The sequence below is a fragment of the Pongo abelii genome, chromosome 3 (genome assembly GCF_028885655.2).
Source record: "Pongo abelii isolate AG06213 chromosome 3, NHGRI_mPonAbe1-v2.0_pri, whole genome shotgun sequence".
Taxonomy (NCBI): domain Eukaryota; kingdom Metazoa; phylum Chordata; class Mammalia; order Primates; family Hominidae; genus Pongo; species Pongo abelii.
Window position 1 is genome coordinate 38,202,034 of NC_071988.2, and position 108,428 is coordinate 38,310,461.

Below are 108,428 nucleotides of genomic sequence, written 5' to 3' on the forward strand. Positions count from 1 at the left end.
TGAAGGACCTCTTCAAGGAGAACTACAAACCACTGCTCAACGAAATAAAAGAGGACACAAACAAACATTCCATGCTCGTGGATAGGAAGAATCAATATCATGAAAATGGCCATACTGCCCAAGGTAATTTATAGATTCAATGCCATCCCCATCAAGCTACCAATGACTTTCTTCACAGAATTGGAAAAAACTACTTTAAAGTTCATATGGAACCAAAAAAGAGCCCGCATTGCCAAGACAATCCTAAGCCAAAAGAACAAAGCTGGAGGCATCATGCTACCTGATTTCAAACTGTACTACAAGGCTACAGTAACCAAAACAGCATGGTACTGGTACCAAAACAGAGATATAGATCAATGGAACAGAACAGAGCTCTCAGAAGTAATACCACACATCTACAACCATCTGATCTTTGACAAGCCTGACAAAAACAAGAAATAGGGAAAGGATTCCCTACTTAATAAATGGTGCTGGGAAAACTGGCTAGCCATATGTAGAAAGCTGAAACTGGATCCCTTCCTTATACCTTATACAAAAATTAATTCAAGATGGATTAAAGACTTAAATGTTAGACTTAAAACCATAAAAACCCTAGAAGAAAACCCAGGCAATACCATTCAGGACATAGGCATGGGCAAGGACTTCATGTCTAAAACACCAAAAGCAATGGCAACAAAAGCCAAAATTGACAAATGGGATCTAATTAAACTCAAGAGCTTCTGCACAGCAAAAGGAACTACCATCAGAATGAAAAGGCAACCTACAGAATGGGAGAAAATTTTTGCAATCTACTCATCTGACAAAGGGCTAATATCCAGAATCTACAATGAACTCAAACAAATTTACAAGAAAAAAACAAACAACCCCATCAAAAAGTGGGTGAAGGATATGAACAGACACTTCTCAAAAGAAGACATTTATGCAGCCAACAGACACATGAAAAAATGCTCATCATCACTGGCCATCAGAGAAATGCAAATCAAAACCACAATGAGATACCATCTCACACCAGTTAGAATGGCGATCATTAAAAAGTCAGGAAACAACAGGTGCTGGAGAGGATGTGGAGAAATAGGAACACTTTTGCACTGTTGGTGGGACTGTAAACTAGTCCAACCATTGTGGAAGACAGTGTGGTGATTCCTCAAGGGTCTAGAACTAGAAATACCATTTGACCCAGCTATCCCATTACTGGGTATATACCCAAAGGATTATAAATCATGCTGCTATAAAGACACATGCACACGCATGTTTATTGTGGCACTATTCACAATAGCAAAGACTTGGATCCAACCCAAATGTCCATCAATGATAGACTGGATTAAGAAAATGTGGCACATACACACCATGGAATAGTATGCAGCCATAAAAAAGGATGAGCTCATGTCCTTTGTAGGGACATGGATGAAGCTGGAAACCATCATTCTCAGCAAACTATCGCAAGGACAAAACACCAAACACTGTGTGTTCTCACTCATAGGTGGGAATTGAACAGTGAGAACTCTTGGACACAGGAAAGGGAACATCACACACCGGGGCCTGTCATGGGGTGGGGGGAAGTGGGGAGGGAAAGCCTTAGGAGATATACCTAATGTAAATGATGAGTTAATGGATGCAGCACACCAACATGGCACATGTATACATATGTAACAAACCTGCACATTGTGCACATGTACCCTAGAACTTAAAGTATAATAAAAAAAAAAGAATGCACACATTGTTCTTTCTGGAAGTTTTAACCACTGTAATAAAGAAAAAAAATGACAGGAAGAAATACTGAAATGAAGAAAGAAAATCATTATTATTTTTAGATTATAAGACTGTCAATGTGGAAAACCAAAGAGAAGTCATTGAAAAAATGTTAGCACCAATAAAAGAATACAATAAAGTGGCCAGCACAAAATAAATTATTATTATTACTATTTTCTTAAACACTTTCTTTTTAAGAGATAGGGTTTTGTCCCATTGCCCAGGCTGGAGCGCAGTGGCACAATCATAGCTTCAGGTCCTGGGCTCATGCCATCCTCTCACCTCAGCCTCCCACAGAGCTGGGGTTACAGGTACAAGCCACTGCTCCTGGCAAAAATAAATTATATTTTGGAAAAAATCCCTCAATTATCCAAAAATAGCAGGTTATCAAATAAATTTTAGTATCTCTGTATAATTAAATAGTACTATGTAGCCTTTAAAAATAATAAAAATGGAATTGCACGAAAATATTTTCACTATATGTGACAAAAAGCAGTTTATTTAAAAAGTACCAAAGTAAATATGTACCTATGCAAGTAGAAAACTTAATAAGATACATACCAAGATATGACCAGTAATTATATTTGCACAGTAAGATTATAATGGAACTTTATTTTCCTTTTAGTTTTTATCTATATTTTCCAAACTTTTAACATTCAAAATTAAGTTTACTGTACTATTTACTGAATAATTTGCCAAAAATCAATTGCCAATAATATGAATAATGTCCAGTCTCACAAAAAATAAAACAGCATGTTAAATCAAAAAAGCACATAACATCTAGATGAAACCCATGATCTTGGATTAGATCTCAGTTAAGACAGACTTGCTATAAAACATATTCAGTAACAAGAGGAGGGGTAGATTCTATGATGCACCAGCCATTAGATGCTATTAAGAAATAAATTGTAATTTTTTATAATTTATTTGGCTATTTTAGGAAAATGTAATTTTTTTTGAGATAGAGAATAAAGCATTTAGAAATAGGTTTCCAGAATACCTGTTATTTTTACTATAAGATATTTAAGCATAAAAAGATGAAGGGGGTCAAAGGAGGATTCTTGTTTCTTAAAAGATTTTTTAAAAGGCAAGACTTTTTTTTCACCTATCAAATAGGGAAAATTAAAAAATATAATATCCAGGTTGGCAGGTGGAAACTAAAATAAGAACCCTCATTTACTACTTAGGCAGGAATGAAAAATTAGTACAACTTTTCTAAAGGGTAATTTGGTAATTTATATAAATTTCTTAAAAATATACCTTCCTTTATTTTAGCAACTCCACTACAAGGAATTTTCTAAAAAAATAGTCAAAAATAACACACGAAAGATACGACTATAAGGATACTCAAGACATAATGAAATATTGAAAAAATCAGAATGTCTAGTGTAGAAAATGATTAAATCAGTTATATATAATTAAATAATAGACAGCCTCAAATACTGTACTTTGAAAAAATGATAATGTTAAATGAATACAGTAATAGAAAATTATGGCCGGGCGCGGTGGCTCACGCCTCTCATCCCACCACTTTGTGAGGCCAAGGCGGGTGGATCACGAGGTCAGGAGATCGAGACCATCCTGGCTAACACGGTGAAACCCCGTCTCTACTAAAAATAATACAAAAAAATTAGCCGGGCGTGGTGGCAGGCGCCTGTAGTCCCAGCTACTCGGGAAACTGAGGCAGGAGAATGGCGTGAACCCGGGAGGCGGAGCTTGCAGTGAGCCGAGATCGTGCAGCTGCACTGCAGCCTGGGCGACAGAGCAAGACTCCGTCTCAAAAAAAAAAAAAAAAATGTTATATGTAGTAAGATTCTAATTTTGCAAAACATGATTAAAACCTGACATATACATAAAAGCTAGAGGACAAAAAAAGTGATGAAATATACCAAATACTAATAATAGTGGTTCTCTGAATCTCTGAATTACAGATGAATTTAATTTTCTTTCTTATACTTTCAGATATCCCTAAAATGTCTCATTTTGAACATCCTTTATAATCCAAAAAAGTTATCGTAAGGCAATTAAAGAGTTGTCTTTATAGCTGTGTAAAAATATTTTATATTTAAAGAAAGTGCTTGTTTTATTTGGAATATTAAAATGTAAAGATGGAGAACTTTCAGATAATAGTAGATAACTGACATTCATAGATGAGGACCCACCCTACAGGTCCCCGGCAACCAGACCCACGGTGTCTGGGTTCATGGGACTGAAAATCAGTCACCAGGTGGAAAAGCTGGTCAGCTGTCCTTATAGTATCCTGCCACAAAAACGCAATATTCCTCCAGAGGCGTTCATACCCTGAGGCAGTTCTTAGGGTATACACTAAATGAACAAGATAGTAACTTTTATATTTATTGGGAAAAAAGGAGGGAAAAATGGGAAGATGAGAGTGGAAGATTAGAGAGTTCACAGTTTTTTAAAGAAAGTAAAAATAAATAAACAGGTAAAAGCTCTTGATTTTTTAAATGCATCAAATAAAAAGGGTGAGGAAATAGATGAAATAAGCTATATGTCAGAAAAAAAAGGTAGACAAGACCTATAAAAATTAAAACTACAAGCAACAAGAGAACAGAAAAAAAAAAACATTAAGCGAAATAAGTGGAGGAAAGATCACATAATCAAGTCAACAAATAGGCAAGAAAAACATTGTTTCATTTGTCAAACTGAAGGTGGAAGGACCTGGAGGAAGGCAATTGCTAGACTGTGCCAGATTCAAGGTTGTGAAGGGCTTGGTCCCGGCCACTTCCTCCATTTAATAAATGTTTATTCAGAGTCTGTTTTTCTGCCAGTGCCATGCTATGCACTAGGCACCAGGGATATAAATATGAATAGGACTGACATAATTCCTGCTTTCAAAAAGCTAATGAATTAGGGACAGACACAGACCAGCAAACTATTATAGTGACAAACGACAAGGGAGATCAAACACACGTCTGCTGTAAAAACATATAATAAATAAGTGCCATATCAGCGGTATATATAAATTACTGTTAAATGTTACTGAAAACAATAAACTAGAGAAAGATGAAAAGAGAAAATTCACTAGGCCAAAGCAGAAGAAATAAATAACATTAGTTTTGTTCCTTAATTATCGCCACAAGCGCTAGTTGTTTTTTATCTTTTCAAGACAGCTGTAAAGACACTGCTCTTCATCCTGCTTGTGAAATTCAAAGGACATTTGCAACATCTACAAAAAAAAACCACTTCAAATCATTTTGCAAAAATTTCAAGGAAACATTACCTATTTCCTGTATAATGAATGGTTAGCAAACTTGCTTACTTGAAGCACCTGTGCCATAATGTGAAAAAGCCACAGAAGTCTTTTTACTTACCAAGATCTCTTTTTCAGAAGAGAAAATAACTTGTAAATGAACGGAAATACAATTGAAAATGCTTGACAAACACAAGTTCTTAAAGTTGAGTAAAGTGATACCTTAGAAACAGATTGGTGCCATCTGTTGGCCCACACTGGAATTACTTCTACGTATATTTTTACCTTTCAAAGGTCTGGAGGTGAGTTAGCAGTTTTTTCTGGGCTACAGACAAAACCAGTAATCCAATTTTCTAATTCGTGTGAGGAAGCAACTTACAAACATTTCAATGTGAAGAAAAATATTTTTCTAAGGTAATATTTCTCTGCAAGAGTTTGCAGCCTGGTTATTACATTTGTCACCTGAGTGGAAAGTTATTTTAAACAGCCTGTTTTCTATTATCACCATATTTAACATTTCAAGAATAATTGCAGTTTCCCTTATCAAGCAATTTTGAGCATTATTTTAGCTGGATGAGATACTTTAAAATAAGATAAGTATAGTTCCACAATTTAGGTTTTTTTTTTTTAAATCAACTTCTAAGGAAAGTTTACTGGTTGATTATATTTATGACTACATATTTGGCCATATCTAGGAGGAATCATACCCACATTCTGATCAACATTTGGTGTTATTAAATGGTTTAGATTTTAATTTAGGAATAATAAATAACACTGAAATCCTGCAGGACTAATTTAAAAATCAATTTTCTAAAGACCATTTAGAAGAATTTCAGAATTACATTAACAAAGGCTGATTACCAGAAGTCTCTGGTTAAACAGAGACTTCTGGTGGACAGTTAACCCTTTTCTCCAGACTTCTTGCTTAACTGAGTTCTGCAAAGGACAGAAGGCATGAGTGAAATAATCATTCTATAATTTATCTCACTGTCTGGCACGGTCTCATCTTTATTTAAAAAAAAAAAAAAGTTAAGACCTTACAATTTGGCTAATGACAAAGTTGGACATCTCGGTAAGCATCACTTCTGCTTTCAGGAGGAAGAGAAAGGCTGGCTTCTTGTGATTCATCCTTACTCATCAAACATAACAGGAAGTCTCCTCAGGCCTGGGGAGGCTCAGTAAGGAGTGGATGGATCTCTGCTCCACTGGCAAAAGGAGACAGCCAGAAAGCAGCAGGTATCTGTGACCCTGGAAAACCAGATTTGTGAAACAAGCCAAGGGAAAGGGCTGGCTGTGGCTCTGAGGGAATTTCAAGTAACCATGGACTAAAGTCTTAAGAAAACACACAACCATCACTGCAGATCTGGGCACACTGACATGTCTCATTAGGAGATTGCATCACAACACCAATGTTCAGGAACAAGGACACTATTCTTGTCGAGGCTGTCATAACTCAGAAACGTCTGCAAGGAGATGACAAAAACACAAAAATCAAGTAATAGCGAAGACGGCAATGACAGTTAAGCAAACAAAGAAACAGACAGTAGTGGGCCAAACCTCCACTTGGCCACTTACTGTGAGGCTTGGGACAAGTTCTTTAACCTCCATTTATTCATCCACAAAATGGGAGTACTTTTAGGAAAGATAATGCATTTAAAGTGGCTAGAATATTGACTGACACAGAAGAGAAGTCATAATAGTAAGGAGTTTGGTGCAAATCATATGGTTTTTTTGTATGCTGAGCGGTAAAGATTTCAGGATATACTACGAAGTGAAGAAAATCAAGGTGCAGCCTGGGCACGGTGGCTCATGCCTGTAATCCCAGCACTTCAGGAGGCCGAGGTGGGTAGATCACCAGAGGTCAGGAGTTCGAGACTGGCTTGGCCAACATGGCGAAACCCTGTCTCTACTAAAAATACAAAAATTAGCTGGGTATGGTGGCAGGCACCTGTACTTCCAGCTACTTGGGAGGCTGAAGCAGGAGAATCACTGGAACCCAGGAGGCAGAGGTAGCAGAGAGCCGAGACTGCGCAACTGCACTCCAGCCTGGGCAACAGAGTGAGACTCTGGCTCAAAAGAAAAAAAAAAAGAAAAAGAAAGAAAGAAAATTAAGGTGCAGAACTGTAAGGAGTGTATGACATCAATTGTATAAAATACAGCCATTTACACAAGTTATCTTCTTGCCAGGCATTGCTGTGACTACTTTCCAAGTATTAACTCATTAAGGTGCTGTGAGATAAGTACTGTCACATCATCTCCACTTAGCACCAGGGCAGGAGCAGCTGGGTAATGGTTCCAGCTTGCACTGCTGGTCAGTGGTGGTGGGGCTGGGATTCGAACCCAGGCAGTTTGGCCCCAGTGCCTATGCACTTAAGCATCACATCATGCTGCCTTATAAGACACCCTGTGTCCTCGTAAGACACACAGAGAAGAGAGACACAGAGAAGCAGAGCATTTGCAAACAGAGGCAGAGACTGGGGTATTGCAGTCACAATGCAAGGGATGCCTGGAGCCACCAGAGGCTGGAGAGAGCATCACCCTATGAACACCTTGATTTTGAACTTCTGGCCTCCAGAACTCTGAGAGACTAAATTTTTGTTGTTTTAAGCCACAGAGTCTGTGATGATTTGTCGTGGTAGCCATAGGAAACTTAATACAAGGGTCTACTACATACATATGTTGATAGAGGTATATGAATCTTTTTTTCTCAAAGGATACATAAGAAATGTTCACCTTTGAGCAGAAGAACTAAGAGAAAGAGATTATTGGCTTTTTTTTTTTTTTTTTTTTTTTTTTTGAGACAGGGTCTCGCTCTGTTGCCCAGGGTGGAGTGCAGTGGCACGATCACAGCTCACTGCAGCCTTGACTTTCCCCGCTCAGGTGATTCTCCCACCTCAGCCTCCCAAGGATCGGAGACCACAGGCATCCACCACCATGCATGGCTAATTTTTATATTTTTTTGCAGAGAGAGGGTTTTGCCATGTTGCTCAGGCTGGTCTGGAATTCCTGGGCTCAAACAATCCGCCCACCTCAGCCTCCCAAAGTGCTGGAATTGCAGGCTTGAGCCACCCCACCCGGCCTCTTCACCATTTTATGCTTTTTGTCCTGTTTGAATTCTTCACTATATATAGATATGTATATATATCTTAATTTTTAAAAAATAGTGTCACACTGGGATACGTATTATAAACATAATCTAAGGCCACCAAATATACTGTCCCAATACAGACACAGGCAAAACATTATTTTGATGATTTTTACTTTTTAAAAAATGTTGTCTTTCTCCAGATAATTAATAAATAAATATTAGTGTCTGCCAACGGCTTTAAAGTAAGTTCTGGACAATTATCAATATCATAAGATACACATACAACAGAGATAAGATTGATAATTTTGGCTGGGCGCAGTGGCTCACACCTGTAATCTCAGCACTTTGGGAGTCCGAGGCAGGCAGATCACCTGAGGTCAGGAGTTCAAAACCAGCCTGGGCAACATGGTGAAACCCTGTCTCTACTAAAAATACAAAAATTAGCTGGATGTGGTGGCTGGCGCCTGTAGTCCCAGCTACTCAGGAGCCTGAGGCACGAGAATCACTTGAACCCAGGAGGTGGAGGTTGCTGTGAGTCGAGACCGTGCCACTGCACTCCAGCCTGGGCAACAGAGCGAGACTCCATCTCAAAAAAAAAAATTGCTAATTTATATATTAAGTATTGATGGTAAACCTAAACTTCTCTGCTGAATTTAAAAAAAAAAAAAAGGCAAGCCACCGACTGGGAGAAGGTATCTGCAACTTGCATAATCACAAAAGTGTTAATATACAAAATATATAAAGATTTCCTGCAAATCAATTTTAAAATGACTAAAGACCCCAATGCGGGGAAATGAGCAAAGGAGATCAACAGATGGATAACAGAAAAGGAAACAGAAATAGCTCAAACACATGGAAAGGTATGTATCCTCATTAGAACATGGGAAAATACAAATTAACACAACCAGGAGACACTATTGTACATCCCTAAGGTGGACAAAATTTAAAACATCTAGTAATACCAAATGGTGGCCAGAACATGAAGAAACAGGAGCGCACATACACGTCCAGAGATGCTGATGTAAGTGGTCTGGGAGGGGCCGGGCATACGTTTTATTTCGAAAGCTCTTCAGGTGAGTCCATTTCATTGTAACCCCATGAAGATCAGGGGACTGAGACCTACACGCTGGCCTGAGCACAACGCCCTCTAGTGGTCTATATCTTCTTGGGTGCACCCTTCACACACCAGAGCCTGGGAGGTGGTGCAGGTGTTCTTGACTCTCACTGCTACTTCCAGATCACTTTCCTTCCTCCAAACGCACCCCTTCTCGTTGCAGTCATCTACTGAGCCCCATCACTTCATCAAGTATTCTAGCAGTACTCACTATTTCAATCCCATACCACCCCTTTCATAATTCTAGTGATTTCCATAGCTACATAGAGACTCTTCCATTCGCCTGGCCTCTGAGTTCTTGGACATTCTCTCTTCTAATAATCTTGTCCTGCACCGTACCTCAGTCACGCATTCCCTTATTATATCCTAGATATCATTATTAGCAATGGCTGCACCCCCTCCATAATCTCAGTTGCCTGAATCCCACTTTCCATCTCTCACCTCCAACTCTTCCTCCAATGCCAACGATTCCCCAATCCCACTGCACTGGACTGAAAGATCATGCTCCATCCTCTTCATTATTCTTCTGCAGCTACCTACTCCTCTTTCCTCAACCCAGTTTAAATCCAACTCTCCATTGGACTACACTGAGCTTGAGCAGCTGAAAATAGTTGGAGAAAATACACACCCATGCTGACTGGCTTACTTGAAATGTATGACTGGATCCCAGCCTCAAGAGACAGCAGCCATCCTCCTACCCTCCTTACTACCCTTCCCTAGCCCCTTCACTCTCCTACTGTCCTCTCTCACACCTCCTCTTGTCTCTTTCACTTCCAAAATCTCCTTCTTGCATCTGGGTCCTCTTTATCTCTCTGGCATGGAATACCCAAGGCTCAGTTTTGGACCACTTCTTTTCTAAATCCATGCATTGTCATCCAGGTCCATGGCTTCAAAACCATCTGCTTGCTGATGTCTCCTCAATTACCAGCTCCAGCCTAGACTTCCCTGAACTCCAGACTCTCACATTCAACAGCCTACTAAATAGTTGCGAAAACATTCTTGTTGAAAACCAACATTCTCGCGCGATGATGCTTCATTTTCACAATGAAAATAGATGCTACCAGAGGAGCATTTCCACATCTTCCCCTGAAATTCTACAAGCCTCCCCTGCACAAATTCTACCTGAACTCTCACTGTCCTTCGGAATGAACTCTCTGTGCCAAGAGCCAGCTCCTTCCCACTGAGCACTGGGTCCCCTTCCTGCTCATCTACTCAAGGAAGTCACTCTTGCAATGATCATTTCTCTACTGTATCAACATTTTTCTGCTCTGATGTATTATTGCAATCACAGTTTTTTTTTCTTTTAGATAAGGTTTCATTCCCATCACCCTGGCTGGAGTGCAGTGGCACGATCTTTGGCTCACTGCAAACTTCACCTCCCAGGTTCAAGGGATTCTCATGCCTCAGCCTTCTGAGTAGCCTGGATTACAGGTGTGTGCCATCACTCCCAGCTAATTTTTGTATTTTTAGTACAGACGGGGTTTTGCCATGTTGGCCAGGCTGGTTTTGAACTCCTGGCCTCAAGTGATCTGCCCGCCTCAGCCTCCCAAAGTGCTGGGATTACAGGCGTGTGCCACCACACCTGGCCCCAATCACCTTTTTATTTATTTATTTATTTTATTTTTTTTTTTTTTGAGATGGAGTTTTGCTCTGTCACCCGGGCTGGAGTGCAGTGGTGCAATCTCGGCTCACTGCAACCTCCGCCTCCCAGGTTCAAGCAATTCTCCTGCCTCAGCCTCCCGAGTAGCTGGGACTACAGGCACATGCCACCACGCCCAGTTAATTTTTTGTATTTTTAGTAGAGACAGGGTTTCACCTTGTTAACCAGGATGGTCTCGATCTCCTCACCTCACGATCCACCCATCTCGGCCTCCCAAAGTGCTAGGATTACAGGCATGAGCCACTACACCCAGCCTCCAATCACCTTTTAAAGCAATAATTTCTCCCATCTAAAAAAAAAAAAAAAACAAAACTCCCTTTGAATCCACAACCTTCCCCTCCTTGCTCCTCTGTATACCAGAACTCCTTGCAAGAGCTGTTTACTGACTATCTCTAATTGTTCTCCTCTCATTCTCTCAAATATACTTCAGTCAGGTTTCCTTCCCCACCAGTCAGAAGAAATAGCTTTCTCAAGGTCACCAATGATCACCACATTGCCAAATCCATGGTCAATTCTCAATTTTTAGCTTATTTGAACTATTAGCAGCATTTAACACAGTTGAAAGATCCTGAAATGTTTTCTTGCCTGGCTTCTTAGACCCCATATTCCTACTCCCCACTCTCCCTTCCCTGAATTTCCTGCTAACTCATTGGCATTCCTTCCCAGTCTCCTTCTGGGTCCTCTTTATATCTCTGGCATGGAATACCCAAGACTTAGTCTTGGACCACATCTCTAACTCCATGCACTCTCATCCTGGTCCTTCAAAACCATCTGTTTGCTGATATCTCCTCGCTTACTATCTCCAGCCCAGACTTCCCTGAACTTCAGACTCTCACATTCAATAGCCTGCTAAATGCTTGCTAAACCATTATTGTTGCAAGCCAAACGCCTGAATCTTTACTACCTCTAACTCCAAACCTGCTCCCTCTTGCATCCTTCCTCATATCAATAAATGATATTTCTACTCTTCCGGTAGTGCAGACTAAAATCCTTGGAGTGATTAATGATTACTTTCTCTTTTGCTCAAACTCTACGTTCAATCCATAGGCAAATTTTGTTGGATTTTTCTTTGAAATATGTCCATAAGCAAACACCTCTCATGTCCCCCACTACTCTCACGGTGGTGAAAAGCATCATCATCTCTCACCTGGATAACTGCAAAGGTCTCCTAACTGGTATCCCAGCCTCCATCCTTCTCTCCCCTCCCACCTTCACCCAATCCCATATGGCTAGAGTCAGACACTAGACTCATACTCAAAAGCCATAAGGATGCCAGTCTCTCTCAAAGTATAAACCAAAATCCCTCTGCCCATCTCTCAGGCTCCACTACCTTTATGGCCTCATTTTCTTCTACTCTTCCCCATCCTCCCTCTGCTCCAGCCACACTGGCCACCTTACCTTTCTGTGAATGCATCATCCATGCTCCCAAACTGCCTGAGACTGTCTACAGATATGGCCACTGTTCATTTCCTTACTTCCTTAAAGTCTACATTGCAATGCCACTTTATCAGTAAGGACTTCCTTGACCACACTTGGTCCTACCCATCATTCCCTAAACCCTGTAGATTCTATAGCCTGCTTTACTCCACCACCTCATATAGACCCTCTAGTTAGGGTCTATCTCCCTTTCTATGGAGTGTAAGTTCTTGAATACCAGGAGTTTGCTTTGCTTCTTTTGTATTCCAAGCACCTACAGCCATATTTGGTACACAGTGCATGCTTTCAGAAAAGTTATGTTGAATAAGTGGTTGACCCATAATGAAGGGCGATTCAGCAATGTCTAGTAAAGGGGAACCAGCTATTCCATTTCTTGCCTAGATACTAAAAAATATATTCAAAGGTGGCAATTGCAACATTATACATAATTGAGTGAAATATGAAACACAATAAAGTAGATCAATCGGGAAATAAATTGTGGCATATTCATACCCTCCTATGAAGACTTTGAAATGAATGTGCTAGAGCTACATGTGTGAATACGAATGATTCTCAAAAATATAATGCAAGTTAACAAGCGTACAGGATGTCCTTAATATTCTAAAACACTGAAAAACAATTATATATGCATTTGTGGGTGAGGACATATGCAGCAAATGTTTAGAAATATGAATGAGAGGGGGCTGTGCATGGTGGCTCACACCTGTAATCCCAGCACTTTAGGAGGCTGAGGCAGGAGGATTGCTTAAAGCCAGGAGTTTGAGACCAGCCTGGGCAACACAGCAAGACCACAACCCTACAAAAAATTTAAAAATTTGCTGGGTGCAGTGGCACCCTGTGATCCTAGCTCCTTGTGAGGCTGAGGCAGGAGGATTGCTGGAGCCCAGGAGTCTGAGGCCGCACTGAGCCGTGATCACAGCACTGCACTCCAGCCTAGGTGACAGAGTAAGACCTCACTCCTAAAAAAGAAAGAAAGAAATATGGGTGGGAGGGATATACAACCACCTCAAGAAAGTGGCTACCTGCAGAGATGGTGGACAATGGAAGGGATAGGATTTCAAACATATCTGTAACATTTTTTTCTTTGCAAAGAAAATTATAAAATAAATACTGCAAAAAATTTTGTTAAATCTAGATATCATCATAGTATTTCCTACATTTTTTACACAAATAAGTATTTACCATATTATTCTTTATTTTTCTATATATTTTAAATACTCTAGAAAATTTTTAAATGAACTTAAAATGTTTTGCATTGCAAATAAAATGTCTGAAATAAAATCTGGTAGTTCTGGAAGCAGCTACATGAGTAAAAGGGAGAAATTTGCAGTTGGCAAAACAAAAAACAAACTTGTTGCCAGGATAGTTTGCTTTATTTTCTTTATTGGATAGGTATGGTTTGGGTCAAAGGAGAAGAGGAACTCAGCCCTTTAAAAAGAGAACATCTGATTGGGCTGTTACAGCTCAGCAGGGAAGGGAAGGCAGGTTAGCAAAGGTGCTTGCTGTCTCTGGGCAGGAGCAGAAGTCCCAGGCACAGACGTTTGTGTATATGCTACACCAAAACACACCTGTTGCAACTGGAACATAATTTGATAATACTCGCAAAGCCAGAACTGGAAGGGACAGTGCCGAGCAATGCTCTTTATTTTAGAGGTGGAAAAACTGAGTTACAGAAGCCATGTGTTAGTTAAGATTCAAAGTCTCGCTCAATTCAAAAAGGCTATTGATCTCAATTTAAAGCAGTTTCCACCCACTCTCACATTAAGATAACTTTCTAGTTTTTCTATGAATTTAAAAATAACAGGCTGGGTGTGGTGGCTCACGCCTGTAATCCCAACACTTTAGGAGGCCGAGGTGGGCAGATCACTTGAGGTCAGGAGTTCGAGACCAGCCTTGCCAACATGGCAAAACCCCGTCTCTATCGAAAACACAAAAATTAGCCAGGCATGGTGGCGGGTGCCTCTAATCCCAGCTACTCAGGAGGCAGAAGAATCGCTTGAACCCAGGAGATGGAGATGGTGCCACTGCACTGCAGCCTAGGCCACAGATCAAGACTCTGTCCTCCTAAAAAATAAAATAAAATAAATATTCAGTAGCTCAAAAAATTATTAATATAAAAATATTTAATAAAAATATTAAATAAAAAATATAGCCGGGCACGGTGGCTCACGCCTGTAATCCCAGCACTTTGGGAGGCCGAGGTGGGTGGATCATCTGAGGTCAGGAGTTCAAGACCAGCCTGGCCAACATGGTGAAACCCCATCTCTACTAAAAAATACAAAAATTAGCCAGGTGTGGTGGCACACACCTGTAATCCCAGCTACGCGAGAGGCTGAGGCAGGAGAATTGCTTGAACCCAGGAGGCAGAGGCTGCAGTGAGCTGAGATCACGACACTGCTTTCCAGCCTGGATGACAGAGCAAGACTCCATCTCAAAAAAATGAATTAATAAATTAATTAATATATATATGGAAGAAACTGGAATATAAGGAGCAAACTAATTGTCTGTCAATAGGAGAATGATTGAATGAAATATAATTACAAGCATATTGCAATATATAAGACAAGTCTTAGAAGAGTGGTTTTGGTTGATATGTATTGACCAAGAAAGATTATTATAATATGTAATAAATAGGGGGGAATTTACAAAATATGTCAACATCTCACCATTTTTATAAAAAAGAAAACAAAAAGCTGTTTATGCATACATGCATTTATATAAGCTTAGAAAAACTGTGGTAGGATCCACACACTATAAAAAATGGTAGTGATATTGAAGGGGAGAGACTGAGGCTATTTTTTCTTTAACTTTGCATTTATAATTCTTTAAAAAGAAGAAGGGATGGAGTGGGAGAAAGAGGAGAAAATTTGCCTTAAACACATCGCTCAGAAAGAATCACTATTTTTTTTTTTTTTTTTTTTTTTTTTTGAGACGGAGTCTGGCTCTGTAGCCCAGGCTGGAGTGCAGTGGCGCGATCTCGGCTCACTGCAAGCTCCGCCTCCCGGGTTCACGCCATTCTCCTGCCTCAGCCTCCCGAGTAGCTGGGACTACAGGCGCCCGCCACTACGCCGGGCTAATTTTTTGTATTTTTAGTAGAGACAGGGTTTCACCGTGTTAGCCAGGATGGTCTTGATCTCCTGACCTCATGATCCACCTGCCTCGGCCTCCCAAAGTGCTGGGATTACAGGCGTGAGCAAGAATCACTATTTTTAAATTGTATTTCCTCCGACTTTTATATAAAATACAAAATTGTTTACAAAACTAGTTAATACTATAAACACTGCGTTTCCTCCGTATCTGAGTTTATATTAAGCCATATTTGAGGAAGGCCTTAATATGTGGCCTTCCTTCCATGTCAACGAATTCTCATTTTTAAGGGCTACAACATATTCGATGTCTGAAGTTACTGTAGCTTACTTCACCAATCTTACTGGGGGACATTGAGATTGTCTCCGGCTTCCCCCCGCAGAAACAACTACAACAAACATCCTTGTACATACATGTTTGCTCATTTGACTGCCTACTTAGGACAAATTCACAAATGTGGAATTCCTAGGCCAAAGCTAATACATCGGAGTTTTGACCCACAGCCCCAAACTGGCCTTCTGGAAAGTGGGTTTTCGTTGTTTGTTTGGGGTTTGTTTGTTTGTTTTAAATCTATCACACTCCCACCGACAGGGCAAGGGAGTGCTGCTTAACGCAGAATCAGGAGCTCAAACTTTGGCTAAACTTGAGCGACCTCTTCCCAGTGACACGGCAGGGGTTTTCCAAGCGCTTTTAAGGAAAGGAAAGGGATCTGGCGAACCCCGAGACCCACCCTCCCTGGGCTGGACGGGGGGCGCGCTCTGGCTCTCCGCGCTGGCACAGGGGTGGGACAAGCCAAGTTTCCAGGAGGCTCGCCGAGCGCGGGCCCGGCCCTCGCAGCGTGGGGGTGGCCGGGCGTCCCCGCGGCGCTCCCCGTGGGGCGGGGCGCAGGCGGGGCGGGGCCCCCTCTCCAGCCGCCCGCCCTCTGGCCGCGTCCCCGCCGGCCCTGCAGACGTGGCGGGGCGGGACCCGCCGGCCACTCCCGCGCGTACTCGGCCGCCTGAGCGGTAAGAGCCCCGGGCACCCGGTCCCCATCCCCTTCCCCGGGGGGCGGGCGAGCGCGGGGGCGGCCGCCCGGGGGTGGTGGGAACACCATGCCTTGGCGCCTCGTCCCGGACCCACGAATCCTGCCGTCTGCGTTAGTGAGAAGCCGTGGTCAGGGAGGACCCGGCTCTGGGGTGAGGGTCTGGGGCGGCGCGGCCGAGGGCCCTGCGTGGGTGCGGGCGTGTGAGTGTGTGTGTGTGAGTGTGTGTCGCTCTGGGTCCACGCTCATGCACACACCCACACGCCCACACTCAGGGTCTGCCCCCTCGGCCGGCGTGAACCTCCGCGGAGCCTGCCTGGATCTCCCAAAGTATCCAGTCCTGGCACCAAGCAAGTCTGGAAAAGTGCCCCCAGTGGCTTGGGGCCAAGTCAGAGGCGGGCTGCAGGGTCCCCCAGCCCGGGCACGAAGGGAGCAGGTCCCTGTAAGACAGAGGCCTCGTCCCAGGGTGCGCCTGCCCTCGGCCTTGGCACAGGGAGCTCAGGCCTTGACCTCCCCGCCCCCCTCGCCTTACCCCTCCCCCAGCAGCCGACCCACGCCCTGCCTGCTCTTCCAGTCCAGCCAACACTCTAAGCAGGCACCGCCTCCATTCGCAGCCCCCGGGATGGGTCCCACTCCCTACCCCAGATCCCCAGGCCACCTCCACCCAGTCGGCTAGCCCTCGCCTCTGCCATCCGGTGAGTATTTCCAGGCACCTCAGACCAGGCGCCTGAACGTCACTGCCTTTTACTAAGTAGGAAGGCATCTCTCTATGGGCTGTGAGAGCATTACCTATGCCCTACTGATCCCATCAGTTCCCATCCTAAACATCTTGAAGGACACAGGCAGGTGGCTTTTTAAATCAGTGTCCTCTGAACTCCCTGTGACCTCAGCCAACCTGTGACAACTGAGAATGAGACGGGCTCTATCCTCAGAGCCTCTCTTTGCCCTCTCTGCAGCCTAGTGGCTCCTTCCCTACCCCACCCATATGCCTGCGGCCCCGCCCTCCTTCCATCAAGCCTGAGCTTGGGAAAGAATCTGATAAACTTCTTACATTGTAACCTTTAAGTGAAGGAATGAGACGTTAGGGATGGATTTGAGGCACAAGTGAGACAGTGCAGAAGGAATTTGAGGGTCGGAGGGGGCCTTCTTGAATCTGAGCGATTCAGACCATAAAAGTAAACTTGTCTTTCTTTATTTGACGAGGCTTACATCAAACATGGTTTCTCTTTTATTAATATCAAACACAATGTATTTCAATTCAGTAAATATCTGAGGGACAGAAACCAACCTAGGTGCTGTTGGTCACAGTCTTGGAGGACAGAATGGCAGAAGTAAATACTCCATAAATACATGGAATAGAAATCTGTGCAAAGTGCCAAAAACATAGAAGAGGTAGCAGTTATTTCATTGGAGGGAGTGGGGCAGATTAAGGAAAAATTCAGAACGAAAGGTAACATTAGACATTGGGTGTCCAGAGGAATAGGAGTTTGCCAGGCAGCTGGAGGAAGGGCAGCACCGGGGCAGAGGAACCAGCGTAAGCAAAGACAGGGAGATGTGAAGAGTTATGGGGAATGGAGAAAAGACTGGTGAGGCAGGAGTGGAGGGTACTGAGAGTTGCAAGCAGTGGAGAGAGATTGGAGCTGGATTATGACGGGAAGTGTGAAGATATTTACACCTAATGGTTTTTAAACAGGGGAGCAAATAGGTCCAAAAATGCCTGGCAGCCGCACAGAGAATAGGCTGGAGCCTGGGTACATAGACTTGTCAAGCTTTATACAAACTCATACAAACCGCTACAACCTCATTAAGGGCCTCTCATCCAGAGTTTTTATTCCTGGTCCTTTGCTGACTGGCACTTTTTTTTTTTTTAACTGGGGGAGATGACCTCACATGGGATATCATGATAACCAGATTTTTATGCTGCCAAGTCAGGCCATTTTTTTAAAAAAATCCATCCACTGTCACTACTATTTCATAAAATGAAAGACATTTTAATACCAAGAAAAAGCACAAAGGCTAAACTTGAAAGATGAAGGCAGTCCTTTACATTTAATAAATTTAGATTTATGAAAAACTTGCGATCTTGTCCTCATTTTTCTCTATCATCACAGACTTGCCCCAGTCCTGCAGGTGGGGTTTGGAAAAAAAGCATCGAGATCAGTTTGTCCATCCTAGCTTTACAGAGGAGCAGGTGTAAGCACAGTGAGGATGAGCAAGTTGTGTGCTCACAAAGGGATACTGGGACCAGAGGCCACATCCCTTGACGCCTGCAGGGCACAACTCTTTCCACCTCAGAATACCATCGCTCCCACCTCTCATTATTCCTCCATGCAGCCTCATGTCCTGGCCTCTCAGACAACCTGTCCTGAATCACTACAGTCCATCCCTGATGCTTGGACATTTGCACATGCTCTCATCCCACCAGGCCTGAATCACCACATCAAAGACACTTTCAAGGTTCTCCCTTGCACAGGGTCAGTCTAGTTCAGGCACATCTGTCCTTGATTTGCTGTGCTGTTTTGCATCACTTTTTAAGTGTTTTGTGTTAGCTCCTCAAACAGATGATTCATTTCTGAAGGATAGTGACCATGTCTTCTGTTTTATACTTATTTTTGGGGCTGTGATGTTGCTGCTTCAATACCTTGCATAGTTCTGGGAGCATTTTAGGTGATGAATGAATTTACTCATGAAAAACTAACTTATTCCCAGCCCACAAAGACTTCTTTATATGCCACCCTTCCTCTCCTTAGAGTTTCCTGAAGCAGCCCCCTTGTTGCTGTGGATTGAGTCTCCCTAGCCTCCAGTCCACGAGACATGGCTACAGTGATCAATGTTCCTAACCATAAATCAGGAAAGGTTTCTAAGTCTGGCTTATGGAACACCCGGACAGAGATGGAAACCTCCCAGGAAACACAGTGCTTGTCACGATTGTAATCCTGGTGGACTCCAGCAGCCCCTGCTCAGAAACGGTTGTGTATTTCAAACACACAGTTTCTAGTGGTTTCATACAAAAGGGTACAGTCTGAAAAATGATTACATTTCCCCCATCATAATAGCATCCACAGTCGATAAAGTTCTACCAGAACAACCAAACAAAAAATAATTTTTTTTCGTTTTGATTTGGGGGAAATTAGACCTGTAACAAGCAGAGATAAATATGGTTTAGAGATACACACAATTAGAAATTGAAATAGGGCTGATCTTGCATGACCCTTTTGTTTTTTTACAATTAGAAATTGAATTAGGACGGATCTTGCATGGCTTTTTTTTTTTTTTTTTTTGCCACAGGGTCTCACTCTGTCACCCAGGCTGGAGTGCAGTGACATGATCTTGGCTCACTGCAGCCTCTGCCTTCCAGGTTCAAGCAATTCTCATGCCTCAGCCTCCAGAGTAGCTGGGATTACAGGCACATGCCACCATGCCCAGCTACTTTTTTTGTATTTTTAGTAGAGACGGGATTTCACTCTGCTGGGCAGGCTGGTCTGGAACTCCCGGCCTCAAGTGATCCACTTGCCTTGGCCTCCCAAAGTGCTAGGATGTGAGCCACTGTGCCTGACCGATGACCATTTTTAAATTTAACAGATGTAAAGATCTAGTATTACTAAAATTTATAAATTATCCATAAATATTTTAAACAATAATCTATAAATATTTTAAATAACAATCCATAAATATTTTTTGACAATAATCCATAAATATTTTTTAACAGTTCCCATTTAACATCTTACAGCTGAGTTTCTGGGGTATTTCTGAAGGCATGGTTTGTGTTGGTTGAATGCAGAGCAGCCACAGAGAGGAGTTTTATTGCAGCACTTTTTCTACATTTGGGATACACTGACCTAAGGTAATTTGGCCATCAGAGATAGGTAAGGACTATAGGTTTCCTCCTCTGCAACTTCCCTACCAAGAGCTAAATTACCATGAATCCAAGTTCACTGATGGAATTCTGCCATAAACCCACACATGTATTAGCAAATAGGCTTAGTTAACCAGTCTGTTCTTATAAGCTCAAGGAAGTCCTAGCTCACTGTCCTTTTAGGCCTGTGTTCTAGAGGCAGGACTCAGCTAAGCTTCTAGTCACCTTCAGGCTTTGGAGTCTTGCATTCAGCTAGAGAACCTAGAAGAACCCTGCTCCAAAGGGTAAGTCAGCTGCTGGATTCAGTGCAATCTCATGTCTTGGGTATAGAAGCAGAGAAGGCACCTGTACGTTATTTCTTGCCGATCCACATATCTGAGGCATCTTTCATGTCACCTGAAAAATTATTTCTCATATCCCTTATGCTAATTAGCATACCCTGGAGTGCCCATCAGAGAGGATGGTAGATGAACCCTCTAAAAAGAGGTGGACACCTCATTACAGATTTTTAAGTGCACACTTCAGATGTCATCCAGCCACCCTTAGGGCATAAATTAAAACTAAGTAACATGCATGTGTCACATAGTATATGCTGAACTATTTTAGGATACTTTATGAACAAGATAACAACACATGAGGGCAAGGCTTGTACCTTCAGGCATCCATAATGGTTTTTATTTACCCATAAGTGTTTATCACAGCCAGATTTACTCTTGATGTTCCTGCTTATAGAAAAGTGAAATAGTTTGGGACCTCTTAATAATCCAGATTAATAATAAGGACTTTCAAATTACCTTACAAAGAAATAAAAAGATCAGACAATGTCTACCATCTACTGATTTTAAAGAATGAGAATAAAAGTGATGGCAAGGTATCATTTATTCATGAACCCATTCTCCTCATTGTTGTGTCCATACGATTCATGTGAGGATAATAAATTAAGACAGGGAAATCTTTAGGCCGTGGCAATCAAGCAAAGTCCTAGGCCATGGGTAAGCAGACATTTTCGGAAACAGGCCAGATAGTAAATATTTTAGGCTTTGTGACTTTGCAGCCCATATGGCCTGTGTTGCAATGACTCAACTCCGCTATTGTAGTGCCAGAGAAACCATGACGGTCCCATATGTAAACAAAGGGTGTATCTCTGGTCCACTAAAACTGTGTTTACCAAAACAGGCAGAGGACAAGATTTGGCCTGCAGACTGTGATTTGCCAACACCCTGTCCTAGGCTAGCCTTGATTCAGAGAGGGGGTTTTCACAAAGATTTTGTAAACTTCCAAACGACAACAGCCTTTTTAGCAGACCCCATCAATTCTACTCACCTCCCATAAACCACCCACAATACTGCCCCTTCTCTATACAGTGGGTTTCTATCATTCTTTACTATTTCAGCTAGGCTTGAACCTGGCTCCTTCACAGCCCATGGCCCACCTTGAATATCCTAAACTTTGTATACCAGCTCGAGGAAAGTTTGCATTCGTTGCCATTCTTACATGTAGACTTGTTTACAGGAATATTATCACTGAATTCAAGGTCTGGCAGATATTTTTGCTTATACAAATACATTCTAACTCAATTAACTGGGAGGTGAAGGAAAAAAAGAAAGACAATACGGAAATGTCAAGTCATTTGGAACCATCTGCTGTAAGAGAGCTCCTGAGTGTCTGTACACAAATATTAATCTAACTCAACAGGCATATTTGTTGAGCTTCCTACCATGCACAGGAAGCCATGCCAAGTACTATGTAGAATATGAATACAAAACAAGGAAGGTCTTTGTCTTTATAGAATTTACAAATTATAGGAAAAACTGAAGCAACTCTAATCAAAGAGGACTTCAACTGTCTAAAGTAAGATAAACACAAAATGCCCTCAGAAGGGTTCAGAAGGAAAATGTTCAACCTGGAGGAACAAAGAATGGAGGAGGCGATTATTTTAACTGGGCCTTCAATGTGCAAAAGAACAACATATGGAACCAACAGCTGCTGAGGGTCTCTTGTGGATGTGCCAGGCATTGCACAGATATTTACACTGTCTCATTTAAGGTTTTGTAGGAAATCTTGGGAGGTAAGCCTGGTGGGATGAGAGCACAGAGGTCCCTGGATACCAGCTGAAGCATGTGGCATCATCTCAGGAGGGAGAGGAAGGGGAAGCTCCTGAGGATGTGTGAGCAGGAAAGCCATGTAATTAGAGCCGTGAGGTGAAGGATGGGAAGTAAGGGGAAGAGCTGCGGTGAACAGGGGAACCCGATACTGAAATAGTCATCATGAACCATGATGAGGACCTTGCCGTGAGAAGAGGAGTAAAAGAATGCAGATAGAGTCTCAATAAAGAGCCTCTAGGATTTGGCCACTGACTGAATGTAAGAAAAGAGGCAGATGGCATTGCTGATAGGACTCTGATGTGGTTCAGTCTCAAAGTCAGACATGGGTTCAAATTTCAAATGTACAATTTACTAAAAGTGTGACTTCTGAGCTTCAGTTTCCTCGTCTGTAAAATGGAGCTGATAGCATTCAACTCACAGGAGATAATACATTTAAAGAGCATGGATACAGTAAGCACTCAATAAATGATAGCTGTTGATACTATATATTCTTGAGAGGGTGAAAGCGTGGTAAATGACAGCTCTGAGTTATTGGGAAAATCTATGTGTGAGATGGTATCTCATTATGGTTTTTATTTGCATTTCTCCAATGATTAGTGGTGTGCATTTTTTCATATGCTTGTTGGCCACGTATGTGTTTTCTTTTGAGAAGTACCTGTTTATGTCATTTGCCCATTTTTAAATGGTTTTTGTTTTGTTTTTTGCTTGTTGATTTAAGTTCCTTACAGATTCTGGATATTAGACCTTTGTCACATGCATAGTTGCAAATATTTTCTGCCATTATGTAGGTTGTCTATTTATTCTGTTGATAGTTTCTTTTGCTATGTAGAAGCTCTTTTGTTTAATTAGCTCCCACTTGTCAATTTTTGTTTTTGTTGCAATTGCTTTTGGAGTCTTTGTCATGAAATCTTTGCCAGGGCCGATATCCAGGATAGTGTTTCCTAGGTTCCTAGGTTTTCTTCTAGAGTTTTTATAGTTTTTGGTTTTACATTTAAGTCTTTAGTCCATCTTGAGTTTATTTTTGTATATGGTGTAAAGAAGGGGAACAGTTTCAATCTTCTACATATGGCTGGCCAGTTAACCTAGCACAATTTATTGAATAGAGAGTCCGTTCCGCATTGTTATTGTTGGCTTTGTCAAAGATCAGATGGTTTAGGTGTGTGGCTTTATTTCAGAGTTCTCTGTTCTGTTCTGTTGGCTTACATGTTTTATTTTTGTGCCAGTACCATGGTGTTTTGGTTACTATGACCTTGTAGTATAGTTTGAAGTTGGGTAGTGTGATGCCTCCAGCTTTGTTCTTTTTGCTTAGGAATGCTTTGGCTATTTGGGCTCTTTTCTCGTTCCACATGAATTTTAGAATATTTTTTTCTAATTCTATGAAAAACATCATTGGTAGTTTGATAAGTATAGCATTGAATCTGTACATTGCTTTGGGTAGTATGGCCATTTTAACAATAATGATTCTTCCTATCCATGAGCATGGAAAGTTTTTCCATTTGTGTCATCTCTGATTTCTTTGAGCACTGTTTTGTAATTCTCATTGTGGAGCTCTTTCATCTCCCTGGTTAGCTGTATTCCTATGTATTTTGTTCTTTTTGTGGCTATTGTGAATGAAATTGCATTCTTGATTTGGCCCTCAGCTTGGACATTATTGGTGTATAGAAATGCTACTGATTTTTGTACATTGATTTTGTATCTTGAAACTTTGCTGAAGTTGTTTATCAGATCTAGGAGCCTTTGGGCAGAGACTATGGGATTTTCTAGGTGTAGAATCATATCATCTGCAAAGATAGTTTGTCTTCCTCTCTTCCTATTTTATTTCGTTCTCTTGCCTGATTGCTCTGGCTGGGACTTCCACTACTGTGTTGAACAGAAGTAGTAAGAGTGGGTATCCTCGTCTCGTTCTGGTTCCTAAGGGGAATGCTTCCAGTTTTTGCCCCTTCAGTATGATGTTACCTGTGGGTTTGTCATAAAAGGCTCTTATTACTTTGAGATATGTTCCTTCAATGCTTAGTTTGTTGAAACAGAGCATTTTTATCACCACCGAAAGTTCCATTGAATAGTGCTGCTTTACATGATATCAATAATTTGTAAGCTTTCAAAGGGTTTTCTGCTTTAATGGCTACATTCCTTACTTGGTTTCTACCTCACTTCTTACCCTTCAGGTTTATCCTTGACTAAACCATTGTTTAGGCCTCCATCAGCTGGTCCCCAACAAGGAATACTGTGTGTATATAGGTCTCTTTCTCACTGTGAATTTCTGACAAAGATGTTGCAAAGCTAAATGGCAAGTATTTTTTTTGATAAGTGCTCAGGTATTTTCTAGACTTATTCTTTTTTTTTTTTTTTTTTTGAGACAGTCTCGCTTTGTCACCCAGGCTGGGGTACAGTGACACAATCTCAGCTCACTGCAACCTCCACCCCCCAGGTTCAAGCAATTATTGTGCCTCAGCCTCCTAAGTAGCTGGGACTACAGGTGCATGCCACCACGCCCAGCTAATTTTTGTATTTTTAGTAGAGGCAGGGTTTCACCATGTTGGCCTTGGCTGGTCTTGAACTCCTGGCCTCATGTGATTCACCCAACTCAGCCTACCAAAGTGCTGGGATTACAGGTGTGAGCCATTGCACCCTGCCTTCCTATGCTTATTCTCATTATTGCTACAAATATAATTAATAAAGCCAGAGTCAATAATTTTAAAGATACAGGTAATACTCTTAGTTCCCATAGGAGTAGTCCTTCATGCCAAGTAAGAGCTCCAGGAAAGTTTAAAGATAGCCCTGTAGGTTTGTGTTAGCTTCCTATCAGTGCTGTGACAAATTACAACTAACTTCGTGGCTTTTGCCTACACAGACTTATTCTCTTGGAGTTCTGGAGGTCAGAAGTCTGAAATCAGTGTCCATGGGCTAAAGTCAAGTTGCTGGCAGCCTGGTTCCTTCTAGAGTCTTTGAGGGGAGAGTGGTTTCTTTTCCCTTTTCAGCTTCTGGTGGCCACCCATATTCCTTGGCTTTGGGCCCCTTCCTTCATCTTCAAAGTGCGTCACTCCAGCCTCTGCTTCTGTCATCACATCACCTTTTCCTCTTTGTAATCAAGTCTCCCTCTGCCTCCGTATGATAAGGACACTTGTGATTACATTTAAGGCCAACTCAGATGATCTAAAATAATCCCCTCATCTCAAGATCCTTAACTTACTCACATCTGCAAGGTTCCTTTTGTTATGTAAGGTAACACTCACAGGTTCCAGGAATTGGGATATGGTTATCTTGGGGGCCATTCATTACTCCATCAGTCCCCAACCTTTATGGCACCAGGAACTGGCTTTGTGGAAGACAATTTTCCCACAGATCAGCAGAAACGGGTGCGGGGGAGATGGTTTTGGGATGATTCGAGCACATTACTATTGTGCACTTTATTTCTATTATTATTACATTGTAATTTATAATGAAATAATTATACAACTCACCACAAGGTAGAATCAGTGGGAGCCCTGAGCTTGTTTCCCTGCAACTAGATGCTCCCACCTGGGGGTGATGGGAGACAGATCATCAGGCATTAGGTTCTCATAAGGAGTGCACAGTCTGGATCCCTCACACGTGCAGTTCACAATAAGTTTCATGCTCCTATGAGAATCTAATGCCACCACTGATCTGATAGGAGGCAGAGTTCAGGTGGTAATGCGAGCAATGGGGAGCAGCTATAAATACAGAGGAAGCTGTGCTCATTCACCTACCACTAACCCCATGCTGGGCAGTGCGGTTCCTAACAGGCCATGGACTGGTACAGGGAATAATGCAAGGTTGGGGACCCCTGCATTATTCAGTCTCCCACAAGGTTACATAGAGTATTGGTTAAAAAAAAAGTTTGCCCTGGCCGGGCGCGGTGGCTCACGCCTGTAATCCCAGCACTTTGGGAGGCTGAGGCAGGTGGATCACCTGACGTCGGGAGTTCGAGATCAGCCTGATCAATATGGAAAAACCCCCATTTCTACTAAAAACACAAAATAAGCCAGGCGTGGTGGCACATGCCTGTAATCCCAGCTACTTGGGAGGCTGAGGCAGGAGAATCGCTTGAACCTGGGAGGTGGAGGTTGCAGTGAACCGAGATCATGCCATTGCACTCCAACCTAGGCAACAAGAGTGAAACTCCATCTAAAAAAAAAAAAAAGTTTGCCCCTACCAGATTTATTTATCCAGGACTTTGAATTGAAGCTTAACAATTCAATGAAAGCATGAGGTGTTTATAATTGTGTTGACAGATACAAAAATGTCTGATGATGCTGGTGACACCTTAGCCACTGGAGACAAAGCAGAAGTTACTGAGATGCCTAATAGTGATTCTTTACCTGAGGATGCAGAAGTGCATTGTGATTCAGCTGCAATTTCACATGAGCCAACACCAGCTGACCCCAGAGGGGAGGGGCATGAAAATGCAGCTGTGCAGGGTGCAGGGGCTGCCGCCATTGGGCCCCTTGTGCATCCTCAGGATGCCAACGCCATGGAGCTCCCGCTCAATGGAGACGTGACTGAGGATACACTTGCTGAGTGTATTGATTCCGTCAGCCTTGAGGCAGAACCCAGATCCGAAATACCGCTGCAAGAACAGAATTATCCGGTAAGAATGGGTCATTCAATTCACTTCAGCCTAAGTTCTTGCTTATATCTACCGTGTGCAGAGCTAGCACCAAGCTCTGTGGGTGGGAATTGGGAGTTCAAAATGTACTGTGACATCCCCTCTGTCATCAGAAATGTGTTGCGTAGTGAGATTAGACATATATGAAAATAATTTGTCATAATATTTGCATTTTGATAAATGTATTATTAACAGTAACAGCCACCAATTGTCAGACACAAGCTGTGTGCCAGGCACTCTGCTAGCCACTTTATATGTTATGTAATTCACCCCACCAACAGTTCAAACTTGGGTATTACTAACTCCAGCTTATACCTGTGGCAACCAGGCTCAGAGATGGTAGCTTGTCCTGGGCTACTTGGTTGTAAATGGAAAACGTAGTAATATCACACATCATGACTCCAGATAATTAACAAGCCTGATTCCACCCTAAACAAGTCAATGTTTCTTTAAGATCACTTAAAATCTGATGTATATTTACAAGTCCATGGTGGAGATCTTCAGCCTTCAGATCACTGTTTTATCATCACACACCACCTTCCAGGGGAACAGAGGCAGAATGCACTCATCACCCCTTCCCTTTCAGTGCCTGCACCTATCTCTCAGGGTATGAGATAAGCCAGATCTCCCTGTTGGCACCTGGGCCACCAAGAAGACTATCCCAGCAGGATTTTCCTGGAGCATTCACCTCCAGCCATGTGGGGCCGGGCAGGGGTGGCAGATGCCCCGCATGAAAGGAGGAGACAGGCTGCTCTCCTCATCCTGTCTGGGATGGACTGCCTTCTAGAAGGGTGGTGCAGGAGGGAGGAATTGGGGTCTTCCCTCAGCCAGGCCCAGCCCTGTTCATCCTGAAGTGTGCCACCACAGATCACCCCCTTGAGGTGACTGCGGCATGACGTGAGGGACAGGAACTCAACAGGGAACCAGGGGCCCTGGGCGTTCACCCTCCAATCTATCATTAACTCCATGAGCTTGGGCCAGACAAACTAATGTCTCTGCACTTCAGGTTTTTCCTCTATAAAGTGAAGAATTCTCACATGAAGACCTTGATGCATCCTTCTGACTAATGTTTTATGACTCTTGTATTCAAGATTGGGCTTCCCTCCCACCCACTTTTCTCAAGGGGTTTGACCCTCACAACTGTCTGCGATGGGCTTCCTCAGGGGCAAGGTGTTTCCCTTCACTGGAAGTGTTTAAACAAAAGCCGAACGGTCATTTTGTAGGGATGTTATGGAAGCGATTTGAGGACCAGCTGGGAGTTTGAATCAGATAGGGTAAACATACACAAAATTTTGTTTATGAGTTTCAAGAGGTCGCTGACCCTTTGAAGCCATCCATACATGCCCTAAATAATTAAGAGCCCCTAGACCAGAAGTTCTCAACTTCAGCTGAATGTTACCAACCACTGGGGAGACTTAAAATGTATTGAAGCCTGGGCAACGTGGCAAACCCTGTCTCTACGAAAAATACAAAAAATTAGCCAGGCATGGTGGCACGCACCTGTAGTCCCTGCTACTCAGGAAGAGGCGGGAGGATCACCTGAACCCAGGTGGTCAAGCCTGCAGTGGGCCGAGATTGCACCATTGCACTCCAGCCTGGGCAATGATGGTGAAACTCTGTCTCAAAAAAATAAATAAAATAAAATAGAGTAGAATGGAATAGAATAGAATAGAAAATATTGATGCTAGGGTCCCAACCCCAAGGATTCTGATTCCAGAATGGGGCTTAGACATCAGCAATTTTAAAAAGTACCCCAAGTGGTTCTAATGTTTGGCCAGGATTGAGAATAATTAGTTTAGGCTAAAGAATTTTCAAGGTCCTTTTTATGATTCTTTGAATAGGTGATCTTCAGTATCATTCCAGCTCTAAAATGCTGTGGTGCTACAATAACACTTTAAAAGTATTTGGAGACAAGCCCTTTCATTCTTTTGGCTACTAGGACACTTTTTCATCTGTTAATCTTAGAAAAACAATAGCAGTAACAGCCACAAAACACATAGGAAGTAAAAGTGGGACATTAATAAGCCGCAGGTTTGGCAGTTTGCATGGTATTGGTGAAGAGATGGACCACTAGATTATGTCAAGAATCAGCCCGAATAGGAAATGGCAGAGTGAGGATTTGAGCAGAGTCTTCCTGACTCCACAGCCTGCTTTGCCTCCACACTGTCTTTCTCATGTAGGGAGCTATGGTTCCCAATTTTCATCCTAAGTGCTACTGTTAACAAATATCTTGGTACAGTAAGAAAAATATAACTTAGCCACACCATTTTCACCTAAGATGACTTATACTATACAAGCTCTACTAATTCAAAATCCATATGCTGTTGATAGATTATACATTCCAATTTCAGACATAAAAATTATAGCAGGATTGTTCATGAAGACAGCACAGTAAGGCCAGGCATGGTGGCTCATGCCTGTAATTCCAGCACTTTGGGAGGCCAAGGCAAGTGGATCACCTGAGGTCAGGAGTTCAAGACCAGACTGGACAACATGGTGAAACCCCATTTCTACTAAAAAAGCAAAAAGTAGCCGGGTTGGGTGGCACGTGCCTGTAGTCCCAGCTACTTGGGGGGCTAAGGCAGGAGAATCTCTTGAACCTATGAGGCGGAGTTGCAGAGAGCCGAGATGAAGTCACTGCACTCCAGCCTGGGTGACAGCAAGACTCCGTCTCAAAAAAAAAAAAAAAAAAAAAATCAGTATGCTCCTACCAGATTTGCCTGAAATGTTTTGGTCAAATGGAATGAACCTTGCTTTGAAAACACCTTATAAACCTCTTTAATGCTATAGAAATTGAGCCTGTTGGTAACAGGTACTCCACCTTCCCCACCCCCTGCAACACTGACAGCATTTCAAGGACCTTGGAAAGGGGAGAAATTCCTACTACTGGAGCACCACAGAATTACCTGGATGGAAGTGCAGACACTGGCCACAGAGTTGGGCCCGTGGCTCTGGATGTATTGTGTTGGGTCAGAAGCTCAGAGGGAACTGAGGAGTGGGGACAGTACCTGTGAGTCTGTTTTAAGAAGGGCAGGAAAGCCGATAGGCTGGCTGAAAGGGCCTGGAGGAGAGGATATCACTTTCACCCAGGTCTTATTTAAACCCTTCTACGTGGGTGCAAATTTAGTCTCTTTTTAAAGATTACCAGGAAAGGGGATTCTACTATCTCTCTTAGTAGTTTATCCTTTTATTAGAGTCAATTTTATGCCTAGTCTTTGATTATTGTTCATTTTTTTCTATTTTATTTGCCTCTTGTTGCATACTCATAAGAAATCATTTTGCATTGATGAAGACAACTTTTTCCCTGTTGCTCCAGAGCAGAGTGAATTGTACAAAACAAATTCTTCAATCTAAAGTTCATTACAAGGTGGTTGTTTGGATTGAACACAGGCCGCCCCTGAGGAATGGCAGGTTCTGCAGGAAAATCGCCAAGTACAAAAGCCTATTTGACCCCACGTACATCTACACCTGATAAATTCTCATCACCCCTTTAAAAAAGTTTCTGGCCGGGCGCGGTGGCTCACGCCTGTAATCCCAGCACTTTGGGAGGCCGAGGGGGCCAGATCACCTGAGGTTGGGAGTTCGAGACCAGCCTGACCAACATGGAGAAACCCCGTCTCTGCTAAAAATACAAAATTAGCTGGGCATGGTAGTGCATGCCTGTAATCCCAGCTACTCGAGAGGCTAAGGCAGGAGAGTCACTTGAACCCGGGAGGCGGAGGTTGCGGTGAGCCAAGATTGCACCATTGCACTCCAGCCTGGGCAACAAGAGTGAAACTCCATCTCAAAAAGTTTCTGTGAGAAAATGCTTGCTTTAGTAAAAAAAGAAAACTGGCAGAATAGACTTTGAGGACGTACTTCTGGGACATATTAGATTTTGTGATAATGCACATAAATTGTGTGTGTGTGTGTGTGTGTAAGCATACATATTTGTAAGTACCTGGGTCTGGGTCCTGTTAAAATCCACATCATTAGGCTCACATTTGCCTCAGGCAGCACGGCCACCATAACTTGGCAGGTGGGGTATTGCGACAAGCAGGTGGCCAGAGTCAAGGATGAGGCCACCTTTCTGGCTGGCACCTCTGTTTTGAAGGACCACACCGTTTATGCACTCAGATGAACTATCTCTATCTTTAGGGCTTCTTCACTTTCTGGTCCTTTCTGACATACAGACTCAGAAGCCATTGAATTGATTCAAGCGATTCTCCTGCCTCAGCCTCCAGAGTAGCTGGAGCTACTCTGCCACTATAGAGCGTCTGCCACCATGCCAAGCTAATTTTTGTATTTTAAGTAGAGATGGGGTTTCACCATGTTAGCCAGGCTGGTCTTGAACTCCTGACCTCAGGTGATCCACCCACCACGGCCTCCCAGAGTACTGGGATTACAGACATAAGCCACAAAGCCCGGCTCTGCCCTGTTTAAAAAAAATAGTCTCTCTCTCTCTGTTGCCCAGGCTGGAGTGAAGTAGCAAGATCATAGCTCACTGCAGTCTTGAACTCTTGCATTCAAGTGATCCTCTTGCCTCACCTTACCAAGTAGATAGGACTACATGTGCATGCCACCACGCCTGGCTAATTTTTTAATTTTTCTGTAGAGACCAGATCTTGCCATGTTGCCCAGGCTGGTCTTGAACTCCCGGCCTCAAGTGATCCTCCTGCCTCGGCCTCCCAAAGTGCTGGGATTATAGGAGTGAGCCACCGAAGCCAGCTCCTTGAATACCTTTATTTTTGCCATCTTGAACCCCTTTCAGATATTGAGAATGCTAGTAAATAGTCCACCATGTTTACCAATTAAAACCCATTTTTGCAATTAGGTGTGATAATTGGTAAAGCATCAGATGTTAGTAGATACAGATAATAGAATCTCTATAAATAGCTGCCTCCAGAGTATGGCTTTCCTGATTAGAATGCTGGCTGACCACCCCGGACTGCATATTTTATTGGAATGCTGACAGCACTTGGATTGTAGGTTAATTTGAGAAGCACCCGTAATGTCACAATATGCATGTAGAAGCATTCTAATGTAAATAACTGAAATCATAATACTGAAAGATGGTAAAAAAGAAAAAAAGTGAGAGTCAGAAGATACGCCATCAGAATAGAACACTCTAAGGCAGATGTAAAAGTGGGTGAGCTTTGGATGCTACCAAGAGGTCAAATAAGTAATAAAAAGACTAAAATGAGTCCATGGCTTTGACAACAGGAAGCCACTTTACCTTGATGAGAACGAGTTCATGAAGTAGTGGCACAGGAGTCTTGCTGTGGAGGGAGGATGGACAAGGGAGGTGAATACAGAAGATAAGCACCTTTTTTTTTTTTTTTTTTTGAGACAGAATCTCACTCTGCCTCCCAGGCTGGAGTGCAGTGGCATGATCTCAGCTCACTGCAACCTCTGCCTCCTGGGTTTAAGCGATTCTCCTGCCTCAGCCTCCCGAGTAGCTGGGATTACAGCATGCGCCACTACACCCGGCTAATTTTTGTATTTTTAGTAGAGACGGGGTTTCACCTTTTTGGCCAGGCTGGTCTCGAACTCCCGACCTCAGGTGATCTGCCCGCCTTGGCCTCCCAAAGTGCTGGGATTACAGGTGTGAGCTATGGTGCCCGGCCACTATAAGTACCTTTTTTAAGAGACAAAGAAGAAAGATGTGGAGCAGACACCAGATAAGTTTGAAAGGAACATTTTGTTCATGTTGTGATTTTCATTTGTTGGCTTTAAGATAGAGGAATCATATGCATGATTAAATGTAACCTATATAGAAAGCATGTATAGAAATGTAGCCTGGGCCGGGCACAGTGGCTTACACCTGTAATTCCAGCACTTTGGGAGGCTGAGGCGGGCAGATCACCTGAGGTCAGCAGTTCAAGACCAGCCTGGCCAACAAGGTGAAACCCTGTCTCCTAAAACTACAAAAATTAGCCGGGCATGGTCATGGGCGCCTGTAATCCCAGCTACTCAGAAGGCAGAGGCAGGAGAATCGCTTGAGCCCAGGAGGTGGAGGCTGCAGTGAACCAAGATCACACCACTGCACTCCAGCCTGGGAGACAGAGCGAGACTCCGTCTCAAAAAAAAAAAAAAAACAGGAATGTAGCCTGTACAGGGAAGCAGCTTGTATAGAAAAAGACTGAAAAGCTAGGAGAGAGTAAAACCAACCTACCCAGGCCAGGAGACATGTAGGTGGAGGTGCTATGGTACCTAAGAGGAAGGTGCATTTCCATAATAATGAAAGGGAGGAAGTAATTGTGAATCGCAGGGTAGTGTACTTAGATTTGTGTTTAGATGGGTTTTTGGTGTAGGCCTGTTTGTATTTTGTGCATAAAAAGAACTACTCAAACATTTAATTGGGTTTAAACAATTCGTGTTCCATCTATGAAGATGACAAACTCAAAAACCCAATCCTTAGGCTTCACGTGAATCTCACAAATCTCACTGTTTAGAAGTCTAGCAAAATCAAACAGTCACTTTCAAGGTACTTTTGGTTAATGTTTGATTTGGTCCTTTTTACCAACTTAAGCACGTTTAAATACTTTAAACTGCATTTATAATATATTCTACTTCCTTTTTAAGTACCTGAGTTATCTACTTATACAAAACTTTGCTAAGTACTTACGAATTGTTATAAAGCTACTAAAATAAATTTATACAGTTGACTTAAAGACCTCTTAATAATGTGCAGAAACTTGGGATGATTTCAGCTTAAAATCAGAAGTCTAGTAATTCAATTATTCATTTTTGATTGATTTTCAAAAACTGTCACTCTAATAGGTCAGATTCCTTCAATATTAGTAGTACAGAAAAGACCAAATATGTGCAAAAATATGAATAGCATATCTTCCATGCTTTCAACCTTTCTATATTTAATTTTTAAATCTTCCCAAAGTTGAATGATGCATACTTACCAAGGAAGAAAATTAGCTGGAAATAACTGAGGCCATTTTCAATCAGATATTTTGACAGAGTTTCAGCCTCCAGGGCAATTTTCATCCTCCCAGCTGTCATACTAACCCCTTTTTTAGAGTAGCTATGTCATGAGTTACAAAAATTAAAAAGCGTAGATCACCCTATGAGTTACAAAACTCATAGGTTTCATTGCCCACATCCCTGGATGCAAGTTACACACAGCACCTGGTTCTTGATCTGCTCAAGGAAATAGAACAACCAAGTTGCTCCTTCATCTTTAAGATAGGTACATATGTTTTCCATCTAAATGTTAAAGGCCTTTGAATTTGATGGAGTTCTGGGATTTTATTTTTTTTCTGTCTAATAATACCTTTAAACTTGATAGCCTAAAATAAATGCATTTTCTATTTAATGATAAAGACCTTTAAATGGGATACTAGATATGAAAATGTCTTTCCTATTTAAAGAACATTGAACTTGGGCCAGGTGCGGTCACCTGTAATCCTAGCACTTCGGGAGACCAAGATAGAAGGATCACTTGAGGCCATGAGTTCAAGACCAGCCTAGGCAACATAGTGAGATCCTGTCTCTACAAAAAATAATTTTTAAAAATTAGCTAAGTGTGGTGGTGCATGCCTGTAATCTCAGCTAATTGGGAGGCTGAGGCAGGAAGATCACTTAAGCCCAGGAGTTGGAGGACGTAGTGAGCTAGTATCATACCACACACTCCAGCTTGGGGAGCAGGCAGGAAGTTGAGAGAGTTCTCATCTGATGGCTTTTTTTTCTCTATGTATTAGGATGTGAAGTTGTCTATTGAAGGAGGTGGGAGTTACGGGGGGAGGGTGAGGAAAAAAGTCTTTAAATCCCTCTCTTGGTAATAGGCAATCTGAGCAGCTCCATGCTGCCTGTTGTAGCATCTCCTAATTGTGTGACATTAAGTCCTTTTAAAGTAGAGACCATATTCATGATGAGATATATTTATAATTCATGCTTAACTTTTTTTATATTAAATATGTGTATTTAGTCATTCGAATATTTGCCATTTGATAACAAATATTTATAGCTGATCAAGACGTCACAGCTCAATGTCAAAGGACTTTATTAATAAAGCAATTGAAGTAGTCACTTATTATACAGCAAAAAGTTCTAGACTCATTTAACATTTATTTCCATTTGCTAGTCAATTACCAGCTGTCAGAACATAATAAATATTATAAATTTGAGTCAGAAGCTGTCACCTCTAATTGTATTAACTCTTCCTAATCATAGGTAGTGATTTGTCCTGTGAAAGAATGATATTCATCACTGGCTTCCATCTGTCTTCATAATGGTGTAAAATTGCTACTGGATTCCATTGCTGAAGTGAAGTAAATCAATGTAGACACCAAAAATGAAAGCAGGCAGTGATGAGTCATGAATATTTCCATTCATGTTAACAAGCTTCTCATTGTTTCTAGACAGAAAGAAAAAAAAAATGACAGCTAACTTTCAAAGCTTTTTGCTTCTTAGTCTTAAAAGTATAGTTTCTTCTTATCATTATTTCTAGCTCTCACTTTTGGAGTACTTGTTATATGCCAGGCACTATACTTGCAACATTATATGAATTATTTCTTTTAATCTTCACAAACCGGTGAGGTTATTGGTTCCTATACTTATGGCACTTATGCTACTATTCTTTGCATTTTATAATGAGGAAATGAAGGCTTAAAACGACTTGAGTAACTTGTTGTCCAAAACAGTAGAGCCTGGAGTCAAACCCAAGCAATTTAACTTCCATAACTTAGTCTCAACCAGTACTCTACACTGATGGGTGGCATTTGAATCAGTTAGCAATGCTTTTGAGTCAAAGTGACTAAAATCCAACATACAGTAATTCACAAAATAGTGATTTTTTTTCTCTCACTTAATACAAAGAATGGAGATAGGCAGCTACTTACATTGGTTTACTAGCTCAGCGGAGCCAGGACCGGTGACTGAGACTCCTTGGCCTTTCCCTTGTGGCAGCAAAAATGACTGCTTCAATTTGAAGCTTCATGTCCACATTCAGGGCAGGAAAAAGAGAAGGGGAAAGAGTGGGCACTCACTGTAACTATAATGTATCATGAAAGCAAAAACTTTTCCGTTTATATATCTCATTGGTTGAAAACTGTTTCATATGGCCATCCTTATCTGCAAGGGTAGAAAATAGCAAGAGAGGCCGGGCATGGTGGCTCACGCCTGTATTCCCAGCACTTTGGGAGGCCAAGGCAGGCAGATCATGAGGTCAAGAGATCGAGACCATCCTGGCCAACATGGTGAAACGTCATCTCTACTACAATAGAAAAATCAGCCAGGCGTGGTGGTGCGCGACTGTAGTCCCAGCTACTCAGTAGGCTGAGGCAGAAGAATGGCGTGAACCCGGGAGGTGGAGCTTGCAGTGAGCTGAGATCACACCACTGCACTCCAGCCTGGAGACAGAGCAAGACTCCGTCTCAAAAAAAAAAAAAAGAAAAAAGAAAAAAACAGCAAGGGAGTCAGGAGTTGGGGATGACTAATGGACCAACTGTGAGTCAAAACTTATGGAATCTACAAACACTGTAGGAATTTTCCACTGCCTCCTTTCTTTCTGCCCGCCCTTCCTTCTTTCCTTCCTTCCTTCCTTTCCTTCTCTTTTGAGTAAAAAAGAGCTATGATTCTCCATATAGGTAACTCATAGACTATTTATTTATTCTTGCCTTGTTTTCTAGAATGTGTTCCCAGATAGAAAGAGAAAGCTGTGGTTCCCTACTTGAGTCAGGACTCATTGGTTGCAAGTAACAGAAACACGCATACCTGAGAAAATGGGTGCATTTCAGCCATTTATTCAACAAATATTTATTAAGCATTCATTATATTCCAAGCACTCTTCTAAGCTCTGGGAGTATATCAGTGAACAAAACATTTAAAAAAATGAACAAGAATATGAGAGAATCTCACAGAACCCAAAAATCAGAAAGCAGGAGGGCCTTCAGAGGGACAGAAACCAGGGACTGAGAAGCTGTCAGGAATCCAAACAGCAGCTCTAAGCCAATCTCCATTCTGCTCACTCTGCCTTCTCTTAATTCTTAGTCTGTGTGGTGAATATAACATGGTCACCTACATAGCCTGAGTTTTCAACTTCTGTTCATGCACACAGTTCACACTGAACCACAATCTCTCAGTTCCAATTCCAAAAACCTAGGCAAACGAATTGGAATCCACTGAGGTCATGGACAGTCTTATCCCTGTGTTATAGGGGTCACTATGAGTGAAGCAGGGCACCTTGAATCAAAGGTTTCTACCTTGCAAGCCTTCCTGTCACTACTGCCCATCCATCTCCAGGTGTATTGACACTTTTTAGACACTTTGCCCATCATCCATGCCAAAGCACCTGCCTACTGCCCCAGAGTTTAAAAGTTAACTCTACCTTGAAGAGCACATTTTTTTAAGCCCTGTAAGAATAGCCTGGGTCCAGGTCATTTTGAACTTTTTCATATCACTCTTGTGCCCTCATGCGTATCTTTTTCCCATGCAGCCTTTTCCCTGTCTTCTAAATAATAAGAGAGAATTGAGGCTCAGTTAACATCAAACTCCCTTCTCACTTCAAACCAAGCCTTCAGAAGCCAACATCAGCACTAATCAATTTGGTTCCAAAGTACACATTGCAGTGTGGGTTGGGATATTCTTTTATGACCCGTATAAACTATAAGCCAATTAGATACGGTTGTTGGTGATTCTTTTCCAAACCTCCTCTTTCTTTCAAACCAATAGGTGTTTTTCCATTCAGAGATATACTGAATTTCTGACCTGTGGCTAATTTGTTTTTCTCCAGGCTGTGGATTCCCCTCCAAGTGAAGGAGGGTGGGCAGGCTGGGGATCCTGGGGCAAATCTCTGCTGTCGTCAGCATCTGCCACAGTAGGTAAGCATTGTATGTTGCATTGGAATAGACAAAGTCCCAAAGCCTAATAGGATAGGACGTTTTGATCGTACTGTATACTAATAGAGTTTAACATTAGCCTGTGAGCAAACCATGTTTAGTGCTTACTGTTCTAAATGCTTCATTTATTCCTCCAATACATTTGTTCCTCAAAATAACCCTATATGGAGGAACTGTTGTTTGCTGCACTTTACAGATAAGGAAGCTAATCAGAGAGACTAAGACCTTGACCAAAGTCAGGAATGTCTGGGTTGCAATTTAAAAACCAAGTAGTGTGGCTTTTGGCCACTATATTATATGGTCTTTTAAAGTATAATATATTCTTAAAGCTTCGTGTTTATCATCCCACTTGAATTTTTTTAAAGCACAACTCATCTACTCCCAAAAAGGATTTGAGATATCTTGATAAAAGACATTTCATTAGCAGGATATTAAAATATAAGTAGAAAACAACATGCTGGTAGGGAGGATATTCATTTTATATATCCCATGGCTAATAGAGTTTTTGTAATTGAGTATTGACCTCAACTCTGAGCTTCTTGGCTGCCAGTGCATTATTTATTTCTCTTTGAAAACAAAATTTTAATTTAAATAAATATATTTTTCTAGTTTTAAATTTTTAAAGAAATTTCCAGTATTTGTTCTTATACAAAGAGAAAATATGATGGACAGTGTAGTGTCTTCCTGAGTGCAAATTCGTCAAGATATTCTTCATCTTACCATTGCTTATATTCTCTCTTCATGAGAACTGAAGGTATAGCATCAATATGTCTAAGATAAGTTAGCAAAGGCATTTCATCTTGAAGGTGGAAGGTAAGGAGAAGACAGGGGAAGCCACAGGTAACAGAGTTTTCACATCATCCACTTCAGGTATTCTAAGGTGCAGTCCACGGCCATGAGGATCTTGCGATGGGCCATGAATTGGTCCACTTCAGTGTTACTCCTAAAACCAGGAAGGTCTTCAGGCCTTTTGCCCCACCCCAGTGGACCATGACCACAGTGTTAAGGGCCAGATATCTAACTTGATAGAACTTAGGCTGCCTGGAAGAATGGATAGATTGCATTCCTCTAATTCCATCTCTGTCAAATATCAGTTTGCTCAGGAAGGCTCTGGGAAGAAGTAGCAGTGGCCAAATAAATGTTGACCTCTCTGGTAAGAGCCTGGAGAGCAGATTTTCTCTATTGCTTATTAAGGGGACGGGTATGCCTTGAGTACCACGTATGCAGATGACAAAATTAACTAAATTCAAGTAGAGGCGCCTGTTTTGTTTTCTGAACAGGATGGTATCTCTTCGCAAGGGTGAGGACAAGCACCTGCAGACATCCTCTGTCCTTGGAAAAATGTTTGAACTTAGTGGCTATCAAAAGGATCTTGCCACTGGTGGCACTTAGAAGTGACATGCTTTCTAAGCCAAAAACTAAAAAGGAGGTTCTAAAAGATTGTTTTAATTGGAATAAGTCATGAAAAAGTAAATAATATGGTCACTAAAATTATACAGCTCTTCTCATGGTTTATATCATAAAACAGTCATGTGTCCTGGATGTTTCCAGTTTTAACGGCATCCAAACCACTCTGGTTTATAATGAATTGGTGCTTCGAGGGTTCTATTATAGATGGAGGACTTACTCTTTCATTAAACTTTTAAATATAAGTTCCTGCCACAGTAAATACAGAAATCATCTGCCCTGTGGTAGCAGCTATAGGTGCTCTCTGTGCACACTTAAAGGTGCATTTCCCTGTAACTGCTCTAGCCCTGGTTGGTCAGACCATTTGCTGTTGTTTCTCATTCAGTGTCTGTACCTCATTTGACTTTGGGCTTTGTTGGACCCTCCCAAGGTTTTCTGTCCGTGAACTGACAGCTCTCCCATTGAATTTACTATCCAGCACCTTCTTCCGTGTCTTGCTATAATCTGACCTTTGCACACATGCCGCTTTGGTTCCAGTGGATGGTGCTCCAAGGCCTCTGGGTTTTGTTACCTGGTTCACATGTAACCAGTAGATGGCGCTGACTGTACTGCTTAAAAAGTGGGATGTGGCCAGGCGTGGTGGCTCACGCCTGTAATCCCGGCACTTTGGGAGGCCGAGGTGGATGGATCATTTGAGGTCAGGAGTTCGAGACCAGCCTGGCCAACATGGTGAAAACCTATCTCTACTAAAAATACAAAAATTAGCTGGACATGGTGGTGGGTGCCTGTAGTCCCAGCTACACGGGAGGCTGAGGCAGGAGAATTGCTTGAATCCAGGAGGCGGATGTTGCAGTGAGCAGAGATTGCACCCCTGCACTCCAGCCTGGGCAACAGAACGAGACTATGTCTCAAAAAAAAAAAAAAAAAAAAAAAAGCAGGGTGTGATTTTTCACGGCAGGTCCCTTTTGACTTGATCTGACGTCATTGTCTTAATCCGCGGCCTGTGCTTGTGTTTGGGGTGGCTCTTAAAGTTTCTCTGTGTGTGAGCCACCAAGCAGAAAATAAATACTGCATCTTGTTACCCGCACAACAATTTATAAATTCTGATGGTTCTCATCTGGCTCTGAGTAGTAATTGATCCAGAAGAGCCTAGAGAGGTAAATTCCTGTAGGCCATCATGATCATTGTGCCAGTCACATGATCACTGTGCCATGAAAAATAATATCCGGCTTTTTATGTAGTAATGTCAGCACCATCTACTGGTTATATTTGAACCAAGTAACAAAACCTAGAGGCCTTGGAGCACAGTCCACTGGAACCAAAGCTGCACATGTACAAAGATCAGATTACAACAGGACACCTAAGAAGATGCTAGATAGTAAATTCAATGGGCGAGCTGTCAGTCCATGGATGGAAAAACTTGCCACTTTTCTTCTAGGGTGAGTAAACATGTGGTTTGTCTGAGAGTGTATGACATTTGCACATTCCTCATGCAATATCAGAATGAAGTTCAGTATACCCTCTTGTATTAGTTTCTGTTGCTGTGTAAGGAATTACCACAAAGTTAAAGAGGCTGAAAACAACATGCATTCATTATTTTACAGTTACCGTGGGTCAAGAGTTCAGGTATGGGACAGCTGCTCGGTGTCTTAACAGGCTGAAATCAGGGTGGCAGCCAGCTGTATTCTCATCTGAGGCTCACGTTTGCCTGAGGCAGCATGGCCCTGGGGTTGACACTATGTTTGTACATAATGGAAGTTGTTTCTCGTTTGCCTCTCTCAATCCCAAGATAATGGCTCAACATAGACCACAGATCAGGAAGGCACCCATAACTTTAAAGTCTCTGGAGGATAAGGTGGTGCAGCTAGAAGGGGGCCCAGAGTCGAGGATGAGGCCAGTGGCTCTGTCAGCTGCTCAGCTGGCACCTCTGCTTTGAAGACGTCATCTTTCAGGGTCATTCACGTTGTTGGCAGAATTCAGTTTTTGAAGTTGTAGGACTGAGGTCCCTGTTTTCCTGCTGATTATTGACCAGGGGTCACTTTCAGCTCTTAGAGGCTGCCCTCAGGTCCTCCCTCAAAGCCAGCAGGAAAATCTCTCTCATGCTTTAAATCGCTACCTTCAGGAAGGGCCCCTTTGTTTTGAAGACGCTCCTGATTAGTTCAGGCACTCTAAGGATGATCTCTCTTTTGAGTCACTGAAATTCAACTGATCAAGGACCTTAATTACGTCTGAAAATTCTCCTCATCTTTGCTGGATAGAGTAACCTAATCGCAGGAGTGAAATCCCATCTTGTTTACACTCCGGCTCACACTCCAAAAGGAAGGGATCACATAGGGTGTATACATCTGGGGACAAGAATCTTGGGGCCATCTCTCAATACGGTCATGCTTCACTTAACAATGGGAATACCTTCTGAGAAATGGGTCGTTGGGTGATTTAATCATTGTGCAAACCTCACAGAGTATACACAAACCTACACAGCTAGGCTATGTGGTAGAGCCTATTGCTCCGAGGCTGCAAACATAGGACAGCTTATTACTGTACTGAATACTGTAGGCAATTGTAACACAATAATAAGTATTTGTGTATTTCACACATCTAAACATAGAAAAGGCACAGGAAAAATACAGTATTATAATCTTATGGGACCACTGTCATAGATGTGGCCCATTGTTGACCAAAAGTTTGTCATGTGGTGCATCCCGCCTACCTTAATCCTCTTCTCACCTCTGTTTGAGATCTTTGTCAGTTACACCACCAATTACAGAACCTTAGTATTTTTTATGGCTCTGGCTACATGCTGGAATTTTGAAAAGCCAGCAAATCTTGGCATTTTTCTCTTGTTTGCATACAAAATGGCAAAGGGTACATGAGGAAGGTCGTTAAAATTTTGAAATATTGATGCTCATTCTAAAAGTCTCTTTGGAGAAATTTTAGAGCTGTCTTTAGAAAAGCAGGTACTAAAATTCTTCATCACACCGATCATCACTACCCACCCCCTCCGCCCAAAATGAATGCAATAGAAGTATAACTGAAAACCCTGCCTAAATTGCTCTTACTGCATATTTTGGAGATTTCTGATCAGGACACGCTGTGACTTTATGTAGTAATAGTAGCTAAAACAAAAGCAATATGTATTTCAAAACTGGACAAGCGTCTTTGTAGACTAGTACAGAACTAAAGCCTGTAGCCTAACAGGAGGCTGAAGTCATGGGTTCCCAGGCTGGAAACAAGCACTGGTGGTTGGGAGTTTGACTCCTGAAAGGTAAGAGAGATCATAAGTAGCCCACACATGGAGCCAGGCTCACAGCCTGAAACAGGTTGGAATGGGGCTCAAAGATCTGTGAACAGAGACTTTAAAGTTATGGGTGCCTTCCTGATCTGTGGTCTATACTGAGCCACTATCTTGGGATTGAGAGAGGCAAGCGAGGCACAACTTCTGCTATGTACAGGCGTAGTGTCGACCCCAGGGCTTTACAGCATTAGCAGTTTATTATCATCAGGCAAAGAAACTTATTGGAAAACAGATCATTCACAGTAGTAGACAAGCTTTGAAGATTTATGAATTGCCTGTGGAAAGTAAAGAAAGAAAATAACCACATGTTCAATTGCAATTAATTTCCACTCAGAAACCTCATGTATACCCCCAGGGTAATTCCAGCTGCAGACAGGGGTGCAAAACATATAGACATTAACAAAACACAGAGCTGTCAACTGAGCGCTAGAAATGGCAACCATTACCTCTTACAGTTGTTGAAAAACTGCAGTTAGAATAGTTAGAACTGTTGAGAGTTGGCAGGAGAATAATAGGAGAATAGAAACAATTGAAAAATGGTAATCTCTTGGAATGAGCACTGTACCATGAGTCATAAGACCTGAGACCTGGTCCTGAATGCTGCTAACTTGTAATCACAAGGCACTGTTACTAACTAGCTACACTGTGCCCTTAACCTAAGACTCAGGTTCTTTGTATGGAAAAGTGTGGGTGGAAAAACTGGAGAAATTCTAAGGTCTCTTCCAACTTCCAAAATATGATGATACCATATTCTGCGTCTATGCACAGAAGGAGAAAGATATTTGTGCCCACTGTGCTAAGTGGGAAAATACAGAAAATTAATTGAAATTATGTCTACTCTTTATTTTTATATTTTATCTTTTGCCTCAATACTTTTTGACTCTGAGATTAAGGGAAAATGAGAAAAAGTGACCTTCCTAATGCTTATACAAAGTCAAACATTTTTCAGCCAACAATTATTTTTGGAGAGGCCTTAACTCTTGCATTAGGCTCAACTACAGCTACACTGTCATCACATTCTTAGATTTGATCACCTGTCACCCATGCCTTTGGACAAGTTTGTGAAATGAGATAAGCATGGTTATTATTTCCAGGCAGAAACAAGAGTACAAAACATTTTAGAAAAGAGGGTTTTTTGGGAGGCTGAGGCAGGTGAATCACTTGAGGTCAGGAGTTCGAGACCAGCCTGGCCAACATGGCAAAACCCCATCTCTACTAAAAAAAAATACAAAAATTAGCTGGGTGTGGTGACATGCCCCTCCACCAGTTACTTAGAGGCTGCGACAGAAGAATCGCTTGAGCCTGGGAGATGGAGGTTGCAGTGAGCCAAGATTGCACCACTGCACTCCAGCCTGGGCGACAGAGCAAGACTTTGTCTCAAAAAAAAAAAAAAAAAAAAAAAAGAAAGAAAGAAAGAAAAAAGAAAAGAGGGTTTTGATAGTAGCTCCAAATCAAATCCCACAGCATCTTATAGACCTGACTTGTTCCTAAAATGTATTACTAGGCTAAGAGTGATAGACGAGTAGTCAAAATGAAAGTCAACAATGCTAAAACATATATCAGTATACAAAAGGAAGAGCTCTGTAGTAGAATAGAGTAATTTATTTCTAGATACCACCAAAGGCTTAAATGTTTATTTGAAATTCTAGTTTTGACAGTTTTATGAGTTTAAACATCTTATGCAAGAGTACCTGAGGTTGGGGGTTGGTATGTATGGAATGTACCTGATCTGTATATTTACTTTTTCCAAAATTATCATTGTTCCCCTTCCTCATCCTCTCCCAAGGTACATAGTTTTTTCCTTCTGCACATTTTAATGAAACTCTTCTAGCAGCCCTGTCAGAAATGACACTGTTTATTACAGAGAATGGCAAACTTGTCAAAATGGTACTACAATGAGAAATCGTCACTGTATAAATCACTGTCGATAGCGCATGGATTCATTTTTGAAGGTGACATTGCTGATGATATGAAATTTCTCAAGGATCATTGAGACAAAGAGAATAGGATTAATGCTTAGAGTTTGTCCATTGTCCTTTAGATTCTATGAATAAAACACAGGGGTTAATGAGTTTCTGTTGGACTTCTGGGCAAATATCATCAGTTCAGTAACACTTCTTGTCTACTTTGAGCCTAAAGGGAAGTAAGCATCTGATTACAGAGTGGACATCAACCATCATAAGAAGAGGAAAGACTATTCCAAAGGAAGGTTGATTGGCTCCCTTTTTGCTGTGCTATAGTTCGCTTTGGTTGAGCATGGCAGTATCAACTTGCGATTTTCTGAACAATTGCTCTTCACAACTTTTTATAATATCTTGAACTCATCGATAGAAGAGTCTGAAACACAGTCAGTACTTTATATATATATATGTAATATATATGTTATATATGTAATATATGTTATATATGTTATATATGTTATATATGTAATATATGTTATATATGTTATATATGTAATATATATGTTATATATGTAATATATGTGTTATATATGTAATATATATGTTATATATGTAATATATATGTTTCATATATATGTTATATATATATAGACAGATATAGATATATCTATCTCCATTCAGTGGAATACTATGCAGCCATTAAAAAGACCAAGGTAGATCAGTGTTCTAGGTTGGATGCCCAGCAGAGGGATGAGGCAGAAATTGTGTGCTGGAGTTTTACTGTGAAGTGCTTTCTGGAACAAGCTTTGCAAGAGAGCAAAGGATTGGGAAGCAAAACTGAGCCAAGGGAGAAGTTGAACTGCAGTGTCATTACAGCAGAGGTCTTAGCCTATCCCATTGGGAGCTTGGGGTTTGGGATGACTCTTAGGAGATGTCTTCCATTAATCCGCGGCACCGGGCCTTTATATCAACAGCTCCCTCATTGACCGGCCACTGTAGTATAGTCTTGGTGGAACCAACTCCCTTTGGTCAAAGGCAGTTCAAAGGGAGGCATTTATTTAGCTGAGCGCTGTCAATAAACAACACTCCCAGAATTAAGGAGAATGAGCACTGTGATTCCAGGCAGCACACAGCACACAGCACTATCTGTGTGTGCTGAGACTTCAACTGTGAACTGCCAAATGGGAAAAGCCAGGTCCAGAAGACTTATATGTAGGTAAATATGCTTTTATATTCTTGAAAGGAATCACAAGAAATAATTAGAATTGTTATCTTTAGAAGGAAGGGGTTGAGGGGAGAGACAGGTCTACCTTAAGTCTTTCAAAAGCTCCAAGCATTGCTTTTTTTAGAAGTCACTCCTATATCAGAGCAAATACATTAGAATGTACCCACATTTTTCATTAAATTTCCTACACACACACACACACACACACACACATATGTAACTATGTAGGAGTTGAATTTATTTGAATGATAATTGACCAACTGATCCAATATTACATTTTGAATACATTTAAGTAAATATTAATTACTAATTTGCAATTTTATTTTTTCTTTTAAAGCCAACAGTTTTTGCTGGCCTTAATTATTTCCACAGGCCCTTATAAGCTTATACACTCTATTGCTTATTACGTTACTGGAATCTATCTAAGCAGAAAGAGGCTGGCCCATCTTCTGTTATCTATGTTTCTATAGTCTTTGGACTTGCTAATATTATGAACATTTTTATTTTTTAAATCTGCACATGAAAACATGCTCAACACCACTAATCATTAGGGAAATGCTAATCAAAACTATGATGAGATACTACCTCACACCCATTAGAATGACTTTTTGAAAATTTTTTTACCACTAATATTTCAGTAGAAGAATGACGATTATTTAAAAAAAAAAAGTGTTGGAGAGGATGTGGAGAAACTGGAACCCTTGTGTGCTCTTGGTGGGGTTATAAAATGATACAGCTGCTGTGGAAGACAGTACGACAGTTCCTCAAAAAACTAAAAACAGAATTACCATATGATCCACCAATTCCACTTCTGATTATATTTCCAAAAGAATTAAAGGCAGGGTCCCAAGGAGATATTTGTACACCTATGATCATAGCAGCATTATTCACAATAGCTCAAACACAGAAGCAACCAAAGTCTGTAGACAGATGAATGGAAAAGCAAAATGTGGTCTCTACATACAAGGGAGTATTATTCAGATTTTAAAAAGAAGGAAATTCTGACATATGTTACAACATGGATGAACCTTGAGGATATCATGCTAAGTGAAATGAGCCAGTCACAAAAAGACAAATACTGTGTGATTCCACTTCTGTGAGGCACTTAGAAATAGTCAAAATCATAGAGATTTGAGAACATTCTGACTACTGGAATGTAGAATGATGGTTGCCAGGGGCTGGTAAAAGAGGAGAGTGGGGAGTTATTGTTTAAATGGGTATAGAGTTTCCATTTTATACGAGGGAAAAAGTTCTGGAGATGGATGGTGATGATGGTTGCATAATATTGTGAATGTATTTGGTACCTCTGAACTATTCAGGTAGGAAAAGTTAAGATGGTAAAATGTATGTCACGTGCATTTTACCACAAAAAAAATGGAGTAAAAATTCCACCAGATATATCAGAGATGTGATATTATGGGATTTTTAAAAGTTTCTTTATAATACATTCCTTTTTTGAAAAAGAAGAAAAAAGAGAAAGTTAAAATAAGAAAAAGAAGGAAATATTGTCTTAAAAAATAAAGGGAGCTAAAAGGGAGAAACCTTCCTGATGAGTTAGCGTGGGCCCTTCTCGTGATTCGTTAGCATATGGAACCAACAGGAAGTACCCATTGAGCTACCCAGTCATCCAGGGTGCTGCAGAGAACTGCTGTTGCTTCCCTGAGTTACCACTTGGTCAGAGAGAACTTCCCAGCATATTCTCTTTTTTTTTTTTTGAGCTGGAGTCCGAGTCTGGCTCTGTCACCCAGGCTGGAGTGCAATGGTGCAAACTCAGCTCGCTGCACCTGTGCCTCCTGGGTTCAAGTGATTCTCCTGCTTCAGCCTCCCAAGTAGCTGGGATTACAGGCGCCTGCCACCACACCCGGCTAATTTTTGTATTTTTGGTAGAGATGGAGTTTCACCATGTTGGCCAGGATGGTCTCGAACTCCTGATCTCAGGTGATCCGCCTACCTCGGCCTCCCAAAGTGCTGGAATTACAGGCGTGAGCCACCGTGCCCAGCCAAGCATATTCTTTTTGCAAATTATTTCATCTTAATTATTTCAAATAGCCAGCAGTTATTTCATCTTTCCAGAAAGAGGAGAGACTTCCCATCAATGGCTTTTTGATCTTGGTGGAATTCACAAGAAGAGGGCTTCATAAGATCACAGTGCTTTGCGGGAAGAAAAAGATCAAAGTGGATGTGTAAGATAGCCCTACACAGTGTCTTGGGAATACAGCCTGCACAGCACAGGGTTGATCTTAAAAACACTAAGCTATGCCATCACTAGACACAGTTGACAAGGAGAGGGTTAGAGTCAGGTTTCACCCTGGAGGTGATCTTCACCTTGTTCTTTGGTCAAGGTAAGGTAAGTCAAGTGCATTTTAGAATAAAACAATGTTTTAAAAAGTGGGAAGCTCCAAACCAAGGATCTGATTTCCAAGGAGTTACAGAAATGGGATTAAAATGACATTTAATCAACTATAAATGACACATAAAACTTTCTTAACATAACATAGTGATTACACATGTGGGTTCTAGAGTCAGAAGGACTGAGGTGGAATCCCGCCTTTGTCACTGATTGGCTTTAGGACCTTGGGAAAGTGATTTCACCTCACCAGGTCTCAGTTTTCTCAGTTGTGAAATGAGTATACTAATATCCCTTACCTCATAAGGTCGTTGAGAAGATTAAATGAGATAATGTACTGTACTAAAAGTATTTAGTACAGTGTTAGGACATAGTAAGTGCTCAATAAATGTTGGCCATAGCAGAGATTTCACAGGTTTCTTCTCAATAATCTCACAAAACTCTGAGAGGTAATCCTTCTTTCAGAGAATGCATGGCAGCAGAGACTCAGAGAGGTTAAGTAGCTCACCAGCATTACACAGCTAATAAATGATGAGAGCAGAAATCCTCCACAAGACTCCTGACTCCTAAGTTTAAGGTATTTTCCATTCGAGTATAGGTGGTAAATTAAATACCAGCCAATCATTCGGCATTTATTTTAAAATGATACATTATCACAGCATTTGTACGACATTCTTTTCTTCTTTGTAGCACTCACCTTCCATTGCAGTGAGCCAAAGAGTAGAGGATATTCCATCTTTAGAACCAGGGAATTTAGAGGGGTTTCAGATTTTGAGGATACTTGGAGTTTGGGATGACACATGAAGAAATTAATCCATGAACTGTACCCTATAGTATTATTCATATTTGTTGTTTTTCTCTTATTAGTAGGTCCCAGACAGTACCTCTGGAGATGAAATCACTCCCAATCAAAAGGCAACAGTGACTTCATATTATTATTTTCTTGTTCTGGACACTAGATGTCACACTAAGTAAAGTTTTAGAGGTTACTCTTTAGAGTAAGGTGTGGCACAGTGTCTAAACCTTGGCCGTGAAAAAATATAGCTCACACATAAGTATAAAGCTGAACTTTGTATTTATTTTTTGTTTCTTTTTTTTTGTAAAGCTGAACTTTATATTTCTAGTAGAATGCAGTAAAAGGGTGCTTTCCCTAACAAAAAATTCAGAAAAAGAATTGTTAATAAGAAAATGTAGTTGGAATAGCAGCCTATTTTGATGTCTGTTAAACAGATAGATCCCATTTATATGCACATAAAATCGTATTTCCTTCTAGAAACAAAGTGATTTGTCTAGAGGCAGCTCGTGTATACATATCTGTGATCGTTTATGTTCTGAGATGGCAAGAAGCCATTCTTCCTGCAAAAAGAACCAGACATTATCCTAACCTGCAAGGGACGGAGAAGGTGAAGGAAGAGATACTGAATATGAGGTTCATTATCTCCTGAAACGGTCTCAGGGAAGGATGTGTGATCATCTTTCTTGAGTGGCTTAAGCAAAGAAGATGGAGAGGATGGTGCCTCCCAGCTTCCTTGACCTCATTTTTTTCCTTGATTTTGGCTCTCAGAAATCTAGATGAGAATCATAGGTTGAGATTTGGAGGCACATTATTTCCTTTTGGAAAATGCGTATATATATTTTTAATGGCAGGGAAGTTGGACTCGGTATGTAAAAGAGTTAGATATTCTATCCTCTAACTTAAATGTGTTATTGAAACTTCAATAAGTTTCCATTGAAATGCTTGAAATTCATTGGACGCTAGAGATAATTAATTCAAGCCTTAGCAGTCGCAGTACACCTTTATTTTTTCAAGTAACTCAGTAATTAATTTGAACTGTGTCTAATGATCTGCACATGACTATAAACACATATTTCTATATGTGATTACAGTTGTAAATAATGTTTACGTTTCAGGGTTTTCTAGGTAGTGTATAAGGACAGGTGATTTCCATTGGACATAATTCCTTCTACATTTGTCAAATATCAGTGCCTTGTTTATGCTAAGATCACTAGGATAAATAAGGTTACAACTGCTAAAATGCTACTCTTCAGGTTTGGGAGTCATCCATGTCTTCCCCTTTCTTATTCAGGAAATGGGCAATTGGTTATTTTAACAGTGCCTTCTAAGACTAGGTGGTTCTAGTTAACTCTCAAATTCTGTTGGGACTTGGGATGTTTTTCCTCATATTACTGCCTTGTGTTTTAGCGACCTGAGGTTACCCAGGCCCCGAGAGAAATCTTTCATTTTTCTCCGTGAGTGCTCAGGGGATGGGGAGTTCTGTGATGATGGCAGCCTGTGCTGTTTCTCCTTCAAGAAGTCAGACAGCCACTTTGGACCATCTGTAGGCTATTCATTCCTTCAGTGGTTTGACAACTCAGAAAAGCTATAGCTCATCATGAAGGCCTCAAAGGGAGGAAAATCTCTCCAGAATAAAATGTAGACAAGACTCTGTCCCTATCAGGTCAAAGATTGGGGTTTTTCCATGTGGGTAGGAAGGTCAGCTCTGTATTTACCGAATAGTTATTGAATAACCGCTGTGCCAGGCTCTGGGGAACATGGGTATTGTCCCTGCTCAGACGGAGTAAAACCTGTGCCCTTCGCCTGCCTGACTACTGTTAAAGTTGATTTATATCATTGTTGTTTAGACAACTGTCGGGCTGTTGGGTGGCCTTCCTGGTTTCTCCACTGACTTGCTTTTTGATTTTTGGATGTCGGCTCCAGAACCTTCACTCTCCATGCCTAAAGGAAGGCCTAATGCTTTAAAGAAACATTCTGAGGCTCAGCTGATTTCAATCCAACCAATGTTAATTGATCATCTGCAATGTGCTAAGCCTGCAAGGAATCAAAAAAATGAATGAAGAATATCTTCCATAAGGAGCTTACAAAAGAGGAAAGAGGATGAGACAGGTACACTATACAAAGACAGTGTGTTGAGCTTAGAATTCCAGGCTGATGGCTAGGTGGTGTGAGAAGCAAAAGCAAACAGTGAAGCATCTGGGAGCACTTTACCTATGTGTATCTCATTTTGCATGTCACAATAATTCAATGAGGAAACTGAGTCACAGAGAGGCTGGGTAACTTCTCCAAGGTCACTCAACAAGGCAGGGGTGAAACTGAGCTCATATTGGAACCCACATCTCAGGGAGCAGGGATTCCTCTTTCTTTCAATCAGGATGTACTTCTACAGGCCAGGTGCAATGGCTCACACCTGTAATCCCAGCACTTTGGAAGGCCGAGGTGAGCCAATCACCTGAGGTCAGGAGTTCAAGACAAGCCTGGCCAACATTTAGTGAAACCTAGTCTCCATTAAAGGCACAAAAATTAGCCGGGCGTGGTGGCGTGCATCTGTAATCCCAGCTGCTAGGGAGGCTGAGGCAGGAGAATCACTTGAACTCCGGCGGTGGAGGTTGCAGTGAGCCGAGACTGCGCCACTGCCCTCCAGCCTGGGTGACAGAGCAAGACTCCATCTTTAAAAAAAAAAAAAAAAAGATGTGCTTCTACAACTTGAAACAGCTTTGTAAGATTTGGTGGAGGATTTGCAGACCGTGGATTTCTAATGTATCCATGAAACGTATTTTTATTTCCAACAGGTCATGGCTTGACAGCAGTCAAGGAAAAAGCAGGGGCCACTCTACGGATTCATGGTGTAAATTCTGGATCTTCTGAAGGGGTCCAACCAAATCCTGAAAATGGAGTCCCTAAAAGTGAGTGATGTGTCTCCTCTGGGTGTTCTTGGACTTTATTACACCATGTGCATAATCAGAGGTTTTCCAAGTTCAGATCAGCAACATGAACTCTTAAAGGATATCTTTTTTCTCTTTAGTAACAGATGCAGCCACAGATCAGGGCCCTGCAGAAAGCCCACCCACTTCCCCTTCATCAGCCTCTCGGGGTATGCTGTCTGCCATCACCAATGTGGTTCAAAACACAGTGAGTCGCTGGCTGCTTCCTCTCTTTCCCCTGTATTTCCCAGGGCCTTCTTTTGATATTTCCATTTACCAGTGACCTAGATACATCAGAGAAATGATGGCCTTGCTCAGAACTTTGGATTATGGTTTTTTTTTAAATGTTTTCTGCTACAAAGTAGACGTAACCTTGGATTCAAAATAATAAGGGCAAAATGAAATATATTTTATGTTTAAAAGAAGGGAGCTGTTTGGAAGGAACATTTTTCAGTCTGATTTAACAGTGTCCTTTCCAGCTGCGGCAAGGACAGCCTCTGGTTGAGGGGAGAGAGAACTCTTTATCAGAGCTGGGACAGCTGTTTTTCCTAAATGCTCTGCTTATCTTATCCCTGAATTTGAAAAACCATTAAACCGTTTAAATAAAAAGTACCAGTTACAAGACAGGAAAAACAGCCCAAATATGTTTCTGAAGTGTTTCCAGAGACCAACGTTCTTCCCCCATCCCTACCTCTTCATTCCCACCCTTCCTCTTCCTTACATCACCCTAAGTGTATCCCCCCAGATCCCTGCCTACCTCTTAAAAGAAGCTCAATATTAGCAGCAAAACATTGGTGAATAATGAAAAAAGGGGAGGCACCTCAACTGAGATAAGGCAGGTAGCTGGTCCTCAGGGTCAGGGAGCAAAGATTTATTTCGTTTTTTCTTTTTTTTTTTTTTGAGATGGAGTCTCACTCTTGTCACCTAGGCTGGCGTGCAGTGGTGCAATCTCGGCTCACTGCAACCTCCGCATCCCTGGTTCAAGTGATTCTCCCACCTCAGCCTCCCAAGTAGCTGGGATTACAGGTGCCCACCACCACACCCAGCTAATTTTTGTGTTTTTAGTAGAGATGGGGTTTCACCATGTTGGCCAGGCTTGTCTTGAACTCTTGACCTCAGGTGATCCTCCCGCCTCGGCCTCCCAAAGTGCTGAGATTACAGGTGTGAAGGTGTGTTTCTTACTATGTAAACTAACTAGTTTTTCTAAAAATATGGCTCGTGTCTCATTTATTCATTCATTCATTCATTCATTCATTAAAAGAAAAACAACAACACAAACATGATTAGCCCTCACTATGTTCCAGTATCTATGCTAGATCTTGGATATATGCTGGCAAACAAGAGGGCACAATATCCCAGAGGACTGAGGCAACTGAACAAATAAACACAATGTAATTCGGGAAGAGGTGAGGGCTGCGGTCAAACATGAGAGTATCTCACCCAGACCTTGGGGTCAGGACATGCCAGAAATATAGAAAATGACTGGTCTTCTCCTTGCTATTTGAGGACCTCTAGACTGGGGTGGGGTGAAGTAAGGAGGAGCAGCAAATCTGTCTTGGGAGTCAAATAGCAATACAAGTCAACCACCCCCGTGGGGGGTTTGTAGGATGAGAGATGGATGGAGCTCTGTCAGTATCTCTGGTATAAGAAATGAATTCACGGCCTATCTGAGCTACCAAGAGGGCACTCTGAGTTTGTCTTCAGCAGCCTCACATTCCTTTCTGTGTTCTCTCCAACCTTCCTGACCCCTTTTTCCCAAGTTCCAGACACTACCCCTCCAGGTCTATCCTTAACACAAATCCCTATGCCCTTTCTTCCACAATTTTATTCTCAATAAAATAATTTTTCATAGGATGTTAGCAGGCACTAAGTCAAATTCACAGAAGTGTGAATTGCTGCTGTCCCATCATCCCCCCGAAGGGTGTGCACTGAAAACTCTGATTTATAGCATGATTACTGGTTGGCCCCCAAATCTAAAAACAAAGTCCAAATGCCCAAGATGAAAATAAAGTATATTAATTCTATGAAATTAAATATTTCTATTTAAATGATAATTATGAAGATTGGAAAATGCATATCAGTAATAATATAATAAAATACAATTTATATCATTTTTATGTATGGTGGGAAAAAACACAGATGTATGCATATTATAATTGCAGTTATACAGTTGGAGTGTATGTATGAAAGAGTTGCAAAGAAATGTACACAGTTCTGTTCACTTGAATAGTTTATGTGTGAGTAAGTCTGGGCTATTTTAATTTTTAAAAAAAGGCAACAATGACTGACAAAGGGATTTGCAGGAGGATAGCTATATAATACACCAGTTTCTAAAGCCAGAAGTACAAGGAAATCAACCTGTCTTATTTCATGGATATACTAATTATAGGCGGTTATTGCTAGTTTCTGAGAGTATGCAAGAACCATCTGAAACAGCCTGAGGGTCTTACCCTCCAGGGCCCTAGATTAAAGAATTCCCTAAATTAGCAGGACTATTTGACATTTTAATAGACTGCTCCAAGCAACTCTGTTACTTGGGTTAAAAAATTTTTAAACAGAAACAGCAATTGGGTCACCTGTTAATTTTATGTCTTAGATACACATCTGTTCATACACAGACAGCCAGTAAAATTAATCCCTTTGTGGGATTAATTTTATTTTATGTGCTTTGGTTTTTTTCTAAGCATCAGTTTTTAATAACATTGCATGTCCTACAAATTATATGACATATGCTTTTCCAAGGAAAAGAAAATAGGATTAAATGGATGATAAATCTCCTGATGAGAAAAAATTGTGACTTTATATTGATTTTAATATTTGAAGATAGTGCCAGTTACCTAGGAGGTGCTGACCACTGCGAAACAGCAAAACCTAAAAAAGTAATCTCATGCAGTTATCTCATCTGAAGGGTAAAAGCGTCTTAACTGGAGGCCTTGATGCGTTGGAATTCATCGGCAAGAAAACCATGAATGTCCTTGCAGAAAGTGACCCGGGCTTTAAGCGGACCAAGACGCTCATGGAGAGAACTGTTTCCTTGTCTCAGGTTGGATTATATACTTTTGCAATTTTTTCTTTCAGTCAATAAAGTAAATAACTTTTTTATTTGTCTTTTTGAATAGCTAATTTAAAGCATGTGATTCGAATCAAATGACACCAAAGAGCAGAGAGAGAAAACTGAGCTTCTAATACCCCCGTTTCCCCAGTCACTTAATTCCTCAGAGGAGACAATCACTGTTAACAGTTTCTTAAGGATTCTATCAGAGACCGCATAGAGATATGGATATAGATCTATAGATGCAGCTATACATAAATATACAGATGTAGAAGTACATATGTATGCATGTGGATAGATAGACATGCACATAAATACACACATACTTTTTCAACCCAGTGGTAGCATACTAAACACACTCTTGTTCCTTGCTTAATTCACTTAATATTATTTCTTGAAGATGATCCATTTATGTCATGGTATGCATCCTATCTCTACCACTTAGTAGCTGCGTGACCTTGGGCAAGTTACTTAGCCCCTCTGTGCCTCAGCTTACTCTTCTGTACACTGGGGATAATTTAAATACCTATCAATAACTTTGTTGTGAGGATAAGCTGAGTTAGAATAGAACCCAGCTCTTAGTAAGCATTCAGAAATGTTAGTTGTTGTCATTGCTGTTATTATGTGTCAGTATAATAGGTGGAAATGGTATCTCATTGGAATTTTAAATTCTATTTCTCTTGATATGTGCAAGGATGGTCTTCTTCTCTCACACTTCCAGCACTAAAGTTTTCCAGCCCTTCTTGCAAAACATAAAACAAAGAATTCAATCTGTCTTTGCTTACTTACAATAGTTAAGAAAATTGGAAATAATATTTGTCTTATTTTCCAAATATGACTCTAATTTTAAACTTGCTTTTCCAGATGGAACATGCCTAGCTTACCCCACAGTCTAGGCATGCCCCAGTCCACCTCCTCTGTGAGAGACTGATACACCAGGTCTCTGTGCTTTCCTGAAATCAGAGGCAGCTGATGCAGCAGTGGGATTTTGTAAACGTCACAGGCAGGACTTGGTACTAGGAACCCATGAAGGTTGCCTTCATGAACAGCTATCACTGAGAATATGTTCATGGCAACCCCTAGAAGCTTTTGTTTTAGGCTATTTCTTCTTGTCTCTTCTGGAATAACCCAAATATGAGCACTCTGATGTTATAGTTCAGGGAGGGACTTTGCAGGATCATCTAGACCATCACCCTCCTGCTCCTTGAAAAAGAAGATAGATGGCTGGGCACGGTGGCTCATGCCCGTAATCCCAGCACTTTGGGAGGCCAAGGCGGGTGGATCACCTGAGGTCAGGAGTTCAAGACCAGCCTGGCCAAGACGGTGAAACCCTGTCTTTACTAAAAATACAAAAAAAAAAAAAATTAGCTGGATGTGGTGACGAGCACCTGTAATCCCAGCTACTCAGGAGGCTGAGGCAGGGGAATTGCTTGAACCAGGGAGGTGGCGGTTGCAGTGAGCTGAGATTGTGCCACTGCACTCTAGCCTGGGCAACAGAGCAGGACTGCATCTCAAATAAAAAAGAAGAAGAAAAAGGAAAATAGATTAGTATTAGTTAGGTAATTAGCACTAGATGTCATAAAAGAGCAACCACCCCCAGGTATCAGTGTGGCTTAGAACAAAAAGGTTTACCTTTCGCTCTCACAAAGTACAGCATGAACATTCCTGCTCACACAGGAGACTCGTCCCAGGGGGCTCTCATGGGTAGCACACTTCTGAGCCCACATCTTCTGGCCTCATCATCTTGAAATGCCTTACTTCCAGCCTCACAGAGAGGGGATGTGGAAGGCAATATCTGGTATTTCAGAAAGTGACGAGTGCCATGGGGAAAAAGACGAAGTAGAACAGGAAGAGGTGATCAGGAATCAGGAATGTGGGTGGGAGGGGCAGGCTGAGTGTTAAGTAGGATAGTGAGGGGGCCTTGGGCAGATGATGACATGTGAGCAAATCCTTGAAGGAGATGAGACCATTGGCCATGCAGGAACCTGAGTAAAGCTCATTCCAGGCCGAGGGAGAACTCATGCAAAGGCCCTGAGTCAGGAGTGTCTGGTATGAACACAGAACAGCAGGATGCCCGTGATGGAGAGGAGTGGCCCCGAGTGAGAGTTGTTGAGGAGAACATCAGAGTGGTGATAGAGAGTAGGTGATAGCAGATTGTGGCGGACGTTCGTAAGGACCTTGGGTTTGATTGTTAGTGAAACGGGGAAACCATTGCAGCATTTTGAAAAAAGAAGTGACAGAATCTGATTTGTGCTTTAACTCTAGTTCCTGGGTAGAAAATTGGCTGGGAGGACCAAGGGCGGGGAGACTGGTTAGAGTGAGTATCAGTGTGTGCCCTCCCAGAAACAGACACCAAGATGGGCTTAAACGTGCAAGGATTTCATTAGGGGAAGTGCTTGTGTGAGAGAAAATGGGGAGGGAGCCCAGGAAGGCTGGGAGAACCATTAGACCAAGATGCCAGTCCCACCCCAGTGAAGAGAAGAGGGTGAGAAAAAGGGGTGGAAGTGTCCCAGACTGCAGTGCGGCCTGGGAAAGGCTGGGCGAAGCCATGGGAAAGCGCTTCAGCCAAAGGCTGCTGATAAAGGAGACCTCATCTTCCAGGAACAGGTCTGCCTTAGTGCCCTGCTGCACCAGTGATTGGCAGGGAGGAGCTGTGGGAGGCTGAAGGCTGAATTTCAAAGTCCGGCATTTATGCTCCCAGGAGTAAGAAGGAGGTCTGCAGGTTGCACTGCCACACCCTCCGCTGGAGGCAATTGCACTTTCAATTGCTGTTATCTAAACAAGAAATAATGGTGACCCCGTGCAGCATGGAGGCCTTGTAGGTAGTGAGGAATGGCTGATTCTGGGTATAATTTGAAGATAGATCCAGATCACTTGTTGGAATGAATGTGAGCTGTGAGATGAAAGGAGTTGTCAGGGATGGCTCCAAGGTCTTTCGGACAACTGGAAGGATGAAGCTCACATATTTTTCCTTTACACATTAAAGAAATATATAACTATGGAAACTAGAAGCGTGCACGCATGCACTACCTACATTTCTCACGTATTTTTATCCCAGTGGCACAGGGAATACTCTTTCTTTTTCTTTCTTTCTTCTTTTTTTTTTTTTTGAGACAGAGCCCTCACTCTGTCCCCCAGGATGGAGTGCAGTGGCGCGATCTTGACTCACTGCAACCTCCGCCTCCTGGGTTCAAGCAATTCCCCTGCCTCAGCCTCCTGAGTAGCTGGGATTACAGTGTGCATGACCACGCCTGGCTAATTTTTGTATTTTTGGTAGAGACGGGGTTTCACCATGTTGGCCAGGCTGGTCCCAAACTCCTGACCTCAGGTGATCCGCCCTATTCGGCCTCGCAAAGTGCTGAGATTACAGGCATGAGCCACCGCGCCCAGCCAAGCACAGGGAATATTCTTTAAATAATGCGAGGACAGGGAGTCCTTGGATTCCACACATGGATGTCTCCATAGCTTCTCTGTGTCAGGAATTCTTCCAGGCCAGGATCATTCCCTGCTGTTGAAACCCACTTCTCTTTCTTTTCCAGTGGGAAAATAGAACCAGCATCCCTTGTCGAGCTGGTTATCCCTTAGGTAGCTTTAATTTCACTCCCCAGTTTTGTTTTGCTTAGTTTTGTTTTGTTTTGTCTTGTTTTGTTTTGAGATGGAGTCTTACTCTGTCATCCAGGCTGGAGTGCAATGGCGCAATCTTGGCTCACTGCAACCTCCTCCTCCCGGCTTCAAGTGATTCTCCTGCCTCCCTCCTGAATAGCTGGGATTACAGGTGCCCGCCACCACGCCCAGCTAATTTTTTGAATTTTTAGTAGAGACAGGGTTTCACCATATTGGCCAGGCTGGTCTTGAACTCCTGACCTAGTGATCGGCCCACCTCGGCCTCCCAAAGTGCTGGGATTACAGGCATGAGCCACCGCGCCTGGCCTACTCCCCAGTTTTGAGTGAGCCCACATCATTCCAGAGTGACCCTTTCCCTTTCTCTTCAATTTCATCCCTTCTTTCTTCTCTCCCAAAGCCCACATTCAGAGGTGGAAGCTGGTGTAGAGAAAGGAAGTGATTTCAGTGTCACTTTGTTATTTTATTTTACCACCACCAAGCCCTGAGATCAGTGGGGGTAATTAGTTTTTATTGCCAGTGTTAAAATTTTCCAGTGATGGTTTCATTGGGTTGTTTGAAAAACTTTAAGATTCAGAGTCTGTGCTAATTTAGTCTTAAAGACAGACAGGAGAGAGAATTCTCTTTGCGGCCCTGTGGGTTCTGGGCAGACAACCTCGAGAACCCAAAAGGAAATGAGGCTGATTGTTTTTCTGGCACACAATAAAAACCAAAGTCTATTCTTCAGTTCTCTTCCCGTGTGACCTTGTGATGGTGGCCAGTGTCTTTACGGTGCTCTCCACAGAAATTAAAGAAGCCCATAAACGTAATGCCTCAGTAAACTTAATGAGGAATCACATAAAAGATGCTTAGAATCAAAGAAAGCAAGTGCAGAAAATTGAGAGTGACTGATGGACTTGTGTTTATTTGTTGTCTTTTTGTTTAACCAACAAAAAATAACTGGAGAAAAGTTATTAATGGGGAGAGGAAAATTGGTTCACAGTCATATTTCTGGAAACCAGCCTTAAGAATCTATAAGCTAATATTCTTTTTTGTTTTTTTGTTTTGAGACCAAGTCTCACTCTGTTGCCCAGGCTGGAGCACAACGGCGCAATCTCGGCTCACTGCGCCTCCGGGTTCAACTTCCACCTCTCCTGCCTCAGCCTCCTGAGTAGCTGGGATTACAGGCATGCACCACCATGCCCGGCTAATTTTTGTATTTTTAGTAGATACGTGGTTTCACCATGCCAGGCTGGTCTCGAACTCCTGACCTCAAGTGATCTGCCCACCTCAGCCTCCTGAAGTACTGGAATTACAGGTGTGAGCCACTGCGCCTGGCCCTAAGTTAATATTCTTAATTGCAGTAAGTATATGATGACAAATACATTATGAGTTTATATTTATTAATTTTTAAATTGAGGAAATTTAATAACCACACACAAAAAATATTTTAAATATTAAAACTCGGCCAGGTGCAGTGGCTCATGCCTGTGATCCCAGCACTTTGGGAGACTGAGCCAGGCAGATTACCTGAGGTCAGGGGTTCAAGACCAACCTGGCCAACATGGTGAAACCCCACCTCTACTAAAAATACAAAAAAATTAGCTGGCTGTGGTGGCGGGTGCCTGTAATCCCAGCTACTCAGGAGACTGAGGCAGGAGAATCACTTGAACCTGGGAGGGGGAGGTTGCAATGAGCTGAGATTGTACCATTGCACTCCAGGCCGGGCAACAAGAGCTAAACTCCATCTCAAAAAAATAAAATAAAATAAAAAATTATAACTTAGAAAAAATCAGACCAGCTTATTTCTGCTTTGATGTCTGTGTAGGTGCAGGACTTGAAGTTAATCCTGTCATAAGAGATTCAACTTTTCAAGCATACATAAAACTCGCTCATTATAGAAAATTTGGGGACTTTAGAAAATAAGAAATTTGGCCAGGTGCAGTGGCTCACACCTCTAATCCCAGCACATTGAGAGGCTGAGAGAGGAGGATCACTTGAGGTCAGGAGTTTGAGACCAGTCTGGCCAACATGGTGAAACCCTGTCTCCACCAAAAAATACAAAAATTAGCTGGGTATGGTGGCAAGGGTCTGTAGTCCCAGCTCCTCAGGAGGCTGAGGCAGGAGAATTGCTTGAACCCGTGAGGCAGAGGTTGCAGTGAGCCAAGACTGTGCCACTGCACTCCAGCCTGAGCAACAGAGTGAGACTCCATCTCAAAATAAATAAATAAAATAAAATAATAAGAAAATAAGAAAGTTAATCACTCATGTGGGAAACACCTTAGTGGAAACCACTGTTAAAGCTTTTGGTGTGTTTCTTACCAGTTTATTCCCAGGCATTGAATTTTTGCTTTGTTTTGCCTTTCACATAATGAACATGTAAAATGTGAAGCAGGATATGATGTAAAAGTTATCAATAGTATCAATCAAAAAAATCATTTTTTAGAAATTCTGAAGTGACCAGAATCTCCCCCTCTCCAACACAAAGTCAGTCCTCCCTACCTCCCCCATGTCTTATGCAGGAAATGGTGCCTTTAAATATACATCCAGAGTACAAACATAGTGTATTTCTGCAGATGTTAAGGGAAGCTAAGGAGAAGGAGAAGCGGAGACTGGCACAGCAGCTCACAATGGAGAGAACTGCACACTATGGGATGCTGTTTGATGAATATCAAGGCTTGTCACACCTGGAAGCCCTGGAAATTCTGTCCAATGAAAGCGAAAGCAAGGTACTTCTGCACTACTCCTTTGAAATGGCATACTTAGTCATGTGTTGCTTAAACATGAAAGAAACTGGAAAATCTGCCATTAAAAGATCTCATTTTTAGAGCCTCATTATTATTGTGCTAAGGTCACAAATACTGTACAATGTGATGACCCTCGAGCTCCATATCATCTCTTCTCTGTCCTATGACAAGCTATTACCCCACCCCAGCTCCAAAAAGGCTGGCACAGTAAAAGCCACCACTATCCCCCCACCTCATGGTACAAAAGGCTGCTCAGAAATGTAACTGTCCGACTTCTGGCCCTCTGCCTCCCTTTGGTAATGAAGTACCCAGGTCAGAGATGCCCTGCCAGCCCACATCTTCATTCCTACCCAATGAAAACAAAGCACTTGATGTTCCTTTTAGACTGCAGGGTTTTAATATATTTTGTCTTATGGGTTATATAGTTATTTATTCAGCCATCTTGTTAGGACTCCTGGGCCACAAAGGGCAGGATTATCCTACTGAAGGTTAAGGTTCTATTAGGGAATGCTCCCGTACAGACACCTGGGAAACCCAGCCTACCCAATGGCCCTGCACATTCATACTCCTCCACTTGGTCCCAGGAAAACAAAAGATGAATAGCAAAAGTTAGCAGGGTTTGGTGATTTTTTCCCCTTAAAGCATCTATAGTGGAGTGTGTGTGTGTGTGTGTGTGTGTGTGTGTGTGTGTGTGTGTTTATTTAGCAAGCACTTAATGGCACTTACATAGCCACTATTCTAAATACCATAAAACTGTTAAGTTATTCAACTGTATATATGTGGCTGTTTTGTGGATGTCAGGCTGACTGTGCTCCGGAGTGGTTTTCTAGTGGAGGCCACCAGGCAGTACCCTCTGGGCCTCCGGAGAGGGAGGGGCCGTGGTGACATTCACTGAGGAGAGGCAGGTCCCTAGACAAGAAGCTCAATTTGACAGTGAGCCTTAGAATGGAGAAGTAGTTTTTGACTCTCCCTAGACCTTATCCTCTTATGTTTGGACTTTGAGCCATTCTTGATGCCTGTCTAATCAGAGAAAGACAACATCTGCCACATAACAGGCAACCAAGAACCAAATAGGATGGAGACATTGTCCCCTGCCCCAGATGATGGAGCTACATGTTACTCTGTTTATTTCCTTCTTTGTTATCCATGAGCCTTCAGGGAAAGTCTTGTGGTTAAAACTGTTCAAGAATAATTTTCAAAAAAATGCAAAATTGGGACTCTCATACAGATACAAAATGACCCATGTTAAAGGATTTATTTAGCTCATTAATTAATTCAGGGAACCAGGCAGATGTTATAAATGATTCAAAGGAAAAGCCAAAGAAGCACAAATGTGTATGGAGTAATATGTATGTGGCTATACACCATGGAATACTATGCAGCCATAAAAAAGAATGAGTTCATGTCCTTTTCAGGGACATAGATGAAGCTGGAAACCATCATTCTCAGCAAACTAACGCAGGAACAGAAAACCAAAACTGCATGTTCTTACTCATAAGTGAAGTTGAACAATGAGAACACATGGACACAGGGAGGGGAACATCATACACTGGGGCCTGTCGGGGATGGGGGGGGGCAAGGGGAGGGATAGCATTAGGAGAAATACCTAATGTAGATGACAGGTTGATGGGTGCAGCAAACCACCATGGCATGTGTATACCTATGTGACAAACCTGCACGTTCTGCACATGTATCCCAGAACTTAAGTATAATAATTAAAAAATATATGAAGCTGCCGATAGACACAAACCTGCTTTTCCACGTAGGGGAGGTTGTCCTCCCACCGCACAGAATTCATTCACATGACTATTGACAACAATGGCTTTGCATTGTTGTCAGCTACAATTTACAGAGTCATAAAATTGCTCCCATAAATTCAAAATCCAATAGTCCAGTAAGATGTGCTCTAGAAAATGCAGTTCTTAGCCGAGCGCAGTGGCTCATGCCTTAATCCCAGCACTTTGGGAGGCCGAGGTGGGCAGATCACCTGACGTCAGGAGTTCAAGACCAGCCTGGCCAATATGGTGAAACCCCATCTCTACTAAAAATACAAATAAATAAATAAATAAATAAAAAGCTGGGCATGTTGGCAGGTGCCTGTAATACCAGCTACTCAGCAGGCTAAGTTAGGAGAATCACCTGACCCTGGGAGGCAGAAGTTGCAGTAAGCCAAGATCGTACCACTGCACTCCAGCCTGGGCGACAGAGCAAGACTCTGTCTCAAAAAAAAAAACAAGGTCTGGGGTCAGACGTTATTTAATTAAACACCATGCAGAAGCTGTATGATTTTGGACCCCCTTACCTCAATCTCCTTATCTATGAAATGGGAATAATAAAACCTACCTCACAGAATTATTAACAGAATTAAATGCGATAATCCACGGAAAGCTAGTAGCAGCATGACTAACACAGAAGTAAGCACGGAATAATGTACACATGTTGATGACATTTGATTTTTATATGTATTCTTATGTCATAGACATTTGTTGTTATTATTAAAAATATCACAGGGGAGTGTGGCCCTGCTGTAAAAAAAAAATTACAAGATATCATGGTGGTGGAGAATGATTCCATTGTGGTGACTTCCATCACAGCTCTCAGCTGTGAAACAGCCCCAGGGCCCTGGAAAAGAGCCCCCAAGGACTTAGTTTCCAGGAAGAAGGTTTGGCCTTTGGAGGGGCACAGTTTACCCATTGCCTCCACAAGCTCTGCTTTCTTTCCCTAGCCTAGAGATTTTTGTGATATTCATAGTAAGGAAAATAAATTTTTGTCTTGACTTAGTAGTGATAGTTACTGGGTACTATAATAAACAGTCCTACAGGCCAGGCACGGTGGCTCACGCCTGTAATCCCAACACTTTGGGAAGCCGAGGCGGGCGGATCACCTGAGGTCAGGAATTCGAGATCAGCCTGAGCAACATGATGAAACCCCGTCTCTACTTAAAAAAAAAAAAACAAAATTAGCCGGGCATGGTGACACATGCCTTTAATCCCAGCTATTCGGGAGGCTGAGGCAGGAGAAACACTTGAACCCAGGATGTGGAGGTTGTGGTTAGCCGAGATCGCGCCATTGCATTCCAGCCTGGGCAACAAGAGCGAAACTCCGTCTCAAAAAACATAATAAATAAATAAACAGTCCTACAAATGTATGGGTCAAAAACAGTAAGAGTTATTCTTCACTCCTGTAGTAGTCCAAGATAGGAGTGTCTGGTCAGCAGGCAGCATTCTTGCATTTAGGGCTTCAGGAACCAGGCTGTGTCCGTCTTGTGGCTCCTCTAGACCCGTTCCAAGGTACGCAGGCCTCCAGCAAGAAAACAAATGGAGGCTTAGATTGAGGTTGACAGATGTAGCGAATAAAAATACAGGATGACTAGTTACATTTTAACTTTAGATGAACAATGAATACTTTTTCAGTATAAATGTGTCCCATGTAATATTTGGGACACATATGTAGAAAATATTCACTGTTTATCTGAAATTCAAGCTTAGCTAGGCGTCCTGTATTTTATCTGGCAACTGTACACATACCAAGTATTTAAAAGTTAAATAATTCTGGGGCCAGGCACAGTGGCTCACACCCGTAATCCCAACACTTTGGGAGGCTGAGGTGGGCAGATCACTTGAGGCCAGGAGTTCGACACCAGCCTGACCAACATGGCAAAACCCTGTCTCAACTAAAAATACAAAAATTAGAGCCAGGCATGATGGCACTTCCTGTGGTCTAAGGTAGATGTAAAACTGGGTGAGCTGGCTGGGCACAGTGGCTCACGCCTGTAATCCCTTTGTAAGCACTTTGGGAGTCCGAGGCAGGTGGATCACCTGAGGGCCAGGAGTTTGAGACCACCCAGGCCAACATGGCAAAACCCCATCTCTACTAAAAATACAAAAATTAGCCGGGTGTGATGGCACATCCCTGTAATCTCAGCTACTCGGGAGGCTGAGGCACGAGAGTCACTTGAACCTGGGAGGCGGAGGTTGTAGTGAGCCGAGATCGCACTACTGCACTGCAGCCTAGGCAACAGAGTGAGACTCTGTCTCAAAAATAATAAAAACTAAAAAGTTAAAGAATTTTAGAAACAAATTGTTAAAGAAAATGTATTCCATCCTCTTACCTTGACAAACATACTTGCATAATGACCTGGAAGGCCAAGTTCCCATTTGAATTCCCAGACTCCTCAAATTTCTACACTCCGCTTCAGCCTGCCGGCCTCCTATCTGCAGCTCTCTCTCTCACCCCAGGGAACGTTATGTGGCTGTGGGAGGCTGCGCTAGTTCAAGCTCCAGCCATACCCCCTGTAAGCAGCCACCTCTTAGCTATCCCTTGGGCTGAGGGATACACAGCCAGTGGCACCGTCCCACTGTCAGGAGTACAGCCTAGGGAAGAGTTCCATGCAAGCTGTGAGAGGGAACCTTTGGTGACCTGGCGAGTGTTCTAGAATGGAGATGTGGGCTCTGGTTGGGTCTGGGGACTCCCCTGTGTTGAAGCCTAAAGGCAGTGTTGGATTTCCCTGCCCTCTGAGGCCTTATTGTCTTCTGAGTCACATCAGCATAAGGAGAGAGAGTGCAGAGAGGACACTCCCATGTTTTAAAAGCCTTGCCCAGAAATGATGCACATCATCCCTGCGGACAGTCCATTGGCTGAAACTCAGACCCCGTCATGGAAATATAAGGAATTATTATCGTTACTATTTTACTAGATTGATTCTAGGATGGCAACAGGCATGGCGATGTGGTGTTTGATAAAAGTTAAAGAGAAACTCATCATTTTCAGCTGGGCGCGATGGCTCACACCTGTAATCCCAGCACTTTGGGAGGCCAAGGTAGGCAGATCACTTGAGGTCAGGAGTTTGAGACCAGCCTGGCCAACATGGCAAAACCCTGTCTCTACAAAAAATACAAAAATTATCAGGGAGTGGTGGTGTGTAACTATAGTCCCAGCTACTCAGGAGACGGAGGCAGGAGAATCGCTTGAACCTGGAAGGAGGAGGTTCCAGTGAGCCAAGATTGCACCACTGCACTCCAGCCTGGGCAGCAGAATGAGACCCGTCTCAAAAAAAAAAGAACAGAAAAACTAATCATTTTTATCACCATTATACTCCGTAGTTAGAAATAGTAAACAAAAATCTTTACAATGGCAGCACACACCTCCTTTCAAGGAAAAGATTTATAAGACAGCCTCTCTACCCTGTGTCCTGAACAACACTTAGCACTGTGCCAAGCATGTAGTCAGCATTCCAGAAATATTTATGGAGAAGTGTGTGATTATGTCCTATTTATTATTGATTTGAACTAAAGATTCAATGCACATGGCCTTGGCATAATGCAGTGAGCTAGGAGAAAGCAGGAGAGATGCTGTAGTGGAAAGATGCTGACAAAAGAGTGCTTCGCTAAAGAGAACCCTTCCCGGGGGTGCCCCAAATGGAAAACCCCAATGCTTTCCCTTCCAGATGGTTGCCATCCGCCAGAAGACGTGGGCAAACACAAATGTTCCACAGGTCTGCATACCTTTTCACTAAGCATGGTATTCAAACACATTTATTCAATAATTAATGTTAGAAAACTGCTGTTTAGAAAATAGATCTGAAGCCTAAGAATACGTTGATGCACATCTGGGACTCTGTCCCCTAAACATGAGTGTGCAAGCTGAAATGAAGAGTCTGAGAAGGTCAGGGCAGAACAGAGTGGCGTGCAGCCATGAGTCTGGGCACATTTACTTCCACCTGCTGAAGTCCATGCTAATGGGTTTTGTGTTGATGACTTCCTGCAGAGCTTCCTCCCAGAGCCTCAGTGCTGGCTGCATTATGCCCTGGCAATGTGCTTTAGCAACTTTTAGGAAAATGGTGTCCTGGTATTCCAGATGCCCTCTCTACCTCTCTTACTTATCCTGATGTGCTCATCTATTACCATAATGAATATTAAAACCTATTCCAAAGAGGACTGTAGCTCCACTGCTGTCTCTCTCTCCAGAGCAAGAGTTTGACCTGCAGAATGAAAAAATAAAACTTTACTACTTTGTACTTATACTTAATATTTTATAAGGTGCCTTCCCTGTGCTCTTTTACCATTTTGGAAATTCAAATCAATCTTCAGAGAATGAGTGGCCATTTGTACAAATAATTTTTTTTTTTTGAGACAAGATCTTGCTGGAGTGCAGTGGCACAATCACGGTTCACTGCAGCCTCAAACTCCTGGGCTCAAGCAATCCTCTTACCTCAGCCTCTTGAGCAACTGAGACCACAGGCATGCACCAGCATGCCTGGCTAATTTTCTTAAATTTTTTTATAGAGATGGAGTCTCACTATGTTGATTGCTTGAGCCCTCAAACTCCTGGGCTCAAGTGATCCTCCCACCTCAGCCTCCCAAAATGCTGGGATTACAGGGGTGAGCCACCGTGCCTGGCCTGTACAAATAATTGTTAACTGTATACAGAGGATAGTTTCAAAAGAGGGGCTCTAAAGACAGTGAGCAGGGATGACGTCAGTCCCAGCATCACCTCCTCTGTGAAGCCCTCCCTGTGTGTACCCTCTCAGTTCCCCAAGGGGGAAGGACAGCGCCCTTCCTAGTGCCTCCCTCCACTGTACCCTCCTCTCGTGCCTGTCATAGTTGTTCTTGGTTGACACAGCCTCACTCCTTTAGACTGCAAGATGTTGGAGAAGAAAAATGTGTCTTGTGCATTTTTGTAACCCCAGTGTGATAACTGACATCTAGCAAGTGTATATGTGCATCTATAGAATGCGTATTTATTTATGTTTACATGTGGATGCATGTTTGTTTATTCATTTATTCATTCATTTATTTTTTGAGATGGAGTCTCGCTCTGTCACCAGGCTGGAGTGCAGTGGCGCGATCTTGGCTCACTGCAAACTCCGACTCCCTGGTTCAAGGGATTCTCCTACTTCAGCTTCCTGGGTAGCTGGGATTACAGGCACGCACCACCACACCCAGCTAATTTTTGTATTTTTAATAGAGACGGGGTTTCACCCTTTCGCCCAGGATGGTCTTGATGTCCTGACCTTGTGATCCGCCTGCCTCAGCCTCCCAAAGTGCTGGGATTACAGGCGTGAGCCACCACACCCGGCCGTATGCATGTATATTTATAAGTATTGAGCATCCCTCTAAGTATTTTAAGTAGATTACTTCATTTAACCCTCAAAACAACCTTATAAGGAAGGTGCAATTAGTTTCCATTTTACAGATAAGGAAGCTGAGGCATTAAAAGGTTCAGTAAGTTACCGAAGGTCATAGTAAGTGAGGAGCTGACATTTGACTGTGGGGTTGATGTCGAACTGCATTTTTAACCACTGTAATAGAAGAGCTACCACCACCATTTATGCAGCACATACTGTGTGCAGTTGTGCAAAGTATTTCACATTTTGTATCTCATTTACTCCACAAAGAATCTCCCTTTAAAAATGAGAAAACTGAGACCCAGAGAGCTTATCTAACTTGCCCAAAGTTGCACAGTTAATATGCATCAAGCCAACATTCAACCCGGCAATACCTCCCACACCATGAATCACTTTGGTCCTGGGAAAACTGGGGACTGCTGTATGTAAACGTTATTAATGAGAAGAAAAGATGACAGTTGTGCTGACCTATTTCTTTTTTCAGGTTCAGTCATTTTTAGCATCACTTGATGGAGAGAAGCTGGAACTCTTAAAAAATGACCTAATTTCCATTAAAGACATCTTTGCAGCCAAAGAATTAGAGAATGAAGAAAATCAAGAAGAACAAGGTAAAGGAAAATAAGTTAAATAGCAAGACAAACTGTTGGCATAATCTTTATGAAACTGCTGTTACTGAACACAGCCCTTTGAATTACTTAATCAAGTGCTCCTCCTCCAGGCTTCCAAAATACACTGTGCATCTGCTCTTGTTACAGGAGCTGGTCACATTGATTTATAACACTCTCTTTCACTGGGCAGGAACTCCTATTGTTCCTCTGGTGTTCGGCACAATCCCTGGCACATCACAGGCATACAATAAATGCAAATGCGTATGGTCAGATGAACAAAGACTGCAATGTGCTAAACAGAGCCCTGATGACTAGAGTTTATGCTGCCACTTTTTTTTTTTTTTTTTTGAGATGGAGTCTCGCTCTGTTGCCAGGAGTGCAGTGGCGTGATCTCGGCTCACTGCAACCTCCGCCTCCCAGGTTCAAGTGATTCTTCTGCCTCAGTCTCCTGAGTAGCTGGGATACAGGCGCTTGCCACCACGCCCAGCTAATTTTTGTATTTTTAGTAGAGACAGGGTTTCACTATGTTGGCCAGGATGGTCTCGATCTCTTGACCTCATGATCCGCCTGCCTTGGCCTCCCAAAGTGCTGGGATTACAGGCATGAGCCACCTTGCCCGGCCTATGCTGCCACTTATAATTCTTATCTGCATGTGTAAGTTATTTAGTGTGATTAATGTTGATGGTGGGCAAATCTTTCCCTGAATTTTTTTGTATATTTTTCTTAATACTTTTAATTTATAGGTGTAAGAGTTCAGGTATATTTGCAGGTGTCCTACGCTCTACCTAAAAAGTTCAGTTCTGATAAAGATTGTACCATTTTCTGACAGTGCACCAGGGCATGCTACGTCAGGTTGGCAACCACACTTCCCAATAATCTTCCACCCAGATGATAACTTGACCCCAAGGAGATTAGAACTTATTTTATGAGAAGCAAGGCTTCCTTAAGAGGGGAAAACTTATTCTCAGGGTTGGGTATGGTTAATGATTCCTTTAGATTTGTCCATTTGGGAGCAGAAGAGAGTAAAACATTTGCTATGTACATGAAGAGTGATTTATTACTGATGTCATAACCACCGCCCCACAGTTGTTTTGTGTAGGTTACACTGAAAGGTCAGACAACCTCAGAAACAGGTCTGGCTTCTCCTAGGACCTTTGGAAGGGTCCCATTTGAAACATTTTCACCACTTTCTTGCTATATGGCCTTAAACAAGTTATATAACCTTTCTGAAATGCAGTATCTTCACTTGTAAAATGGAGACAATGATATATCTGTGTGTGTGTGTGTGTGTGTGTGTATAGATATCAGGTTCAAGAGCTGTTGTAAGGGTCATATTAGATAATATATCTAAAAACATATATTACAGTGCCTGGCACTCAGAACTGCTCAAAAATGTTAGCTGTGCTTATTACTTAAAGTGCTAACACAGTGCCAGGAAAAAGTAAAGGTGCAATAAAGTATAACTTTCATGTATTATTATGCTCGTTGTTATTACCCGGCATGCAAAGTAATGAGAATGTGCATTCTTAAATCGCTGGCAATGTTTTGTGCCCAGACGTGCTACATTCCTTTAATCAAAGCTCTGACACAAGAGCTCAAATGCTTGAGCCTTGATGTTCAGGGCAAAATTATTCTAAGCATTCAGAAACCGTCATTTAGACACCCTTTCCCTCTTTAGCTCCACACACTGACCTTACATGCCTTCAGCTTAATGAGATTTATGCTCATTGCATCAAAATAAAAGAATCAATTATACTGAAGCATAGAAAGAGGCCGTATCAGAGACAGTTAGGAATCATGTTTTTGAGCATTAGTATGTTCCTCCCAGAGTCACAAAGGATGACAGCCTTGTCTTTGTTTTTCTAATGAAGAAACTGAAACACTAGCTGTCAAAGGTCATGTAGCTTGCCTTGTGGACCCAGGATGAACTAATAGATGCCCCTTTCCCAGACTAGCAATCACCAAAAAGAATCAAACTATTTCTCTTCAAGAGCCGTGATGTCTGAGGTAGAGCTTGGTCCTATTAAGGGTGTCATTTAGAAAGGACAAAAAGAGAATCCCAGATTCCCCCCGACATCAAGGAGATATTGTTGCCAATGCAATTAAAGAAGTATTGCATCCCCAACTGGTGCTATTCCTTGGAGGGGAAACTGAATTTCAACTTAAATAGAAAATGTTGCTGTAAGTGATGTGTTCTAGTCTTAGTGTAGACCTTCAGTAAATTCAGTTTCTTTAAATACACATTCACATATACACATAGAAAAACCTGAAGTGCTGAACAGCATGCTTTAGCGATGGTAGGTTTGCCTTGCCTTAATTGACAAAACCCTGTTATCTCCCATAATATATCAATTTTCCCAAGAGGGCATCTCCAGATTTTCAAAACACTCTTAATGTTAATTAACTTAATTTAATAAATAAATGTCCTTCAGAAACTTAATGAAGAACTGGGAGAAAAGAATAGACGTTGTCATTAAATCAATCCAATTATCGAGTGTCACAACTCCAGAAAGGTTCGGGGATTACGCAAAAGCTGTCATAAGGAATCTTTGCAGTGGGGGAAATCCAGGAGCAATCCAGCAGAAAATCTAGGAGCAAAATTCTGGAAGAAAACCGAGCATTTTCATCCATTTTTTTCCTTGTGAGCATTACGTTCCTAAAAGCCTCCTAACAACTAAATAATTTATTTGGTACTCTCAGAAAATGTAATAAACTATCATTTTTTAGATGAATTTAATATCAGTCTCCTCTGCATTTAATAATGTTAGCTAATGATTTGCATGTTTGTTTTTCCAGCAGAGTGTAATTTTATCACACTGCCATAGATCCCTTAATGTGATTTACCATGGCTGAGAAGAGATTTTAAAAGGCCATTTTCTATTCTTATTGCTCCGGTGAAGATCTTCTCGGCCATGTGTACAGACCAAGAGTTGTAGTAATAGGTATTGTTTGTTGCAATATTTATTATCATCTGTTTTTATCAACCTCCATTTTTCTCTATGATTTTTTTTTTCCAAAATAGTCTCTAAAAGTTGCTGGTGTATGTTTTAGAGAATTAATACACCTTTAAAAGCTGGAGCTCTACAAAGGGCTTGTATCTTAATTTAATGTTGATTCCTCCCAAATACTTTTAATCTCTCTATGTTTGTATCAGTGTAGCACATCATTTGTTTACATAAAACTTCGTGTTTACAAAACACTTTCACGTTTGTTGCAGTATTTGGTCCTTCTAACAGCTGTAAAGAGGAGATGAGTGGGTTTTATTGTCCTCAGTTTTCAGAGGAGGCAGTGGAAGCTGAGGAAGCTCTGTGACTGGCCCCAGGCCACAGAACCACCACATACAGAAGCTGGGTAGAACCCATGCCTTCCAAGTCCCAGCCCAGAGCTCTCTGTGCTCCGCAACACTGCCTCATACAGAGTGAGGGGCAGGCAGTTTGGGAAGGAGACCTTGTCGATGCTGCCCAGGTGTGCCCAGCCCCTCTCACTGTCCCTCCCTGGGGAAGACTAGACCAAGACCTCTGCCCAGCAGAGAGAATCTCAGCTTCTGATGGAATCAATCTAGCTCTCTAGCTCTGTCTGTCTGTCTCTCTCTCCTTTTTTTTTTTTTTTTTTTTTTCCCCCAGATAGAGTCTCATTCTTTTGGCCAGGCTGGAGTACAGTGGTGCAGTCTCAGCTCACTTCAACCTCCACCCTCCCGGGTTCAAGTGATTCTCCTGCCTCAGCCTCCCAAGTAGCTGGGATTACAGGCATGTGCCACCACACCTGGCAAATTTTTGTACTTTTAGTAAAGATGGGGTTTCACCATGTTGGCCAGGCTGGTCTCTATCTCCTGACCTCGAGTGATCCAACCACGTCGGCCTCCTAAAGTGCTGGGATTACAGGCGTTAGCCACTGTGCCAGGCCCTCTCTATCTATCTCTGAGACTGTCTCTCTGTCTGTGAGACTGTCTTGCCCTCCAGCTCTCCCTTTGTGTGATTAATGCATTCTCATTCTTGAAGGTTCTGTTCAGGCATCACCTCCTCCAGGAACCCTGCTTCACACCACTCTGAGAACTGGATTATATGCTGCAAAAGCCCCCTTAGAGCACTTACCTCTTTGGGTTAAAATGATTTGCTTGTTGTGGCGTCGTTATGAGCAAAGACAGCCGTTTCTGCCTCCTCCCTGCACGCACCCGCCTCACTCTGCTGCAGCCACGCTGACGCCCTTGCTGCTCCCATGGACGAACCGGGCATACTCCCTCCTGGACTGTACTCTTGCTGCGCTGCTGCTGGAAGCCTCTTCCCCATGACCTCTTGTAGCTGGCTCATTGCTCTCCTCCTCTAGCACATTACTCAAATGTCACCTTCTTAGTTAGCTTCCCTCCTGTCTTAGTCCCTTCAGGTTGCTATATCAAAATACCATAGACTATGTGGCTTATAAACAACAGAAATCTATTTCTCACAGTTTTGGAGACTGTAAAGTCGAAGCTCAAAGTGCTGGCAGATTCTGTGTCTAATGAGGGCTCCTGATCTCTGGTTCACAGATGGTGCCTTCTAGCTGTGTCCTTACATGGTGGAAGGGACCAGCTAGCTCCCTGGGGCCTCTTTTATTAGGACACTAATCCTGTTCATGGGGGGCTCCCCACTTCATGATCTAATCACACCCCCAAAGCCTCACCTCCTATTATCATCACATTGGCATTAGGTTTCAAAATATTAATCTGGAGAGTACAGGGGCATTCAGACCACAGCACCTCCTATTTAAAACTCCTAAACCCCAGCTAGCCCTGTTTATACTTCTCCATAAAACATATCCCTTGACGTTGTTGTTATTTACTTATCTGTTTTGTTTTGCTTTGTTTTTTGAGACAGAGTCTTGCTCTATCACCCAGGCTAGAGTGCAGTGGCACGATCTCAGCTCACTGCAGCCTCTGCCTCCCAGGTTTAGGTGATTCTCCTGCCTCAGCCTCCCGAGTAGCTGGGATTACAGGCGCCCACCTCCGTGCCTGGCTAATTTTTGTATTTTTAGTAGAGACAGGGTTTCACCATCTTGGCCAGGCTGGTCTGAAACTCCTGACCTCATGATCCACCCACCTCGGCCTCCCAAAGTGCTGGGATTACAGGCGTGAGCCACCGTGCCAGGACTACTTATCTGTTTTCATTATTGATCTGTTTCCCTCATGAGAATATATGAGTTATAGGTAATAATAAGTGGATCTAAGCCAAATGTTTTGAATAAATACCTACAAGCTACGCCAGGCTATCTTCATGGGCTGCAGATCAACCATTTTGTCCATAAAACGGAAAATAGCATCTCCAGACAAGGGCTGGATGCAGTGTTTCTCACATGGCTTAGTCCCCTCTTCAAGGCTCTGCCTTCCCCCACTGGCATAAACCACAGTATTTTCTTCTTAGAGAGTTCTGAGATCATGTAGTCAGGTGAGATAAATGATGCTTTTATTCTCCCCCACACTGGTAATAAATCCATGTGGAATCCATTCTTTGGCACCTTTCAGAACTGTTAAAAATGGCATGGCCTTGGAGATACTTTAAAAGAGAAAAATAAGATTGTAACCTTTAACAATCTCTTTATTGCCCACAATGATCCTAATTTTTTTATTTTATGATATATGATATTTTAATATGTATACTATCTGTTATGTATATTAATATATCATATTATATATTAGGTAATATATTAATAAATTATTCTGCAAATATTCATTTTGGCACCTATGATATGTGAGGTAGTGTGTTAGATGCTCTAGGATTCAAGAGTGAGCAGAAGAAATACTGTCTCTGTCCCTCAGTAGCTTCCAGGGTGAAAGGAAGACAGATCATTAAGAAATATTGTAGGAGCAGCCACACATCCTAGGGAACCTTGGGAAATTTCTCCAGAGAGATGGTTGAGACTAATTTGGTTTATTCAGCACTGTGGCTCTGTGGACATAAAAGGGCACCTGGGTATCATTAGGGTTGCAATGCTAAGCATAACAATATCAAAGTCATAAATATGATGTTGTCCCAGGTCCCTTAGGCCTGAGAAGGGTCATGCCTTTGTTCATCCCAGTCTTTCTTTCAGCAAATAGCTGCTGACCACCTATAGCTGTGAACAAGACAAGTGAGGTCCCTCCCTGACCTCTTGTTGCCTTTGGGTTGGCCTGGGAGTGTCCCTGCTGGAGCTGCCAAACAGCAAGACTTCAGCGGCCCTGCACCCGGATGCATCTGCTGCCTCACTGCCATGCTCATGAATGGAAGACATTCATCTTTGCCCGGCGGCTGGCGGGCAGGCTGCTGCAACCTCCATTTAGTCTACCCCAACTGCAGGCTGTAATGTTGGGGGAGCTGCCACATCCTGAAGGATGAAAAATAAATCATGCTTCTTCTGTCGTGTTCTATTTCTAGGCTTAGAAGAAAAGGGAGAAGAATTTGCTCGCATGCTTACAGAGCTTCTCTTTGAATTACATGTGGCGGCCACACCTGACAAACTCAATAAGGTCAGCACTGTCTGATTTATAGTTTCTGGTTTTAAAAAAAAAAAAAAAGTGCAGGGGAGAGTCTCTGTTGTAAAGTTCCAGAGATGCACCTGAAATGGAAAACCCCCAAATCTTATATGGCATAGTGCCAGAAGAGGAGTTCGAGGTCAGTAATTAAGATTTAAGGAGGGGCTGGGCACAGTGGCTCACGCCTGTAATCCCAGCACTTTGGGAGGCTGAGGCACGTGGATCACCTGAGGTCAGGAGTTTGAGACCAGCGTGGCCAACATGGTGAAACCCCGTCTCTACTAAAATACAAAAATTAGCTGAGTGTGGCGGCGCATGCCTGTAATCCCAGCTACTTGGGAGACTGAGGCAAGAGAATTGCTTGAACCCAGGAGGCCAAGGTTGCAGTGAGCTGAGATTGTGCCACAGCACTCCAGCCTAGGTGACAGAGTGAGACTCTGTCTCAAATTTTAAAAAAAGGAAAAAAACGAAAAGATTTGAGGAGGTAACCTAATGGAATGTGGTGGTGGAGAACATGCTAGACTGTGTTATGAGATCTGCATTTTAGTTGTAATTTTACTAGTAATTACCTTGTGAGCTTGAATAAGTCACTTAGCTTTTCATGGCAAAATAGAATGTTATGTCGGAGCAGTAGTTATCATCAGGTTAGGGCAGGGAAAAAGGGTGCGGAATCACCAAGAGGCTTTTTTCAAATTTCACCCCCGCCCGCCTTCTAAAGAAACATGCCAGAATTAGGTAGAGAGAGGCACGTCAGCCAGGTAAACCCCACAGTTCCTCCCACCTGGAGCACAGGGGCTTCATCATGTCTAAGACCATTCCAGCTTTAGCAATCTGGGTTCCTCTAATAATACCACAGTGTGTTTTGCAAGTTAGCACAAGGTCTTGCTGTGAAGTTTCTGTAGAGGCCGTGATCATTAATTACTTAAAACTGCGTGATGTTTTTCCATTCTCTCTCTCTCTCTCTCTCTTTCTTTCTTTCTTCTTTTTAGCAAGCAGTAGTTTACATAGGTACTCACTTATCCAGCTGGGTGAGGAAAAGGGCAGAATGAGGAGGTGAGATGAGTAATTTCTTTATCTCTGATAGGGGTCACTGATTCTGGCAGGTCAGTGACTTGAACACAGTGGGAAATTGCCTCATTCATCTCCGTGCAGCACCTGCCACCGCTCAGAGGTGGTGGCTCTGAGATTCCACTGGCTTATTTGCTTAGGGTTAAATCTTTGTCTGTAATAGAGGACACAATGGGGACAGTTTCGTTGGGTTTTCTCTCCTGAGATCTTCTTGCTGTTAACTTACCATTCAACACTCTGATATTTTTAACTTTGGCGTGTAAGATTTAAGGTGGGAAGTAAGTTTAGTGTAAGCTCCAAAACAACTTTTACTTAAGCAAACAGCTTAAACTGTAATGATAAAATTGGAGTGAGTCTGCCCCTTCATTCTAAATTCAGGGAATAACAGGCAGGGGAGGAGGTTTCTGATTGTTTAATTTAGCCATGATTTTGCAGGGCACAGAGTGCGTAAACTGCACTCATGTGAAATTAAACTAGACACAGAGCAGCACCAGACCTTTCCAGCAGCGCTTCTCTCCTCCCCCTTGAGGGTGGAAGACCTGTCATGAATCAGGAAACGCAGAGCCCTTCTTCACCTTCCCAGCATGATACATTATTAGGTTCACGAAACATGAAGAGCTTCCTGAGATATATCAGATGAGGACATTTGCTGTAGCCGCGGCCCCATGGCTCAATTTCTCACATGTATTTTTTAAAATACTATTATTCTTTTATAAATGGTGATGAAAAGTGAAAAATATACTATAGATTTCTCAGTGTGACTGTCATTTTTATTCTTATCTGAATATCATTTTTAAATGCTTTTTAAAGAGTCCTCAGGCCTGCATTGTTCTTTCCATACCTTCTGTTCTGTCCCTCTTTTCTACTTTATATTTACCAGAAAGCAACAACAAGGTTATCTTTTTAGGGGGTTGAAAAATTGCCCCGTCATCCCCCAAACATACAGAGATCCATTCTTGAAGGCTTAGAGACACTTGATTCTAGTCTTGGGGTTGGAATGGCTTAGTTTCCATATTTGCACCATAAAAGGATTGTTTGGTTGGGGACCTCTGTAGGCCATGAAGAGAGCTCATGACTGGGTGGAAGAGGATCAAACTGTGGTGTCAGTAGATGTGGCAAAAGTGTCCGAAGAAGAAACAAAGAAGGAAGAAAAGGAAGAGAAATCTCAAGACCCTCAAGAAGACAAAAAGGAGGAAAAGAGAACTAAGACCATAGAGGTATATTTATGCTAGATTGTCTACTTACAAGGTAATAAGAGTGTGTTCATTTTATTAGCAGCTTAATTTTAATTGAGGAGAGGCCATTTCTTTTTCATTTGTTTCATATTATAGAAATATAAGTAGGAATGCAATAAACACTGAAATTTCTCTATGCCAAGATAATTCATTGTTTAACACAGATTTTGTCACTTTTCTCCATAGCTTTACAATTATAGTTTAAAGGGACAAAAATCTTTAGGAACATAGTTGATTTACCTTTATAGTAGAATTTCATCTTATATGCAAATGTGTTACTATAAAATGTCTTTATGCCCCATAACTAATGAGGTAATTGAAGCCTTTAAAAAAATTCACTGCCATAGCTTTTATTCTGTAATTTAATAAATTTATGTGTGCATAATTTATATCCTGCCTATGTTCAATAAAGGAATTTGTAGTAACTTCATCTCACACTGACTTTTAATTTTAAAGAAAGTAACTTTTTGGCCGGGCACGGTGACTCGTGCCTGTAATCCCAGCACTTTGGGAGGCCAAGGCAGGTGGATCACCTGAGGTCAGGAGTTTGAGACCAGCCTGGCCAACATGGTGAAACCCCGTCTCTACTAAAAATACAAAATAATAATAATAATAATAATAATAATTAGCAGGGCGTGGTGGCGTGTGCCTGTACTCTCAGCTACTTGGGAGGCTGAGGTGTGAGAATTGCTTAAACCCGGGAGGTGGAGGTTGCAGTGATTAGATCACTGTAAGGAAAAATATCCATTGAGCTCTGTTCATTCAGGCGGCCTTCCACACACCTTCTTTAGCACCTGCCTGTTTTGTACCCAGCATTGCTGTAAGCACTGGGGATGCAGCTGTGAACAGACTTGCCACATCCCTGGGGGCCTTACAGCCCTTCCTGACAACATTACACTTAAAGTCTTAGATATGCTCGTAATCGTCAGGTTAACTATTTCGTGTTATATTTGGGGTATTTTTGAGAGAATTATATCACCTCTAATGTCACAGCATTTTTTTAAAAAAGCATCTGCTCAGTAAAAAATTTCTTGCTTGTGTTTATTCATTTCAGGAAGTATACATGTTGTCCATTGAGAGTCTGGCAGAGGTAACAGCACGCTGTATTGAGCAGCTTCATAAAGTAGCAGAATTAATTCTTCATGGACAAGAAGAGGAAAAACCAGCTCAGGACCAAGCAAAAGTTCTAATAAAGTAAATAAATGTTACTTTAAATTCTTACTTTCCCAGTTTTATATATAGGTACCATTCTGATACACACATACACACCCACACCCTCTAAGCCACTAAAAGATTCAGATTACTTTTTGTTTGTTTTTTGTTTTTTGTTTTGTTGAGATGGAATCTTGCTCTGTCACCCAGACTGGAGTGCAATGGCATGATCATGACTCACTGCAGCCCCAAACTCCTGGGCTCACCTGACCCCTCCCGCCTCAGTCTCCCCAGGAGTTGGGACCACAGGTGCATGCCACCACATCCAGCTAATTTTTTAATTAATTGCAGAGACCAGGCCTGGCTGTGTTGCCCAGGCTGGTCTCAAACTCCTGAGCTCAAGCAATCCTCCTGCCTCAGCCTCCTAAATTGCTATGATTACAGGCATGAGCTACCATACCTGGCCAAAGATTCAAATTTCAAGTCAACCAATTCTATTGTTCTATGGTCATCTTAAGAAATAAGGATTTTTTTCTTTTTTTTTTGGAGACAGAGTCTCGCTCTGTCACCAGGTTGGAGTACAGTGCTACAATCTCAACTCACTGCAACCTCTGCCTCCCAGTTTCAAGCGATTCTCCTGCCTCAGCCTCTCGAGTAGCTGGGATTACAGGCACGCACCACCACATCCAGCTAATTTTTGTATTTTTAGTAGAGACGGGTTTTCACCATGTTGGCCAGGATGGTCTCCATCTCTTGACTTTGTGATCTGCCCGCCTTGGCCTCCCAAAGTGCTAGGATTACAGTCGTGAGCCACCACGCCCAGCCAGAAATAAGGATTTCTTTAACAAATGCATTATGTTAGCAAGAAGAAGACTTAACTAGCCATTCTAGGAATTATTTATGAAGAGATTTAAGGGAAAACACACTAAATCATTGCATGAGGCATGGAAGTGCTTATTTAATAGATCAAAGTCTTAGAAGTAAAACCTTTTGAGGGTAATTACATTTTCAACATATATATGAATAGAGAAAGGACACTTTAATGTAACTTCTAGCTAGATTCACAGAATAAGCAAATACACTCCACTGCTCCTGGGGACTTATACCAGGTCTCCATGTTCTGAACTCCGGTGATGATGGTCACTAATATTAACCAGTTCCCTGTGGGTTGTATGTGTGCACATATGTGTTGTCCTATATCATGTTCTTCAATAAACAATAGCTATTATCATTAGTTTATTAAATAAAATTAAAATATATATGTAACATATATGAATATGCAATCTAGTGAATATACACGAAAATAGTTGATATGGAGCATTCATGAAAATAGTTGATATGGAACTGAAAAATAAGCCTTTAACTTTTATACACATGACTGTATACTGTGATGTGGAAAATTAACATAGGCCTAAGTACCCTCATGTTATTAGACAGACACAGGAGCCAAAATAGAACCCCTGAAAATATCCAGGGATGGACACACACAGGTCTCAGCACACCCAGTTTGCTAGCCAACTAGTCTTTGCTTATTACTGCTTTGCCATTTTTGGTTGGGGAGTAAGTTTTTAGTGGAAAGATCTTCCAAAAAGTCAGCATTAGTGTCTTTGTACTGGCGGCATTTTTCCTCACTTGTAAAGATCTGTCATCTAGTCTGGATTTCCATATCTAAGAATATAAAAATCAAAGTTATTATGAGAACCACAGAATCCCCGCCTTAATATTCCTAGAAAGAATATGCACTTGCCTAAACATTTAGAAGGAAGAGGAAAGGACAAAGTCAGGGAAGTTGAAAATGCTGAGGGCAATCTGTAGGTACTGGTTTATCTTTGCAGTACTAATTGGAAAGAAAAGGGCCAAAGTTCAGAAGCCCCTAGGTATGGAAAATGACCTTACTCTTTGCTCCTTTCTGATTCCCAGCCCTGATTGTCCTGACCTTACCAAGCTGCACCCAGTCCCTGCCTTGTCTGTACAATAAGTGCGTCCCCACCCACCTGCCCAACAACATAGACTGAATGGCTCTGGGATATCTCCTGGCTTTACTCTTGACCCTTTCTGCAGACAAGTTTTGGATGGATGGGTGGGTGGGTGGATGGATGGATGGATGGATGAATGGGTGGATATAGCTCATAAAACCTGTATATATTAGATAAGGCCTCTTTTATCAAAGCAAAACTTACCTCTACCGACCTCACTAGATATTTTAACATATAAGATTCTTAAGTTGGGGTTATCGTTTTTCCCATAGCATTTTAATCACTATTCATGAGTGCTGTATGCACTAACTGATGGAAAAATATCAGACATTACCTACATTATTAGATAATCAGATTGTTTTCAGTTTTTGTCATCATCCATAGTGTTAGGATAAATGTTGTTTTCATTAAATATTTGTGTGTATCTTGCATTATTTTCTTGGGATAAAGTTCTAGAAGTGGAATGCCTAGCATAAACTCGGAATTTTGATGTCAGTATTAAAAACATATTCTACATATTCTACAGGATCTTTATTTTGAAGCATATAATAAGAACATGATCAAACTATCCAGAGACACCTGAGCTTGAATCCCTCCTCTCCTGCATGTCCTAAAAAGGTTACCTAATTTTCTTACTTTTTTTTTTTTTTTTTTGAGATGGAGTTTTGCTCTTGTTGCCCAGGCTGGAGTGCAAATGGCGTGATCTCGGCTCACTGCAACCTCCACCTCCTGGCTTCAAGTGATTTTCCTGCCTCAGCCTCCCAAGTAGCTGAGATTACAGGCACCTGCCACCATGCCCAGATAATTTTTTGGTATTTTTGGTAGAGACAGGGTTTCACTATGCTGGTCAGACTGGTCTTGAACTCCTGACCTCCGGTGATCTACCCACCTCGGCCTCCCAAAGTGCTGAGATTACAGACGTGAGCCACTGTGCCACCTAACTTTCTTAAATGTCCAATTTTCCATCTATATAAAATGGAAATAATAATATAACCCATAAGGTCACTCTGAGGATTAAATATGATTAGGCACACAAAAGTGCTTAACATAGTGCCTCAGTGAATGTTCATGATTATTTTGAAATGACCAAAAAGCTGGAAACCAGCCATCTGGCCAGAGTGTATACCTCTACACATGTGGAGCTCAAGCCTGGTATTTTCCTGCACATGGTTTTGATTCATAAAAGAGGTCAAGTGAGTTGGATGATTATTCTTTAATTAAGCATGGAAAGAAAACCAGGATTAGATTAAACTGTGATTGCGAATCATGGAAGATGATTAAGAAAAACCGTCTGACTGCACATTTCTGTAGAGCATCTTCAGGCGTGTGTGGCATTCTTTTAAACATCATACTGAATTAGTATCAGAAATGGTCATGACAGTTAAATTATTTTACCTTACTGAAAACATCCAAGCCTTTTTTTTTTTCTTCTTTCAGATTAACTACTGCAATGTGCAATGAAGTGGCCTCCTTATCAAAGAAGTTTACGAATTCTTTAACCACTGTTGGGGTAAGATTACAGTCTTGATTTTTTTTCACCTTTTTTAAGGGAAGTATGTCTGTGAGGGGCTGTGAGGAAATGTGGAGATGCAGCGCCTTCTTTAGTAGCTCCATAAAACTGAATCTATGCCATGATGTAAGCTAAAGTCAGGCCAAGAGCAACTTCTCTAAGGACAGGCAGCTTAGGACTCTCCCGACTGGGTTCTAGCCTTGAATCTAGCCTTGAATCCATTTCAGTCTTACAAGATGTTGGGTGAGTGAGTTTTCAAACTTCTGTGGGCCTCATTTTCTTTGGGTTTTTTTTGGTTTGTTTGTTTTTTGGTTTTTGGTTTTTTGTTTTTTTTTTTTTTTGAGACAGAGTTTTGCTCTGGTGCCCAGGCTGGCGTGCAGTGACACGATCTCCGCTCACTGCAAGTTCCGCCTCCCGGGCTCACGCCATTCTCCTGCCTCAGCCTCCCAAGTAGCTGGGACTACAGGTGCCTGCCACCACACCCAGCTAATTTTTTTGTATTTTTAGTAGAGACGGGGTTTCACCGTGTTAGCCAGGATGGTCTCGATCTCCTGACCTCGTGATCCGCCCGCCTCGGCCCAGCAAAGTGCTGGGATTACAGGCATGGGCCACCATGCCCGGCCTGTTTGTTTTTTTTTTAAAGAAGTGTCAGATGAAAGTTCCTTCTATTACTTAATATCTGTGATACATGTAATTCAGAATCTCTGTTAAAATTATTAATTTTGAATATTCTCATTCACTGTTGCCCTCAGAGCCTACTTTATAAGCCATGCAAGATAAGAGTTTTCTTTTTCTTTTTCTTTTTTTTTTTTTTGAGACTGAGTCTTGCCCTGTCGCCCAGCCTGGAGTGCAGTGGCACAATCTCGGCTCACCGCAGTCTCCACCTCCTGTGTTGAAGCGATTCTCCTGCCTCAGCCTACAAAATAGCTGGGATTACAGGCACACGCCACCACGCCCAGCTAATTTTTGTATTTTTAGTAGAGACGGGGTTCACCATGTAGGCCAGGCTGGACTTAAACTCCTGACCTAGTGATCCACCGGCCTCGGCCTCCCAAACTGCTGATTACAGGCATAAGCCACCGCGCCCGGCAGAGATAAGAGTTTTCTTTGCTTCATTGTCGCACTTGACTTTAACCAAAAGAAAAAAATGTTACTGATTGGCTCAAGTGCTTCTATTCTCAGGGTAACAAGTCTGAAAGGCTCAGCATTGACTTGGAGGTGTGGCCTCTGGTTATTTTCTTTGGAAATCAGTCATGTTATATAGCTTCACCTCAGTGGGCCCAGAGAAAAGTGGAAAATGTTGCCTTTCACCTTCCTGTTTTTTCCCTTTAAAACCCTGGATGCAAAGTCTAATGATGTTCTCCATGAGAAACAGCAGGTTTACTTCCTATTCTAATCAGGTTGTTTTCTTGGTTTCAAGTATATTAGTTTCCTAGGGCTGCTCTAACAAAGTACCATAAACTGGGTTATTTTCTCGTGGTTCTGGAGGCTAGACATCTGAAAGCAAGATGGTATCAGGGTCTTGATCTCTCCAAAGCCTCTAGGATTCTTCCTTGCTTCTTCCATCTTCTGGTAGCCCCAGGTGTTCCTTGGCTTGTGGCTGCAAAACTCCAGTCTCTCTCTGTGTCTTGACATGGCTGCTTTCTCCCTGTGCCTCCACATCACCTTCCCTCCATGTGTGTCTGTGTCCAGATTTCCCTCTGCTTATAAGGACACCAGGCCTATTGGGTTACAGCATGACCAATATGACCTCATCCTAACTTATCACACCAGCAACAACCCTATCTCCAAATAAGGTCACAGTCTGACGTGCTGGGGGTTAGGACTTCAATATGTCTTTTTGCAGGGGACACAATTCAAACCATCAGGAAGCAACAGAAACACATTCTAAAAAATTTAGACAGAAAGGAGGCTTTATGAAAGGCAGTGGGGGAAATGAACCGCTGTGGGGACCCAGCACCAGAGCTCATGCACACTCTTTTTTTTGATTTTTGAAACTGTGTCTCGCTCTGTCGCCCAGGCTGGAGTGCAGTGGAGCGATCTCAGCTCACTGCAGCGTCCGCCTCCCAAGTTCAAGCAATTCTCATGCCTCAGCCTCCTGAGTAGCTGGGATTACAGGCATGGGCCACCACTCCCAGCTAATTTTTTTGTATTTTTAGTACAGACACGGTTTCACCATGTTGGCCAGGCTGGTCTCAAACTCCTGACCTCAGGTGCTCCACCTGCCTCGGCCTCCCAAAGTGCTGGGATTACAGGTGTGAGCCACTGTGACCGACCTACACATACTTTCTCTAATGTGCTGCTATTAATGTGACTCAAGTGACAGCAGTTCCTAACCCTGTGTCTTTCCATTCAAATTCCTGGTTCCTGGGTAAAAAGTTTTGAATAGCTCACCAGCACGGGTCACATGTCCTTCTTGGCTTCACTCAGCAGCAACTGGGGACAGTGTCTCATTGTGCAGACCTGCAGACCTACCTGACTTCTGGGGCATGCCCCCTCCTCTTCCTCAGGCCAAGGGCATTTCCCAAAAGATGAGAAATAACCATGGACCTGGCTATCACCCAAAAAGACACCTGTCCCCCACACTTATGTCAGTGACTCTGTGAATAAAGGGTGAGCTACGCACCGCCTATTCATTCTCCTGTCAAGAAATCTGACCTGCTTCTCCTATTTTGTAAAACGGCACCTTTTATGTTTGTCTAATTTCAGGCCTTCAGCAATAGAGCTTCACTGTATACAAGCAGAATGACAAGGGAGGTGAAAGCTCATTGATATGATAGGCTGGAAAAATGCATTTGCACCCTCAGTGTGGTCCAAGTTACCTGATGTCCATGGACTTTGATATAAACACTAGGCTTGCAGAGAGGTGTGAGGTCTTAATCAAGATGGAATAGCCTTGGTGATGCCGGTTCCTAAGGCTCTATTGCACCCTCTTGTCACCCTTTTCACAGTTTACTAGTTGAGGAAACTGAGGCCCGGAGGGGTGAATTGATTCACTCAAGCCTCTTGGTAGATCTCCTAATTCCCAGTTTGTTATCCACCAGATACATCAGATAGATACCAACTCTTTGGTTCTCTGTGTTTGTTTAGGCTTGAGAGTGTGAATGTCTGTGTGCATGTTTGTGTGTATTATATTTTGCATAATATGTGTTAAATATTAATTTACCTACTAGTATTCATGGTATTGCTTTCCATTCCTTCTGCATATTGTATCCCAGCACAGTGCTTCTCAAACTTAAGGTGCACATGGATCAATTGGAGATGTTGTTAAAATGAAGATTCTTATTCAGTAGGTCTGGGATGAGGCTGAGATTCTGTATTTCTAGTAAGCAGTCAGGTGATGACAATGTTCCTGATCCATGGCCCATATTTTATGTAGCAAGGCTGTAGCAGATGGCTGTGCACTTGAACTTTTCTATATATTTATATGTACACACACACGTACAAGTGTTTGCATGAACAAAATCGGGACCACACGGGTTATCATTATGGGGAAGAAAAACCTGAATCTAAAATAGAATTTAGAAAGACTTTATCTCACCACAACAATACCTCTGATCTTGTGCTGTGATGAGTCATTTACATCAAGTCAGTGTTTCTGTTCTCCAAAGCAGCCATTATTCATAACTTGAAGTTAATGAGTGTGTATTGCTCTCTAGACTCTATTTAAATTGCTTGCACACCTCATTGATTCTGAAAACCAATGTCATCTTATTGCCCTCATTTGATTATATTTTAGAGATTTATTGATAATCAAATAAACATGAAAGCAAATACCATAATGGATTTTCTGGTTACTTACTAAAATGACTGGGTTTTTAAAGAGGTTTCTCCCAAGGCTCCATCATGATTTCCCCAGGAAGACATTACTTCACCCTCAGTAGAGTAACGTCAATGAAAGTGGGCTGCTCTGGGAAGATATATTTAATTTATGTATCTTTGTTTACTCTGAACTCTTCCAGGTACTGTAAGAGAAGCTGACTTATTAAGATTGCCTCCTCTCTCTCTCCAATCCCTTTAATGGTTTATGGTCTAAGAGTAGATTGAACTCTTAGATAGAGAAGACTATTGATTGATAGACGGATAGCATAAGCAAAGATAATGATACCAACTCTGCCTTTCACTTTCATTTTTTGTTGTTGTTGTTGTTAGACGGAGTCTCACTCTGTCACCCAGGTTGGAGTGCAATGGTGTGATCTCGGCTCACTGCAACCACTACCTCCTGGGTTCAAGCAATTCTCCTGCCTCAGCCTCCTGAGTAGCTGGGATTACAGGCACTTACCACCATGCCCAGCTAATTTTTTTGTATTTTTAGTAGAGACAGGGTTTCGCCATGTTGGCCAGGCTGGTCTCAAACACCTGACCTCAGGTGATCCACCCACCTCGGCCTCTCAAAGTGCTTGGACTGCAGGCTTGAGCCACAACACCTGGCCTGCCTTTCATTTTTTGAGCCCCTGCTTTATACCAGGCACTGTACTCTGTGCTTTATATATATTTGCATTTTTCAAATGTGGATCTGCAGACCTGTTTTCAAGTTATATTTAAGAACGTCTTAATTTTGCTGCTCTTCTAGAAGGTGGCCTATAACCAAGTTCCTATGTTTGCATTTAAAAGAAGAAGAAGAAAAAAAAAGCAGTAGACCAGGGCTTAGACTAGGTTAGGTGAGTGAGGGACTTAACTCACCTGCAAAATGGAAGGGGGCCCAAAAAGGAAACAGAAAAAAACCTCAGGAATCTAGATAGATATTTTAGTGAAATATATTTTAAAATAAAAGTGCCAAAATATTATGATCATCAAAATATCAAAATTTTAAGTAAAGACAGCATCCACTGTGCCTACACAACTCAACCTCCCTCCCTTCACTCTTATCCCAGACCTGCTATAAAATTTACATAGTGAAAAAGGTCTCAGTTTCAATTTCTAGCTATGTGACCTTAAACAAGTTACTCAACCTTTCTGATCCCTATTCTCTCCTCTTTAAATTGGGGTTATCATGATAACTGCCTACCTCCTAGGATTTCTGTTGCAATTAAATGAGACTAAAAAGGTGCAGGAGGTATGAAGCCTGGTCTGTAGGAAGCATTCTGCTTCCCCTCCTCTTCCTCTGCAAGAGATCCCTCAACAAAGCCAGTGTATTACATTTTACGTGGCAAGCCTTGTAGTATGAGCACCTAATCTGTCAATTTCATACTTCTGATTCCACAGAGCAACAAGAAGGCCGAGGTCCTTAACCCCATGATCAGTAGTGTATTGTTAGAGGTAAGTGGCCTCTGGAGAGAAAGTGCTTCTGAACCAAAGTAAATGTTAGAACTACTTTTTTTTTTTTTTTTTTTTTTTTTTTGCCTTTCTCCCCCACGGCAAATGTTATTGCAATTCTGGATCTCATCATCAAGTCTTTTTTGAGTAAATTTGTGTAGCTCAACCAGCTGTAAACCCTCTGATGAAGCAACAATACCTAATTTTCAAGAATTCCTGATTATAAAAAGAAATGCTAAGCTTGCACGTTATTTCTGTCACTGTTTTCTCCAGCAGAAGCAGATTTCTGCTGCCAAATTTGACACTAGATTTAACACTATGATTATTGGCTGCAGTGAGGGGTTCTTGCTCATCGGTGATTTTCATAAAAATGGGCACTTCCTTCGATTTAGAATATCCTTTGGTTTAGCTGGGTCTAATCTCCAAGCTGGCAACAATGACAAGGAGAATGTTTAGCCTATGCCCAGTCAGTGACAAGGGGCACCATCCTCTGTGACTTCTCACTCTGTGGCCTGCCCACTCACTAGGACTTTGCAGCATCAGTTGTGTTAATATAAAGCTGCCCCAACCAACACTGCTGTGTCTTTGCCAGAAACAGTAGCCTAAGAGAGAAGAGAAGAGGTCCAGGAAGAATTCTCATTCTTGAATCATAGGCACTGTATTCTACCTGTAGAGAAAAGGTGGAAGATTGGTAGAGGAAAATCTTCTGTTAGGGGCTAAACTATAAGTAACAGCCACAGGGCACCCAGCTGAAGGCACAAGGTGTTAACAAGCTAAGTTTGAACATGGGCAATGCATATATCATAGGATTTTGCTTTCTGAAGTGGCTGTCCATTGCAAAATTTGGAAATTACAAAAGTTCAGGAGGGCTGCTGTATTAGTCCGATTTCACGCTGCTGATAAATACATACCCGAGACTGGGCAATTTACAAAAGAAAGAAATTTAATGGACTCACAATTCCACATGGCTGGGGAGGCCTCACAGTCATGGCGGTAGGTGAAAGGCACGTCTCACATGGCTGCAGACAAGAGAAGAGAGCTTGTGCAGAGAAACTCCCCTTTATAAAACCATCAGATCTCATGAGACTTACTCACTATCACGAGAATAGCATGGGAAAGACCTGCCCCCATGATTCAATTACCTCCCATCAGGTCCCTCCCACAACATGTGGAAATTGTGGGACTTAAAATTCAAGATGAGATTTGGGTGGTGACACAGCCAAACCATATCAGCTGCCTTCAGCTACCTATATATTTATATCCTTGTTTTGGGGACTTGTGCCTTACTGTTAAGGAAAACGACAAAGGTACAGAAATAACTAAGTGATGGCACTGAATATTATTGTTTAGGATGCGGCCGCACAGTGGGATGGCATCAGCCAGAAGGAATAGGAGCTGTAGGGGCAGGTCTTGGAGGGACAGACATAGCTAAGAGAAAACCCTGGCAGTCAGAGGCAGAACGTGGCACAAGAAAAATCTCTCCCCTGGCCACCCAAAAGGCATAAAATTAACTTACCGTGTCAGGTATGAGAAATATGAGGTCAAATGTTTTTTCCATTTCCCCAATAGATGTTTTCACATGTTTTAGTTACCCTAACCTTTAAATGGCCTCTCCATCCAATACTGTGTGTTAGTGCACCACAAAACAGGAATAATAATGTCAGCTATCCCAACCAAACATAAAGTACCATGCATAGGAGGATAACAGTGTTCAAGTTTGCCATGAATAACTGCCCAATAGTATCTCCAGTTAGCTTTATGTTGACCATTCTTGCTTATCTATCTATAGGGTAGGACAAACTGAGCTCCTTCATACAGTGTTTTTGTGTTATTTCAGGGCAGTAGGGTTGATCTGGGAAAGAGATAGATAAGACAGGACATACCCTGGGCCAAGAAAGTACACACACTGATGGATCTTAAAAGTCCATAGAAGTGGCTCACGCCTGTAATCCCAGCACTTTGGGAGGCTGAGGTGGGCGGATACGAGGTCAGGAGATCAAGACCATCCTGGCCAACATGGTGAAACCTTGTCTCTACTAAAATACAAACAAATTACCTGGGCATGGTGGTGCATGCCTGTAGTCCCAGCTACTCGAGAGACTGAAGCAGGGGAATCGCTTGAACCTGGGAGGCGGAAGTTGCAGTGAGCCAAGATCGTGCCTCTGCACTCCAGCCTGGTGACAGAGCAAGACTCCTTCTCAAAAAAAAAATCCATGAAAATGATTTGCCTCATTTTGAGTGAATTATTCTCTCTGTTAGTATAGATAATTGAGAGCTGGACATGCCCCATCCAAAAGCATGTGTTTACACTTGCTTTAAGCACCAATATTGCAAGATAAATACAATCCAATATCGGGGGGTGGGTTGAAGAGTGGGAACATTATCCAGTTGGAAGCATTGTCAAGGTTGAACTATGAAAATAACCCTTCAACCTCATTTTTCTCCCCTCACAGGGCTGCAACAGCACGACGTACATACAGGATGCTTTCCAGCTGCTGCTGCCTGTTCTGCAGGTCTCACATATCCAGACCAGTTGTTTGAAAGTACAGCCGTGACCTGGCCAGACTCCATCTAGTTAAAGGAAACAGCTGGCCGCCTTGCCTCAATATGTACCATTTAAGGGGATGTTCTCTGTGCACCTGGCCGCAGACATCCATTTGAGGACACTACAAGCAATTTTGCACAGACAATATTGAGAATGCAAATTTAGAGAGAGTTATCATTTCTCTCAATGTGTATAATTGTTTTTACAAACAATTGTGTTTTCTTTATGTTAATTTAAACTTACACGGCTTATATTGAAAATTTCCTTTCACCTGAAATTTATTTACAAATATTCGTGTTCATTTTCCTGGTTAAGCATGCTATATTTAGAAATTCATGGGCAGACCTTAGACTTTTTTTTAATCCTTTAAGTTTCAACCTTTAAATGTTCCATTCTTATAGTATTACTTTAAATCAATTCTAAAACTGAACTTTGTTTTGTTACATAAATGTCGCAGGCAAAAATAACACTACTTATAGATTTTACCTATTATGGTAAAAAAAGGAACATATTGTCATTCTTTTTTTTTTTTTTTTTTTGAGACAGAGTCTCACTCTGTCGCCAGGCTGGAGTGTGTTGGCGCAATCTCGGCTCACTGCAACTTCCGCCTCCTGGGTTCAAGCGATTCTCCTGCCTCAGCCTCCTGAGTAGCTGGGACTACAGGCGTGTGCCACCACGCCCAGCCACTTTTTTTTTGTATTTTTCGTAGAGACGGGGTTTCACCATGTTGGCCAGGATGGTCTCGATCTCCTGACCTCGTGATCCGCCCGCCTCGGCCTCCCAAAGTGCTAGGATTACAGGCTTGAGCCACAGCGCCCAGCCGGTCATTCATTCTTGCAACAAGCATTTACTGAGCACCTACTGTGTACTCACAGTAAAGAAACATGATCTTATCCCAGTAGAGGTAGATATTCTGAAAGAGAATAATCCTTAAACTGCTTAAAACAGGGGTCCCCACCCCCAGGCCACAGACCAGTACCAGTCCATGGCACTGGTTAGGAACCAGGCCACACAGCAGGGGGTGAGCGGTGGGTGAGTGAGCACAGCTTCATCTGTATTTACAGCTGCTCCCCATAGCTTGCATTACTGCCTAAGCTCTGCCTCCTGTCAGGTCAGCAGCAGCGTTAGAGTCTCGTGGGAGCACGAAGCCTGTTGTGAAAACTGCACATGTGAGGGATCTAGGTTGTGCACTCCTTATGAGAATCTAATGCCTGATGAATCTAATGCCTCATGATCTGAGGTTGAATAGTTTCGTGCCAAAACCATCCCCCACCCCCATCCTGCTACCCCGAGTCCGTGTAAAAATTGTCTTCCATGAAACCAGTCCCTGGCACCAGAAAGGTTGGGGACCACTGGCTTAAAATACCAATAAATTTTTGAACCTTAAAAACTTTGAAGAACAAGGTAAATTGATGTTTTATTTAATGTCCTACCCTTTAATTTGTTGCATTTTCCTATACTCTTTACACTATTTTATCCCAAACTATATATATGAGATGAAAATATACATGAAAAGGGATACTGAAGAATACTTAGTTTAAAATTAATTTCTTATGATCACGAGCACATGATGGCGTAATTACAAAGCTTGGAAGTATTCAAATAGAAAATCAAAGGTGTTTCAATACAGTAGAATCCCAGGACTGCATTTTAAAATCGCTTCACAGGTCACACTGGCTGGTGGCAAATATCATCATCGTTGCTAAAGGACAGAAAATACTGACGTGTGTTTTAAGTAACTGGTGTACTGATCCATGGGAGGCTGCACGGAAGACCCTGCAGCCAGGAGGGGTATTGTCAGTGGCTGCTTCTCCTGAGCTCTACGACTTCATTGCAGCTGCGTGTTCTATACAATACACCTGCTTCACAGCGCCGTGGACGTCCCTACAGGCACTGTCATGTGAAGCCTTGCCTAGTAGTTCTCTCCAGGGCAAACGAAGCTCACAGTTTTGCAAGGTGGAAACCTCTTATTCACATTTGCTTTGATTCCCCGATGGAGTAGACTGCCTTTGTTCCATACAGGCAAAGTAGGGATATTTTAATATCATTCTGCTTCTTAGTAGCATTTCATTTGTCTATGTACTGTATTTCATTTGTATGTCTACTGAAACATCCAAATAGAAAACATAAGAACACTTTATGTACAACCTGGAAAAAAAATCACCTGAGAAATCAATTAAAGATTTTTCCCCTTTTCTGATTGCCAGAAATGTTTTTGTTATTAAGTCTAGAGAATGATTAACTGATGAAAATGTTGCATTTACCTCATCATCAATTTTAGACTTTTTATGTGTAGAGCAGAGGAAATGATTTAGATTTACAATTTTTTCACAGCAGTTTTTTGTTGTTTTTTTTTGTTGTTGTTTTGTTTTTTGCATCAGATGGGTTTAGATGTTAAGTGGAAATGTAAAAGAGAAACAAGTGGCAGGGCTCAGTGGCTCACACCTGTAATCCCAGCACTTTGGGAGGCTGAGGTGCGTGGATTACCTGAGGTCAGGAGTTCAAGACCAGCCTGGCCGACATGGTAAAACCCCGTCTCCGCTAAAAATACAAAAAAATTAGCTGGATGTGGTGGCTCGCACCTGTAGTCCCAGCTACTCGGGAGGCTGAGGCAGGAGAATCGTTTGAGCCTGGGCAGCAGAGGTTGCAGTGAGCCAAGATGCACCACTGCACTCCAGTCTGGGCGGCAGAGGGAGATGCCATCTCAATTTAAAAAATAAAAAGAGAGAAAAAAAGAGAAACAAGTATTTTTCAAGGAACTAGAATCCCAGACTTAGACTTTAAGCCTAACTGCACCTGTGTAGTGCATGCATAGCAAAAACTTTAATGATAAAATGAAACATAAATGTTTAAAAGAATAAGAGATAATTATTCAAAAAGAAGTGGTTGGTGTCATTGGCATAGCACTTATCTTCTAATGCTGGAATGCCTAAGGTGAAGACAGGCTAAGAGATGATTCCCTGGGCCTACTTCCATAGTCTGTGAATTACATTATTTAAGAGAGAATAATCACTTAAAATAGATCCACCCTCCAGGATTTCTTATAATACTGTTTTTCACCATCACTTTTAAATAATTGCTTCTTTGCTTTGCTTTAAAATCTGGCAAAGCGCAGGATCCACATCTGTGCAAATGTCAGTCAGTTACTAAATGAATGATTTAACAGGCTTACCTTGGAAGTTTTTTATTCCTTCAATAATCCTTTACATAAATTGCGTTCATTTCATTCTATGCAATTACCCTGAACAAGCGTGCCAGTTTTTTCTTAACATCAAGTGCAAAATAAGTTCTAGTCTAAATAATGAATGTAGGCCTGTGCCTGTGCGTTATTAAATAAGAAGCATCAAAAGCGGATCTCAAAATCAAAGTAAAATGAGTTCAAGAAAAACTGCTTCCAGGTATTGATACAGACAGATCGAAAGGGCAAGATTGAGTCCCAAATCTTAAAGCATAGGTCTTAGCTTAAATATTATACCCCACCGAGAAGAGAAGGCTCTGTTTCCTCTGAGTGTCACCCTGGGCTGCACAACAAGCTCATAGCTAAATGAGCAGTGTGATGAGCTGAGGCCCTGGCAGGGGTGAGCGAGGTTGTGCTACAGCCTCAGCAATACCAGCTAAGGAACTATGGACTTCAGATGAGGGCTCAAAGGGGTTGAAGGAAGTTCCAGCCTTGGGCAGGCTAAAGGAAAGTGCTGAATACAAGGTAGAGGCCTGAATAGGGAAATAAGAGAGTTCCTTTGTGGTTTGTAGAAATTAGCTTCCCCAAGGTGCTCAAATACCTGGGAAGTCACCTTCTGCACAGGCGGGCCATGCTGTTTTCATGTTAGAAATAAAGGCAGACAGATTCCAATCACAGCCATCCCGGAGGTCCAGGATATAACATCTCAGGGAAGCAATTTAGCAAAAATTTGAAATGAACATTTAATTTCTCATCTTTCCTAAAAACGTGTGTGTGTGTGTGTGTGTGTGTTGAACAGATGGGGTTGATCATAATACATGACTTCATAAGATTTAATTTTTTATAAAAGCAATTATTTTTCAGGGTCAAGCTAGTTTTTTCTATAATGTAAAAACTGCCCTTTGATCTTCCTCCTAAGTAAGCGTGCCCTACATTTTGATACGTAGATCCAGGCTTCAACTTGGTGTCTTAAATTACTATGTTTGCAAAGGCTCATCAGAAGAGATCATACTGAAAATCCATTTTAGAACTTCAGTTTCGCTCTGGTTTTGTAGTTGATTAGAATTCATAACACCATAGGAGTGTATTCAGACCAGCCATTCTTCCCATAAAAGAAAAAAAGGATATAGTTAACCATGTGTTGTATTTTTCTAGATTATCTCATCACTTATGCAAGTTTATGTTCATTTTCTGTATGTCCATCTGTGCTGGATGGTGCACTAGAATATCTACTGTTATCCAATTCTGAGGAAAGATATTCTATTTTTTTTCTTTCTTTCTTTCTTTCTTTCTTTCTTTTTCTTTCTTCTCTTTCTTTCTTCTTTTTTTCATTTTTTTTTCTTTGGAGACACACTGTCACTCTGTCCCCCAGGCTGGAGTGCAGTAGTGCAGTCTCGGCTTGCTGCAACCTCCGCCTCCCAGGTTCAAGCAATTCTGCCTCAGCCTCCTGAGTAGCTGTGATTACAGGTGCACATCACCACACCTGGCTAATTTTTGTATTTGTTTAGTAGAGACGGGGTTTCACCATGTTGGCCAGGCTGGTCTCGAACTCCTGAGCTCATGTGATCCGCCCACTTCAGCCTCCCAAAGTGCTGGGATTACAGGCGTGAGCCACCGCACCTGGCCTATTTTTTTTTCTTAGACTCTGAAAATAATCTGAATTATTCTTCCCTTTGAACATTTTACCTTTTACAAATGATTAAATTATTACACCCCAAACAGTAGGAAATGTATTCATGGTATTTCTGCTATTTCTGGTGTCTGGGGTCATCATAGACTGGGAATAGAAGCTGATTATGGAGGGTAAGAATTTTGTGTTGAGATTTAAACTACATTTACCTTTGGATCAGAGTGAATTTTTCTCCGCCTGAGCTGTCAGCCAAAAAGCAATTGGATTATATCAGCCTGTGGTCACTGCTGACTCACTTGACAGGCTTGTCTCTTGTATTAGTCTCAAAGGAATTCTATATTGCAAAAGAAGAATATGTTTATTTCTTAAATGCCTTCACTGAGTGCAGAAGTTTAGGGTGATCCAGAGATGTTCTATTTCCCGGCCCTGGGTTTCACCATCAGGCTTGGAAGCTGCCGCTTGGAAGGAAAAGCAAGCACAGAAGCCAAGGCCAGATGGATGAAACCTTGGCAAAAAACAAGGCTGAGCTTCTGCCTCTGAGTCTCTGCCATCTTTATCCTTTTTCTCTCTCAGGATTTTTTTTTTTTTTTTTTTTTGACAATCACCAAGTACCTGTCTTCCAGGATCAGTTTTAACATCCTACCCCTCTTTTCCATATCCCTTATTTCCCTTCTCTTCCTCTACATTTGTTTTTGTCTTATTTCCCCATTAACCAGAAAACAATTCGTACAAAAGATTCGGTCATAATCACCAACATGCATTTATTGTGTGCTGGGCACTGTGCTGAGTATTTTATTTGCATTATCCCACTTCATCTCTGTAATCACCCTATTAGGTAGATATTACCATCTCCCTGCCCAAATGAGAACACTGAGACCCAGAGACATTATCTACCTTGTCCAGAATTACACAACTAGTAAAAAAAAAAAAAAAAAAGAGCCAGGATTCAAACTCAGGTCAGTTCAGCCTGACTAGCTAGCATTTTTAACTATTAGACAGAGCCTCCCAACAAAACAAATGTAACATGATTATTTTTAGAGACACCTGCACGCTTAGATTAACTCTAAGGTAGATTTGAGCTGTGAGGTAGATTTGTAACTGAAAGATTCAGTTGTCAACTTTGGTTGTTTCCATGCAACTGAGAACAAACTGAGACTAAAGAGACACAGAATGAAGCCACGTGAGGTTATTTGGCCCCTGGGTGGTTCTCACCACAGGCCTCTTCATCATTTCACAGACGTTTACATCAAGCAGTTTCCTGGTCATCATCAACACAGCATCCTGTCTCAGAGGTGCCTTTGATATCACAAAAACGTCTCCATTTCCTTCTCCCTTCCCGTTCTCTGGTGCCAAGGAAGCCCATTTGTACATTACCACCTTCCTGAAAATCCTTAACGCTCTACTACCTTCCCAAAGCGTGGGGTCTGTTTACTTATCTAGACAGCCTTTAAGCTGAATCTTCAGTACCAAGCTCTGTGAGACACTGATTGATGTTTAAAGAAGTACCAAATAATACCTTTCTACCCCTGAACTTGTTTCCTGTTAAGCTCAGGAACTAATGATCATGGTGGTGGTGATAGTGATGTGTTGATGATGGCATACTCACTGATGATTCGCTGTGTTTCAGACACCAAGTACAGAGTCTCTACCTCTACAATCTCATTTAATCCACCATATCAACCTTAGGAGATAGCTACTATTATTATCATTTCCATTTTACAGATGGAAAATGAAGCTCACAGAGATTGAGTGATCTACCTATGATTATCCGACTAAGAATTAGAAAAGCGGGGATTTATATCCAAGCAGTATGTAGAATTCTAAACAAAGCCATGGAGAAGCAGATACCTGGTCATAAAGAAGAAAATTTGCTCATTTTTTCCTGGGGCTGAGTTCCCCTCTTTCAGCCAATATTTGGCCTCCCCCTCCCTGCTCTCTATCCTGTGGCCTCAAGCAGAGACAAATTGCTCCACAAATCTTTCTGTCAGAGAGCCAACCACGTTTCTCCTGCCAGCACCCCTGATCCCAGGAGAAAATGAGTGCCCTATACACCCTGGTCTCACTCATGTTATAAACCTTGTATGTTGAGTGATTCATTTCTCATTGAAAAATATGATCGCCTTTTGACATTTCTGCAGGAGAGCTCTAGTCAACTCTCCTTGGGAAAAAAGTTCCACTGGCAGGACGTGATTAAGGACAAGAACCCAAATGATGAACTGTAGGACAGAAAGACCCCGGCCGTTTCTCTGTCAGAAAAAATCATTTGTTCCCAGAGGGCATCTTGATCAGCAAGACTTTTCCCCCAGACATCCGAGCGGCTTCCTCCCTCGCTTCTTGAAGGTGTTTATTCAAAAATCACCTTTTGAATAAAGCACCTTTCCCATCTTCGTATTTTTTCTCTTCAGGACATACCACTGTCTAACATCCTTTATATCCTACCGATTTTTCTGTTATCTGCCTTGCACGAGGATGTAGATTCCAGGAGAGGAGGGATTTTTCTGTATTTTGTTTGTTACCATATTCCTAACACCCACAGCAGTGCTTGGCAAATAGTCGGTGCTCAATAATTATTTGTTGAATTAACAAATAGGTCAAAGTCTTCTGTGTATAATCTGTAAATGCTGAATGAGAGAACAGAAATAGCTGTAGTATAGGGTAATTTGTGGGAAAATATCTGGTTGAGTTACATTAGGAAATGTTAGCTGTGAAGTAACGGTGCTCATTTTAATGGTATTTGGTGGTATAGCATAAATGAGTATGATTGGGGAGCTTAGAAATGAGTAAGCTTTTTCCCAATAAAATTAATACAATGTACTCTTTTTGGCTTTGAAGGATTTGCTGTTTGAGGGGTCTTTCAAGATTCTTCAGGCTAAGGTAGACTGCAGTGAAAATTCAGAAGCCCTGAAGAAGTTAATGGTGGTGCACCAATACTCTGGAATATTATGCAACAGTAAAAACAAATAAAAAGAATGGAATAGATCCCTGTAGTGACAGCTCCAAGATGTGTAATTGAGTGAAAAAAAAAAGCTGTAGTATGATATTTGTCTACAATAACATGTTGTACACACACACACACACACACACACACCCCTAGAAGATCCAGAAAGATACACACGAAACTGTTAACATTGCTTATAACCAGAGGTGAAAGGGGGTGCCATAGGTGGGGGAAAACATCAGAATTTCACAACAATCAAAAGGGACTGCAATGTTATTTGCAATAATTATGTTTGTATAATGAAATGTATTAATGGAATACTTATGTAACTAAATTTTTAGAAATCAAAACAGGAAGCAAAATAAATTGCTTCTGATCAAGGAGGTAAGAGGATAGGGCCCTGCCAGAGACAGAAAGTGTAAGAACAAACAGATTGTTTTTCACTAGAAGAGCCAGAAGTGTCCATGAGAGTGTCTAAATGATTTGAATTTATTTGTCATCGATGTGCCTGTAAGTTTCTAACACAAAGTTGATGACTCTACACATCTCTCCTTGCTTTCCTCAGAAAAGCCCAAACCAAGTATTTCAAACGCATAATTTGTAAAGATTGTGATGATGTACACAGAAAAATTTGTCATTTCCATCTCATTGAAAAAGGCCTCTCGCTTCCTTAGCCAGATCGTCTCTCTAATCCTCAGACTAAAACTGAACAGCTCTGGGATACATAATGACTACAGAAGCAATTTCAGAAACTTCTGGAGGGAAGCATCACACAAATGAATGATTCTGTGGTTCAGAATTATTAGTTTGATGCCCAGATGCATATCATATTTGCAAGAGGCAGTTTACAATCTGCTCATCTTAACAAATGCAGCACAAGGGGATTTAAATCTCTGCATTTGCGATTTCTGTCTCTCCCTCTCCAAATTTCTGGTGAAATTGTAGACACCAGTAATGTGTCAGGGCTGAGTGAACTGAGGTCTCTGCTCTGCTCTCACAGCTCCATTTCACTCAAAGGAGAGTAATAAATGGAAAGCAACAAAAAAGTCTCAGCAGATAATGAATCTGCGTCCTAATGACCTTCCCAAACTACAAAATGGATTTGTAATTTACTTGATATTGCCCAAACCATTTGGTGCCTGTAGTGAGGTGTTAAAGTATTTTGGACACTTTAGACCACAAATATGCATTTTAAGAAGTTCCTCAATGATTCAAGAAGGCTCCGAACTACCTTTCCCTATCCAGGTAAAATTTCCATCAATGACAATGGAAGGCATATTTCCATCCTTCCCTGTTTACTGCCTTGAGAGTGATGTGATTGATTACAAAGGAGTCTTGGTCTGTTCTGCAGACCCTGGGACTACAGTGTGGCCATTTATATAAGATATGGGTGTTACAAGCCAATGCATGGTATCACACATCTGTCTTTATTTTAAAACCACTTGGTCTCTGGCAAGGATTGTAGAATGGAGGCTCACATTTAGTCAAGGGAAGTCATGTGCAAAATAACATGTTTGCTTGCTGAACAGGTCTGTCACTTGCTGGTCATCTCCATCTGGGTTTGCTGCAAAGGAAGCAGTTGATCGGTCACTGCTAGGGCATCAGTACCAAATAGGAGTAATACATATGAAATGGTCTGAAATTAGTAGGCTTTAGAAATGAAAAGCAGCTAGGCACAGTGGCTCAACCCCAATACTGTGGGAGGCTGAGGCGAGAGGATCGCTTGAGCCCAGCAGTTCGAGGCTGCAGTAAGCTATGATTGTACCACTGAATTCCAGCCTGGGGAACAGAGGGAAATCCTATTTCTAAAATTAAAAAAAAAAAAAGGCTCATTGATTTTTAAAGATCTCTGCGTATTGCATCCAAATGTTGCCTTTTTCTTCATGCCAGAGCTAAAATGGAAATAAGTCATGAGATAAAGTAAAAGAGAACATCTACTGATTTTCATGAACTCATACTTTTTATTCATTTAATAACCTCTCTATCCTTGTGTTCATCCAGTCAGTCCACAAACATTATTACAACTGTTGTACACTTTCCCAAGTAAAATAAGGTTCAATTTGCAATTTACTTTGCACTTCTTTCATCCAAAATTATATATTAGCTTGAGCAAAGCAATCCACTGGATATATCTATGGCTTCTGCAACCACCCACTATGTGCTCGTGACATTCAAATTTCTACATGGAGCCCAGACATCACGCTTGAATTCCAGCTTTATCGTCAACTTCCTACCAGACCCTCGTTCATCAGTATTTAAGTGTCCCACTAAACTTAATCGAAACACATCCAAATTGAATTCATCCTCTTTCCCCCTCCTCTTATTCTCTATCTGAGCTGGATATATAGTGTGGCCTCTGCCAGAAGCCCAGTTATGGCCATAGATGGTTGCTTTTCCTCACCCTCAACACACAGTCAGCTTCCAAGTGCTGTTAACTACTCCTTTGTGTACCTTCCTCCATCCCATTGCCTTGGTCTTGCTTCACTTTCTTCTCATCCTTCCTGCAAACTAGCGTGATAGACCAGCCTGGTCTCAGCACAGGTCTCAGTTCCCTTCCAAACCATCCATGACATTAGTGTCAGCATAGTCTCTCAGAAAGTGCAAATCTGCTTATTCTTCTGTTTCAAACCTTCACTGGCTCACCCCAACATTCAGGAAAATGCCCAAACAAGGCCCTTTTATGGTCTGGCCCCTGCCTATCTTTTCAGGCACCTCCCACAAGACTCAAGTGTAAAATCCTCCAAAATCTTCACGAGTTATCCCTTGCACCGTGAGCCTTCTTACCTCTATATAGTGGCAATTTAACTCATGCAGCTGCTACTATGCATTGATTAGAGACCATAAGGGACTCATATGAATTGAAAGATTCACTAGTATTGATGTCATAGACCAATGCATTCATAAAATCAGCATAGCATCATTAGCACAAATGAAACTGGGCTTTAATGGAATTTATCTTTGGCTAGATTGTTTTTTAATCTGGCTGTGGCACCACCCCAAAAGAGTAAATGAAATTCCACATGTCAGCCAGGCATGGTGGCTCATGCCTGTAATCCCAGCACTTTGGGAGGCTGAGGCAGGTAGATCACGAGGTCAGGAGTTCAAGAGCAGCCTGGCTAACATGATGAAACCCCATCTCTACCAAAAATATAAAAAATTAGCCAGGTGTGGTGGCACGCACCCGTAATCCCAGCTACTCTGAGGCTGAGGCAGGTGAATTGCTTGAACTTGGTTTGTGGAGGTTGCAGTGAGCCACGCCGCTGCACTCCAGCCTGGGCAACAGAGACTCCATCTCAAAACAAAACAAACAAACAAACAAAACAAAAACAAAAAAGAAATTCCACATGTCCTCCTATGTCTCAGTATTCTTACTGTGGTGATTCAAGAACTGGTTTTTAGGGAAAACTGGAAAGAAAACACAAAGGATTTTTCTAGAAAATGTGTTTGCTCAACCACTAATAAACTTGTTTTTGCTTAACCATCAGGACTTAATTTGTTATTATGCATTGGAACGCTCCAAGAGAGGGATTTAAGGAGCAGCTTTTCTCCAGGTTGAACAGGGAAGCCTGGTTTCAGAGCACTTATTAACAGCTACCCATAGTGATTTTCTTTGAATGCAATCTGGCTTCCCTGTATTCCAATGTAATAAATCATTCTTTCAGCTGTGCAGTAGCATTTAAGGACTACCTGCTTAATCTTTAATTGGCTAAGAAGTTACAAGCTCGGATTATATAGTGTAAAAATATTACAATAGATCACAGTATTGTCAATTTTCTCCTACAGAACTCTGACATTCTCAAACGTAACAAAGCTCACCTTTCTCACATTAATGACTGAAATGTCCTTGGAATAGAGAATGGCATAGTTATTATTTGCAAAAAAAAGTATACTTCTGTCACCTGAATGTCAGGAGCCCACACGTCATGTGCACGTGAGAGTGTGTGTGTGTGAGTGTGTGTGTGTGTTGGAGGACATGCAGCCTTGAATTCAAGTTGGAAGCCTTGAATTAGGGCTTCATTTTCTGTACATCACTGATGAAGTAGCTTTATATGTGTTCCCTTCACCACAGCCAACTTATCTTTTAACCAATCCTGTAAGGATCATTTAACTTATCCCTATCAAATGTGTCTCCTCCTCCAGGAAGTCTTCCCTCACTTCCGTCTTCCACCTAGATTCGGGTGCCCCTTGTCTGGGCTGCCACAGTGCTCCATTCATTGAGTCAACACTTATTGGGTACTTTTTATGTCAAGTACATGGCTTGGTACTAGTAACTTAGAGATGGATAAAAACCAGTCCCTCAAGGAGTTAAGACCCAGCCTACCCCTGTCCAAACTACATTGTAATTGTTTGGGTCACCTGTCTCTGGTATCGGACTGTGACTGGTATATGCTAGGTGTCATATTAACAAATGGATGGATAAATAAAAGACATTTGCTTCAGCAACAGTTAATATCAAAAGGGAGACCATCCAGGGCTTTAATATGTAATAAATTTCCTTAAATTTCACTGGAAAAACTGCTAATAAACGAGGTTTGGGTGCTAAGGTGATGGAGGAGTCTCCACACTGCTCAACTATTGTGTTGGGGTTAAACAGGTAAAGAACTAGCTTGTTTGGGGTACAGGTGGGCCAACCTGGGTCCCCAGGGAAGGGAGGCCTACATATTCAGGGCTCATACAACTGGGTCCCAAGAGAAGTCACATAATCTACTGTTAATTATACTAGAGTCACCATTAAATCATATTCCTTTCCTTATTTAAGAAGAAAATTAGCTCTTTAGCTCATCGCAGACCACCCCTTCCCCCTTTCCCCCTCTCTCTTACAAACCCACCTTATCTAAGAAAAAGTTCAAATGTTTAGCCAATCAAGTCTAGCTTAGATTGTGCAATCTGACCCCAGCCAATAAAAAAAGGGCACAAGGGCAAAATTTACGTCAAGAATAAAAACTTTCACTCTCCTTTGTTCTGTGTGTTCTCATAGCGACTAGCCAAACAAGAAGCTCCCCTCTGCACAGAAGGAAATTTGCTTTGTTAAGAAATCTTTTGTCTAAGTACTCATTTTCCTTACGACTCCGAGCTTTTTTTCCAATATCTAATCTTCTCTTCTTCTCTCACCTCCTGATATGGTTTGTACCTGTGTCCCTACCCAAATCTCATGTTGAATTGTAATCCCCAATGTTGGAGGTGAGGCCTGGTGAGAAGTGATTGGATCATGGGGCAGAGTTCTCTTGAATGGTTTTGCACCATCCCCTTGGTGTTGTTCTCATGATAGCGAGTGAGTTCTCCCGAGATCTGGTTGTTTAACCCCCCCACATCTCTTGCTCCTGCTTTTGCCGTGTAAGACACCCACTTCCTCTTCACCTTCTGTCGTGATTGTAAGTTTCCTGAGGCCTCCCCAGAAGCAGAAGCCACTGTACTTCCCATACAGCCTGCAGAACCATGAGCTAATTAAACCTCTTTTCTTTATAAATTACCCAGTCTCAGTTATATCTTTATAGTAATACGAGAATAGACTAACATACCTCCCTGCTGCGCCTGCTTCCTCATCCATCCCATCCCAACCAGCAGAGTCTCTAGAAGACACCTTGTGGGATTTCTGTCTCTGATGAAATTGCCGGCACTAAAACATGTCATTGAAAGAGGGCTTTTTTGCTTACATTGATCTAATTCTTCTGCAAAGACGCAACAATTACTAAATCTGGAGAACTTTTCTTCTAGTATGAGTCTAATTGTCAGAATAAAGTTAGTATAAAGTTAGTAGAAATAAAGTAGACAATTTTTGTTTTGTGTTGTTTTGTTTTGAGATGGAGTCTTGCTCTGTCACCCAAGCTGGAGTACAGTGGCACAATCTCGGCTCACTGCAACCTCCGCTTCCTGGGTTCAAATGATCCTCCTGCCTCAGACTCCTGAATAGCTAGGATTACAGGCGCTCGCTACCACGCTTGGCTGATTTTTGTATTTTTAATACAGATGGGGTTTCACAATGTCAGCCAGGCTGGTCTCGAACTCCTGACCTCAGGTGATCACCCACCTCAGCCTCTCAAATTTCTGGGATTACAGGCATGAACCACTGTGCCCGGCCGACAATTTTTTAAGTATCCTTTTTTTCCTACTGAATTTTCTACCCTGAATAAAGACTAACACAAGAAAAATATCTCACTGTGATATAATCGTTAAGCACTGTTGTTTTGTTTGACATACTGGAACTTTCTAATGCTAAATTGCTTAAAAAGAAACCCTACATTGTTTGCCAAAATAAAAACGGAATAGAGATGATTTCCTGTCTCTTTGTAGACAGGAAATTTCAAGGAGAAAAATGTGTTTTGAACCCAGCAAGGGGAAAGGGGACTTTCCAGAGACTCAGTCCATGACTTTTTCTTATCATTGCTTGGGTGTTTTTGTATTGTAATTAATTTTTTTTTTTTTTTTTTTTTTTTTTTTACCACAGAGGATCTTGACATGGCTTAAAAGAATTTCTCTTAAAAAATCAATTAACACATTGCTTATTGATCCTATTTTATGAGCATCCAAAGCAAAAAGCTTAATTCTGTGCAATTCTTCTCACAATTACCAAATAATTGAGTTCTTTGAGGTACTTTGTTACATGGGTAGAGATGAGAGAATGTTTGTTGTGTAGGGAACTTGTGGTAGAGTATGGTTTATAAGTAGGCCTTCCAAGCATTGTTGAGATCAAGAGATTCGCAATACAGGACTCTCTACCAGAAGTGTTTATGAAAAGGTATTTGTCTGTATTGAACAATCTTTTTTTCCTAAGAAAAAGATCATAGCCAGGCATGGTAGCTCACACTTATAATCTCAGCACTTTGGGAGGCTGAGGCAGGAGGATCACTTGAGGTCAGGAGTTCAACAGAAATGATTCACTTTTACCTCCATGATTCAGTGATTAAGATGCAACAGAGCAGTAGGTTAAGAGCACAGACTTTAAAACCAGACTGCCTGGGTTTGAATTTCAACCCTGCCACTTAAAAGCTGTGTGACCTTGAACAAGTTTCTTAACCTCTCTTTGACTTAATTTCTTCACTTATAAAAAGGGGTAATAATAATGGTACTTACCTCCTAACCTTGTGAGGAGAATATGAATTCATTAATTAATACATGCTAGGTGCTTCATATGGTACCTGGCACATAGTCAATACTGTTCTAAATTCCCTTCCCAACTCCTATCCCAACCTTGGGCTATTTTTTACGGTGGTTGCATGAGCTATGGCTACCCTAAAGCAGCTGAAAAAGTAGAGCAGCTATATATCCTTTAGTGTGAGTGAAGGGAGATCCTTTCCCAATACACACAGCTTACAAGGGACAGACTTAGAAATGGTAGATAATCACTTTCAGAACTCTAGCCCATATGTTTCCCTAGAGCAAACCACTTCCTTTCCAAACATGAATTTCATGTAAGAGAATAAACATTTACAGATAGCTGGAAAGAAACAAGGCTCCATATAGGGACATAAACTAATGCCTGTCTTTGCCAGATACCAAGTCCCTGAGAGGTCTATCTCTGAAACAAGCCTTTAAACTACACAAAGCAAACTGTCAGTTTGGGAGGAAAATGAGGATTTTAAAGTCACTATCTCCTATTAAATATTGCAGATACACACACACACACACACACACAGAGAAAAAGAAGAGAAGTTTTGCTTTACACTAAAAAGAGACTTAGGGGAAAAAAGCAGCCTGCACTGCCCTGGGGAAAGGAGACCTTGTCTTCTTTCCAAGTTCCATCATTGACAACCTCTGTGATGTGATCTTGGGTGAAACCCTCAACCACTGGGGGCATCAGCTTCCTCAGCTGTAAAATGAGGGAGATGAACTAGATCTATAAGATTTCTTACAGCTCCGACATCCTATGACTTTATAAAATAAAATATATGTTAAATGTATCCAGCAGGCAACAGAAACTAACTCTGGAAACGTAAGCAGGAAAAGGATATTTTTGCAATAATATCATTGGTAGCCCACAGAATCAAAGGGAAGGCTGGAGAACCAGGTTCAGAACTCATGTGGTTTGGCTGTGTCCCCAGCCAACTCTCATCTTGAATTGTAGCTCCCGTAATTCCTACATGTCATAGGAGGGACCCAGTGGGAGATAATTGAATCATGGAGGCGGGTCTTTCCCATGCTGTTCTTGTGATAGTGAATAAGTCTCACGAATCTGATGGTTTTAGTAAGGGGAGTTCCCCTGCACACAGTTTCTTGCCTGACGCCATGTAAGAGGTGACTTTGCTCCTCCTTCACTTTCTGCCATGATTGTGAGGCCTCCCCAGCCACGGAAAACTGTGAGTCCATTAAACTTCTTTCCTTTATAAATTGCCCAGTCTCGGATATGTCTTCATTAGCAGCATGAGAACAGACTAGTACTAGAACCAAGGCAGTTTGGTGAGGATAGGGCATGTGTTTGGGGTTTAGAGGCAGGAATAACTGAACCATGCTACTGAAGTGAATGAGCTTCATTTTTTCCACTCTTACCTCATTGAATCCAAAACGTAAAGTCCTAAGATAGAGGGTCAAATTAGTCTAGCTCAAGTCACATGCCACTCATTGGCTGGTGGGCAAGAACCCTTGATTAATAGTCCCACCAAGACATTGTTCAACCTGTGAGAGGTGAATCCCTAAGAGGACATTGGGGTATGATTACGAGAAGTGCAACGACTACTGGGCAGCTCATCACTACAAATGTTGTGTCTGTCTTTGTGATACCACACACTAATAGAAATTTTCTAAGTCAAAATTGATGGACAATTTTCACAGCCCATCTGAAAATAGATGTAACTTTGGATAGAGATAATGGCCCCATGACAACACTATACCCATACACAGATGCGATCACCCATCACAAAATGTTAGACAATGACACATGCTTGCAGAACAGCCTTCCCATGCCTCAAGAGATTGTTCTGGGGGGAAGAAAACACAAGTCTGTGTTTTGTTTTAACTGTTTCTCTCGGCTGGGCACGGTGGCTCACACCTGTAATCGCAGCACTTGGGGAGGCCAAGCTGGGCGGATCACGAGGGCAGGAGTTTGAGACCAGCCTGGCCAACATGGTGAAACCCCGTCTCTACTAAAAATACAAAAATTAGCTGGGCATGGTGGTGCTCACCCGTAATCCCAGCTACTTGGGAGGCTGAGGTGGGAGAATCACTTGAACCCAGGAGGCAGAGGTTGCAGTGAGCCAAGATCATGCCACTGCACTCCAGCTCTGGGCGACAGAGCATGACTCCATCTCAGAAAAAAAAAAAAAAAAAATGTTTCTCTCTTTGCACATCTCCTTGGATGTGAGAAGGAACATTCATAGAGGCACCCAAGAGTCATTTTCCTCTTCTTCCATGTTTACAGAGCCCTGGTTTTATTCTGATGGTCAGTTCTCCTCCCCAAGTTGAGAATCAGGTTAATCCTGATTAGTTGGAATTAGTCATGATGGTCCCATAGCCCCTGCCTTTGGGTGGTTTAAGGGTGGCTCTGTGACCTTGTTCTAGATGCTCTGACATGAGAATAAATCCGCTGGGGGTGGAGGAGACTTCTCATAAAGGTTTCTTCACTTGTATAAAGGACATTGTGGCTATAGGTGTGGTGGCTCATGCCTGTAATCCAAGCTACTCAGGAGGCTGAGGCGGGAGTATGGTTTGAGCCCAGGAGGCCGAGACCAGCCTAGGTAACTAAAAAAGAAAAATCATGGTGTAAAGATATGATGATTGGGCCGGGTGCAGTGGCTCACACCTATAATCCCAGCACTTTGGGAGGCCAAGGCGGGTGAGTCATGAGGTAAGGAGTTCAAGACCAGCCTGGCCAACATGGCAAAACCCTGTCTCTACTAAAAATACAAAAATTAGCCAGGAGTGGTGGTGAGCGCCTGTAGTCCCAACTACTTGAGAGGCTGAGGCAGGAGAATTGCTTGAACCCAAGAGGCAGATGTTGTAGTGAGCTGAGGTCACGCCACTGTACTCCAGCCTGGGCAACAGAGTAAGACTCCATCTCAAAAAAAAAAAAGATGTGATGATTGTTGATGCTATGGCCCCACCATTTAATATAATCTTCCCTTGAAACCATGAGAGGCGAAGACTGAACACAAACACCAACAATCTGAAGATGGCAGAGAGGAAAGAGAAGAAAGAACTTCAGTGCTTGATGATATGAGTCTTGAATTAACCAACACTGGAAGCACCCTATTTAGAATTTCCCATTAGATAACATAATAAATCTTCTCATCATTTAAATCACTTTCACTTGGACCTTCTACTATTTGCAGAAGAATTATCTTTTTTTTAGTTGACAAGTAATAATTGCACATATTTATGGGATGTAGAGTAATATTTTGATACATGTGTAATGATTAAATCAGAGTAATTAACATGTCCATAGCCTCAAACATTTATCATTTATTTGTGTTGGGAACCCTCACAATCCTCTCTTCTACCTATTTTGAAATATGCAATACCATTTTGTTAACTATAGCCACCCTGTAGTGACTATACAGTGACTTCCTATCTGTAGTTTTTTAACCATTAACCAGTCTCTCCCTATCCTTCCCTGTCTCTACCCTTCTGAGCCTCTAATAACCACAATTCTACTCTCTATTTCTATGAGCTCAACTTTTTTTTTTTAGCTTTTGCATGAGTGGGAACATT

The 108,428-nt window shown here is 41.9% G+C and overlaps 1 protein-coding gene across 12 annotated transcripts; it reads left to right on the plus strand.

Annotated features, from left to right (window-relative positions):
- The first annotated feature begins 16,234 nt into the window (after positions 1 to 16,234).
- Positions 16,235 to 92,236, plus strand: FAM114A1 (family with sequence similarity 114 member A1). 12 transcript variants are annotated; one of them, XM_063723793.1, is made up of 15 exons: positions 16,268 to 16,353; positions 16,914 to 17,065; positions 26,585 to 26,940; positions 37,685 to 37,772; positions 51,554 to 51,667; positions 51,787 to 51,893; positions 54,594 to 54,728; positions 60,914 to 61,066; positions 68,695 to 68,818; positions 75,202 to 75,293; positions 77,423 to 77,584; positions 78,657 to 78,796; positions 82,168 to 82,240; positions 87,446 to 87,499; positions 89,950 to 92,236. In XM_063723793.1, exons 3-15 carry the CDS (start codon positions 26,593 to 26,595, stop codon positions 90,049 to 90,051), a joined length of 1,692 nt encoding a protein of 563 aa, XP_063579863.1. In that variant the 5' UTR covers positions 16,268 to 16,353; positions 16,914 to 17,065; positions 26,585 to 26,592; the 3' UTR covers positions 90,052 to 92,236. The 12 variants fall into 12 exon arrangements, with proteins under 12 accessions (XP_024101912.1, XP_063579865.1, XP_063579863.1 ...); XM_063723794.1 differs by having other exon boundaries at positions 16,292 to 16,353; positions 16,985 to 17,065; XM_024246144.3 differs by lacking the exon at positions 16,914 to 17,065 and having other exon boundaries at positions 16,235 to 16,353.
- The last annotated feature ends 16,192 nt before the right edge of the window (positions 92,237 to 108,428 follow it).

Bases quoted from the DNA above. Each gene is read 5' to 3' on its own strand.
- FAM114A1 (XM_024246144.3), top strand. From the start codon at position 26,593: ATGTCTGATGATGCTGGTGACACCTTAGCCACTGGAGACAAAGCAGAA. The intron at 26,941-37,684 runs GTAAGAATGGGT...GTTTTTCTCCAG, and splicing joins TGCAAGAACAGAATTATCCG to GCTGTGGATTCCCCTCCAAG. The intron at 78,797-82,167 runs GTAAATAAATGT...TTCTTCTTTCAG, and splicing joins CAAGCAAAAGTTCTAATAAA to ATTAACTACTGCAATGTGCA.